This window comes from Sander vitreus, chromosome 2 (genome assembly GCF_031162955.1).
Source record: "Sander vitreus isolate 19-12246 chromosome 2, sanVit1, whole genome shotgun sequence".
NCBI lineage: Eukaryota > Metazoa > Chordata > Actinopteri > Perciformes > Percidae > Sander > Sander vitreus.
Window position 1 is genome coordinate 10,161,334 of NC_135856.1, and position 144,179 is coordinate 10,305,512.

At 41.7% G+C, this 144,179-nt stretch overlaps 6 protein-coding genes across 9 annotated transcripts; 2 read left to right on the top strand and 4 right to left on the bottom strand.

Annotated features, from left to right (window-relative positions):
• Nucleotides 1-3,116: 3,116 nt before the first annotated feature.
• nomo (nodal modulator) lies at nucleotides 3,117-30,329 on the bottom strand. Its single transcript, XM_078276553.1, has 31 exons — nucleotides 30,108-30,329; nucleotides 29,446-29,535; nucleotides 29,312-29,357; nucleotides 29,064-29,164; nucleotides 28,677-28,783; nucleotides 28,477-28,549; nucleotides 27,071-27,223; nucleotides 26,727-26,864; nucleotides 26,185-26,274; nucleotides 25,489-25,594; nucleotides 25,182-25,332; nucleotides 24,832-25,009; nucleotides 23,566-23,707; nucleotides 23,292-23,423; nucleotides 21,853-21,989; nucleotides 21,675-21,762; nucleotides 21,417-21,480; nucleotides 21,223-21,318; nucleotides 20,671-20,892; nucleotides 18,942-19,024; nucleotides 18,602-18,761; nucleotides 15,508-15,634; nucleotides 10,182-10,295; nucleotides 9,869-9,996; nucleotides 9,621-9,762; nucleotides 8,283-8,366; nucleotides 6,791-6,901; nucleotides 6,542-6,643; nucleotides 6,132-6,251; nucleotides 5,332-5,424; nucleotides 3,117-5,051 (listed from the first exon to the last, which is right to left on the bottom strand). The coding sequence occupies exons 1-31, from the start codon at nucleotides 30,261-30,263 to the stop codon at nucleotides 4,920-4,922; spliced, it is 3,666 nt and encodes a 1,221-aa protein (XP_078132679.1). The 5' UTR covers nucleotides 30,264-30,329; the 3' UTR covers nucleotides 3,117-4,919.
• Nucleotides 30,330-31,126: 797 nt separating this feature from the next.
• On the bottom strand, nucleotides 31,127-39,675 carry tmc7 (transmembrane channel like 7). The gene is made up of 16 exons (XM_078276562.1): nucleotides 39,544-39,675; nucleotides 38,240-38,504; nucleotides 37,954-38,102; nucleotides 37,473-37,628; nucleotides 37,300-37,385; nucleotides 37,062-37,207; nucleotides 36,822-36,969; nucleotides 36,273-36,455; nucleotides 35,867-36,012; nucleotides 34,432-34,546; nucleotides 33,966-34,063; nucleotides 33,454-33,637; nucleotides 33,201-33,331; nucleotides 32,649-32,804; nucleotides 32,444-32,522; nucleotides 31,127-32,313 (listed from the first exon to the last, which is right to left on the bottom strand). Exons 1-16 carry the CDS (start codon nucleotides 39,557-39,559, stop codon nucleotides 32,125-32,127), a joined length of 2,247 nt encoding a protein of 748 aa, XP_078132688.1. The 5' UTR covers nucleotides 39,560-39,675; the 3' UTR covers nucleotides 31,127-32,124.
• Nucleotides 39,676-41,690: 2,015 nt separating this feature from the next.
• Nucleotides 41,691-58,411, top strand: tmc5 (transmembrane channel like 5). The gene is made up of 20 exons (XM_078268364.1): nucleotides 41,691-41,862; nucleotides 42,685-42,899; nucleotides 43,697-43,774; nucleotides 48,768-48,884; nucleotides 48,997-49,099; nucleotides 49,990-50,071; nucleotides 50,157-50,417; nucleotides 51,527-51,669; nucleotides 51,800-51,944; nucleotides 52,872-53,024; nucleotides 53,242-53,408; nucleotides 54,056-54,131; nucleotides 54,225-54,322; nucleotides 54,424-54,519; nucleotides 54,626-54,701; nucleotides 55,227-55,360; nucleotides 55,534-55,707; nucleotides 57,032-57,110; nucleotides 57,246-57,338; nucleotides 57,430-58,411. The coding sequence occupies exons 1-20, from the start codon at nucleotides 41,792-41,794 to the stop codon at nucleotides 58,000-58,002; spliced, it is 2,934 nt and encodes a 977-aa protein (XP_078124490.1). The 5' UTR covers nucleotides 41,691-41,791; the 3' UTR covers nucleotides 58,003-58,411.
• A 1,546-nt stretch (nucleotides 58,412-59,957) lies between these two features.
• LOC144529347 (germ cell-specific gene 1-like protein) lies at nucleotides 59,958-65,614 on the bottom strand. Its single transcript, XM_078268377.1, has 5 exons — nucleotides 65,326-65,614; nucleotides 63,171-63,218; nucleotides 61,280-61,432; nucleotides 60,831-60,942; nucleotides 59,958-60,252 (listed from the first exon to the last, which is right to left on the bottom strand). The coding sequence occupies exons 1-5, from the start codon at nucleotides 65,612-65,614 to the stop codon at nucleotides 59,958-59,960; spliced, it is 897 nt and encodes a 298-aa protein (XP_078124503.1).
• Nucleotides 65,615-71,330: 5,716 nt separating this feature from the next.
• sec23b (SEC23 homolog B, coat complex II component) lies at nucleotides 71,331-83,544 on the bottom strand. Of its 2 annotated transcripts, none has more exons than XM_078276576.1 (19): nucleotides 83,373-83,544; nucleotides 81,488-81,715; nucleotides 81,149-81,206; nucleotides 80,921-81,007; nucleotides 79,913-80,149; nucleotides 79,652-79,734; nucleotides 79,386-79,530; nucleotides 77,722-77,880; nucleotides 76,917-77,032; nucleotides 76,650-76,773; nucleotides 76,401-76,481; nucleotides 76,192-76,281; nucleotides 75,819-75,925; nucleotides 75,328-75,481; nucleotides 74,469-74,546; nucleotides 74,175-74,336; nucleotides 73,924-74,010; nucleotides 73,211-73,432; nucleotides 71,331-72,585 (listed from the first exon to the last, which is right to left on the bottom strand). In XM_078276576.1, exons 2-19 carry the CDS (start codon nucleotides 81,706-81,708, stop codon nucleotides 72,496-72,498), a joined length of 2,301 nt encoding a protein of 766 aa, XP_078132702.1. In that variant the 5' UTR covers nucleotides 81,709-81,715; nucleotides 83,373-83,544; the 3' UTR covers nucleotides 71,331-72,495. The 2 variants fall into 2 exon arrangements, with proteins under 2 accessions (XP_078132702.1, XP_078132711.1); XM_078276585.1 differs by lacking the exon at nucleotides 83,373-83,544 and adding an exon at nucleotides 82,718-82,818.
• Nucleotides 83,545-84,922: 1,378 nt separating this feature from the next.
• Nucleotides 84,923-110,329, top strand: ccdc85al (coiled-coil domain containing 85A, like). 3 transcript variants are annotated; one of them, XR_013503579.1, is made up of 5 exons: nucleotides 87,323-87,793; nucleotides 89,159-90,257; nucleotides 107,109-107,166; nucleotides 107,503-107,616; nucleotides 109,240-110,329. XR_013503579.1 is itself a non-coding variant. In XM_078276605.1 (4 exons), exons 1-4 carry the CDS (start codon nucleotides 85,584-85,586, stop codon nucleotides 109,256-109,258), a joined length of 1,422 nt encoding a protein of 473 aa, XP_078132731.1. In that variant the 5' UTR covers nucleotides 84,923-85,583; the 3' UTR covers nucleotides 109,259-110,329. The 3 variants fall into 3 exon arrangements, 2 of the variants coding, with proteins under 2 accessions (XP_078132731.1, XP_078132721.1); XM_078276605.1 differs by lacking the exons at nucleotides 87,323-87,793; nucleotides 107,503-107,616 and adding an exon at nucleotides 84,923-85,829; XM_078276595.1 differs by lacking the exon at nucleotides 107,503-107,616.
• Nucleotides 110,330-144,179: the final 33,850 nt, after the last annotated feature.

Consider the following 144,179-nt stretch of genomic DNA (forward strand, 5'->3'; position numbering starts at 1 on the left):
GTGCATTCTAATGCTAACTTGCCAGCACAAAATGGTAGAGTGGAACTAAATGATTGGATGGTGAACAAAGTCCCTTCATTTACCCAGAAATTTTCCTCAGGAGTTAGTTTCAAACCAGAGCTAAAATGCTAATGCAAATTGGACTTATTCCCATAGACTGTATAATGTTAATGGACAAAGCATCCGGTTCGGCGAAGTGCTACAAATGTGGAAGTGCCTTAAACCTGCATTCTATCTGAATTCCAGCAGGGGGCGACAAGTGCGGTTGCAAAAGGAGGTCGGTTTCTGTAGAAGTCTATGAGAAAGTGACCCACTTCTCACATGATTTATTACCTCAGTAAACATTTTCATAATGAGTTTATGGTCTCAATCGCTAGTTTTAAGTCTTCTGCAACACAGAATGATGTTCATTTTTTGAATTATGGTCTCGTTAATTTTAAAATCGGCGATAAAGCAGGGGGTGTTTTAGGGCGTGGCTATGATGCGATTGCCAGTGAAATGGTGCTTTTCCATTACATGGTACCTGCTCGACTCGCCTCGACTCGCCTCTACTCGCATTTTTTGGTTTTCCATTACGAAAAAAAGTACCTTTTTTTTAGTACCACCTCAGTCGAGGTTCTAAACGAGCTGAGCCGATACCAAAAGGTGACGTGAAAGCGACAGACGGGGGTGTCCTGAACAAACCCACCAATTCTAAATAGTTTAGCCAGCTGTGTTTTTTTTTGCTGCCTCCAGCTTCATTTGAAACAAAATGTGTCTTCTGGCTGTGGCAACAACAACAGCACACCTTCGACGTTCTGTGTGTCTGTCGCGTTAGGTCATGGCAGTTTACTGCGGCGCCGCTATATAAGACGACCAGCCACGCTGAGGCGGTACTAAAATCTGCAATGGAAAACGGACACACAGTGCATCGAGTCGAGGCGAGTCGAGCAGGTACCATGTAATGGAAAAACGCCAAAAGTGTGTAACGTAACGTAGAGTGTAAGCAGCAGTCTATGGCTCCTCCCTCACTCCTCCCTCTCGTCTAAAATCATCACATCAGCAACCAGGATGGCTGCACCCATAATGGCAAACTTGACGACTCATAGCAGATCTCCACAAACCAATGGGTGACGTCACACATGCTCTGTCATTTAATATTATACAGTCTAAACTTATTCCTCAGGCAGCCAGAAACACAACTCCAATGGGAGGCTTGAGTTGCTCTCTGTCTGGATGTGTCTGTTACTTGCTAACGCGTTAGCAACATCAATGTAAAAAGCTAAAGGCGTATCAGGGATGTGTTTCTGTAAGTGTATTTTGCCTCTTGTGGTCAAAAATATACCTTTTTTGCAGCAGACCTTTTGACATGTCACAACTGTAAAGACAGGCGTAATTATAGCACTAATGAAGCTATCTATCCCATTCAAGTGTCTCAGTAAGCCGTATCTTGTAAGCTAGCATGCACATTACCAGGGCCAAAGGAGGCTTAAAAGAGATGTCTCGAGTGTTATTGGGGTACAACCTATTTCTTTTTTACAGTCAATGGGTACAACACATACGTTTTAGTGCACATGTTCAGTAAAATCTGGTCTGCCTTTGCCGAAAGGCTCAATAGCTCATTGGCTGGCGCACGCTTCAGTTACATGTTGCATGTGTTGTACCCTGTACCCCAATGATATGATGCGATATGGCGCTGTGGCATCTCCTCTTTTTACCCTCATTGCAAAGGAAGTGGCACGAACTGAAGCCATAGTTAAAGCTATAGTGCGTAGTTTCTGTCTCCCCCATGAGGAATTCTAAGTAATGACAACAAAATAGTCGCCGCATCCACATGATACAAGCCTTCCCTGATCGTGCACCGCCCCCAGCCCTCCTCCACGCAGTTGCTAGTAGCCAAAGACGACACGGAGGATTAAAAAACACGATATACTCTTCAGAAGAGGTCATTAGCTTCACTCGATTTAATGCGTGCGAAAAATCACCGGACGACACCAGTTTCTGAACATAGCCATACTGAGAAATACAGAGAGTTTTGTTGAGCTGATAGTCTTAATTAGCTTTGTATCAACTCGTTTGGCAATGGCTTGAATGTAACGGACGTTGATTAATAGAAAAAAAGTTATGCACTAAAGCTTTAACATTTTTAGTTCCACCTGTGCTTTTCCTGCTATGACATGTCAAAATGTCTGCTGTGAAAAGGCCAGTTGCATCTTTTATAAAGGCAAAAACTTTCAAAGACACCCAACAAAACTTTAGGAGTTCAGTTCAACAGTTCAGGAACTGTAGTAGGTAGGCTCCGACCGCTCCAACTCAACCGACCTCATGACACCACCCAACTACATTCCAGCTAGCACAAACACACAAGTGTGGCTTATACTGTATTTTAGCATCCTAACACCAGATCTGTCAAGCTGCAGTCTAATTTGCTGTGGTTAAACTATTGATCTTTTCTCAGTTAACTCTTTCAAACCACACACAAGCCTTTTTAACAGGCCACAAATACCTGATCCTAAGTTCAGTCATATAAGTTGTATTTGTCCATAAGCTTTGGTATTCATCTAATGCTGTATATACTTCTTCAAGGACTACTGATCTTACAAAGTGGTAGAATGATTTTTGAACGTCCTCTTCCTTCCCAGCTTCCCTTGGAGTTGGGCCTACTGCACTTAATTAAAACCTTTGCTCTCTGCTACTGTGAGACACATGATCTAATCAATGGACAGCAAAGGGAGGCAGTGGGGCAAAGCTCTCAAGCCAGAGTGCAGAGGGAATGAGTGTTTCATATTTACACTTATTTTGCATTTTAGAACAGTAAGATTTAGGCTGAAAATCAGTAAAGTGGCCCTTTATAGACAGCTCTAGTATAAGAGCATTTAAACCTCTCTATGCCAAACAGTCTGTTCTGGATGCATCCTGATGTGCCCTAAATCATTTTATACCACATGCTGCTTGGAAAAACAGCTAAGTCAATCTAATATTTATTGATTTTCTATTTATTTATTTTTTTAAATCAATAATTAATATGAGTTATGTACTTTATCACTTTAAAGATCTAAAATTCCTACCATCTTGTTGGAAATATTTATGATTAAAGTTACACTGCCCCCTGGAGGCAACACCATAAAACAGTCAAGTTAATTTCCTTCCGAACTTTATTCTTTTTGTCAAAACAAAATAAACAGATTCTGACCAAATGACATTAAACCCTCCCTCTCCCACCCCAACCAAACTAATCAACTCCCCCTAAATGTGGACTAATAGGAATATCTTTTAAATCAGTAAATAGACAGTGGCCTTTTCATCTTTCAACGGAAGTCAGCCACAACTGAGAGCAGATGAATTAAATACAGAAAAATAATTGGGGTCCATAGAGTTTTCACAGTGCCTAACAACTCAGCGGTAAGGCAATGAGCTTACAATTACAATTCTGCCTTATCTTTCGCAGTTTTACTCGGTCATGACAAACCCTTTGTAGATATTCCCATTCATTTTCCCTTCCCGTCAGTCTTCTTAAATTTAAGTTGCTCTTTAAAATAACTTGTCACACTTCATCTTCATCACATCTGACAGAATATCTTTCAAAAATCAAACACTTCTGAAGGACATTCCCCAGCATACAAACTAGGTTTTCACATCTGATTAGACATATGTTAATAAATTAATCAACTATCCTCTATAGCTCCCCGCCCCCCCACACCCACCACCACCCCAGTTCACCCCCTGCAAAAAAACCACAGTATTCAAACCCAAATTTCCAGCATCCTATCAACCACCTCTTTCCTGAGCTGAAACTGACAGAAAGACAATCTTGTATCACACTTAGATTATAAAATACCATCAACAAGTGGAGTGAATTACTGTAACTCGTGGGTGTTTCACATTTAAGTGATATGACATGACTAAAAATGGTGTAAAAAAAAAAAAATGCATTTATAAGCTCACCTTTGGCTGTCTTTCAATCATAGTTAACGGTTACACAATCCCACCTTTGTGATGGCATTATAGAAGTCAATTCAGCTTGGGGATGATTCTGTTTAACATCAAAGCTATGGGGTCAAATAAGCATCAAAAAGATTTTGGAGATTCTGGGAAATGATGTTTAAAAATAAATACAAAGCTTGTGATTGTTCTTCTCAAATGTTACCACAAATCTTCTCTACACATTCACAAACAACTCATGCAGAGTTCCCCACAGGTTTACAAGCGTGATATACAACAAGTTTTGAAATCATTTCTGACAATCACCGGTCAAGCTCTAAATCTTATCGACCCTTGTTTGATCCCATAGAAATCAATTTAAACTATACATTTTAAATAACCTTAAGTTAATACTGGTAGTCATGATTAGATCTTATCAAAGCCACATTCTGATGAAAATCCCCTTTGTGTATTCTCTGAATTGACCCAAATGCTGGCAGGTGAGACTCATGATCTTCCACAGTGCTTGATAGTCCTAAACTATGTTGGGACTCAAATCAAAAGCATTCAAGTCCTTTCAAACCACAAGCAAAGGATGTTTATGTTGACCTAGATAAATTACAAAAAGGTATAAAAATGGCTCAAACTCTATCACAAATATTAACAATTTTCTTAGACAATGAGTGTTCTGGGGAAAAAAGGAGTTAAACCAAAAAAAAAAAAGTCCAGTGCTATAAAAATAGCTGTAAGTCCAGTGCATCTGAACGGCTGAAGAGGTTGGTGGTAATGCGCGCAGTGGTCCGTGCTGGGCTTCACTCGGGGCCATATCACATCTTAGCGCGCTAAATAGTTCACTAGCACCCACAATTAGCCACTCCATAACATTAAAGAGGTTTATCTAGTGAACCAGCATCTCCTCTGCGAGCTTACCCGCAGTGCTCTCTGAGGTTCTAACCATGGGTGCAAGTGTACATTTTAGTGAACAAAGATGTGGTCTGAGGTGAGCCGTGGTTGTGTCCTCATGTGCGCCTGGCCTTCAGTCTCTTGGCCTGACGTTTGGCTTCGTCCATAGCGGCGTTGTCCCCGCTGACCTGGGCCATGCTCCTCACTCCCTGGATACGATTCACCACCTGCAACAGGAGGGGGATTACCTGCAAACACACATCAGCAAAAATGTATTAAAACAAATGCTTTTTGGATTAACAGTTTCTTACTTGAAATATTGAAAAATATTTGATGTGATTAATGTGAATACGAACTGATTATAAAACAAGAAAAAACAACAAGAAACATTTTTTTTTTTTAATGTCAAATTTTAAGCTTGGCCATGATGAAGCCAAAATTCCAGCTAAAGAGATTGAGAAATTCAACGGTAGAGCAAGAAAAGCTCTTTGAACATATAGTCTGGAGCAGGTGGAGGGGTTGATGTACCTTCTCGTGGTTGTATGCTGCTAACAGGAGCAGCAGAGTGAGGGGCAGAGCTATGTAGGAGCCCTGGGCAACGTCCTGGTCAGGCACTTTACGCTGTGGGAAAGCACACGCATAAAACACACAACCTGAGATGGGAAACAGCTCAATCAATACGGTTATGGTGTAAAAACAAATAAATAAAAAAAATGCCACAATCTGTACAGTATGACTCACTACCAGTCAGGAATCCTGTAGTTCTTAGCAGTAAAATAAAAACAATTGATGTTTTCTGCACAGAAAACACTCTCATTTGAATAGTCTGTAGGTTAAAGGACAAATCCGGCGCACAATGAACCTAGGGGTTAATAATGTGTACCGAGTCGACCGTTCTCTGGGATATGTTTTCATGCTAATCGAATGTGACCAGTTTTAGCGCAAACCGCTAATTAGCTTATAACCTGTAAACCAATGCATTGAGAATTTTGTAAGTGTACAGTTAGTTTATTAAAAAGATAGTTTATAAAGACAGTACCGTTCACGTACAAAGGCAGGCGCCATCTTGGGAAAACAGTCACGACCAGTCGAACGCCGTGTAACCAGTAACCTAGCTCAAGCACGGCGTTCGACTGAACGTGACGGTTTTCCGTGCCCCGACGACTAGCGTTATAAGCTAATTAGTGGTTTGCGCTAAAACTGGTCACATTCGATTAGCATGAGAACAAATCCCAGAGAACGGTTGACTCGGTATGTGTTATTAACCCCTAGGTTCATTTTGCGCCGCATTTGTCCTTTAAACCATGGGTAAAAAACAAACATCTTACAGTGGGGTTGAAGGTGAGTGTGACGTGCTTGTGGTAGCCATTGGAGGTGAAGGTGACCTGAGGCAGAGTGAAGTCATACTGGGAGTGGGACAGCGTTGAGTACAGCATCAGCACATAGCTCTGCAGAAGAAAGCAGAGTTTCTGCAGGTTTCACCAAGTCAAATTTAAGACTTTTTAAGAACATTATGAATTAAATTTAAGACCTTTATCGTCCTTTATCAACTGAGCCCTAAATTCAGTTTTTTTTCAAGCCAAGAATTGCTAAACTTGCACTTCCCCATAGCCGAAGAATACAATTTTTTTTTAGGTCTGTGGTACTTTAGATCCAACAGCAGCATGTCCTGGGTCTATACATTTCTTAAAATTACGACATCCCTAATGATTAAGAGGGCAGAAATAAAAGCAGATACCTCTCCATCTCTGTCCAGAGGAGGGAAGTTGAAGAAGAGTGACTGTCCCAGAGAGACGCTGTTGATTGGGTTGTCCAGATTGTCACTCTTGCAAAGCTTCACCTGGACAAATGAAAGGGGAGAGGGGAGAAACGTTGAACAACTCTGCACATTCCTGCCATGCGAGTTGCAGAAATGTATGCGTTCATTCAATAAAAAAAAATAAAAAAGGACCACAATGCAGGGATAATTGAAGTCAAGCAGTCCTACCGATAGAGTTGCCAGATGTTCAGGGGATGTGTGGACGTTTCCGCTGAGGTCAAACTGATTGATTTGCCTGAATGCGATGATGTTGACCCCTTCAATGTCATTACTGCCGACCTGAGGGGGAACACAGAGCTTAATTTACAGATACAACCCTGGGCTCTTAAAGAAAACAACAATTGTGAACTGTGGATAAAGCTTTGTACAAGTCACACGGTGTGATAATAACAGAGAATTAAGTGGAATTAAGGCATTTCCAGCCTTGCCAGAAAGATTAGGGGGCTGGCACTTTTCAGACGAGCTAAAATTATAAACCGAGAGGTTTAAACTCGCAATGAGATTACTGCTACTTTTGTTCTGCGGACAGTGAAGGGCCCATGTGATAAGGCTGCTGATAAGTCATAATCACAGGGTTCCCACAGTTATTTCAACAATTCAATTACAAAAGTTTTCCATAGCCTTACTAAGTTTCATTGCCACATATAAAAGGGAAAACACTTTTTCCATTACATGGTACCTGCTCGACTCGACTTTTTTGGTTTTCCATTACGAAAAAAAGTCTCTGGTACCTGCTAACAGGTACTTTTTTTAGTACCACCTCAGTCGAGGTTCCAAGCGAGCTGAGCCAATACCAAAAGGTGACGTAAAAGCGACAGACGGGGGTGTCCTGAACAAACCCGCCATTTTTAAATAGTTTAGCCAGCTGTGTTTTCTTTTGCTGCCTCCAGCTTCTTTTGAAACAAAATGTGTCTTCTGGCTGTGGCAACAACAACAACACACCTTCGATGTTCTGTGCGTGTCGCGTTAGGTCACGGCAGTTTACTGCGGCGCCGCTAGACGACCAGCCACGCTTGCCTCATGCATGAGGCGGTACTAAATCTGCAATGGAAAAAAGGAGGACGGGGCACCGCGGCCGAGTCGAGCCAGGCCGAGCTGGTACTAGCAGTGGAAAAACGCCATAAGACACTGAAAATGTGTTACTGTTTGGACTGGTAGATCAAAAATGGCATGTTACTAGAAGTTGATGAAAGATAAAATAGTTGTAGGGCTGCAGAAATAGGAGGAAAAGTCACTGCGATTGCAATATAATGGTATCATGAGTTTACTTGATTATCAAGGAAAATGCTGAAAATAGGCTACTAAGATTTTGAAATGTGTATTTTTTAACTTGAACATACAAGTCAAACGAGCATAAGAAGAAAAACAAACAATTGTGTAAAAAATAACTTGATATTTTACAAAAAAAAATTATGAACAATTCAACATTCAAGATGGGTGTAATATAATAACTAGTGATTAAGTTACAAAATATACTTTGTACAACCTCTTCTTAAAGTCTGCATGCTCTGAAACCCTCTACAAGTCTGATTCTCACGTGACCACACACTGCCTAAACGCACTTTATACATCCATGGGGTAGCGTTATTCTGAGGGCAGATTCAACACAGAAGAAGCATAATTCAGGCATTATCAGGCCTTTATTAAGTTTGCTTCTTACCTCTATAGCTCTGTGTTGTGGTAAGGCCCTCTCTATGTGGTCGTTGCCTTCAGCTCGCAGCTGAATTAGATATTTGCAACCCGGCTGCAAGGAAACATAACATTCATTAAGTCATACGACGTGTACAGTAAAACGGTTTTAGAAGACACAGTAAAAGTATAGCATTTGATTACTGCCAGGGTTCAATATGCTTGCTGTGTACAAAAAAAAATATATATATATACACCGTATGTTCAAATGCTGCTTACACATTGTGTATTACAAGGTCAAAACAATACTTTTTCTAGTGATCTAAGGCAGGACAGCACCTGTAGAGTTGCTTTTTGGCTTTTTCCCCTTTCCTTAATTGTGTTATACATCTTCTTTGTGCATGTTATAGGTTTACAAAGTGAAAAAGCCCAAAGTCCACCCCAAAGGGACTTACCATCTCCAACAGAAAACACTGTTCACAAACTGCTCTATCCAGCCTTTACCAGTGTTGGGAGTAACGGCGTTTAAGTATAATGGCGTTATTTTTTCGGTAACGGAGTAATCTAATTAATTGCTTTTCCCATCGTTGCAACGCCGTTATCGTTACTGAGAATGTAAAGTGGCGCGTTACTACAATTTGGTTGAATGAAGCGCGAGGTGTCAGGCTTTGGCTACACATCAGCTGCCTGGAGAGAGCAGGGGTGGGGATGATGACACCGTTGATACCGGCACTACTTCTTGCTCATTGAAATTAAAGGCAAGAATGTTTATGTAACATGCACGCTATGCCCAGGAAAAAGAGACTTTATCCACGTCTGCCTCAAGCAACTCAAATCTTATGAAGCACCTCACATCAACACATGCTAACACGACACTTGTTGCTGCTGCTAACCCAACCCCAAATGCAGCTAGCGTGAGCTCCAGCGAAGGAGACGGAGCCACTCTGTTAAAACAAGCAACGCTCGATTTTTCTGTATATAGCGTTTTTATTCTTTAAATCAGTTAATATAAACATCTTTGACGTTAAAGATGTTATAGAACGTAATAGCGTTATAGAACATAAAAAATACTTTGCTGAGTAACTAATTACTTTTACAATGTGGTAACTGAGTTACTAACTTAACGTGCGTCATAATGCTCGCCTAGCTGCTAGCATGGCACGCCCTCATACTCTGCTTCTTAATGGCTAGTAGTCCTTACCTAGCTACTGCGCATGTGCGACTCCCAACAAAGTCTCACTCTGTAGCTAAAACAGAGCTCAACACACAGGGTGAAACCTCAAATTACAATTATGAACCTGAAAATGAGCATAATATGAACACTTTAAAACCCTCCGATCTGATTTGAACATGTTCCTAACGTACTCACCAGCAGACCCCTGAGTCTGAAGCGACCCTCCTCATCGGTGACGGTGTCCTCGCTGTAGAGGCTACACTCTCGCTGTCCCACCGCCTCCACGGCCACATCCCTCTCTGCATCCCCACTCAGAGACTGCACCGCTCCGTAGCAGCTGAGGACGACAGTACAAAATCAGGACACGGATCAGAATCATGTGCTGTGGACATTTTTGGAGCTGGACCCCTAGAACAAACAGCATCAAGGGTACATCTGTATACCTGTACGCAGTCTTAATGCCAGTTATGTCGATACTAAGGCTTTGACCCTCCTCCACTGTGATCATCTGAGACGCTGGCTCAAAGCGGAACTCCTTCATCATGGGCTTGAAGTAGTACTGACCAGGACTCTGGAGCAGAGATAAGCAGTGGGTACATCAAATGGAAAGCAGAATAAATATACACATTAGCTGGAGCACAACAGAAGTCAAAGCATTCCTACAATCAGCTTCACAGTTTTGCAGAATTAATATCTCACAACACAGAAAGAAAATTGCAATGGTCAAGGTATATTAACAAATTGCTGGATCCCTACCAGGTTATTAAAGGTGAGCAGGCCGGTGTCCTGAGTCACTAGGTTGGAGCGAAACTGTCCTCCACTCAGAGACAGGAGGACACCTGACAGGGGAACACCATCCTCCGATTTGATCTACAGTACAGAGGGAAAGAGAGGGAGAGCACAGGTTATAGATCTCACGTCATGTCAGTTATCCCATGGATTCATTTAACGGTTCCAGCACTTTATATTATACCCAGGGGTTGAATTGGGCCGGGGGTGTCCGGGGCTTAGCAACAGCACATAGGCCTGCGCTCTTCTATGTCATCAGGGGACGCTTAACTAAGCACATCTTCAACAATGTATATATTTTTACATTTTTCTCGGTGTTAAAAATTCCAACAATGACTTTAACACGTCATCAAACCTTATATTTTATTTATAGTTTGTCAAATGATATAAATCAGATTTTGTAGTCTATGCCCACACATGTGCACCCATGGCAACCCTGAAACCAGAACCCCCCACTGGGGGTGCATGATATATCGACTCAAAATCGTTATCGCGATATCATGTTGAGGTGGTTCGGGCATCTGGTAAGGATGCCCCCTGGGCGCCTCCCTAGGGAGGTGTTCCAGGCACGTCCAGCTGGGAGGAGGCCTCGGGGGAGACCCAGGACTAGGTGGAGGGATTATATCTCTAACCTGGCCTGGGAACGCCTCGGGATCCCCCAGTCGGAGCTGGTTAATGTGGCCCGGGAAAGGGAAGTTTGGGGTCCCCTGCTGGAGCTGCTACCCCCGCGACCCGACCCCGGATAAGCTGATGAAGATGGATGGATGGATGGATGGATGGATGGATATCACGTTGTGCAATATTATATCAAAAGGGTCGCGATAAGTATGCAATATTTTTTTATATTTATTAGTATTGTTTCTAATATGTCCTGTTCTGTAGACATGCTCTTTATTGGTTTTATACTGTACAACCAGTAAAACATGTCCTGTTCTGTAGACATGGTCGTTCATTATTTCTTCGTGTTGTACCAGTCCAATATGACCGTCAGTTGAAATAATCCCTGTGTTGTAAGAAAACTTTGTTATGAATCTATTTTGATGCGTTTTCCCTTAACTTTTGTAATTTTACACGTTTACAAATATCGAAATTAACATTGATATCGCCTTCTCCGGGAACAATCACCTTATCGTGGTGGAGAGGTTTGTGTGTCCCTATGAACCTGAGGGCTGTGTTGTCTGGAGCTTTGTGCTCCTGGTAGGGTCTCCCAAGGCAAAGTGGTCTCAGGTGAGGGGCCAGACAAAGAATGGTTCAAAAAATCCTATGAAAAATCGAGGAAGGGATGAAGTGACCCTGCCCGGAGGAAGCCCGGGGGCCCCCGTCTGGAGCCAGGCCCAGATGGAGGGCTCGTCAGCGAGCGTCTGGTGGCCGGGTTTGCCACGGAGCCCGGTCGGGCACAGCCCGAAAAAGCTACGTGGCGGACATCCCTCCATCCCATGGGCCCACCACCTGTGGGAGGAACCGCTGGGGTCGGGTGCGCTGCCACATGGGTGGCAGTGAAGGTCAGGGGCCTCGACGGACCAGACCCGGGCAGCAGAGGCTGGCTCTGGGGACGTGGAATGTCACCTCTCTGTGGGGGGAAGGAGCCGGAACTTGTGCGGGAGGTGGAGCGCTACCGGTTAGATCTGGTGGGGCTTACCTCTACGCACAGTCTTGGTTCTGGAACCATACTCCTGGATAGGGGTTGGACTCTTTTCTTCTCCGGAGTTGCCCAGGGTGTGAGGCGCCGGGCGGGTGTGGGGATACTCACAAGCCCCCGGCTGAGCGCCGCTACGTTGGAGTTTAACCCCGGTAGACGAGAGGGTCGCCTCCCTACGCCTGCGGGTTGTGGGGGGAAAAACTCTGACTGTTGTTTGTGCATATGCACCAAACAAGAGTTCAGAGTATTTGGCCTTCTTGGAGACCTTGAGTGGAGTCCTGCATGGGGCTCCAGTCGGGGACTCCATAGTTCTGCTGGAGGACTTCAACGCGCACGTGCAATGATGGAGACACATGGAGAGGCGTGATTGGGAGGAACGGCCTCCTGATCTAAACCAGAGTGGTTGTTTGTTGTTGGACTTCTGTGCTAGTCATGGATTGTCTATAACGAACACCATGTTCGAACATAGGGATGCTCATAAGTGTACTTGGTACCAGAGCACCCTAGGCCAAAGGTCAATGATCGATTTTATAATCGTTTCATCTGATCTGAGGCCATATGTTTTGGACACTCGGGTGAAGAGAGGGGCGGAGCTGTCAACCGATCACCATCTGGTGGTGAGTTGGGTCAGGGGTGGGGGAAGACTCTGGACAGACCTGGTAAGCCCAAACGGGTAGTGCGGGTAAATTGGGAACGTCTGGAGGAGGCCCCTGTCCGACAGACTTTCAACTCACACCTCCGGGCGGAGCTTTTCGTGCATCCCTGTGGAGGCTGGGGGGCATTGAACCTGAGTGGACGATGTTCAAAGTTTCCATTGCTGAAGCTGCGGTGAGGAGCTGTGGTCTTAGGGTCTTAGGTGCCTCAAGGGGCGGTAACCCACGAACACCGTGGTGGACACCGGTGGTCAGGGGAAGCCGTCCGACTGAAGAAGGAGTCTTTCCGGGATATGTTATCCCAGAGGACTCCGGAGGCAGTTGCAAGGTACCGAAGGGCCCGAAGGGCTGCAGCCTCTGCCGTGAAAGAGGCAAAGCAGCGTGTGTGGGAGAAGTTCGGAGAAGACATGGAGAAGGACTTTCGGTCGGCACCAAGGTGCTTCTGAAAACCGTTCGCCACCTCAGGAGGGGGAAGCGGGGAACCATCCAAGCTGTGTACAGTAAGGATGGGGACGCTGTTGACCTCAACTGAGGAGGTAATAGGGCGGTGGAAGGAGCACTTTGAGGAACTCCTAAATCCGACTAATACGCCCTCTATGGTAGAGGCAGAGCTGGAGGATGAGGGGGGATTGGCATCAATTTCCCTGGTGGAGGTTGCTGAGGTAGTTAAACAACTCCACAGTGGCAAAGCCCCCAGGAACTGATGAGATCCGTCCAGAAATGCTTAAAGCTCTGGGTGTGGAGGGGTTGTCTTGGTTGACACGCCTCTTCAACATTGCGTGGAAGTCTGGGACGGTGCCTAAGGAGTGGCAGACCGGGGTGGTGGTTCCCCTTTTTAAAAAGGGGGACCAGAGGGTGTGTGCCAATTACAGGGGTATCACACTTCTCAGCCTCCCCGGTAAAGTCTACTCCAAGGTGCTGGAAAGGAGGGTTCGGTCGATAGTCGAATCTCAGGTTGAAGAGGAACAATGCGGATTCCGTCCTGGTCGTGGAACAACGGACCAGATCTTTACTCTCGCAAGGATCCTGGAGGGAGCCTGGGAGTATGCCCAACCAGTCTACATGTGTTTTGTGGATCTGGAGAAGGCGTATGACCGGGTGCCCCGGGAGATACTGTGGGAGGTGCTGCGGGAGTATGGGGTGAGGGGGTCCCTTCTCAGGGCCATCCAATCTCTGTACGACCAAAGCGAGAGCTGTGTCCGGGTTCTCGGCAGTAAGTCGGACTCGCTTTCAGGTGAGAGTTGGCCTCCGCCAGGGACTGCGCTTTGTCACCAATCCTGTTTGTAGTATTTATGGACAGGATATCGAGGCGTAGTCGGGGTGGAGAGGGGTTGCAGTTCGGTGGGCTGGGGATCTCATCGCTGCTTTTTGCAGATGATGTGGTCCTGATGGCATCATCGGCCTGTGACCTTCAGCACTCACTGGATCGGTTCGCAGCCGAGTGTGAAGCGGCTGGGATGAGGATCAGCACCTCTAAATCGGAGGCCATGGTTCTCAGCAGGAAACCGATGGAGTGCCTTCTCCAGGTAGGGAATGAGTCCTTACCCCAAGTGAAGGAGTTCAAGTACCTTGGGGGTCTTGTTCGCGAGTGAGGGGACAATGGAGCGGGAGATTGGTCGGAGAATCGGCACAGCAGGTGCGGTATTACATTCAATTTATCGCACCGTTAGACGAAAAGAGAGCTGAGCCAGAAGGCAAAGCTCTCAATCTACCGGTCAGTTTTTGTTCCTACCCTCACCTATGGTCATGAAGGCTGGGTCATGACCGAAAGAACAAGATCCAGGGTACAAGCGGTCGAAATGGGTTTCCTCAGGAGGGTAGCTGGCGTCTCCCTTAGAGATAGGGTGAGAAGCTCAGTTATCCGTGAGGAGCTCGGAGTAGACCGCTGCTCCTTTGCGCCGAAAGGAGCCAGTTGAGGTGGTTCGGGCATCTGGTAAGGATGCCCCTGGGCGCTCCCTAGGGAGGTGTTCCAGGCACGTCCAGCTGGGAGGAGGCCTCGGGGAGACCCAGGACTAGGTGGAGGGATTATATCTCTAACCTGGCCTGGGAACGCCTCGGGATCCCCCCAGTCGGAGCTGGTTAATGTGGCCCGGGAAAGGGGAAGCTTGGGGTCCCCTGCTGGAGCTGCTACCCCCGTGACCCGACCCCTCGGATAAGCGGATGAAGATGGATGGATGGATGGGACATTGATATCGCAATATTCGTAATCAATTTCGCAATATCACATTTTGTCAATATCGTGCAAACCTACCCTCCCCCCCCCCAACATAACAAATCCCAATTTACCCCTGACCATAGCCCATGAGTGTGTCAAAACAAATGATAGAAATTGGACATATTTGAAAAGGGTTGTAGCTGTGGATGAACTGGGAGGTGGTCTTTCAAAATAAAAGAGTATGAGGTGAAAAATGCCCATTGCAATGAAGCCATACAAGCACAGAGAAATTACAACACTTAGTCAGGGCTCAAATTGCGAGAGCCAAATTGTGAAATGATGGGTATAATCAGACAGACAGGTGAGTTTAGTGTCTCTACTGTTCTATTCCAGAGAGGATATACAATAGAAGGATAAATAAGGACATAAAACTCATTGTAAACGCTGTAGACTTGTATCAAAGCAAGTCATCACACAGCCTGAAAAGGGAAACTAACACTGATCATTTGTGCCAGGATCTCATGGTCGGCGTAGATAATTGCATACCCCCTTGACAAAGGGGGGTAAGTACAAAAGGCGACGCACTGGCAGCAGCACACAGCAAAGCAAAACTATCATCAGTGATGGTTTCTTTTTATTGTATTTTGTGAAAACAAAAGTAGGAACCAACAGCAGCCTCTCATCATGTCATTTCATATGCACTTTAAACCACATAATCAGGGCCAGGTAGTAAATGTGAACAAAGAGCTATAATAAAATATTCTGGATGAAAGTGTCAGATGTAAAAGTGGCTGGTGATTACTGGGATGTTAATATGTATGCATGTGAGGACTGGTCACATTGTACCTTGAAGGTGACACCAGCCAGAGCGAACGCCTTGAAATCTCCCAGGGTTCCCTCCACTGGACTCAGGACAAAACCTTCTTTACTGGCACTGATGTCGTACTGCCGGTCGCTGTGGAGCGGACCCACACTGAGGCAAAGAGGGGAGCACAACGGTGGTTAGGACTCCGGGTTGCATATTTTATACTGTGTGTTATGTGTCATTTTATGAACACAACAAAATTATGTTGGTGGCAATCAATACAGCATTGGTAAATAAATAAAAAGGCATTGCACGTAGTAACCATATGAGCATTTGCAGAGTTGTTAAAGTGCTAGTGCTTTTGTGACAGTATTCGTTAGCAGCTACAGGTTGTATTTGTGTGCGTTTGTGCGTGGAGGGAGGAAAGGAGGGAGGTGGGGGGTAAAGAAGCTGTTCCTTAGTCAGTTATTCTGGGTTTTGATGGCTCTGTATCTTTTCCCAGATGGTAATGGGACAAACAGTGTCCAGGGTGCATTGTGTCCATGCTGATGCATGCTATATACTATCCCGCATACAGAAGGAAGTGAAGGGAAAATTAACCTACAGATTCATTTTGACATTAAAAATTGCACCTTTACAACGTGTGATGTGTGTATCGGTACAATGTCAAAAAATATTCTCCCTCATAATACATGTAGTGAAGACTACCAAAGAATTCAACAAAAAGATTTTAAGTGTATTCTTTGGCGAAATGCGGATGCTTCACATAGATCTTCAACCTGGTAGCACAGAAGATCTATACAATCACCACAGTTTCAAGATTAGTGTCACCAATTCACTATCCGAAAAAATGTGAAATGTTATCCCAATCTGCCCTTCTGTTCCTGAGTTATGGTGTTGAATAATGGCCAGAAAAGTGTGTTTGCATATCATTATGATGTCACAGTGTAGTTAACCTTTGACCTTTTGGATATGAAATGCCATCACTTCATCATGTTATCCTATTAGACATTTGTGTAAACCTTAATTATAATAATTAGCTAACAATAATTAGCGTAGGAATTCTTGCATTATGGCCAAACGTGTTATGTGAGGTCACAGAGACCTTGACCTTTGACAAACAAAATCTAATCAGTTCATCCTTGGGTCCAAGTCGACATTTGTGCCAAATTTTAAAGAAATTCCCTGAAGGCGTTCCAGGGACGGATGGGCAACCCAAAAAGATAATGCCTCTGACCATGGCTATCGCTGATATTAATGGATTTTGTCACACCTGTTATGATTATTATTCTTTGTCTTAGTTCTGTTTCGAAAATAATCATGCTCTAACTTTTGGAACTAAAGTTCCCATAATGCTTTGGTATGTGAATAGGAAGTATAATGTTGCTATGGATTCAGTGAGTTATGCTGTGGGCTACCACTTGAGTTCCATTCTTTTAATATACAAGCCTATATTTCTTTACATTTTGGCAAATTGGCAGCATTAAAAGTATGCCAAATTAATTATAAGTAGGGCTGTCAGCGTTAACGCGTTAATCGCGATGCGATTAAAATTAATAATCGCATGCCAGCATTTATTAATTTATTTTACACTTCACTCGGCTTTGCGTCGTGCCTAAGGGGCTACTATTTTGACCCTTTGCAGCACCGTTACTTATCATCAAGCTCCCACTTCCTCGTAACACATCCTGCTGCTGCAGGCTGCAGCGGTGATGCTCGTGTGGCGGGGGGAGAGATGAATGTTCGGAAATAAGAGGTTGCTGTGGCCCGCCGTACAGGTTAGTTTGACCAGCGGGCAGCAGCGGTGGCCGGAGCGGGCGATCACGGGGGGACATCCTCAGCGGTTATCTGAGATCTACCCATAGTTGTACAGACAGCTATCACTGGATTACTTTGATACTTAAGAAAACAAGTCCTGGAGTTAGAAGTAGCTCCCCCCCCCCCCCCCCCTGTAATCTTTTTAAGGAGGATTTATGGATGTGGATTTATGATGGACTCAACAATAAGGGTTGCCCGATGGCCCGGGGCAAGTAAATACAATAACCCAGTAGCCCGTATAATAAGCCAGTAGCCCGTTCGGGCATCATCGTATCATAACTTATGTTATCGTTCTCGGGTTTTTTTTCGCCTCAACACTTTCAAGGTTTTTTACTTTTATTTGATATTTTGACGTTTTTTGTTCACGTTTTTGACGGATTGACATTTTTTTTGACACTTTTGACGTTTTCGAGGTTTGACAGTTTTTGACTTTTCTTTTCGGCGCTTCTTGACCCTTTCAACGTTTTTCACACTTTTTTTTCCCGACAAAACCAATTTGTATAGGGGCCAGAAAAAATGTACTTTGGGCAAGTAGAATTTTTTTTCCCCACTTGCTCGACCGGACAAGTGAAAAAAAACAAAAACCGTAACGTTGAACCCTGACATCAGAGATTGCTATTTCCTCAGAAAGTGCAAGTCACACTAAATCTCAACATTTAATGTCTGTGTGCTTAATCATGGTCACTAGCATGGCTAAAAACTACTCTCAACAACCTGCTCATCTGCAAACAAAACATCTGTATAAACGCTGGAGAAGAATAACTGCTAGCAAGCTTGAACAAACAAGCCAAGTCAAAAATATCAATATAGTTTTCATGCCACAGAACGGCACAGATGCAGTGCTTCATGAGCTAAAAGCTCCAGCCCTGGCACTCTTATGTGCAGCTTTTGACAGGGTTTACCCTCAGGTCCTTTTAAACAGATTGCACAAACTTGTTGGTCTCTCAGGTGCAGATTGTGATTTCATTATCTGGGGATCTAGGGATTCTACCTTTTTCATTACTTTTTTTTTTTTTTTTACTCTCTGGGCTTCAACGGCAAAGTCATTCCAGGGTTTAAACTAGGACACAGACATCGCTGCTGTTTCTACACTTCTTTTGAGGTTCAAATGTGTTCATGGACCGGCTTCTAAGTATATTTATGACTTGTTTAGCACATAATCGTATAGCAGAACCCTAAGTTCTGGACTCTTTTCCTTTCAGCATGACAAAAATGTAGCATCCAGACTTATAGGACGGCTGCTTTCAGCTTGTGTCGCAGGCTCTGTAACATCCTTCCTCTAGTTTTCATCTCATGTGAAGTGCTGGGTTCTCATACCTGTATGCTCCCATCTCATTGGTGGCCACGGTAATGAGCGGTGCAGCAGTTCCTCTTTCAGTGATGGAGATCTCCACACCCTGTAACTCCGGTGACACCTTGCCCTCCAGGAAGAGACCTGCACGCCCTGCGATGTCCACCAGCCGACCTGGACACGACTCTGTCGAGAGAGTGTCATTACTTTTTAGGGAGCGTGTTGGTACTAGAGGATTTAAGATGCTATTATGTTATGTGCTCTTTCTCCATCTAAACAATACAGTCGGAAGTTGGGGCAAAAATGTTAGAAGCATGTGCAAGTATGTGTGTGTGTGTGTGTGCACGTGTGTGTAAAGGAACTTACCTCCAGTTATAGTGGCCTCTACCTCAGGAGGATAGAACAGTAGTTCCTTGGATGAGGGTGTCACTGTGATTTTCTCTCCAGCCCTGTACAGTCATACAGTCTATTTTAACTCACTGCATCTTCACATGAGCTTCAAGACTAAGCAAGACTCTCAGACTTAGACACTGGTGGTTATTATTAGTGGATGTCAACCAGCCGCTAATAATAAAGTTGCAAAGTGATAGGGGTTATTTGGGAGTCTAGTGTTCTGGAGGGAAAAGTCCTGTTCATTTTCTCCATAGACAATTTTAAAAGGGACTCGCAGTTACAAAAAAATACTGCAGTATCAAAAGATAAGCAACTGCGTAAGAAAATATCTAGTTAAATAAATTAAAAAGTCAAGATTCAATACTTTGCTAGGAATTTGGTGCAGTGTACTCATTACAAAAAAAAAAAAAAAAAATGCATTCATAGCAGGATGGTCAATACCTAGCCTGTGGACATTAACAGAGAAGTTTAATACAACTCCTCGACTTGCCTTTTATAAGAAAACATCCAATCACTGAGCTGAACATTCTGTTGCGTGTGCAGCTAAAAGACAAGTGGAGGTTAAATCTTATGCTTGGTAGAAAACTGATAAATACCACATCTATGGTGCCATGTTCTGTTCCAAACTGCAATGACAAAGCATTTCAAATTTGCTACAGCTTTGATTCTCGCCTCTGTCTGAGCAATAGCAATGGCTCATGGGCACTGTTACATTAAAGCGTAACTCCCGCCAAAATGCAACCTAGGGTCTTTTTGTGGATGTACCCGAGTCAAACTTTCGTTTAAAAGCATATTTAGGACGGAATCGGCACTTTTAAGATTTACCGTATTTTCGTTTTTCGGTCAAATGGCCTTTTGAATGGGAGTGCTAGGGGCACTTTTATGCTAGCCTCAAAATAGCTATTTTTAAAACAGAAGGCTCGACACAACATGAAACTTTGCTCGAAGTATCACCAGGGGCTCTACACCTTAACGAAAGCATTGACAGCATTGTTTGTGTACCCAGAGTTTACTGAAAAGAAAGGTTTTGAACAACTCACTCAGGTCTTGTTGTTTCCGGCCGTTACCACCTCGGCAGTCAAAACGAGTTGATATCCGTATGCGAATGAACGGACTCCACATGAAGCTCCTTTTTCCAACTACGAGGTCAATATTGTTTTTCCAATAACGACAAAACAAGAAATAATCTGTGCATTTATATGGAACTAAGGATTAGGAGCTTTCCATCTTTACTCTCCTCCCCGTTATATTGCTTATATTGTTTTTGACTGATAAAATGGCTGCGGCCGGAAACAAGACCTACGGTGAGTTGTTCAAAACCTTTTTTAGTAAACTCTGTGTACACATACAATGTTGTCAATGCTTTCGTTAAAGTGTAGAGCCCCTGGTGATACTTCGAGCAAAGTCTCATGTTGTGTCGAGCCTTCTTAGTGTTTCAAAAATAGCTATTTTGAGGCTAGCATAAAAGTGCCCCTAGCACTCCCATTCAAAAGGCCATTTGACCGAAAAACGAAAATACAGTAAATGTTAAAAGTGGCGATTCCGTCCTAAATATGCTTTTAAACGAAAGTTTGACTCGGGTACATTCACAAAAAGACCCTAAGTTGCATTTTGGCGAGAGTTATGCTTTAAGTCCACCATGCCAAACTAATGGAACCCAGAAACAAAAAGAGGAGAAATGGAGAAATGCAGTGCGACTGACCGGGCCCAGTAGGAGAACTCATAGTGGAAGGGGCCTGTCAGTTCATCGGCCTTCTCTTGGATAGGAGGGCTATCGTCCCTGGCACCCCCGTCCTCTTCGGCGGCGCGGCGCTCACGTTCCTGACGGCGCAGTTGAATCTCTTGCAGCTGCTGCTCCTGCCTCTGCTCCTCCAGGCTCCGCAGGGGACCCAGCACCAGCGCCGGCTCACTCTCAATAGATGATCTGACAGAGGGAGGAAAAATAAATAACACATGTAAGATAGACATTCGCATAAGGATGCCCTTTGTGCCAATATTAGCACACAGGGTTCTATGAAAAATGAGCATAGCCATGTTTAGAGCTGTAACAATTCCAAATTTTGCTGTATAATTATTTGTCTCAGAAATAATTACTATATATATATATATATATATATATATATATATATATATATATATATATATATATATATATATATATATATAGAATATAAAGCTCTCTTTCAGTCAAATTCAAAAATATTTATTGTAATATGTAATTATTGTTACAGGCCTGGCCATGGCGAGTCCTTACTTGATAGTAACTGTGACGTCTAGGATCTTGTCGGTGGTGATGAGCCCGGTCATGTGATGGCGCACTGCGGTGAGGGTCAGGATAGCGGGGGCCGAGCTGTTCGACACAGGTTAACAGTCACTTGGTTGAACTGTATCGAGGGAGAACACTCTTTAACCCAGAAATAAAAACGGACACAGCATCTCATTACTTACGTATCGTACGTGTAGAAGTCCTGCTCAAACTGGTGGCAGGAGCGAGGGGTGACTTTGTAAACACCTGGACAAGCCATTTTTAGTTGATTAATTACTTTGCTCCAGTTTTATATTTAGGTAAGTCTGACACAGACCTTTTAGGCTCAAGACTCTGTACTCTAATTATGCATGAGGGAACATTTGGTACACTGATATTTTTCTTTTCTAGATATGCTAATTCATGCTAATGGGGGGGGGGTTCAATAGAATAAACTTCACCAGGCTTGGAGAGGCAGAAGCGGTTGACTCCCTTAGAGAGGTTGTACACGCCGACGTTCTCAGGTTTGCTGCCATCTTGGAAGAACTCCTGTGCAGAAAAACTTATCCAGTTAGAAATAGAACAATTGTGGACGTGCCACCCACTGTTACAACACACGCCAGCTACTGATTTACTGACCAAAGTAATGGCATGGGAGAGAGAGCAGCGCAGGATGTAGCCAATCTGTCTGAACTCCACCCCCACAACGTCAGAGTCCAGAACCTCCACTTCTATGGACTTGTGCTTCCAGCACCACTCCTCGTGAGTAATACTCACTGGCAGGTGTAAACATGGGAGAGAACAACAAGTAGTTAACAAAATAGACTAAAAAGTAACAGATGTTTGTGGAAAAGTGTTAAATCTGCCACACCATCCAAGGAGGAAGAAAACCTCAAAAGCCTTGATCACTTCAGGTCGAGGCTCTCCCATTTTATAATTATCTCATCTTTAAAGATTATTTGTTTTGGCATTATAGGCCTTTTTTGTGACAGGACAGCTTAGACATGAAAGGGGAGAGAGGGGGAATGACATGCAGCAAAGGGCCGCAGGTCGGAACCGAACCCGCGGCATCGAGTACTGACCCTCTCCATATGGGTCTCTACCACATGAGCTACCCAGACGCCGGAATTATCTTAAATGGTTAAGAAAGTAAACTTCTTGCACTACTCGTGCCTGGCAACACTACACGCCGAGTAAACATGCCTCAAAAGATGCGGTGCGTGCAGATGGCTCGCAGGCACACAGAACAGATTGAGTGTAGTGAACAGCGAGTGAGATGGGTGCAGCACCAGAAGGTACCGAAACACCGGCTGAATAATGTGTGCTTCCTTGAAAGCTGGTGCTAAATATCAATTATGATCGGAAGCTGGAAATTACTAATTACTGATTACACCGCAATCGTTCTGAATAAAAATGTACACAGGATGGAGGAATTCATAGTAGAGTTTATATACAATGGTCGGCTTGAGTTGTTCCACTCAAGAGTTGCATGCCGGTTCTGCATCTGTGCTCTCCTTAAATGTTGATTTACACAACTGCAACTTCTAATTGCTCTAATTAACCCAAAATAAAAGAAAAACAATTCACAAAATGAAAAACAATCTCAATTAGGGCTGCACAATATATCGTTTTTTCATCTGCATCGCGAAACTGACTGGCGCAATAAACCCGCCGCGAAAGGCTGCGACATATCGCGAAAGACACTCAGAGATGTTTTGTGTTGGTTGAAAGAAAATAGTGGAAAACTACACTTTAAAAAATGTCTTTTTTTTTTTTTAGTGGTGACTTTTTATATTCAATTCAATGTTCAAAAAAAGAATGTTGGAAAGGATTTCCTTTAATTTGTTTTAAACAAGCAATTTGTTGTATTTTAGCAGAATACTGAAAGCAGCAGAAAGGTAGAACTGAGTCCAGTTTAATAAATGTATATTTATAGAAAGTAATATCGTTATCGCCATATTCAACAACGATATATATATCGCATATCACATATTTGCCTCATATCGTGCAGCCCTAATCACAATTATTAATACTACTATTACTTAGCATGTAAAGTGTTATTGGTAGGGAGTCCTGACCTTTGTATTTCCCTGGTAAAACGTCGTCAAAAAAGAAGCTGAGGATGTCACTGTTGCCAGGCAGCGACACCGACCTTCTCTCTCCCTGCCGACTCACTGGTTGCAGGGTTACCGACAGGTCGTCACAGGACGCTAGCGATCGAGCAGAGGACACAAAATCAGTGAAAATATGAACAACTACACAAATACGTCATCATTTTATGGGGTTAAAGCTGCATTTCAGACAAGAGTGTCTTTTTAGAAACAAACCAAGTGTAAATGACCAGGTTCTTACCTAAACAGTAGACTTTTCCAGAGACAGAAGCCATGAATTGGGTGAAAAGTAGGTCTGTGAGGGGCTGGTCCACAAGGGAGACCTCCAGGGCCTGAGGCTGAAGAGCCAGGCCTGCTTTCACCTCGGCCTCGGGGAGCGACACCTGAACACATGGAAATACAACCGAAGTTACCTTGTAGAAAGCAACGCTTTTTTTATCCATTTATATATAAGTACTGAAATCAATTAAATCTCTGGCAATACATCCCAAAACCTAATAGTATTGACTTATTCTGGATCATTTCTGAATCCGTTAAAGATTTGGGTAGTTGCTCTTTCCTTAGTTTTTGATAAGACTATTATCTTATATGTTATTTTTTAAACACAAAAATTGGAAATCTGAGAATCAAGCAGTGAAGGCTTCTTGTCCATTTATATTAGTGACTGAAAATGGAGGCTGACAAAATTTTGGTTTTGAAAAAGTCGTATTTTTGGTGAAATTAAAAATGCATTGTGTAGAAAACTCTTCATTTCAACTTGACTAATCAGCCGTTCCTTGCCCATTGCGATGCTTTCAAAGTTAACAGGAATAAATAGAAATAGAGCGTCCAACAAAAATTCAGCTTGTCACTTGTGGGCAGTTAGGACATTCCAATAAAAAACTAAAATACAATCAAACTGATTTTGGCGCCGAAGCTCGCTCGCGTCACAGTCAGTTAGGACAAGGTGTTATCTTGTCATGTTGTGCATCTTAATGACAGACTGGTAAAAAGGCACCCACTAAAACTGGGCTCTACATTTTTATATAAATATAAAACAGTATGTCATTTCACTTTCTGGGTGGATTTTCCCTTTAAATCAGGGGTCATTTTTTAAGTTAAGGTCCACTTAACTTACAGAGAGATAGAGTAGGGAACCCCTACTACATATATTGTTTAAAATGAAGTTGCATAATAAACTGGGCCTACAATAATGTGTAGGGCCGCCTTTCTACCTTTTTGCATACTAAGCTATTAAAATAGCCTACTAATTGTCGGCATGATTTTATAAATCATGTTTAAACGTTAAACATACATGTAGCACAGTGTACCCTTAGGATGAACTGTGTATGTGGATGGCCTTAGTGACTCCTTTACTGTTGGATTCATGTTAAGACTTTACAATAATTTGGAGGCGCCCCCTGCACTGACTCCGAGGACCCCCCTGTTGAAGATCCCTGCTTACAGATAAAGCTGTACAGATTACGTCCTCACTCGTATATAAAAACCTAAATGCTGCCATTCTTACATGGACACTGTAGTCTCCAGGTCTGGCCTGGAAGCAGAAGGCCCCCTGAGGATCGGAGTCGATGGTCCTGCTGGCTGCACTGTCTTGGCCCGGGGGTGTCAGAGAGACTTTGTAGCGGCCTTGCTGCTTCATGCCCTCGGGCAAGTGGCTGATGGAGATCTGGCCACACACGCTGAACCTGTGTAGCAACAACAGCAGAATTTAGATCAAGCCAGTTACCAATGTGGTAATGTGCAAAACCAAGCTGACAGCACTGAAGCTGACTTTTTGTAATTAATGTCAAAACATGTATAATATTAAGAATTGGAAATGTATGCAGCTCAAGCAGTGAGCGGACAGGCCAGACGTACCCTGCTGTGATGATGTCAGGCAGCTGGGGTGTGTTGGGGGCGATCTTCACTGTGATTGGCTCAAAGAACATGAGCTCCTTGCTGACACGGATGGTGTAGGTACCAGCCGTCATGTTCTCCAACCGGAAAGAACCATCCTCCTTGCTGAGCACTGTGAGGACAGAAGAGCAAAAGTACGTAACAGTGTAAAAATGTGTACACAATGAGAACCACCGAATGCACAAATAAGAGCATTACCGCAATTGTTCGGATGTTTTTGTTGCTTTTAAGACACTAACTAAAGCGTGGAGTCTTTGAGTATGGCTACCTTTGATCTGGTTGTTGAGGGACACTGTGGCATCAGAGACGCCCTCCCCACCCACGCTGTTGAGAACTCGGCCTGTCACTGAGAAGCCCATGACACGGAAGATGGGCTGCATGCGGAGCAACAGAAACAGCTTTTTTTTTTTTGTTGTTGTCAAAATGTGGTACCATGCATAAAATGTGTTCATATTTGCAAGATAATGAAAACTATTCGCTCACTCACTCTGTCACTAGTATATCTGTGTTGTCCTTTCATTTTTTTTTTTTTTTGCTTATATTCACTGTCTTCAGCATCTCTCTGTCTTGGCCCTTTTGGAAAGTAAGTGTGTGTGTGTGTGTGTGTGTGTGTGTGTGTGTGTGTGTGTGTGTGTGTGTGTGTGTGTGTTTTAGAAGTGCAATGACTTTCTGTCCACTTTAAATGAGATGTGTTTAACATTAATAAAAGTACTAATTATTGTGGCCAGCTTAACTCGGTTGGTACAGTAAGTGTACATATACAAAGAGGTGTTTTATGAAATATGACAGTGGTGCCTAAAGAAAGTAAATGGGAATAATCCTGAATCATTTCATGTTTTTATTTCTGGTGGAGCAGGCACAGGGAAATCAATCAATCAATCAATCTATCTATCTATCTATCTATCTATGCAATATCTATCTATTATAATAATAATAATAATATAAATACAATTTGACTATTTACCTCCAGTTTCAAACTGTTGTGTTCCACCTTGAAATTCATCCTAGAAGGAGCGACATCAAACGTGATCCTTTCTCCCCGGTAGAAGGGCACCTGGAGGGAAGGATTTCACAAAAACAGAAATAATTATATTTACACGAGAGAGAGGCAATGTGTTTTTCAATGCAGCATGCAGGTTAGAGTTACAATGTCATAAAATCAAACCCCATGTTTTACACCATTTATTGTCTCAATTTTTCTGCAATACCCATTCAACTAATTACATTTGAGCAATCATCTTTCTATATGGTAGATTTTAGTGGTAGTGGCAGAGTCTGCCATACCCATGCTGGATTTCAAATCCAGTTGTGGTTACAGCATGATGTAATACAGTCCTTTAATATGCTAATGTCGTATATTCAAGTGAACCGTTATGCAACCACAAGTGTCACCAAACCAACCAGGATTTAACCTTAAGGAGTACAACTTTGAGCAAGATTAGAAATGACAAGACAACTGTCTGTCTGCTTTTTTTTTTCTTTTTTTTTTTCCAACAGAAAGCTTACCACGGTGTAGTCGCCGCTGGCCAGTGAGGGGAAGACGAAGATCCCATCTTCCCTGGACAGAGAGCTGCACAGGTAGACCAGGGAGCTGTCCCCAGAATCTGCCCCATCCACTGGGGATGTGTTACAGCCACCAACGTCCTGAAAACAAGCGCACCCATATGTAGCAATTTAACTTGTAATTATAATCAATACACAATTCCATGATATTTCAGAAATCCTACTGAAACAGCATAACGTGCACAACTTTAATCAAATAATGCAGAATAAATCCGACAAGCCCTATGACATCCCGATCCAGTTTGACTCCCCACCGTTTCCAAAAACGTTAAATAATGTTGGTTTACCTCTTTCTTGACTGCGGCAGAGTACAGTAGGAAGGTGACCTCTTTCATGGGCTCTCCATCACTGCGGACCTCCCCCGAGACATCGTAGCCTCCGACTACCAGATGGTCGGCGGCCGGGGCATTGGCATTGGAGACGAGCACCGAGGTGGTGCTCTGTAGGAAGACGGCAAAAGGTCACCACGGAAATTACAGTTAAGAGTCAGAATAATGGTTCTGTCAGGAGCAGTGCTCCATTACTGCTGGAGATCATTATGCTTATAAACCTGCTGAACTGACAGGGAACCTTATCAGCTACGCAAGTAGGTGAATAATGAAGTATTCCACACTAAAAGTGACACAGAATAAAAAATAAAAAAAACTCTGAGATAATGCATTCTTCGCTGTATTAATGACACTGCTCAAGCGGAGAAGTGCCATTCTGTGGTAGCCAGCAATGGGTTAATACCTGGGTATGGGAAAGAAAACGATGACGATGAGGCTGAAATCATTAGTTACAAAGCTGCTGATCTGCTCAGACTCTATTCCAAAACGTCTCCACTCAACAATGTATTGTTGTAGAGCAAGCGTCTTCATCCATCTTTTTTAAACCATCATTGTGGGGGACTCTATTTATATTCCAAGCTACACAAGTATCTACTACTGTATATTTTTCTTTTTTACAGTGTCTGTGCGATTTAGAGTATACATATAGTTTGTTCTCTTGTTAGGGTTTGTTCTCTTGTTAGAGAATGTGAGTAACATTTTAGGGGAATCACAGAGCGTAAAGAAAGATTTGACCATGACAACAATGTCTTGCAAAGTCGTTTGATCAAGGAGCACTAAGTAGGGCTAAATGCTGAAGCCAGAGCAAAAGTGCCTTATGATGCAGTTTTTATAATGACTACAAGAAGAAATCTCTCATTGTAGTGAGGTCTTTGGAAAAAATAATCTCAATAATATTAATTCTCTCTCACAATATAGAGTTAATACATAGTTGGGTCCCAAAAGCTATCTTCAACGGAATCGATACAGCACAGTATCGTGATATTGTCCATGGCAATACTGTATCGATACACAGACGCCAAGTATCCATCTTTTATTATATATGTGTTGGTTAGTTTGTCTGCTTGACAATCCCATTTTGCAATAAATTGAATAAAGATAAACAAACAGAGAAATTTATCTTTTAGATAAAACAGATGTTGACGAAGTTTCCTTTTGGGGATATTATTTGAAAATTTGAAGTTGGGGAAAAAAAGGTAATAAATTGCAATATGTCACAGAATTTTGCAATATGTTTAAAATCGCAATAATACCGTATCGTGACATGAGTATCGTGTTGATATCGTATCGTGAGGACTCCGGTGAGTCCCACCACTAATATTCTGTGCTTTTAACACGGCCTAATTAAAAGTGTTGGTACCAACCTGCTCCAGAGTCCAGGAGGGATGGGCAGCTGTGATGTCATAATTTCCAGGGAGTACTTTTAAAAAAGTATACCTGTGTTAGGTAGACCAAAAAAAGAAAAGCCCTTGAAATGGCAAACAATCTAAAGAGACATATGTTAATTGCAGAAAAACCTGTGTAAAGCAACAAACAAACACACAGAAAGGTGAGAGCCACTTACTTTCCTCCGGGCTGTGTGACGACACTCTGGAGTTTCTCCACTGTTCCCGCTAGGGTGAGTTTGACTTCTACTCCAGCCGGACCCAGGAGATGGCCTTTACTCAGAACCTAAAGAGAGATATATATTATATGACATTAATTCATTCCTGGACAAATTATTTCCTGAAAAAAAAAAAAGGTTTGCAGAGGGGTGGTTAATGCTATCAAACTATTTTTTTTCTGGTCTTTGGTGCATAGATGGAAAGCGGTAGTTATCAGCACACACACAAAAAAGACAATGATGTGAGGAGCTGAACCTGAGCACTTTTTCACTTTCTTTGATCTCAGTCAAAAGTTTTAAGACAAAAAGTTCCCATTAATGAGGCAGGAAATCCTTCACAATTCTCACCGTTCCTGAGACTGAAAAGCCAGTGAAAACAAAGTTGATGTCTTCTTCTTTTGTACAGATGTCGCTCACTCCATCCACATGGAGGTCGACACTGGTCGGCTCTGGTAAGAGTTAAAGCACAAGTAAAAAAAAAATGTTTAAAAATCAACCAAAAGACAGACGTGAGAACATAGATTAGCCTACGCAAAACAGCCTCTGAGACTGTCTTTGCATTTTAAAATCAATAGTTTGATATGATATAATCTTACCAAAGCTCCACCCGAGAGGAGGCTCAATCTTCAAAACAAAGTCTCCCTGTGTTAAAGAGACAAGTCTAGAGATTACAATCATCATCTTCAGTGAATAAAAGAGTTAAAAGTACTCAAAGGAGTGAATCTCATACCTTGTCATAGAGGGGGATCATGAAGTAGCCATTGATTGGAGCACAGTCCGTTTGATATTTCAAAGAACCTTGTTTGGTGTACAGTTTAATCTGTGCATGAAAGTAGACAGAAACTGATTATTAAGTTTATATTTTAATTACTATTACTAAACCTGAACTGTTATGGCACTAGGTAACAGTCTATGTTGCTTTATATACTAGTTAAACAGCAAATTGGTTGAGTAATTTGTATCCGATGTTATTCACAACCAGACCGGTCTATCTGGGTTAGTTAATTTCGCTAAATGGCTAATCCCATGGAGTCTGTGAATGAGCAAGGATTAAGATTGATGGCTACCACGTCTTCCTCGTCCACAGACGGGCAGGTTGTAGCTAGGATTTAAGAGTGAGCAGTGTTAACATATATTAAAACTGATGTGACATATGCTAACATATAGGTTTTTTAGTCAACCGTCACTGCGTAGAGAAAACATCCGAACTGGCTAGCAAAATAGCATTATCTGAATTAACGTAGACTATGGTTGTGATAATTTCATGTAAACTATCATTCAACCAAATATCCAGTCTTCACATAGGTAGCTAACCTTTAGCTTAGCTAGCTACAACTATAAATCAGCTAACTGTTAGCTAGCTAATAAGCTAGCCGGGAGGTTTTCACTCACCTCGATCAGAGAGTAATTGATCTCAACGTCGGATTTCACAAATCCCCCGCATGCCACCACAATGTCCTCAGATGAAACAGTCAAGAACTGGGAATAGGTGATACAGAATAAAACCCAAAGGGCCCCTACGTCTGCCCGGATCGTAATTTTCAACATTTTGGCTGACTGATATCTCGAAGAGCCGAACAACAGCACGCTGTCTCCGGTTCCGTACCAGCTGAGCTGCTGTCAATGACAGAGGAAAGTGTCATGAGCAGCGACCCCTTCTGGGTTGGAGTTAGTATAACAAGACGCTAATGACAGATTTGTGAGGCTAGATCTAATGGGCTAGGAAAGAGAAAATAGGAGAGAGAAAGAGAAAAAAAAAACGAAGACGTGTTGACGAATTAGAATATTTATTTTCCATTTAAACATCTTAACAGTAAAGGCAGTCAACAAGGTCACATGCAATGTGTCACAATAAAGTAAAACATAAAAACAAGTAAAACATAAATACGTATGTGTGTGTTGTATGTTTTGATTTGTTTTTTGTTTTGTTGATGAGAGAAGTGTATATGATGTAGATTGTACTGGAAAATCTATACAAAATCCTCACACAAGAAATGGTCAAATGAACATGGTTACAGTTTAGTATTTTGAAATGTATTTGTTCTTTGCATTATAATACAACCTCAGGGTTAATAATGATAAACGGTAACTTTAAAAACAGATAAGACGCACAATGAACAGACTGTTCTGTAAACACAAGTTGTAAAAGTGAGAAAACTGTAGTGTTAATACATTTAAAGTGCATACAACTCAAAGGTTTTTCAAACTCCAGTAGTTAGTAGCAAGTCCTTCTCAGAAGAGAAAGATGACCGTAAATACAGCAGGGGAAAACACCACAAAAAACAGCACTGATTATTTTGGTTTAAAAACACTTTAAATGTTTTCAACAAAACACTAAAAAGACACGACACAATAATGTAAGCAGGTCCATACAAGCTCCCCAGTTGTAGTGTTTTCCCATTTAGAAGATTTAAAGAGCCCCTCCTTTTCAGCATCATATTTGTATTTGATGTTTAAAAAACATTATGTTTCTCATACTGTCCACTGCTGCAGCGCCTCCACCTGTCTGAGCTCTTGGCTCACCTTCCTGAAAGCCCAGTCTGCAATGATTGGTCAACTGGCCCACTCTGTTGTAATTGGTCAACCAAATTCAAACAAGCCACTGGGTGGGCTGTGCTTGCTCAGGCAGCACCTATGGACAGCACATTTGAAAAACTGGGCTGGCTTTCTCAATCAATGACATCACTAATGGCGTTTTTCCATTACGTGGTACCTACTCGACTCTACTCTACTCTACTTTTTTGGTTTTCCATTACGAAAAAAAGCCCCTGGTACCTGCTAACGGGTACTTTTTAGACGGGGGTGTCCTGAAAAAACCCGCTATTTTTAAATAGTTTAGCCAGCGGTGTTTTTTTTTTGCTGTCTCCAGCTTCGTTTAAAACATTTTTTTTCTTCTGGCTGTGGCAACATCCACATGCTGAGAGTCAAAAACAATACACCTTAGACGTTCTGTGTGTGTGTCGCGTTAGGTCACGGCAGTTTCCTGCAGCATCGCCATATAAAACGACCAGCCACGCTCGCCTCACGCATGAGGCGGTACTAAATCTGCAATGGAAAATGGAGGACGGGGCACCGCGGCCGAGTCGAGCCGAGTAGAGTCGAGCAGGTACCATGTAATGGAAAAACGCCATAATTGAGGAATTTCAAACTGGAATGTGGGCGAGCCGTTGAGAAAAAGTGTTGTCTGTGGAAGAGAAAGGTCCATTTGGAGTGAAATGTGTTTTTTGTACTTTAGACGTCTATTACATACACTCACAATATATATATATATATATAAAAACACACTAAAAGATGGGAAAAATCCCCCAAAAAAAGCATAATAGGGGCTCTTTAAGATATTAATTCAGTTTTCAACTCCACTCCATCTGGTCAGTCTCTGGCTTTTAGTCGGTAATATCAGGCCCTTGCCTCAGACATGTGTGAAGGATGCTGGAGGTGAGTGTGCCAGGAACACAGCTTCATTAAAATTGTTGGAGAAGCTGGTGTGGTAGCTGGGGCTGCTTCTGCGGGGCCGAGATTTGGACACTGGGGATTTGATAGCTGAGAGCTTCTGGGCCTGGCACAGCTTTTGGATCAGGAAACGTTTGTCACGGCCCTCCTGGGAAATGACACACAGATAATAGAGCCCAATTTTGGTAATAACTCAAATGATGATCAAACATGATCAATGCATGATTAAGAAAAGAGTGAAATAGACTTGACAAGACTTGGTTTTTGAGTCAACCTACCATGGCTACCTGCTCCCTTAGTTGGTTAATAACTCTCTTGTGAGCTCCAGCCAGTGCAATCACATAAAACATGGCCAAACTGTGGGGAAAAATAAAAGTGTTTAAAATAACAACCAAAGAGAGAAAAGACCACTTGTTACCAATAGTTAAAAACATGAGTTTTGCAATGATCATCACTGCTGGAATACCTGACGGAAACACGTACCATGTAACAACAAAGAAGGAGACAGCAAAGGCCTCTGATGAGAGAGCCAAGAGAAGTTTTTGGATTCCACCTGGTAGCTCGGATACTGTAGTTGGCAGCACCTCCCAGGAGGTGTTGTAATTAATAAATGGTCCACAGGCGTGGGAAGAGTTGATTCTGTGCAACAAGGGATGGGTGAATGAGTAGATATTAGAGCTTTGATTGTCTGGCCGAACCTTATTGGGCCCACTGTAATTTCTCAAAATTCCTGCGGGCTTGAATCAGGCCGATTTTTAAATGCAGACCTTATAGTCTGTGTAATATCATGAATACATAATGTATGGGCTGTGTACTGCTGTGTGTGACTGCCATCTTCTGGATATCTATATGACTTACACGCATGGATAAAACATCTTTTGGAAATTCCGTTTTTAAAAAAAAAAATTTAATTCAGAAGATAGAAAGGATATATATATATATACACACACACACACACACACACACACACACACACACACACACACACACACTAAAGTTAAAACATAACATGGTCATCAACAATGCATTACTCACTGTGCCATACTAAAAGTGACAGGCACACAGGCCAGAGCCAGGCCTATCAGCAGCACAGCCAGGAAGAAGAAGTTGGAGCTGGAAGCTCTAAACGGACGTGTAGCTGGACGGCAGTTGTTAATCAATGAAACCTACATACAAGGAGCAGAAAGGTAATAGAACATTGGAAACTTCTAAAACATCCGATTTTGATCCATGTAAAAAAATAAATAAAATACTATGTAAAAAATATAATAAAAAAAAAAAAAATCACCTTTTTAATATAGAAGATAAAGAAGTATTTCATAGTGCAGATGGCAGGCAGCATCGGGCTGTAGAACGTGCCGATCCAGCAGATGGTCTGACCGTAGACGATCTCTAACACATTTTGAGGAATAGCAAACTCCTGCTGGCCCCACCACTTAGCCAGGCCACAGTCACAGTAATTCACTATCAACCTGAGTCGCACGGGGCAACACAAGGACACTGTTACAAATGACTAAAGAACAAAAGGGTGAGAAAGATTTACACCTAAAAAGTATCACCAGAGGGAAGGCAAGACAATTGATTGGGGTGACATAGAATAAAATACCACGGTATTAAAGTTGTGCAAGGCTTTCAAAAATACTGTAAGTCAACAGTCATAAAGAGACAGAGTACTTTTATACAATTTAAAAGTCTAAACGTCTTGAAATGCATTAAGATGACATTTTGTCTACAAAACTAGACTAATAGTTTTTAAGATTTCATGGAGAGGTTTTTGGTTTTTTAAAGATGAGGACTTACTTTCTGGGAAACTCCACAAAGATGGTGACTGCGACAATGATGATGAAGTCAAAGATGGTGAGTTTATACATCTCCTGGCCTACACGGGTCTCCCAACACTGTGGACAACAAAAGTAATTTGAATGTATCATTGGAGGAAATCCCAGGATCAGTTCCATCCTGTGTTTCAGTTTAAGATTGGATTTCCTACTGAAAACCAAAACGAGTGACACAGGACTGAACAAATGTAGCGCTCACTTCCCTATGAACGGCATTTTTAAATCAAGACCAAAAAAAAATCCAACCAAGGTAGATTTAAAGAGATCTACAGGATTAACATTCTAAAATGAAATCTTAATAGCTTGGTAACACCTTAGATAGTTCCAGGAAATCATTAGGCTTTGGGCTACAAGGTGGGTTTGATGCTGGCACCTGTGTATTATTCCAAGGAATAATTGATTATTGTATTGGAATGCAGGAAACTTACAGAGTAAAGCTTATTGTTATAGCCACAGACGCAGGGCCCGTTATCACATTTGGTGATTTGAGACCAGAGAGAAAAGAGCAAAACCCCAATACTGGTCAAACGCATGAAGACACACCTGCGAAGAAAGGAAGGAGGAGAAAAGGAAAAGGAAGAGAAAGAAGAACAGAAAACAATTGAGTACATGTTTTAAAGACAGCAATTCAGCCATATAGTGTTACATGCATTTCAGCAGAAACATATCCACGATGTATCACTATGAATAGGAGGCATCACACACTCGCAGGGAAGTAAACAAACTCTTGGCAGAATGACCAAGAGTTCTACACATTTTTGTCTTTGTACTGACTTTATGTATTAAGATTAAGTCCTATGCCATTTTTCCTAAAGCAATTACTTTTCAAGTAAAGCTCATCATTAAAGCCCCTGGACAAAAACCCCCACTTACATCATCTAACATCTGGCAAGTTACAATCGGCATTCATTCCCGGGACAAATGACACTGCAGTAGTCATGGGTATTTACCGATAGTGATGGAAACGTGACATGGCTGCTTGTCCAACGTGATGCGAAGACGCTCATCAACTAGGCCACAAACTCTGTCTCCGCCTAAGCAGCGCTCAAACATCGTTCCAAATTAGTCGGCACAGACTTTGAAATATAGAGACTGAATAAGAGTGTGTGGTGGAGCGAGTGAGAGAGTGATGGCGAATGCAGAGAACTTGGTCTGAGCAGAGGAGAGTTTAAGTTTAGTAGCGAAGCTATCAAGTGAACGTACAGCAGGGTTTGCAGTTTTGTGCACTGTATCGGAAAGCTTTAGCAGGAAAAGTTAAAGCTAGAGTGCGTCGTTTCTGTCGCCCCCCCATGAAGGAACTCTTAAGTAATGACAACAAAACTGTCGGCGCGTTCACATGATACAAGCCTTCCGGGATCGTGCACGCGCCCCCACCCCTCCTCCACGCAGTTGCTAGTAGCCAAAGAGGACACAGTGGATTACAAAAACATGATGGACTCTTCAGAAGAGGCCATTATCTTCACTCGAGCTTCTGCGCGGGAAAGTCACCGGACGACACGATCTTCTGAACATAGCCATACTGAGAAATACAGAGAGAGAGAGAGTTGTGTGGAGCCGATAGTCGTAATTAGCTTTGTAGCAACTCATTTGGCAATGGCTTGAATGTAACGGACGTTCATTAATATCAAAACATTACGCACTAAAGCTTTAACACCATTTTCCGGCACGATCATGACGTTGAACGTGACGCACCAGAAAAATAAATAATCAGAAAGGCATACTCGTCTACTGGCAATGGGAAAGGAATCTATGGCTTATTTTTAGTGGTTTTCCAATGTTTAAAAAAACCTGCATACATGTGCTAATTCTAGCGGAAAAGGGTATTAGACAAAGAGTGAACGAATGAAATGAAAGCCACTGAACCTCATGAGAGTGAAGCGGATCTCGAAGGCAGGCGAGTAGTCCTCATAATTGATGATAACGGAGAAGAGGAGGGGGGTGATGAAGTTGGCCAAGGTGATAACTATTGAGGGTAGATACTCATAGATGAGATCCACGATGAAATTCTCCTGCAATCAAATCAAAAAGTGATGCATTTAAAACTTTTGTCTAAATTTGCTAAACTTGGACCTCAATAGGATGAAGAGGACATTTAAGAGTCAGGAGCTCAATTTTATGAAATGTGGGTTGTTGTTTTTTTTAAACTAGAAGAGAAGAGAATAACATCAGTGTGAATGAAGTTTCTAGCAGTGACAAGCATTTACTTGATAATGTAATAATAATAAAAGACCAAAGTGGAGTTCAAAGGACACCAACAACATGTCATCACCTTTATGTTATCCATCTGTACTTTCTGGGAGAAGATGGTGGCTACATAAATGCTGTAGAAGCATGCAGCCAGTACGCCGATGACAAAAAGGTTGAGAATGAGGCGGATGAGGTAAATCCGACACCTCTCCTTGCGGGTGCGATCTGCTATTTTCTGTTTGATCCTCTCCTCCTCCAAATCCGTCTGGGGATATCAAATTATACACTTTAAGAATGAGGCAGGCCAACATTCAACGGATACATAGATTCAACTTTTGCAACCAGCAGCTCATTTCTGAGGGAAAAACACTCCATCCGTCTTCATGACTGATTAGAGCTTTTTGAAAGAGTTTAAAAAATAAAAAAACATCCCGAAGAAAGTGAGCAGTAGAAATCTTAGTTATACTCTTACTTCTATATTATAGCTTTATACTTTTCCTAAACTATCCTGCTATTAAGGTTTACATTGAACTCATGTAAACACAGCCGTTGATGCCTTATCTTATTTTATTCCTCCTGCTAAATTCTGTCCTATGAAACATCTGATGTAAAAAGGAAATGATCAACTGACCCTGAGCTCATACAGCAAACTGCTTCTCTTCAGCCTCACGGCGTTCTCGTTGGTGATGCAGAAGTCCCAGCCAGCAAAAATCTTGTTGCAAAAGCTCTGAAAGCGATCCTCATCCTGAATCAGGTTACGTTTGAATCCCGTGGCAGACCTTGAAGAAAAGTTATTCAGAGTGAACATCTCCAGAAGCTGAAATGAATTCCTCATGATTTTCTTTTTTTTTTTTGGTGGTCTTTTCATTACCTTTTAACAATCCAGATGAGACTGAGGAAAAGGTAGGCTATGGTGACCAACAGGTAGGCCAATGGCAAATTGTAAGTGGTCTTGGGAAAGTGTATTTTGTCCACCTTGTAATAGCCGTAGAAAAGATAGGTCCGTTCCAGAAAGCCCTGCAGGTAAAGCACAAAAAGGTGAGTGAGGAAACCAAACTTGTTTTTCTTCCAGGGACCATTAAATGTGAATTGCACATTATCGTACTTACTCCACCAGACAGCAGATCTGTAATGTGCTCATGAAAGTTGACCAGACCTCGACGGGCAGTGCCTGAATACTCACTGCACACACTTCCTGTAGTAAAATACAGGAAAGTATAAGCTCAAGACCATCTTATGCTTAGTGTATGCTCAAGGCTGAAACAAACAGGCGTCCTCTCACCAACTTTCTGGGTGTAGGTGATATTCCCTGAAACATGGGGGGCTATGATGAGGGGTAACATGACGAAGCTGAACATGAGCACAAAGATGATCAAGTTGAGCATGACGAGGAAGCGCAGGAAGGAGAAGTAAGACAGGATCCCTGTGCCGAACATCCCTATCGAGTGTTAAAGGAGAAGAGAGGGATAACTTTGGGACAACAAAACCCCGATTGGTACACTTTCCGTTAGAGCAAAAGCGTATTTACTCATGTTATCAATACATGCCTCTGAGTAGGGCTGCTCGATTGTGGAAAAGTTCATCACGATTATTTTGGTCAATATTACTTATTAGAGTTTACTTGCAAAACGTAACATGCAAAATAATCGCTTTATTCGATTATTTATGTTTTTATGGTCATTAGGAGTCAAAATCGTAATCGCGATTAAAATTTCGATTAATTGCACAGCCCTACCTCTGAGGCTAAGGACAGTCATTCTTACCCTCTATCAGGTGGATGTCTCCCCTCCAGAGCTTCAGCCAGCTTAGCCATTCGTACACATCGTCCCTCAGCCTCCGCAGATGCCTGCGGGTGCTTTGCCTCAACTGTCTCAAACTACTGAGCTCTCTGGCCTCCTCCAAGCGCTGTGTTCTAATAGTCAAACACATTGTTTGTTGAGAACTTACGCTATACGATACCTTTTAAACAGTGCCAACAATAAAAAAAAAAAAAAATCAATTGAACATTTTCGAACAGATGTGGAAAGGATACTATAATGTCTTTCCTACATGTGTCTGCGTTTCTCCGCCATGGTCGTGGCTAGTTCCCTGACGGGTCTCTGCACCGTCTGACTTTTCTGTTTCTCTTCACGTCGGCTGACGGTGCTCACGCCCCATTTCCCACTGCCAGACGAACCAGATCGCCCTCTGGAGCTGCTCCTTCGTTTGGTGCCACTATTGGACGACTTCCTGCGGTACAGCAGGGACTGGTAGCTGGGGAGCTGGTCCAACAGTGGGTTATTGTGGACTCTTCCGCTATGATCAGTGTAGAAGACTTGAAAAGGTAAATAAATATGATTAGATGTTACAGAGTTAATGTATTTGATATTGTGGTGCTCAAGGCTCCCGTTTAATACAATTCCAAAAACTTTTCATTTACAAGAGTTAGGATATGGTTGAAACTGACAGAAAGTGAAATGTATATATATATTTTTTTACTTCCACTAGACTGACTGCAGTTGTACTTATGTCAGTCACATAACATGATGCCTATTCATCACCATTCATGTTATAAAATGGTTTTCCATCCATGTAAATATCAATAGGTAGTTCCATGCCTTGAAAGGATACCTTTGCCTGCCATAAGTGACTTTCCACAATAAAAAAAAAAACAGTTGTGTAAAGATAGACATTTTGTTAATGATTGTGTATTTTATTATCTACCAATTTTAGATTGTATCCACAATTCAATATCTTGAGTGGGACTGAACAATATATGTGTGTTATTCAGTGTAATGAATCCTGGGTATAATGACGGATGAAATCATTCTAAGAAGAAAAAGACATTTCACAATGTTTAAAATGACAGGCCTACAATGGAATGTTTTTGATGAATTAGTTTGCCAGCCATCATCACATCCGACAGTGTAACTTGTTAAAAAGTTCAAACTTTAGTAAGACAGTAAGTTGTTGCTTATGGCAATTGAAGTAAGGCGTTCTGTTGCCAGCAACAAATACTGATTGAGACTATTTGTCTCGCTTGTTGTGTTTATCCAGCATCACACATCACAATGGCTAACCAAGAAGCAGACTCGGCAAATGCAGCAAAAACAGCGGAGTTAAGATAACGTTAGCAAAGAGAGGACAAAGTCAACAACTCTCTAAACGCTTTAACTTGTGCTCTTCCAAAGACCCTTTATTAAATCATCAACTAGCAGGTCAAAGTTGTTTTCCTGTTGTTAGCAGCTATTTGATCCCAGTTTATTAACGTTAGCTGGTTAGCTAGCTAATGCTGCGGTAAGTTTTAATTAACCTAGCTAACTTATCAGTAAGGATAGCTGCGGACACAACTATCGCGCTAACTTCAAGTTTACCTGAGTCGACCTCCATCGTTCCCTTTTCTGAATAACAATAGCTATTTATTGGATAGTATTAGCTAACAATTAACCTAGCAGACTTTGTCAGCTGGGAGGAGTTGACTCCTCTGTCAGGAAGACAACACATTCCCGGAGACAACTTCCTGAATTTGGATACAGGAGGAGCAACTCTGACTTCAGACCTGAGAGTCTCACTGTATTATGTCATTTTATTGTACTTTTTCCTATTTCATTCCGTCTTACTTTACTGGTTTTAGACATTTTAAATTAATTAAATTTTGTATAGGCCTACATTAATTTTTTATAAAGTGGTGTTACATTGTTCAAAATAGAAAGGACACATTAGATGAATAGCTAAAGGTTACTCACAACGCGTTCTAGTATTGCCCCTTAACAAAGTTGGGGCACTTGCAAAAGACACATTAAAAAGGAGAATGGTTTCAATTGATGGAGCCCAGTTTGAGTTTTGGTTGCTAAATGGGTCAAACTTAAAAAAAAAAAAAAAAAAACAATCATACATTTCCCATAATGCAACTCAATACCATCTTTTGTGAATGTCTGTCAAACTCCATACCCCACCCAAGGGTCAGCTATGAAGTCCCACACAGAGATAATTAACTCATCAGAGTTATATTTCTTAGACTTTTCCCTCCAGCCCCAAAGAAGACATTTGATATCCTACAAAATTAAAGTTGTAAAAATATAAGAACAGATTTTTGTTTATGTTTATGTGAGTGTAATCTCTGACCATACCAGTTCTGCAATACAATGAAATTGTCAAAAGCCAAAAGTGTGTAAAACTGAGTGCTGAGGGCATATCTATTAGGGGTGCACGATTCAGAAAATGTCACGATTCGATTTTATATTGATTTTTAGACTCAAGATTCGATTCAAAATCGATTTTCGATTCAAAAACGATTCTCGATTAAAAAAACGATTCACAGTATGTAAATGTAGTTACTTTTCCCATGTGATTGCAGTAGACATACAATTAAAAATATATATATAAATACAAATAAAAATATTTTTTTAAATTAAAAAATATGAATCGATTTTTGGAATTCTATGAATCAATTTTGAATCGGTAGAGCTTGAATCGCGATAGGAATGTGAATTTTTGCACACCCCTAATATCTATTGTGTCAGGGGAATTTCCCTTTAGACCAAATCCAGTTTGCTTCCCTGTACAGGACATCTTAGCTGTTAATGGGTTGCAGATCTATTATTTTGTTCTTCAATTACTAAGCCCCACCGCAGGTCAACCTGTACAGATGTACTGTAGATACAACATGGAGACACACCTTAAGTCCTAATAAGGATGCCAATTAAAATTGCAACCTTAGGGGTTTCATTATTTTTGTCACAACACAAAGTGTTCAGATGGGATTTACAGGACAATTTATGAGCAGTGGACTTTTACCTTTATAACTCAGCACACACATTTCCTGGTAGCCAGACAGTCCGTTTTATTCTTACTGACAGTGGTTCTCAGGCTGATTCACAGGTCATTTCTCAGGCTTGGTCTACATGGACTGCTGAAAAGCCTCTTTAAAGCCTCTATGCATCTGCAACTCTACAACATTTTTGTCAGGACTATCTTCCCTAAATTCTCCCACCATCACAACAAATTTACCAGGTAAGCAATGTTTGACAAAAGAGCAGACTATAGCTTATCCGGCTTTGTCATTATCTGCACAGTATAGTAAATCTATGACAGCCTATATCAGCTCACACTCTATTTGTAGTCCCACTGTATGAGCTTTTTCTTTCTAAATTCCATTGTTGATTTGTCAGACTGTAGTTTTCTGTTCATTAAGAGATTTTCCTATTCTGCCATGCTTCAGTGGCTCTGTGTGAGAACCATAGATTATGTGGTGGAAACCAACCCTAATGTATGAATTAATGATGAAACGATAAGAATGGGACCCAGAGATTAAATTACGCATGCTTCTCCCTGACAATGTAGCTGTCACTCTGAGCACAGAAAGGCACTTGGCCTCAATACGTTATGCTACTTGTTTAGGTTATATTAAAGTTGACGTAGTAACTGAAGCCTCAATACAACATGTAATACATACACTCTTATATTTCTCACGATAACACTACTATAGTCATCTAAAGGGAATTTTTTTTGCAGTTTATTACTGGAACTGGACTGTACACACATCAAAAGATTGAAGAGTGACTGCGACAGGGTGAGCTGTTGTCTCCAAAGAAGAGCCAAAGGATCAATTTGAAGGATTTCATGACAAGTTACAGCAACGGAGCATTCTTCAACCCTGCCTACCATGACAGCGAGACTCTGGAAATTGATAGGTTTGTGCTAATGTAATAACATAAACTGTGGTTTTGTCTTCAAATGTGCATGAGTTAACCATTTATCGTGAAAAAATTGCTTCCCTCATTTTAATTTATCAAGGAATGTATTTGAGTGAGGGTTGTGTTTGAACTTCAAAGGGCGTGTCATGTATGAAAAATGAACAGGATATCCTCAAGGAACTGACTGCTGTGTGGTATTTACTGTATCTTGGCTATATTCCAGGCTGTAAGAGTGATTCAATTTATTTTTCACCTTTTGGGTAAAGACTTTAAGGTCTAAAGACTCTGGGGGTTTCTAAAAAAAAAAAAAAAACATGACAGTAAACTTCAGAGTTTATTGGTCTCAAAAACTTAAAGGTTCCATATTATACTGATTTTCAGGTTCATATGTGTATTCTGGGTTTCTACTAGAACATGTTTAAATGTTCAAAACGACATTATTTTGTCATACTTTCTGTCTGTATATACCTGTATTTCTGAATATGGGCTGTGTGCATTTCTCTGAGGATTGAGCGTTTTGATACTTTCACAGTATTTATATAGCCGCTAGACCTGGAAATCTCACTTTTTACAATATGACATTTAATTCTGCACATCCTTGTAGGATATTATATCCTTAAAATGACCTACAGGGGAAAAAAACTCACCTCCATGTTAGTCATATCTATGACACTTAATTACAGATTATGATATTGATGAATTCAAATTCCAGTTCCTTTCTTTGAATTGATAACCACAGTGCTCTTAAGTATCATAAAGTGTATGACCTCAATGATCTACCTTTCACGTCACAAATTATTTGTTCCGTGTGGTCTCTAGGTCTCCCAGCAAAACCCACCACACTAACCCCTATGCCGGGGGTGACGGTGACAGGGCAGTCGCACATTACTCGACTGGTCCGACCAGCAGTGATGATGTTGCAGGCAGAGTACCTTGGGGGGGCTGGCAGGAGGAGAGCTGGAGGGGGATGGAAAGCATCCCCATGGGCCTCATCTCAACGCGCCCTGGGAGTCCTTCATGGCAGCATGACGTCAGTGAGTGGCCAAGTTAAATTTACTGAACGAGGGCCGATGTTCTCAATCTTTTTTCTGGCCAAGGACTCCTTACAAGATAGAGAACATACCAGGACTCCCTCATATATGTCCCTTGGAATAATTTGACATAGCCAATTTCTTTTGTTTACACTTCTGCAGTCTTAGTTATGTGAAAGAACAATGCAAGAGAAATAATTTATATTAGAAAGATATTAGACAAATTTGTATTAATTGCCTGTGCACACGCTGAGGAAGGGTGCTGCCTGAAACATCCGTTGTGTGGCAATCAAATTGGAGTGCTGTCCTAGTAGCTTTATTTATGATTATTCACTTTTAGGATCCAGCCTTCAAAGCTTTCTAAGTATCTTAGTGAGTTGAGCGCATCCAGTCCTATTTTTAAACTAATTTGCATTAAACATATTTGCAGATTCTAAGAGTTATAGATGTGTTAGATTAGAATGTAATCTATGAACTATAATAGATTTAAAAATGTTAATCTTTGTTGAAATATGAAGCATTTTGTAAAATAAAACACAATTTTCTATCATGATAAATGAATTAATCTATAGTCGGTGTTCCACAGACCCCACTTTGAGAATCACTGAACTATAGAACACTATTAAGTCTGTGTATGCTTTTTAATGGCTATACTCTCTGTTATCTGTCGTAGAAAAACAACAAGGTTATTTGTTGTAGACTACTTAGACTATGTCATTTGGCTCACAGTATGTGTCTCTATGTGTTGCTAAGTGACACTTTTGTTGATACTTCTACTCTATCTCCTCACTTTTATTCAGATCACAGTACCTTCCAAATCCCACCTGGCTCTCAGTATGATCAATCCACTTCTGTCCGCCTTCCTTCTGCACCGTCAGGTAATGATTAAACTAATCTTACTCCATGGATAATAGTTTCTTTTCACAGGTATTGTAAGCGCTCACACTATTGCTATGATATCGCTAAACACACACAAAGTTTTTTAGTGCATTACAAGGCAATCATTTAAAAATAAATTTGACATTTATGTTGAACTATTGACTTTGAGTATCAATCAACTTATCAAAGTTTGACTGGATAATTATTAATGGAGCTACGCACAACAACAAATGACAAGGGAGACAAGGAATTTGGCAAAGAAAATAACCAGAGTTAAGGAGTTGTGAGGAAAAGGATGTGACATAATCTAAAGGAAATGTGTCTGTAAAAAGGAATCAGTGGACATTCAGTTAATGGTTAAATGCAATGTGTCCTTCGTGCTATACTGTAACAAAATTATTGTACAATGACCACATCTTTAGATTTCAGCTTATGTGTTTAACATGACATTTTTTGTCATAAAAGCAGCATAAGATAAGGTAAGCTAAAATACACCTTATTGATCCCCAATGGGGAAATTCTGTTCTTGCAGCAGAAAATAGAAACAACATACAGTCAGGTCCATAAATATTGGGACATCGACACAATTCTAATCTTTTTGACTCTATACACCACCACAATGGAGTTGAAATGAAACGAACAAGATGTGCTTTAACTGCAGACTTTCAGCTTTAATTTGAGGGTATTTACATCCAAATCAGGTGAACGGTGTAGGAATTACAACAGTTTGTATATGTGCCTCCCACTTTTTAAGGGACCAAAAGTAATGGGACAGATTAACAATCATAAATCAAACTTTCACTTTTTAATACTTGGTTGCAAATCCTTTGCATTCAATTCCAGCCTGAAGTCTGGAACGCATAGACATCACCAGACGCTGGGTTTCATCCCTGGTGATGCTCTGCCAGGCCTCTACTGCAACTGTCTTCAGTTCCTGCTTGTTCTTGGGGCATTTTCCCTTCAGTTTTGTCTTCAGCAAGTGAAATGCATGCTCAATCGGATTCAGGTCAGGTGATTGACTTGGCCATTGCATAACATTCCACTTCTTTCCCTTAAAAAACTCTTTGGTTGCCTTCGCAGAATGCTTCGGGTCATTGTGCATCTGCACTGTGAAGTGCCGTCCAATGAGTTCTGAAGCATTTGGCTGAATATGAGCAGATAATATTGCCCGAAACACTTCAGAATTCATCCTGCTGCTTTTGTCAGCAGTCACATCATCAATAAATACAAGAGAACCAGTTCCATTGGCAGCCATACATGCCCACGCCATGACACTACCACCACCATACTTCACTGATGAGGTGGTATGCTTTGGATCATGAGCAGTTCCTTTCCTTCTCCATACTTTTCTCGTCCCATCACTCTGGTACAAGTTGATCTTTGTCTCATCTGTCCATAGGATGTTGTTCCAGAAATGTGAAGGCTTTTTTAGATGTTGTTTGGCAAACTCTAATCTGGCCTTCCTGTTTTTGAGGCTCACCAATGGTTCACATCTTGTAGTGAACCCTCTGTATTCACTCTGGTGAAGTCTTCTCTTGATTGTTGACTTTGACACACATACACCTACCTCCTGGAGAGTGTTCTTGATCTGGCCAACTGTTGTGAAGGGTGTTTTCTTCACCAGGGAAAGTATTCTTCGGTCATCCACCACAGTTATTTTCCATGGTCTTCCGGCTCTTTTGGTGTTGCTGAGCTCACCGGTGCGTTCTTTCTTCTTAAGAATGTTCCAAACAGTTGATTTGGCCACACCTAATGTTTTTGCTATCTCTCTGATGGGTTTGTTTAGATTTTTCAGCCTAATGATGGCTTGCTTCACTGATAGTGACAGCTCTTTGGATCTCATATTGAGAGTTGACAGCAACAGATTCCAAATGCAAATAGCACACTTGAAATGAACTCTGGACCTTTTATCTGCTCCTTATAAATGGGATAATGAGGGAATAACACACACCTGGCCATGGAACAGCTGAGCAGCCAATTGTCCCATTACTTTTGGTCCCTTAGAAAGTGGGAGGCACATATACAAACTGTTGTAATTCCTACACCGTTCACCTGATTTGGATAAATACCCTCAAATTAAAGCTGAAAGTCTGCAGTTAAAGCACATCTTGTTCGTTTCATTTCAACTCCATTGTGGTGGTGTATAGAGCCAAAAAGATTAGAATTATGTCGATGTCCCAATATTTATGGACCTGACTGTAGATACATATGGATAAGTAAAAAAGTACCACAAATAAATAATAAGCTATATAATATAATATAATATAGAGTAAAAAATAGAAACTATACAGAGCATTTGGAGACAGATGACCACACGAAACAACACATATGACATGTCACTCTCACTTGCCATTCCAAGATGGAACCATATGGCAGCCATCTTACCTGGGTCAAGTTTTATACTTGCTGCAATTGGAACTGCAATTGCTGGAATTTAAATCTATTTATTCTACTTCGTTTAAGAATGCTTGATTCTGATTGGCTGGGAGGAGGGCATTAACCCGGCAGGTTGCCCGCTGACTGAGCACAGCGTCATCAAATAGTAGATCAATACGCCGCTTGTATTTTTTTTCTATCACAGAAATTTCAAACATGAGTAAAACCATTGTAAAAATAAACCTTGTTTAAAAAAGTTTCTAAAATGTGTCGGAAATCTATCGGAGGGTCAGTCGATACATAGTTTCGCAAGCGAGATACAATGTAGCAACTACGTTATTAAACTAACGTTAGTGATCAGATGCAGCCTTGTGTGGTTGCTATAGAAACTAATTAACGTTAGCTACAGTTGAGCTAACGTTATTCGCCGTAGTTCTAAACATTACAGTGTTTTAAAAATGGACGAATTCATTGTCAATTTTAATATATTTGGAGTAGGGAAGACATTTGAGGACTGGTTAAAGAGCGACGAGGACGACGGAATGACAAAAGAAAAAGACAAGGCCCAGGGTACCCGTTCGTAAACACGAAAAAGGCAACTGCCTTTGCTATCAAGGTTTTCACCGAGTGGAAGAGCCACCAGAAGGATAGACTGACAGTGACAACTGACCCGGACACCTGCAGTGCCGAAGAACCTTGTGTGGTTGCTATAGAAACTAATTAGCTACAGCTGAGCTAACATTATTCACCGTAGTTCTAAAGGGGACTACTTTTTGAGGGAGATGAACTCAAACAGAGTATACATTTAATAAGCATGCAATACGAATAAGAAAAAGAATAATTATTAAAGTATTTGAATTGTTTTATTATGTTGGCAAGCAAGAAGTAGAATAAACGGGATAATCACCTCAAGGCAGGGCAATAAACAGTTTGATATGCCCGGCTTGTGGACAGCTTACCGGGTAACCTTCCACAAGCCTTACCCCTTTGTCCTTATCCCTTACATATGGCTCACCATTTTAGTCCAGAATGAAACTGAAACTATTAGATAGATTGCCATGAAATTATGTTTAAACAATCACATATTTCTCAGGATGAACTGTGATACCTTCGGTGATACAGTACCTTCACTTTCTGTGTAGCGCCATCATCAGATCAACATTTTAATTTGTCCAATACTTTGGTTTATGTCCAAATGCCTATCAAGACATTTCCAGCACATTTTTTAATTTGTTTAATGCTAATGAGCAAATGGTAGCAACATAATACGCTAAACTAAGGTAGTAAACATTATATCAGCTAAACAGTAGCATGTTAGCATTGTCATTGTGAGAATGTTAGCATATAGTTTAGAGCACTGCTGTGTCTAATTACAGACTCACAGAGCCGCTAGCATGGCTGTAGACTTGTTAGACTAGTTTTGTTTAGTTTTGTTTGTGTAACTTAATCACACTATAATTTGCAGACTGTATTATTAACCCTCCTGTTGTCCTCGGGTCATATTTGACCCGTTTTTAAAGTTTCTATATGAAAAATGTGGGTTTCTTTTAACAAAATTGTACAAAAATTACACAGATGGTTCCATAGAAATGCTCTTTGAGTATAATTAGTGATCACTTCACTGCTTTCATTTAATTATGGGTGTTTTATTCAATTTTATAGCATTTGGAGAAAAAAAAAAATTGAATTTCAAAACAGTATCCTGGCTAAACTTTGACATAAACCAGTCTGGGATTCTCTCAACATATGTTCCTCTGATTTAAAATATTAGTCAAAATAATTCATAAGTTCAGCTTTTTGTTACTCAAAAAATAGGTATAATGTCATGTGAATGAGGTTTATTGGTCATGAATTCCAAAAATCAGTGTAAAACTAATAAATTGGTGTTAGTGGTGAATCCAGAAAAACGGAAAAAGAAACAAAAACCTTGAAAAAAGTGACAGAAACTTAAAAAAAATCATCAAGAACGGTGAAAAAATAATCTAAAAAAGGGTTGCTTTTCGATTTTTACCCGGGAGGACAACACAAGCGTTAAGCATTGCCACACTATTATGAATGACAGTTGTCATTTTAGTAACACGGGGTTGATCTGAGTGTCTAATATTGACATAAATGGGTGATTCAGCTTACCAATCGATGATAACGGCCTCCTAGCAAAACTAGGAGGTAGAGTAGGGCCCTACCGCCTCATATGGTCATAACAACCAATAACGCCTGTGTGCTTAGTTAGCACAGTAGTCAAGCTGCGGTGCAACAGCCATGTATCATAGGTTTGATCAGGAGTAAAGATAATGTAAAGTCAGTGGAATATTAGCACCCACATTAGCTTATACTGCTATCAGCTGTACTTTCAATCAGTGTATTTACAGTATTTACTTTTACAATAACTGAAAGTAGTTAATCAGGAAAATATAAAGAGACAAAATTAAATATCTATCAAGCTGTGGGGTGGGAGAGTGAATGTTTACATGTGGGAGTAGCTGCAGGTGTTACATTTGAAAATGCCAACCTTCTGCCCCGTGAGTTTATCTTTATATATAAGCTCATAGAAAAAAAGGCCTTGACCTATGCCAAACAGCAAAACACATTCTTCTCTTCATGTTTTTGTTCATCCAGGTAACATGACAATGAGATGGAGGGGAATGACAATGAGAAGGATGAGCATGTTTCCTAACGGTAATCCTACCCATATAGCCTTCACAGAGGACGCCATCAGGAACGAGATGGAGAATGGTAAGGCAGGTGTCGGATTGTGATGTGAAGTGTGACACCTGATTTAAATTCTGCATGGTAGTCTGTGTAAAGATAACAGTGAGAGCTTATCTTGTCATCTTGTGTGTGACAGAGGAACAGAACCTGGTCAAGGAGCTCGTTGCCCTATCAACACAAGACCGAATTTGGGCCATTCGGGACCTTCCGATGAGCGTTGACGAAAAGAAACATATCAGGTGGGTTTCGACTGACAAGCAGTTAAAGGTTACGAGCTTTGTTGTCAGTGTCATTCACGCTTCAAAAAGCCGGTCTCTTGCTCTTTTCAATATCCTTTTTCTTTTTCTGGGCAAAGAAGAAGACTCCTGTTCCTGAAATTTGGATTTTGAATACGTGTGGTCCTCCATGTTTCCTTCTTCAAACTTGCCGGGGCCGGAAAGACACGATACCCATTAGCAGCATTAGCAGCCCTGTGAGTTTATCATGTGACAGCGAAATCGCAAAAGGCGGAGCAGTATGTCCTGTATGTCCCTTACCGGCTAACGTATTTCAAGATGGCGCATGTGGAATATGGAACGTCTACCCCAGTTCATGCGAATGCAAATGTGAAATTTCAAGCCAAAAGGAATACTTGAAATTGATGGTGGTGGTAAATATTCATGAAAAGTTTGTGAACGGGCAACACAGATTTTGATAATGAACAACTAAACACGTTACACACTGGACCTTTAACCATTGCACCCTGCTGAGAGCCATAAAGTAAGGATGCAAAGACAAGGTGATACTGTGTAGCAATATAGATCACTGGAGGAAACGTTACATGTGCACAAACACACACTGCTCTTTTGTATCAAGGTACATTATACAAGAAACTATTAAAATGTCAGAAAGTCCAATGGTTTTTCTCCAGCGTCATATTTCATCTATATATCAATCGATTGCTGTGTTTTTCTGTTGCTTGGGTTTTGTGTGTTTTTCACTTTGCGTAATTTCTGTATTTGTTGCACATTTTTCCTAATGGAAGTGTTTTGGGCCATTGTAGCGCGTTTACCCTGGTCGTCCACTGTAGATTATGGCACTAATTTCATTATCACACCAAATAACAGTGTGTTTTAAATGACTTCCACAGGAGCCAAGTGCTGGCGTTTAAGTCTTCCAAGCAATCTCGCCAGTTCACATGTTTCGCAGATTGCTCTGAGAATGTGTCACTGGTAAGTAAACAATATGCTGCAACGCCATACTTAAAGAAGTCATTTTGAGTACAGCCATCTGATTAAAAACAAGCTGTTCTCTCAGTCTTTCCGCAGGTGCGGCTACAATTTAAGGTCAGCCAGGCAGACCCTGGAGCTGTGGCAAGGCATCATGAAAGAGATTGGTGGCACTTTTGGCACCAGTGTTCTCTCTTATTTTGTGTTCCTCAAGTGGCTACTTATGTTCAACATTTTCTCCTTCCTGGTCAACTTTGGCTTCATCACCATCCCGCTGCTTGTTTCTGACCCCTCACCCAACATACCTCCCAATGTGAGCTTCAGAGGACTGGAGATCCTGACTGGAGCTGTAAGTGGAGGCTCTTACCACACCAAATACCTTTTTGTAAAGCCACAAATGATCTCAAATATGTACCAATTATTTGTTTTATTATTATGCAATTTAAAGCTGCTCTAATCAATATTTTGGAATTAATAATATATGAAATGATGTGTTATGTTAAAGAGACGCTTTTATGGATGACCCCACAAAGAATTATCACCCGACTGCAGTTCCCCTCTAGCCTGACAAGCCAGACCCATATCAAGATGTTGGGTCTGGGAACTCACCATTGGCAGGGCTCAATCCGATAAACGGTTGTCTTTCAAATTCTCTCTACACTCATCGCCAACCAGAGCAATGCTAATTGATAGATTAAACTTTTGCTCCGAACACATCTTCCTTTTTTAAGAATGACTTCAGTGCTTAACTCCAAGTCTTCCAGAGTTGCGGCCGAAGCCAATTTGAAAGACCACTGTTCGCCAGCAGCAGCAGCCATCTTCTTTGTTTTCAAGTAGCAGGGAATTCATGCGGAACCGTCGCAACTCTGCCATCCTTATGTTAAGCCCGCCCACCGACTCTATACACAATGTGATTGGCCTGACCAGAATTTGGTTTTTCAAGCTCGCAAGCCAACGGAGAGTTACTAGACTGACTCTGGCTGCAAATTACATTTGCTGCCACTAGGGTGCGTCTAGATTTCTAGGCTAGTTCCCCTCAGCTTTACCCAGCCTTTTTTTAATCATCTTTCAGCTCATTGTTTTGGTTTTCTGCAACATTACCTGCCCATCACCAAGTGGCAGACAAAGTTGGCAACTAGCTGGTGAACATAGTAGAGCATATTTAGCTGCTAAAGAACCAGATATTGCCCTCAGGAGTTGATGGTGACCAAAATAGAACTAAAAGAAGAGTGATATTGGATATTGGATGGACATTTTCCAGAACTTAAACTCCAAACGAATATCAATGTCACTCTGTCTACTGGATGTGTCAATAGGCAACTGTTTTCTAACTTGTTAGATATATTAACTTTATATGTCAATGTTCCGTTTACAGCTAGTTGCACTGCTCCCAAGTGGCCAAAAATACAGTAACAATATTTTTTTCAATGCATAGTAAATGTGTTTTGTTTTCTCCAGGGTTATTTCCAATACACTGTCATGTATTATGGTGGCTACAGCAATGAAACGCTAGGGGGACCGGTGAAGTACAACATGCAGCTGGCCTATTTCTTCACCATTGCAATCTACATGGTTCTGTGTGGAATTGCACTCATCTTTAGGTCAGTCCAGTTGAAACTATGGAATGTAGATCCCAATATCTTGGGTTTATTGTACATTTCCTTGAATTTCCCTTGTTTAACAGAAGTTTGAATTCAAATAAAAATCATGTTACCTATTTTTCTCACGCAGCATGGCCAGCTCATTCAAGAAGAACTATGTACTAGCAGACCCATCTTCAAACAAAGCATGGCAGCTTCTGAGCAGCTGGGATTTTAGTATTACCAATGAGAGAGCAGTGAGACAGCGCAAGAATAATCTACTTGTCCAACTCAAGGTGACTATTACTGTCTGTTATAGACCCACTTTTGTCAATCAAGACACCAAGTGAGAAAAGAGAGAGGTGTTTTATTATAGGATCATTAGTAACACTTTACAATGAGGTACACAAAAATGGAGGTAGTTACTGAGGAACGGATAAGGAACGAATGAGGAATGAATGAGTAATGAATGGTTAGTTAATGATTAGTTACTGATTGACTGTGATGCAAGCACTAATGATTAGTTACTGGTAAATAGACTGGCAGCTACTGTTGAATGAATGAGTAATGAATGGTTAGATAATGATTAGTTACTGAATTACTGATTAAATCACTAATGATTAGTTACTGGTAAACAGACTGGCAGCTACTGTTGAATGAATGAGTAATGAATGGTTAGATAATAAGTAGTTACTGATTGACTGATTCAAGCACTAATGGTAGTTAATGCTTAACTAACCATTTGTTACTCATTCATTTAACAGTAGTTACCATTCTGGTTTACCAGTAACTAATCATTAGTGCTTGAATCAATCAATCAATCAGTAACTAATCATTAGCTAACCATTCGTTACTCATTCATTCCTCATTCGTTCCTCATTCATTCCTCATTTGTTCCTCAGTAACTACCTACATTTTTGTGTACCTTATTGTTGTTTCCCTGATCATTTCACCTACATATCATGAAATATACTTCGAACAATCAACTCTGAAGGAGATGTTTTAATATATACTGTACATAATTAATTAATATTCTCAACTTGGTACTCTAAGGTTTGTAGTTAATTTTTGGATATCAGCTGTGGCTGTAATTAATATTTTCACAAAAAGCTTTCAACAAATCTCAGACACTTAGCACTCTCGGAAGTTAGTTCCTGTTTAAAGACACATTAAGCGCCTCATTACTTTTCATCGCCATGTTTGTCCTCTTGCCATCTCTTCAGGAGTCTTTGTCAGAGAAGGCCCAGAGGCAGCAGCTAACCCTCTCTGAAAAGCTGAAGCACTTTGGGGTTTATCTGGGTTTCTGGCTCCTCTCCACCAGCTTGGCTGTTGGCTGTGGAGCTAGCATCTATTATCTCTGCCAATACGAACAGCAGGTAGGCTACACAAGTCAAGATTAAATAATTAGTCTTTCGTTTGTTTGCATTGTAGAGAAACTGCATAGGATAACTTTCTGGCATAAGTATTAGGTCTTCAAAATCCATATCAGCATGCATAATAAACTTGCAACTCAGCAGCACAGGGTTTGATTAATTTCATTGCACATAGTGTTCGTTGTCTAGCTTATCTTAAGCTGACCTTTTATGTTTATAGTGGGCAACAGATGCTTCCAACTGGTCTCTGCTGCAGGAAGCAAAGACTCTCCTGGTTCCCTTTGTGGTGTCTCTGATGAACCTGGTTGTCCCACTCTTCTACTCCCTCTTCAACAAGTTTGAGCACTACCCCAGCCAGCGCAGACAGATCTACGCTCTGGTAGTCAGGTTAGATAGCAGGGACACATATAGTGCATGAATTAAACATAAGATGGAGGAAAATGTATTTTAGAAAGGGTTAAGACATTTTGTGAAATGCACTTATTTGCTTTCTTGGCGAGAATGAAATGAGAAGATTGATACTATACTCTCATATTTTATTTTATTTAACATGAAGCTGAAGCTTAGCTTAGCTTAGCATAAAGCCTAGAAATGGAGAGAAACAGCTAGCTTGGCTCTGTTTGCAGGTAAAAAAAAACGGGGCAAGAAATTAAAAAAAACAAATTCAAAATCAATTATTTGTCTCAAACATTTTTGACCATGTTGTGTAATGTGCACAACAAACAAATATAACTGGGACCACTACATATTTAGATTTACATGTTTTTTATTTAGGTTATACTAACTATAACATGTAATGTGGAATTCCTTACCTTTGGAGAGAGCCAGGCTAGCAGGTTCCACCTGTTTCTAGACTGTATGCTAAGCTAAGCGCCTGCTGGCTTCAGCTTCATATTTACCATATACACACAAGAGTGGAATCAATCTTCTCATCAAGAAGAGCAAGAAAGCAAATAAGCATTTTTCCCAAAATGTCAAACTATTTCTTTGAAGCGTCAATAATGCTTGAAATCTTTTTTTCTCTTTTCCCACAGAAATGTCTTACTCAAGATGTCCATTCTGGCTGTCTTGTGTTATTACTGGATGAATGTGGTGGCAAAGAAGTTTTCGGTATGTTTGACAGGGATTAACCCTTAATTGCCTAGTTTCGCCAATAGACATTGGTTTCGCCAGTCATTCATGAACCTAATGTGTTCTCTACAGTGTTGGGAGTCCATGGTGGGACAGGCTTTGTACCGTCTGGTCATTTTTGATTTCCTTTTTCTGATGTTGGGATCCTTCTTTGGAGAGTTTCTTAGCAAGTGAGTTTCACACTTTCAGTGTGTTTGTATTCTTCACAAGCATAGAAATGGGGTAGGTTTAACCTCAGATGTAAGTCATATTCATAATTTCTCTGTAACAGTGTGATTGGGACACGACTACTACCACGTCTGGGCGTTCCAGAGTTTGATGTAGCCAGAAATGTCCTCGAACTCATCTACGCACAGACTCTGGCTTGGTAAGAACAATACAACACTTACTACAGGATGTACCAACTCAATGGAATTAAAATCACTCCTGGTCTCGGTGCTAATTTACTATTAAAAGTCCTCCTCTCTCCATAGGATTGGAATCTACTTCTCTCCTCTGCTGCCTGCCATCCAGATCTTCAAATTGTTCATCTTGTTTTACATAAAGAAGGTAAATGAATCGGCCGTAGGCAGATACAATGTCATCGCAGCCCGAGTCGATCTCCAGTATGTACTGTTTTAGGTTCAGGTTACGCGCACCTGGTTCAATAATCGATTTAAATCCTTTCATCACACTGACAGCATGCTTTATTTTGTGTTATGAAAAAAAAACAGGTACGACATGGGATTTATGGAGTAAACCTTTCGGTTGCACTGTACCATGCAAGGTCAATCAATCCTAGAGTAAATGAGTTTGGTTGGACGATTGGTAATTTGAGCCAGGCTAGATCTGGTGTTGTTGAATGTTTCATGAACATGAGGGATGACCTTTGAAGCAATGCCATTAAAAGCTCTGATGAGATCTTTGTGTTCTCTATAATGGAGTGAAATAGATATGAAGGTAAGGCTCAAATGAGCTCATGGTTATGTAAACTTTAATAATATCGCGAGGTATTGCAATAATAATGGGCAAACATTTGGTGTTCGTGTTATGTGTCTTTGGTCATGTAAGTGTGTTTTGTTACCACTTCCCCAGGTCAGCCTGACCAAGAACTGCCAGCCTCCGCGGCGATCAGGCAGAGCAGCTCAGATGCAAACCATCTTCATCGCCCTCCTCTTCTTCCCCTGCTTTGTGGGAGCCCTGTCCATGGTTGCATACACCGCCTGGAGGTACGGGGGACATGACCTATTTTGACTATTATAAACTTTGATACCACAATAACAGCTTGGAATTATTTTTACAAGAAATTTGTAACAAAACTCCAACAATACCAGTTTTTGACACATGCTGCACTCTTTCCCAGTACACAGTCTTGTTTTTTCCACCTTGTCCTGCTCTGTAGACTAACTCCCTCAGAGCAGTGCGGCCCTTTTCGGGGACTCAACAACACCTTCAGTGTGGTTGGAGTCTGGATAGATGATCTGGGGGGGATCCCTGGTTCTCAGTGGGTCGTATGGATCTACCAAAATGTTATCAGAAGTGAAATCTTCTACTTTCTTATCTCACTCATCATCATGTAAGTACATAGTGCAGGTGCTATGTCGTGTATATATGTTGTGTGTGAGGCATGGATTGTGCTAAAGCGGATGGGAATCATCTTTAACAAAACACATTTAACTCATTCTGGGCCTGCAGATCAAACAGGGGAAAAAACAGCCATAGTTTATTGTCTTGTATTGTTATGTGCGGCTCAGACGTGACTCTTAATGTTGAAAAAAACAATCTCACCTCAATCTCACCCAAAATCAAAGTATTGGATGAATCAGAATTTTGACCTCATGGTGAAAAAGTTAAGGGATCACCGAACAAAATTTCATGGCAACGCTTTTTAATAGATGTTGAGAAATTTCAGTCAGGACAGACAGACCAATATTGCCATAGACGCTCGCTGCTAGGGTGGCTGAAAATATGAGTATGCAGAAATTAAAGTATAAATTATTATCTTCAGATATTTTGTTTTTTAATATATGTAGGCCTACAGGCTGTACTGATGTAATACATATTAATAGAATATGAGCCATACATGGAATAAAAAATAATTCTGAAGATTATTTATTTATTCTGTATTTAAAGCTTTAGTGCATAACGTTTTGATATCATTGAACGTCCGTCCGTTACATTCAAGCCATTGCCAAATGAGTTGCTACAAAGCTAATTACGACTATTGGTTCCACACAACTCTCTCTGTATTTCTCAGTATGGCTATGTTCAGAAGATTGTGTCGTCCGGTAACTTTCCCGCGCAGAAGCTCAAGTGAAGAAAATGACCTCTTCTGAAGAGTCCATCATGTTTTTTTAATCCTCCGTGTCCTCCTTGGCTACTAGCAACTGCTTGGAGGAGGGGTGGGGGCGCATGTGCGATCACGAAAGGCTTGTATCATGTGGATGCGCCGACAGTGTTGTTGTCATTACTTAGAATTCCTCATGGGGGCGACAGAAACTACACACTATAGCTTTAAAAAGTCTTACTAAGAAACTAAGTAACTGAGGCAATATGTCAACAAAATTTAGGTGTGTTGTGTATGTACTATTGTGATAGTCTGTCATGTCCAAAGTAGTAACCTTTTAGATAATTGATTTTAAGGTTTGCGAGGACATTAAATAATCAGTGTACATCAGTGATTCAGTCATGCAGAGTAAACATGGTGCTCAATTCAGCAACATATAAACTGCATCATACCAAGCAGTCACAATGTTGCAGTGCCCTTGCTGACATGTATTTGACTAATAAAACAATAAAACATAGGCTGATACAGACTGGAACAATGTATGCATACAGTGTGAGTATTCATTTACAATGGTATCTATTATGTAATTTACATTATCATTTTTCCTACTCAGAGCCATCATATATATCTTCTGGCAAGTCACTCAGGGCCGCAAGCAGCTTATTGGTCTACTGAGACAACAGGTTGTTAATGTGAGTGTTAAAACGTTCTTAAAAATTAGCTTTTGTATGTTTGTCCATTTTGTATGCCTGTTCATCACATAGCTGCATTTGAAATTCATTCCTTCTCTCTCTTCCTCTGTTTTCTCTTTCTTTTCCTTTTGCCAGGAAGGGAAAGACAAGTCCTTCTTGTTAGACAAGCTCCAGAAACTCCAGAAATCTCAGCCTGATAAAAAATCCAAACAGAAGACTCAAAAAAAGGTTTGTTGTGAACATTCTTCCATGCTAACTAATCACCTTTCCGCCTGAGATTTGTTATCAAACTCGCTGCATGTTTTCTCCTGTCCTTCAGCACACCAAACGGCGTTTAGATGAACACTCCTTTGGCGGTCAGTCCAACTCAAACGCCATGGTTCAGGCGTTACTCGCCCGCCAACAGCTGGAAGAGGAGGAGGAGAGACGCGACACTGGCGGAGTGCCCGTTCCCTCCGACATCTCCACCTCCAGCGCTCTGATTCAGGCCATGTTGGCCCGTCAGAGAGCTTACGACCAGGATGGAGATGAACACCTGTCATCCTCCAGCGCCCTCTCACAGGCCATGCAAGCCAGGCAGAGGGCAGAGGGTCAAGAGAGGGATGAATACTACAGCACAGGTTTTTCTGAAAACCCTATCACATCCAGCGCTGTCACACAGGCGATGCAAGCCAGACAAAGAGCAGAGGAGGACAGAGCAGATGACCTGCCATCTTCTGTGTCAAGTGTTATGATGCAAGTCATGCAGGCCAGACAGATAGCAGAGGAAGAGGACAGGCCTCCGTGGGTCCCAGCTCCCACACAAAACCCATCTCCCGCTGGCTCCAGTGCTCTCATACAGGCTATGTTGGCCCGGCAGCAAGCCCAGAATGAGTACGATGACGGTTACTGACCAAAGGGGTCTGGGGTGGGGAGAGGAACAGAGCTGAAAAGAACAGCATATGACTGAAAATCACTATTGATTTGTGTTGTCACCCATAGATGAGTTAGCATCAGCTATAAGTCCATAAATGGGGTGATTTCTCCAGAATTGCAATACATTCAATCCCGCTGTACATCCAAAAGAACAAAGTACTAAGATAGCTGATGTGGCAGGGCTAGAAGAGAGTTTTTTCTCTTTATGCACCTTTTTTTTATTACCAATATATTTTAATAGTATGTTTCTATGACAGTATATAAGCCTTGTGAGATAAATGAGTATAATATATATACACTAGGCCTGATTTTGTGCCATTTCTAATGTAATTTCTGTATCATAAACACCAGTTGTTAATACTGAATAGTATATATTCTCTGTGAAATGTAAATGAACACTAGGTACAAATAAAAGAGTCAAAAATAAATGTGTCACTGTCCGCTGTATTACATTACGAAATTAAGAAATTGCTTTTGAAACCAAACTATGTTTGCCAAAGTACGCCAGTGTCAGCAAACTGAAGTACATTTACAACAATAAATTGAGTGAAATGTAATTTTGCAAACGGTCTGTTAAGACAACACTGCCCTCTGTAGGGAGTATGATTACAATGCCACACAGAATAGGCATGGAGATTTAGGTTTTATCAAACAATGACCAGTGGTTATATTAAAGATCCCCCCCCAGACATGTTTTCAGATTAATTAATTACAAACACACCGATAGTGAACATCCAAGAGAAAAAATGACACACAACTTTCCACAGCCATTCTCTGTACATAAATACTGTACACTTCCACTCCACAACTTGTTTACAATTTATATATGTAGGCACATCATTTGCAGTAACTCTCTGTGGCTTTATTGAATGAAAACCAGTTAACCGGTGACCAACTGTCACACTGTCTTTGCATTGATTTATTGATTGACTGAAGCATGTTTAATAAGGCTTTTACATCTAAGAGGCCCTCACTCTATTTATATGGATATACTTCACATTTCTTTTCAATCGTTGTGGTAGGTTACACAAACAGAGGAAAACACCTTCATCCATGAGATTAGCTCATGTCATCCAGTTATCAGCTGGTTTGAAGCTCCTATGGCCCTTGAGTAGGCTGTCCATCAATGTGGCCCAGGATACATTCGCATATACTACTGCTAAAAGGATGTGACCATATGTGTCCTACATCTGTTCAATTATGACCGGATCACCCAAGACGCATGTTAATGCCAGGTCTGACCAGGGCCTCCGTGACTTCAAGCTCTGTGCCTACCAACATGAACAACACACCCACAATTAAGGCAGTGTTAAAATGAACCAGGTGGAGCAAATGATGCGGCCTTACATCCTATTAGCTGTTTGTCCCATACTAGTCTATATCCACGACGTTACACTTCCAGGATTGTTCAGGTGCCACCGGAAATTCAGCCGGATGTCTTTCATTTCGGCCGGATGCCCGTCACCTTCCGCTTTCTTTGTGTTGACATTTTAAACTCCGGTCGATTTATGAAGACTATGGTTAACTGCTCCTCAGATCTCTGCAAGGTAAATGGTGACAGCTAGCTAGACTATCTGTCCAATCTGAGTTTTCTATTGCACGACTAAAACAACCTTTGAACATACACGTTCCACCAAAACAAGTTGCTTCCCGAGGCTATTTTGCAGAGGCGCAGTTGCTCCGTACGGAGCTTAGTGCCGCCCAAGACGATTGTGATTTGTTTAAAGAAATGCCAATAAACCAGAGCACATTTTTCTCCTATCCCGGAATGCTGTGTGGACTCGCCAGACCCTCCTCCGCAGCGCTGTGGAGGAAGGTCTGGCAATGCGAGACTAGTCCAGTACTGAATGGCAAACACATAATGAGAACAGCACTTCCATTCATCAAGTTGCCACACCAAGAGGAATGGCTCCACCTTCTGTCCTGTCCTGTTCAGCACTGCTCTTCCCCCAAAGATGTTGGAATGTCACTCAGGTCCAGAGAGTCAGCCGGTATGAGCGTTTTCCTGCCACTTTTCAAGGTCTGGCTGGAATAAACCTCCACGGATTTGGAGATGGAGTGCAGGGAGCGTTCTCGGAAATATCCGAAAGCCTCCCGTGCGTGCTCCTCGCGGATGCTTTGCTCAAAGGTCTTGCGTTTGTGCCTAAACTCGATGACGGTCTTCGTGTAGGAGTTGAGGGTGGTGACTGATGCGCCCATGCAGCAGGTGAAGGATGCCCAGGCCATGCTGATAGGAAACAAAGAAGAAAAAAAAAGAGAAATTCACTTTGTAATTCAGCACATGTGGTGACCTGTGTACGGACACAATTCAAATTGCATTTGGACATTTTCCCCTCAATATTTATTGTTTGCTGAGATTAGTGGCAATCACTTTGAAGTCCTTCTGTCTGCCTTCTGAAAATCAAATCATCGTCTCATGTACTTTTCACGAGGTTAATGCCTATAAAGGGTCAAGAATTGTTGAGCCTCTAAAAACGAAATTTTCAGCATACTGTGCATATTGTAAAGGAGTGAAATATCATCCCCTTATGCAATTCCAATCACAACTGCATTGGGGCTTTGGACACCAAAGCCTAATCCTGCTACAACATGAAAGCTTTGGGCTTTTTTCATTAGAAACAGTGATGCTGCGGAGAGGTGACAGCAGGGCTACAACCAACTATTTGGGGCTGCTACATGCAGAATGGAATCCCTCATCTGGTCATCTAATTGGTGAGTTGACGTTATTTATTCATGTGATATTGGTAAAAAAAACATAATATGAGTACGATCTTTGATTTCTGCTGTGTGCCTGTGGAGTCATACCAGAAGGACCAGCCGTAGTCCCAGTTGTAGGGCCTCCAATCAGGTGGGCCAAGGCTGACAGTGACCTGGAAGACCTGTGTGTACATCACATGAGCGACCATGCCAAGAAGACCTGAAATAATACGGAAGATATGCGGTTAGTTTGATGGCTGCATGGCTCGTGGTTCAAATGCAAACTGCAGAATTCTGCAGAAATAAAATGAAGTGTACTGTCACACTGACAGTAAAGCCTTCTCATGTACGCACAAATGTGCACAAATGAAATAATGATATACCAATCTTGATAGCATTAAATTCTTCATTAAATCCCCTATCCATTCATCATGCCCTGCTTACCACAAGATGGGATATAATATGTTGTGGATACTGGAATCACAAAAACGTGACTATAGTGCAACGCAGGCACACAAAAAAGCCTTTCAGTTAATAAGAAATAAAAATGTGACGACCTGAGAGCACAGTGAAGACGGCAGCAAAGGCATTGAGCTTTAGTCCATCAATGACGTTGCTGGAGTGGACCAGGTCTAAACACATGAGGCTGAAGCCCACCACCAGCAGAATAATGTACAACATCTCAGAAACCAGCGACAGCCACAGCATCCCTGCAAAATGGGCACATTTGATTATGATAACATCAAATATTTACATTTTAAAATGTGATATGACTTACAGTATATTTACAGTATGTTACAATAAGTCCATGGTCAGCCTGAGTAAGTAGTGTAGTTGTTTCATGTCCTTTTACATGTACTGATGTTTACTTATAGAGACTGGCTGATGTTGAATGGGGCAATACTTACATTGTTTGAATCATATCAGTTAAAAACAGACAAAATGACTGAATGTTTTGGACAAGTGTGCGATCTAATCTAACATCGCAGTGGTTCCTCAGGCAGCTAATAGGGGCTGATGTTAACTGGTCCGCCTGGTAAGATGCTGAATTTCAACTGATGTCAGAGCTCTCCAGTTTGCTCCGAGTCTTACTCAGCTTTTCAATGAATCAAGCCAAGCGTAATTGCATCTCCATTGCAGTCTGCCTCTCGTCTTTCTTCTTATTCAATCACTTCACAGAGAGACAGGAAGACCAGTATTTCTCAAAACGACAGTGTCCACACAGCTGAAAACCCTAAAAGTTAACAAAAAAATGTGTGTCGCTGCATCTGCGTCTCTATAGTTTCACATTAAAAGGGCCCAAATGCCCAAAATGAAAGTTAAGTGCTTGATGAATTTGGGAACTGGGAAGTGAGTAGCAGACCAAAGATGATACTCTGTATGTATTCACAGTACAGGGTAACAATCGCCCTCCATAGCTCAGTAGATAATCATTGTTAATGTTTGATATCATACCTTTATCAATAGGTTCAATTATTTAGAAAATGTATATTTAACTTCACTATTTGGTTGCGCCTTTAGAGACTGTACTGTACTGTCATTGTCTAAATAATCATCTTAAGAGATTTTGAAGGACGTTTCATAAACATTTATGTATAAAGACACATTAATCACCATGTCCGTAATTGTGCCAGTCAGCCGGCTAATTTTCAACTGTAGTCCTAGTTACCTATCGTGCATGTCTTTATGGTGGGGGGAAACTGGAACAATCAAAGGAGACCCACAGAAACACAGGGAGAACGTGCCCTGCCCGGACCAGGGATTGAACTCTGCAGTGCCTACTTGCTGTGAAGCAGCAGTGCTAACCACTGAGCCACTGTGCCGCCGTGATATATTTATTTTGGAAAGAAACAGATGTGCCTCAAGCCATCACACTTCTTTGCACATAGCCATGCCTGTGGAAGATCAGTGAGGATGCCTCGATAATACAATAAACCTTCCTAACCTCTTCCAAACAGCATTTAAACATGCAAACTCGACTAAATAGATAGTAACTGTTTGACTATTGTTAAAGCTTTAGTGCATAACTTTTCGATATTAATGAACATCCATTACATTCAAGCCTTTGCCAAATGAGTTGCTACAAAGCTATTTAAGACTATGAGCTCCACACAACTCTCTCTGTATTTCTCAGTATGGCTATGTTCAGAAGATTGTGGTGTCTGGTGTTTTTCCCGCGCAGAAACTCAAGTGAAGATAATGACCTCTTCTGAAGAGTCCACCATGTTTTTTTAATCCTCCGTGTCCTCCTTGGCTACTAGCAACTGCGAGGAGGAGGGGTGGGGGTGGTGCGCGATCACGGAAGGCTTGTATCATGTGGACGCTACCACAGTATTGTCGTCATAACTTAGAATTCCTCATGGGGCCGACCGAAACTACGCACTATATCTTTAAAGAACTTTTGATCGTAATTGGACCTCCTGATGATGATGAGCAGTGGACACTCACCTTTCTCTGATGCAGGAGCCAAGTCGATGAAGCTTCTGCACATCTCACCTACAGCAGAAAAACAACATATTGTCATGACTTATGACTTAGCACAGAACGGTAGCAGTAGCATCTCTAGCCAATACTTTATGTTGAATTCACTATGTGGCAGTTCAGAAATAAGTCCGTAATTTGTTTGTGGGAAAGTTCAGAGGACAGCATGTGAGTTGTTGAAAAGGTCAGAGGGGTGGCTGGTTTGGGATTAAACAAAACTGAATAAATAAATGCACTTAGTACTGAACTCTTACAGACCTCAGTCCAAGTCCTAATCTGTGTTAAATTCCCAAATTCTATCCAGGTTTGTTTCTCTGGATCGGCTTAGAGAGAGTGTGAACTCCTGCCCGATTACCACACAGCCGCAGCAAATTCAGAGTTCATAAGTTCAGAAATGAACAGAATGTTGAATAAGAGGCATATGTCAAAAATGCAGTTGTTTGGGTTTCTGATTCAGTGTCACCAGCTGGTGTGTTGGCAATGCCGCTAAACATCTAGTTCTTGCTAGGGCTGCACGATATTAGGAAAATATCTAATTGCGATTATTTTGACTGATATTGCAATATGATTCACGATATTGGAGGGAATTATCATTTTTGTATCATTATTCTCATTTTCATTGAAAAATCCCCAAAAAATGATTGAAGTATGATTTTTTGCGAGGATCTGTACCAAACAAAGATTTTTTCTTTAGTCTGTAGGATACGATTTGTAGGCCGGGATGTCTCCGCAGCACCATAATACTTTATTTTAGAATGGTTTGACACATATTTTGCCTTTAACAAATATTGCGCCCCCCTGCGATTTGGATATTGCACTAGTTCATATTGCGATTTCGATAAAATTGCGATTAATTGTGCAGCCCTAGTTCTTGTCCTATTGAATTACAGGTACTTTGCATACAATTACATTTATAGAATAGGATAGCGATATTATTCTGAAAAAAAAACATTACGCGCATGCCTGTTAAACCTTAAACACACTGTGAGACGTAATGAAAGCCTGTGTCAAATTAATAAACAGAACGTAAAAAAAATTACCCTTGACACTGCACATTCCTGCAGATGAGATGTTTTCCCTTTGTCATCTGTTGAGCGGAGCGATTCTCTGGATTTGTTGTAAGTGGAACACTTTAATCAGGTATAGAAGGAGGGTGGCAACAGCTGTTTTGAGGAAAAACTCATCAAGGACCCTGTTACATAATCCTTATCAACTCAAGCTGTCTCAGCCCCCCCCATCGTACTGCCACTTCATGAGATGGACATGTGCTAGGAATTCCTTTTAGAGTAATCTCAATGTGTGGTTCATTTCTAGTCTTGAGCATCATAAAAATATGTGGGGTATTATTAGCCTGTTATCAAAGTTATAGGCTGATATATAGCTGCTGTTTTACTGAGATTGAAGGTGGGTGCTGGGACAATTCCTAATCAAGTTGCAGTGAACTAACCAGAGAGGACTAATCTGGCTTGATTACACTTTTGCCACTAATCTCCATTAGAGCTGAGTGCGAGCTAAAATGAGAGCTCCATTATGACAAATGAGGGAGTTAAAATGACTGACATGATTTTCAGGTGATCAATAATTTCTTTGTTTGGGTTTTAAAATGTGAATGGTGAGTGACTAGTTATGTAGGCCTGATGTCAGTTTAAGTAAACTGTGGTGATGATGATGATGATGATGATGATGACGATCTTATCTGTAACAATTAAAACAAAAGATAGGGAAATGGAAGGAGTGAAATATGAGGGGGGGAAAAGATTTTTTGTGTGCAATTTTCAGTTATAATAGCCCCAAATTGATTTTCAAAATAGATATTTAAATCAATGGTAGGCCTATCATTAAAAGGGTATTAATATAATTATAAGCAATGAGAAAATAAAATTGTTCTACATAAAGGCTAGTTTTCATAATTTCCTCATCAAAACTTTTTCATTGGACAAACCGGTGAAGGTGACAGAATCATCCCTGCGATAACAGTCAGTCACTTGAAAGTGGAACCTCTCAGCACCATAAATCATTGCATATAAGCAGTGAAATGTCTCCTTGAGCATCAAATAACTGTGTCTCGCGGTGAGGTATAAAGTTAAGCTAGCTCACACATCCACACACCTTCTCCTCTTACTTTCATCGTGGATATTTTCCTCACATGAGAACCAGATGCCGGTGTGGAACTGTCGAAACAGAAACCTGTCGTCCCCGGTCTCCCAGCTGTACACCACTTTGTTCGGGTCTGTCTCGTTCACTCCGTAGTCTATGCACTGGTGTGTCCTCAGCTTGCTGCACTTTGGCTTGGGGACTCTCTGGGTCCCCACGCACCAGTAAGTCGTTATAAACGCCGTTATTGAAAAGAACAGGGCGAAGAAGTTCAAGCTAACCGACAGAAGGCTCCTGCATTTGCGAGTCGTCTTCATTGTCCGTGAGAAGGATGCAGCTCGGCGCGTGGAAGACCGAAAAGTTCATGCGTGCTAAGTGGAGGAGCCTACATGCACGAGCCCCTGCTAATTTCCGAACACTCCCGGTGAAGTACAGGTCCCATTTGGCACTCTACCGTTAGCAAACATCTCCATTGATGCGCAGGATACCGAAAGCATCCCCACACTGAGCTCAGCTGTGTGCCAACAAGTGTAACCTGTCACTTTTGTTAGACTTTTTTTTTGTCGTTATCACGCGCGGTATCCCACGAACGTCCAGCTGTCAAAGGAGTGACGCTCGCTTGAATCAAGTGTGAGACTTAATGATGCGCTGGGTCTCACTCTCTCCCCCTCTCTGTCAATAGGATGCATCTCATCTCCTCCCTCCTTCGCTGACAATGTACTGCAGGGGTCTTCGTTTTTTTAAGCCAAGGACCCCTTAACTCAAAGAGAGATGGAGCAGGGACCCTCTACTATATATACGGTATAAAATCAAGTTGCATATTAAATTGGGCCTACAATAACCTGCAGGGCGGCCTAAAGTCTGTATACATATCTTGTTTTGCATAAAATACTAAACTATTCAAATAGCCTAATAATTGTTGGCATTATTTTATAAATCATGTTTTAATGTTAAACATGTGGCACAGTTAATCATTAGGATTAACTCTCTGTGTACTACCTTATAGGCCAGTAAGCAGTGGGGATTTATATTTGCTAATATGTTGGATTCATCAATCTTTCAAAAATTAACAAGAATTTGGAGGCCCCCCTGCATTGACTCTGAGGACCCCCTGTTGAAGATCACTGATGTACTGTATCAACTGCAGGGCGATCATCAGCCTTTTAATAGCCTATAGGACAATTAAAAATAAATCAAAGTAGGCCTACAGCAAGAGCTTAATAATACCATAGTCAGATTTCCCCGCACATTTCGGAAGTAAAGATAACTGCATTATGTGGGGAATTCAATTAAAGGGCTACTCCAAAATGTTTTATACATTTAGTCAACTTGTTGGGGGGAAACACAAGAGACAGAATTAAGGCCAACAAACGTTTAGGCCCCAGCTGGACAAGTCAAGTTGGATCCTACAATACCCCAAAGTCGTACTCCATGTGAGAGGTAAACAGAACTTGATGTGTAAAATTGGTGGAGTGCCCCTTTAAATCCAGTCTTAATCAAGTTAGTAAAAATAAAGAGCAATAGTTGAAGTAATTTAAGTTTTTGATTTCAGATTTTAAAACATTATACTCATTTGAATGGCAGAGGTAACTGTATCCCTTAATTTAGAAATAATGTCTATTTTGTATGAAAATTGTGTGTTATATAAAAGATATCTTGTTAATAATAATGCCTGTTTAAATAAAAGATTAGCTAACTAACTAACTAACCAACCAACCAACCAACTAACTAACTAACTTACTAACTAACTGTTCATTGTGTTATAGGAGTGCAATGGTGAAGAAATTGGTGAAGTACTCTTTTTAACATCAGGGGAATGTATAATATAATGTATAAGTAAGTCTAAGTAACCCGAAGCTTGGAACAATGGTCACAGTGTATAAACATGCAGAAACTGCTCAACTGACTTTGAATGTGGTAAGCTTGTGTTTGAGCTTATACAATATAATCTATTTTTAAACTGACTTGTTAAACTTTGTATTGTTTATTTAACAGGGACAACACATTGCACCAGATATAGCTTAAAGCTCATTTCCCTCTGTAGTCACTGGACGGAGGCCACCAGTGATGAGCATGTTGACAAAGTAAAAGATAACAGTTGTTCAGTCAGTTGTTGTGAATTAAAACATTACATTTGACACAGCACATGCATCAGTCAATAAAAATAAATGAAATGTAACAAACTGCAGCTGTACAAGGATTTCTTGTTAATTCCTCACAGCAGTTGACGTTTTTCTATTAGTCCTTGCCTTCGCTTCTGAGAGTTGTTTTGGTTTTCTCTGTGCTTTGGTCAGAGGTCATGGAGAGGATGATGAGCGGCACACTGTGAGAAGTAGAGATGATCTACAAGACTCAGAGTCTGCAGTGAACATCTTCTAATCCATGTGCTGTCATGCGGAGACAAAACAAATGTTGGCATTTCAAAGACGTTTCCCATGAGCGCTGGCATTCTTCTGTGTGAGAATGAGCTAAAAATACCAATCGTTTGAGCCTCCTTTTTTACAACCCAGGAGTAAATGAGACCTGATAGGCCTGCCATCTCTGTTACCTCAGCAGCACGCCTTCATGTTCAACCCCCCCCCCCCACCCCGGAGACTAAGCCGCACTTCAACATGACTCTGAAAACTGACAAATCAGGCCACCAAAGTGCCCCAAATACTGTTGAACAAGCTGCTGGTGATACAGTGGGTAATCCTTGGCATCTTGGATCTTGTACATACAGTAAAGGTGATCAAGGGTTGATGGGCACATTTGCTGCTTCAATTACACAGGATTAATCCTCGCAGTTCAAATACAACTTGCTCTATATTAAACAGGCTTACGGGCACGAAACTCACAAATAGAATTGACTGAACTGCTTTGGTTGAAAAGATTCCAAGAGAAACCCCACCGAAACCCTGTCGGGCAAGTCATCACTTCCCACTCTGTGAGTAAACCCTTTTACACATCTCAAAGCTTCAAATACTGCCCTGTGTCCTGAAAGCACCCAGTGGTTCTTGCCAACAGCTGTCCAGAGTCCTATTGGATATGAGCAGCATGTTGGAAGTCTGAATACTTGGCTACATCCTGGTAAACACTGCTTATGACGTCCATGAGGATGGTGATAATTTGTGGCAATAACAAGAAGTTAATCGCTGCTCTCAAGTTAACACATTTTAAGTCCTTTGCTGCAACATGTGGGAATGAATGTTCACGCATCCACCAAGGCCTCATGTGGATAGATTCAATATGAATTTCAGGCTATTTTTGTAAATCTGAAGAGTGGGGGCCACATCTGACTTCTTAAAATTTCTTGGAATACTATAGTCTTTAGGTCCTCATATGCTAAGAAAAATGCTGAGATAATGAAATTACTTAAATAAAAAAAAAAATAAAAAAAAAAAAAATATATATATATATATATATATATATATATATATATATATATATATATATATATATATATATATATATATTTGCTGGTACTTTCAGACCGCAGTGCTGCACTATGTATGATCTTTAATTTATTTTGACGTCACAATCTTGGTTCAGGCTCTCTGGTACAGTTGTTTATATCGGTTTAGATTGTAGAATGGGCTGAGACTAGACGCTACTGTAAAAACTACTGAAATACTGGCCACTGAAATACTGGCCCGCTGTAGGGTGTCCGGTAAGAACTTGAACCAGAGATTTTCAGGAAGATTTATTCATGACTTGAACATGAAGTTAACTATGAAGTGTTACATGTGAAGTTGGATGTGGTTGTTCTGGGCTACACACACATCACTTCAACAAGTCCAAACGGGAAAGAAAAGATAGAGAAAAGTCTGTTTTACAGCTGCTGCGGTCTGTGCCCTTCTCCTGTCTGAGTGAGAGTGATTGGCAGGAGATCAAAGCGATGACTCTCGTCACTGATTGCTCGATCATCTCAGGAGAGAGAGACAGCAAGTGTTACTATGGCCTTTTTTACAGCTACACCTCTGGCAAAGTTCATTTTTGATGGTGAATTTTATCTTGACATTTTTAATCAATTTTGCCTCTCCGTATCTTGCTAGATGTGCAAATAAGCAATATGCTATCAACCTTAAATACTTAACACCGACATATTATCACCTTGTTTCTTTTGAAAGGTACCAAAACTATCTCTTATTGTAGGTTTAAGTGAGACTATGTAATGTAAGAATATATAAAACAATCTCCCACTTACAAATGTAAACTTGAATTCATAAGCACTTAAACACACTCTTGCTCAATTTAATACACTCAAGGGTTTTGTTGCTACAGCTGGTGGCAGAAACAGGCTGTCTGAGGGGCAGGGGCAAAGACTTCTAGCATGTAGGGCAGCCTATCGCACTGCATCATGTTTTCTCCATTTACAGGCACCCAAGAGGGCACTTCATTTTCTGCACTGTCTCATGATTTATCCACCATAGGGGCATATAAGAGGACAATTTTGCTGTGGTCGCCCCCCCACCCTTTACTATCATCTGGGATGTTAGATGCTTACTTGGTAGCTTTTTTCCTCCTTCTTTTACATCTCTTCCTTACATTCTCACCCTGTACATTGTCAGCACACAATCACCATAGCGTTCACATTATGACCACTGCAGCTCCTGTTCAGAAAAGGTGACACAGCCTTACTTTAAATAACTTTGCACAGTTTTCTTCCCAGTTTGTGTCCCAAACAGATCACTATTCTCTGCATGTAACTCACTCAAGGTCTCAAGTCTACTGTGATGCTACATTTAGTTCCTTCCTGGAGATTTGAGGGTGTGTTCTGTGTACTTAAAACATAGTTTTTAACTTGCTTATGGGATTTTCTACTAGATATATATATATATGTATATTTCCCTACAATGTTTTGTTTTTATTACTTCTATCACTATTAAAAGGGATGGTGCTTTGGAGGTTACCTTCATATTGGGGTGACTAGGAGGTCAAACGTCTGACTACAGTATTCATCGTTATATAAATATGCTATGACATATTCCATATAGAAATCTTACATAAGTTATCTGGGACAGAAGCCGGAAAGATTTCTCTGAACTTGAACTGATCCGTTAGGATTTGATAGGAGATAATAACACAACACATTTCCTTACAGCTTTTCCTAAGCCTGGGAATCACATGGCCATGAGCATCATGATCACTGAAGGCAAGACATAGTGTGCTGAGAGAAATTGTAATGTTCTTTTGTTCCTCTAAACACCATTGAACAGCTGCAGCCTTTGCATGCGTCAAGATGACCAACCATATTGATACAGATTGAAAACGAAGACAGGATTATTTGAGATTGAGATATGAGTTTTATATCCATGTCCCGTATGGCAGATCTCACGCAGCTGCACCAATCTAAACTGACTGAAATAGATGGCCCTACCAGGAGTTTTTGGTATTGTGCAGGTCAGGAGTATCCATGTAAAATGAGATTAAGAACCGTTGCATTGCATCCTTTTTCACTTGGCTTGAATACCTTTGGAGCAGATGTGGCTCCAGAGTGCAACACTGTAAGGCCTAAACTCTTGGTAGACACAGCCTTCATTTGTATTTCAGTGACAACTTCCGCTTAAAGCTGCTAAGAGTAGAATTTGCCACTATACAGATAGCACCCAAGGATTAGTCTTCATAATCTGGTGTTCACTGATCCTCGAAATCATACTGTCTGGGTGCGCTGAAATCAGCTTACAGTGACAGTAGATGGTGCGTGAGTGGTTTTATAATTGGGGTTGCGTGCCATGCAAGCTTTATGTACAGTAGCAACAAATGAGGAAAAGTGTTGCTTCCAATCTGCACAGAAGCTGTCACTTACTGTTGTAGCAACATGCTGCGTGCCATTCTCTTGCACACACTGACACACAATCGTACAAATCTGCAGTGCTAAGAGCAAACCTTTCCTTCTGCCGCACATCACCAAACAGATGCCTGGTTTATGAACTGTGCATCTCTGGTAACCTCTGCGACTACAGAGTTTACACACACACACCTCTAATCCACGAAAATGCTTTGTGAATGGGACATGCATGCTGTTGCAAGGACAGAAAACACAGACAGAAACTTGTTTCCTGCCGACAGGGCTTTATATGGATAGCATTAAGCATCCAGACAGGATCTAAATCAAACTACTGTCCCTTTTATACAGTCTTAAAGTATATTAGAAGTTGATTACAAAGACACTTGGGCAATCATCGGGTGCAAAATACCAGATGGTGATGACACGGGATGAGAGGACTGAACTATAGTGCCCTATCAAGTTAAAATATATCGAAATGTTCGTCATTGAAAACAGAGTCAATCTCGGTTGAGTTGATGCGAGCGACGTCCATTCCTCAGAACATTAATCCTCATTATTCAGAGGGAATTTTCTTGGAAAACACTTGAAAGGTATAATCCATGAAGGATTTTAAATGTATATGTCAAATAAACTGTGGTTAACAAGTCATCAGTGTAAAGACCGATTAGCCTTGTGAACATTTCTTAAATCAGCATCAGAAGTACCATTATAATTTATTAATGAGAAAACTCTTGGCATTTCATCTTTAGCTATAGACAAAGCAAACACATAAAAGAGTCCTATTCAAACAGCGTCTTCAACTAAGTCTGATGCAGCAGACACACATTTTTTAGGACAAACAAACAAAAAGAAAAAAAGAATAATAAGTCTAATCATTCTGCATGTCAGAGGTAATATCAAATATAAAAAGAGAAATAGAGGATTTGATATTGCGAGGACAGTCTGGATTACTGGAGCCGTTTCTCATAAATAACATGTTAAAGTGCTCATGTTATGCTTTTTGGCTTTTTCCCTTACCTTTATTCTGTTATATATCTTTTTTGTGCACGTTATAGGTTTACAAAGTGAAAAAGCAACTTTTTTTTTTTTTAAACCATGTAAACCTATTCTGGTACAACCTCTAAATACAATTATGACCGTGAAGATGAGCATAATATGAGCACTTTAATGAAAATGAGTAGCAATGTGTTCTTATTAGGAATTGTGCTGTGCTGTGCTATGCTATCCTCCCCCCCTTTTTTTCTGTTCATTTTGTAGCATGGATATGCCACACATGACTCCAGAAAAGACACAATCAAGCAAGCACATGCAGTAGACTGTCTGGGTTTGGCTCCTTTACAAAAACAGGGGAAATGTTAATGTATCCCTATGTCAGAACGGGAATGTCAGATCACTACTCCTCTCTTTGTGGTGGAATAGAGGCGTCGTCTACGCCGAGCTGGAAACTGCCAGTTTCTTCAAGTGGTCCATGAAGACCTGCAGGCTGACGTCGTCAGTCAGGATCGGGGCCCCCGTCTCCTGCAGATGCACAGGAAGCAAATGGAGACAAAAATGGTAGTTGAGTGACTTACCCACTTAGCGGACAGATCTTTTCATGACGTAACTCTGATCCCATGATCACTTTAGTAAAGCAACGGGATTATCGCCAAGATTATTTCCCGAAAGGCCTTGTTCTCTTGATTATCTCATTCGTAGAATGTCTTCATTGCATTCAGTGTTTGTAAACTGCAGGTTATGGTTTAGCTCTTCCTTAACTTCATAAACAAGAGATCACTGTTGAATTTCATCTTTCATTTTTCCACTCATAAAATCAGAGTTTAGCAAATCCAAGACCTGCGTTTTCTGACAGTTTGAAATGTTTCCTGAGTTGTCAGCAGCACAGATTGTTTTTCACCCAGGGGTTTTACAGTCTTGACTTGGACGTAAGAAGGGAATAAGACATTTCTTTCATGAATTGTTTTATACTGATATGTGGCTATGGAAGCTACAGGAGGTTGTAAATAACCTCACTGTGCCAGCATAAGGAGGAAGACCAATGAGTGAAAATCTTTAGTCTGCTGAAAATGTTGTGGACCTCTAAAAGCAATCTATTCTCAAGTATAAGGAGTAACAAAATAGTAAGTTGTAGCTTATAATACAGTACCTGTCCCCAGGCGTAGAGGTTGTTGTGGGTCTGCGAGGGGTTGACCTTGGAGAGCAGGAAGCGAGCCTGTGAGCCTCCGTGCTCCGTGTCGATGTAGCGCGGCATGGGGAAGCGCGTCTGTAGGATCTCCTGAGCGTCATCCAGTGGAGCCAGCAGCAGCTGTTTGAAGTTCTCGTACTCTGCCATTTCCTGGTAGCCTGCCTTCCGCCACTGGGCTATGGTCTGGAAATGAAGAGGAAAATGACACACACTTATTTTTTAGAATTGCTTTGGCAATGGAAAGCCCCGCTGAATTGAGATCAGCCGTTTGTCTGTGAAAGAGAGAGAGAGAGAGAGAGAGAAAGAGAGGGGGAGAGAGAGAGAGAGAGGGAGAGAGAGAGAGAGAAAGAGAGGGGGAGAGAGAGAGAGAGAGAGAGAGAGAGAGAGAGAGAGAGAGAGAGCTGGGCAACAATCAGCTGTTTCCCGCAAAGGGATATTCAACGAGACACAATGTGATACGACTTCTGAGTCAGCTCCTAAGATCGAATCGCGGCCACCACTACATATTGGCAGTCCTTTCACAAACTTGTCCATGCTTTGCCAGCAGTGCAGCAGTACCATGCGTTATTTAGCGTCTGCGTTAAATATAAATAATTAGGAATGAATCCCAGTTATTCATATTTGAATTCATCAAATGTTGCCCTGCTGGAGATCTAAGTAAATAACTGTCTCACCTCTCCATGGTAGATAACCAGCTGGAAGAAAGTGTCCATCAGCAGGATTCGATCTGGCAGGATACTGCTGCTGTCCAGGAGAACGGGCTGGGAAGAACCATCACATCCACAACAGTTAGGAACAACTCAAGCACCAAACACATCACATGACTGACAGACATTTCTTATGAAGACATCCTGAAGCGTCTAGGAAAGGCCTGATGCTCCTCCAACACTGATAATGACAACGGCGTAGAGGGTGTGAGGCTGACCTCTGGTGGTCCATGGAAGGAGTATGAGTAGAGGATAGGCTGGATCATGATCAGGGACTGGGTCAGGTCCTGTCTGACAAAGTGGTGTCTGTAATAGGACGACTCATCGGGGCTGTTGTTGAACACCTGCAGGAACGGCGACCGCCGCAGGTGGAACATAAACTGCAGGTGCAGAAAAAAAATGGGTTAATGTTACAAGTAGAATTGATGTCGAACTGAATCAGATCTATAAAAATTAGAACATTTTTTTACAGATTCAAATGTAAGTATTTTTTTACTCAGAGGAAGTTTTACCTGTGGGTAGAGGGACAGAGACTCTGACAGTTTGAAGGATGTAGGATCATCTTTGTTGAACTGGCCGAACTTCTGACACTGAGACCGGAGGAGACAAAACATTGTTCAGAACATTGAAGATAAACCTTAAGGTGCTACACACCAACCAGACGGCCGACCGTCGGCAGAAAAGGCAGTCGGACTGATCGGTCGGGTCCCCGAGGTCCAAAAAAAATGCCTCAAAACACACTGAGGCGACGCCGACTTGAGCGTACGCTCTGCGCGTGCGCGAAACTTCATACGTCTCCATAGCTTCTCTGTATTGTTTCCCAGAAAATGAAAACCGGCAGCTGATTGGACGAACGCGTCACATGGGTCTTTTTTCTCCGAAAATTCACAGCCAGACTGCCATGGCGGCTTGTTCAGAATATGATCTCATATTGTACTACAATAGTTCACCGAAACGTGTTTCTGAAAACATTTTAAGCGAGAAATAGGCCGTGCAGTTGCTGAATCTGTCTTCGTTTCAGATCGACAAAGGTCAGTTTAAAAGATTTTCGTCAGATGTTGAGCGGCTCATCCGCTCGCCATTTCCGGGCGAGTCCCGACTGCCCTGTCTCCGACTGAACATGTCGGGTCAGCCCAAATGAAGGCCGACGGCACGGAACACACCGAACAGACTCGAGTCACCGACCTCGCCAGACGGTCCGACGGCTGATTATCGGCTCTGTGTGTCAGCGCCCTTACATAACTGGGCACATCATACGTGAGCAATCACAGCATGACTTTATATTGCACAATCCTAACAATGCCAACTATGCATTGTTGTCATCACAAAGCGCAGGTAGGGAGGAGTGTGTGTGGGGGGAGCGTCGCTCACCAGGCGGATGAGCTGCCTGTCCAGCCATCGCAGGACATCCGGCCCCTCCTCCGACTCGGCTCTGAAGACTCCCAGGCGAGCCATGAGCACGGCGGACGCTTCCTGGTCGAAGGACGACTCAATGTGCTGGATTTGGGACTGTGCGTCTGCCCAGCTTCGGTGGGGGACAGAGAGAAAGAGGAAAAAGAGAAGGGAGGGAGGAAGGACAACAGGAGAGCTGCAGGTGAGCGTGGGTGTGGTGTGGTGTGAATGACGCACATGCACACAGGTCTCTGTAGGCGTCGCCACAAATTGCAGGAATGAAAACACCCTCTTTTTTTTTTTTTTTTTTAAGTGAGGCTTAATATTGACTCTAGCCATCACTTTCCTTTCTTGACAAAATGCCAGGGTCATTATATCACTAACTAACACGTGTAGGTGCATAAAGTGAATGTTCACTTGACAGTCTTTTCTGCAAAACAACCCAACTTGTTGCAGTTTTAAGGTCTTACTTCCTGGCGATGGTAGTGACCCGTATCCTCCTCTGTGTGTTGGAGTGCTGGTACTGGGTTACAAACTGGATCACACCTCGGCCACCCTGGGGGACTGGCGCATTGTGCTGCACACACACACACACACACACACACACACACAAAACAGTACAGAGACAGTCAGACCACTATTGTCAATCACTTCTTTCTTTGCATGAGCCTTTACAAATGGCCTTCAACTACAAGGACAACAAACAACACAACAAGCCATTGTTTAAAGAGTTTCACTAAACAAAGCCTTCAGCACATCAAAATGATTCACTTGTTTGATGTGATTAGCGACTGCACTTCATCAGCCTTTTAGTAACGGCAGGGTCAGCTTGTGTTCTTTTACCTGATTCACCACTTCAAAATAAAGGGCCAAAGTGGTGGAGGGGTTGATACCGCAGACTTTCCACTGGCTCGTGCCACCGATACCCATCTCCTACACAAAGACAGAGAACGCATTGTGATGAATGCCAGTAAACGACAGCCTTTGGAATACAATTCAATTGTGTGAAGGAAGGAATGTGAATCTGGGTGGGGGGAGGGGGGGCGACTCACATTCTCTGAAACGCAGGAACCCTTGGCGTTGAGTGAAACACACGGTCCAATGGTCCCGCAAACCTTCACTTCCCGTGATGTCTATGGAGACAGAAAGAAACTTACTAAGTATGCAAGTACAAATCCATTCCGTGCTCTGGAAACTATGATCACAAAGTTTCAAGTAATTGATCTGCGATCAGCGCTTCCCATTCAAGCAAACAATGACATTTATTATGGCTCCAATCAATGACTAAGTCACTTCTTTACCTTGACCTCAAGGACGCCGCCGAAGGCCATGCGGAAGTCCCCGTTGTAGTCTTTGCTGAAGACTCTCTGGAAGGTCTGCTTGAACAGGGAAGTGTTGAAGGAGTCTCCCATCACAATGTGCCCCCTGATAATAAATTACAACAAACCAGTTAGAATCTAAAGTATTCCTAAAAGGGGTGTGTATGAGTAAAGAATCACACATCCCTAATAGCTTGGCTAATATAATCCCACACCCTCAAACAATTGAAACAGTAAGTGCTGACGTACCCGGTGAGATTAGACAAGCACTTCATCTCCAGCAGTCCCGTCTGGTCCAGGGCACAGGCGTAGATATCGATACAGTGGCCATTTACTGCTGAGCGGTTGGCCATGGCTTCATAGTACTGTGTGATAAAAAAAAAAAACGGACATTAAACAATGACTTAATGTCAGCGAACATGCCCTAAGCACGTTGTGTACTAAATAGGGCTGTGTATTGGCAAGAATCTGGCGGTACGATGCGTATCACGATACATGGGTCACGATTCAATATATTGCAATATATTTCAATACTGTGCGTAAGGCGATATATTGGATATTTTTTTTTAAGTATAATTTTAGAAAAACTATACTTATACACACACACACACACACACACACACACACACGATGTGCATAAAAGTCAAAGAAGTTTACTTTAACAATTCAGTACACAGAAAATCAAACTGCCAGTTTGGGACTGTGGTTCACAGGTTCTTAGTGAGCACATTTTGATATGCTAAAGTAGGCCAAAGTTCAGCCATAGCTACATTGGTAGCTTCTAGCAAAAAGTCAGGCACTGCTAGGCACTGTTAGGCGAGGAAACTAGTGGTGTGTCTCAGCATAGCCATCTAGTGGTAGGGTTTTTTTTTTAAACAGTATTGCAAAATAAAATATTGCGATACTAAAGTGCATCGATTTTTTCTTACACCCCTAGTACTAAATGTACTTGACTTTTATTTGGAGGAGATTTTTATAACAAAGGAGCTCATAACTCATTTACAAGTCCGGTTGCAAATGCCAGGATCTGCGGAGAGTTCATGCATTTGCTCACCTTGGTGGCTTTCTTCAAATGGCGAGCGTTGTCTTTCTGGATGTCGTGCCAGGAGCGGATGGGGGTTTTCAGCTCGTCTCCCACCACCATGCCTGGGCCCTGGGTGGGGGGCCCTCCGATGAACAGCATCACACGAGCCCCTGTGTTGGGGAATGTACCCTGAAGACAAAGAGAGGAGGAATTTGGGTTTCAGTTAAGTGTAAGTGTCATTATACAGTAGTACCTCTGCTCAAGCTACAACACCACAAGCTTGTTATTTGACTATATCACTTAGTAGTTAAAACAGACTAAACGATACAGTGTGCACCCATTTATATAATTTATATTGATATCCTGGTTGCATTTCAGGACTGCTCATTATCTGCAGCATGATGTGCAAAATCCCTGTTTTTGGGCTGTAAATGTGGCTAATGAGCACTAATAGTTCTAGAGAAGTAATAATAGTTCTCAAATTTGCCATTCAAAGAGCAATGTTAGGGGAAATTCAGATAATATACATTATCAGTATAGGTAGGTAGCTTTTACATCAGCAAATAAAACTTCGCTCTAAAATAGGTCCCAATTGTTTTATCAAGTCTTGAAATAATTTGTCTATTCTAAAGCAGAGATCCAGGATAACTGAATGTATGTATAACAAGTCTGACAGAGCTTTTAGGGAATCAGTTTCAGCAAAAGGGCAGACCTCACAGCCAACACTTACAAACAAAGTCCATAGTCCAGGAGTCTGGGAAAGCCAGACACTGAGGCATTTGGAAAGATGCCACATAGTCACAAAGCCACTGCAATTAGCTTTTGATGATGATGATGATGAAGTTCTACGGGACGGTGATTCATTCATACAGGGACAAAGTGTACTCATTCACAGAGAACAATCAAATGAATAAACCAACAGTTAGTGGACTTTTTTAAGTTTTACTTTACATGTTAAAGACCCATTTATCAAGTCAAACGCCTCTTGAGAAAACATGGAATCTTGTCACTGAAAAAGCCAAATTCATTCTAAACGGGCCTCTTCTATCGGGAGAAGGGGAGTACAGGGGTGGGGATCTATCCGTTGCATCGGTTATATAACCACGCAGATTAGCGGTAGGAGAAGAGAGGATAATGATGGTGGAGGGACAAGACAGAAGGTAAACAAGGAATTAGCCTTTGAACTGACAGAGCTGTTTGTAGTACATGTACTGTCCCTGCAGAAGATAATCATCAATGTGTGCATTTCTGAACAGTTACACGTGGCATAATAGTCTTGATGAGGCTAAAGTTCAGGTTACTGTGAAGCGCCTCAATACCTTTTAAAAAAAAAACGTCATCATCGTATCATTAAGACACAATTTCAGAAGGTACAATGATCGTAGATCATAGGCCGTGTGAAATGGGGAACCCCAAATAAGCTACTAAAAGCTTTTTGGAGGGGGCCCGATAACAAACATACAACAGAGAATATACAGACACACATATACATGACTGCTAATTCATTTGTATCCAGAGCATAAGCATACACCCAGGTATGGCTTTAACTTGTGTTAAACCACACGTGTCAGGTACAGCATACTCTCATAATAGTCTGGCTTTATTTCTTTCCACTTAATGTACAATATTATCTGTGTTCCTGCATGCGTATGTGTGTGTGTGTGTGTGTGTGTGTGTGTGTGTGTGTATTGTACCTCCAGCAGACCAACAGCAACAGACAGTGCAACACCAGTGGAGCGGAGGGGCCGTTTACCCTGAGGGACCGGCCACGGGTCTCTCTGAAGCTCACCCAGCAAGTCAGTCAAGTTCATATCGACTCTGTGCACGGGCTGAAGGAACCTGGTTATGAACACAAACACACCTCAGTCAAGAAAGGCTGACTGTGTACTTTTTTTTTTTTAACATTTGAAAACAGCTACCATTAGCTGTCAAACAGGGAAGTGTTAATGCTCCTCCGCACCTGCAAGAGGCTGCAGCATCCTGAGGTGCCAGTGGGCGACCCTGTTGTCCTGATGCGGCTGCCTTTGTTAAACCCAGCATCTCCTGAAACGCACACAAAAAAACATTATTACGGTTGGCTTTCATATGGTTACAGGTTTAATGTCCTCATGCGTCTTGTTTTTTTGGTGATTGGGAAGGACTGTAAGTCTTTCCACACCAGCGTTCTCTTCCAAAACTGAAACTAATTTCTCAGTTTCCCCGTGCCTTTGCCCCCACCCACCTGGATCTGTTTGGAGGAGAGGTCCTTGGTGCCCCTGAATACGTAGCTCTTGGCGATCCCCTCACAGCTGAGCTCGTGAACCTGAACCATGCGTCCGAATGTGATGAGGCCCACCAGGGCGTTGGGCGGCAGCAGACTAAGGGACATCTGCAGGGACTCCTTAAGGGCCTGGAGGTCCTCTTCTTCCAAACACGTGTCCACCACATAAAGGAAGATCAAAGGGGGCGTGGGTCCACGCTGTAAAGAGGTGGGAGAGGTTACACTCAGATGAAATCAGAAGCTTTGACTTTTACACACAATATCACATACACTAGGGAGCTGGCACTGGTAACTTGTATCTTGATTTGTTTATTTTTCTTGTCTGCAAAGTGAAAATGCTAAGCCACAAAGAAACAAAGAAGAAGAGACCGAATTAATGTTTAATGTCTGGTTTGTTGAATATATGTTTCTAAAACACTTACACTAGCAGAGACGTTTTGTGCGATTTTATCAGCAGCTCAGATTATTTTAGAAAACCATATGCATTATTGATGAGGCCAAACTTGTTAGCCACAGTAGTAGTCAGGCCCTTTCTGGTTACAAATCAAAGGATGTTTCTGTATAATTTCAATACAAATATTTATTATAGCCTACCGTATGACTTGCCATATCAAAACACTACATAATTATGACAAACCTCTTTTACTAATGTGCCAAATTAGGTGCAACTAATTAGTATTGACCCCAATAGCTAAGTACAGGACCCTTTTTTTTATATATATATATATATAAACTTTTAACGATGGAAAATGATCCCCAAATCTGTAACAACATTGCTCAGACGTGTCAGAGTTGCAGGACGACACTGAACACATTGATCAGACCCACAACTGAAAAACAATAAATAAGAACTCTCCTCCAAGAGAGACCACTATCGGAAATTGTGAGTATTCACCTTTGCACAGTACACCTGGAGTACATACAATCTGCATGCATAGGGCTGAGTGCAGACATGCATGTAGTATTTACCTGTACTATGTACTCAATGGTAGAAAACTGTGGCATGAGTTCAGCTGGCTGGTTCACTTCTGATATGCCTGCATAAGAGGGAGGGAACTGCAGAGACACAGAGAGACAAAGACAGAACCAGATTAACCACCTTAATAAAAGGAATGTAGCTAGTCCACATTAAGTTATCCTGTATTATATGTGCTATGGCAACCATTAATATCAAACTAAAGTATGCTGTGTACTTACTGGGTTTCTCTGAAAGCAGAAGTTGCACGCCCATATTTTTGCTCTGAAGTCAACTTGACTGTAAAGGAACAATTTAGGGTTAATTGTGGGGCGCTTAAGGTGTATTTGCAATACCACGCCTAGTACTTGTAACACATCAGCAAATGCTGATGTGTTACAAGTACTAGGCGTGGTATTGCACAACACATGTAAAAAAGGAAGGCTAAAATTATACCATAAGCCAAATAAAGGCTGATAATAATATTCAAATCCTTGTTTTTTTGGTGCTTTGCAGCTGAAACAAGCGTTTCACAGCAGTTCACATCTGTGAGCAGATGCATTGTTTTCTATTTAACTCACCATAGCGGGTTCAGCACTGCCTTGCAGTTGGCCCGGCTGCACAGGACTGGTTCGTACTGGACCGGTGGCAGGTCAGGCCTCTCCTTGAGTGGTGTGAAGAGGCAGGAGACTGGGACCACTAGCCTGGTGGCTTCCAGGCGGCTTGAGGGCCAGAGATTCCAGCTGAATCTCACCCCATCCCGGTCCTCGTTCTGTTGGATGAACTCCTGGTAGGTCGCCATCACTGAGCTTCAGCAGAGAAAGAGCCCAATAGAGCACAGTGAGGTTGTTAGTCCAAAGGAAGAACTATAGTCCCAGTGCCACTTTTAGCCTAAACGTGTCACTGTTTTTCACTATCTGCAGTGAACTGCTCTTTATACAGGAGCTCCTTTCTCTCCCATGGTAAAATTAGACGCAGATATTCAAAAGTATGACGCACAACAGCAAACCTGACCAGCGTGTTTTTGTGAGTTAGAGAACAGTGCAGAGGAACCCCAGCAGTCATTTTAGACTACACCTTTGTTGGCCTGTGTCAATGAAAAATCAAATACACCTTTAGCAAAGCGTCATCAGGAATCCTGTTGCGGTAACTGTATACTCTCCCTATTTCTCACTGCTATCAGAGGAACTTTTCAGTTGGGCATAAGAATTTACAGCGTAAAATATGATGTGTGTGTGTGTGTGTGTGTGCGTGTATATATATATATATATAAACTTGTGAATTATCATCACAATTTACCAGACCCCTATGTGACATTTTAAGATTACCTGTCTTGTCTGACCAACAGTCCAAAGCCCCAAAATATTGAGCCTACTTATTACATAAGCGAGAAAGCAAATACTCCCAGTTGAAACTGGGAAATGATTTAAATGATCAGCTTATTATGAAAATAGTTGGCAATCTAACTTGAAAATCTGACACCTAATCAATTTCATGAACTAATGGTTTCTGTTCTAGTACGACAACAGATTCATATTTTTCTATTAAATTATTGCAGGTGACAGTAACCTGGCCTGAGATAAGAAGTAATAAACTTCTCAGTAGCTGAAAACTCCACTGCCAAAATAAGCATCCACACTGTAACTTTATTTGTATCTAGCCCTGTATTTTGATTATCAATCGAGCATTTAAGTAATATGCTAAACATTCCCTAGCCCCAGCTTGAATTAAGCTGCTTTTCTCTGTCTGTCTTGAATATCTTTGGGTTTTGGACTGTTGGTCGGTAAAAACAAGCAAACTGAAGACATTACCTTGATGAGATTAATCAATAATAAAAAAGAGGAAATTTCTGTTGCCCTGTATCCAATATTTTCGTACGGAAAGTGACCTTTGCTTGACTACATCTGATAAAAGGGTTGTGGGGTTGATGTTGTTGGGGGTATTTGGTGTTTTCCCCTTTCGCCATCTGAAGGAAAGCACAAGGAAACCTTGATATTTTCTTAAATCGAAGAAAGGAATCACTATTTCGAACGATTTTTACAGAGATTAACTTCTGATATAGCATTGGCTACAACCAGGCCACGTACGATTAGTGATGAACGACCCACCAGTGAAGGCTGGCATCTGTCGTGGACAGCATTTCTACTCAGAAATGAACTAACGTTAATAAATCGTCTAACGTTACTAGCTAACTTCCCGCGAAACTCGGTAACGTTATAGTAACTACGGTGTAGTAGAAGCCAAATTAATGTTACAGTAAACGTTAGCTAATGTTGATAATCGTGGCCCAATATCTCAACGTTGCTCTGTCACTCAAACCGTCGTACCCAAAAGCTTCGTTGTATGGCTGGTTGGGTTAGCTAGTTAGCTAACGGAATGTAGCATTAACCCACTTCCTGTCCATTCATAGGAATGGAAGCAGAAACGGGCGGCCTACTTTCGAGCAAAATTAAGTCGAATGCTTACCTTGTATATCAGGTTGTCCTCAGATTTAGACAAGGGCAAAATAAACAGCTGTATTCAAAATAAATTACAGCATTTGGAGATAAAAGCAGACGGATGTACAGGACAGACAGAAGACGGTCGGTGAGGGAATCACTCCATCAGCCGGCTCCTGCACTTTACTAGAATGACGTGTTACTCAACGTACAAGCGTCTCCTATTGGCTCTTGCTCTCCATGACGTTGGTAGGGCGTGTGCGTGCTCTGCGTAAGCACGTAACTATGGGGAATGCAGTTTAGTCAACAACGACGGTATTTCCCCAATGTATTTCCCCCATAGATATGAAACACTATAGATAGATATTGTTCTATATCTATGATTTTCCCCATGTGGCTAGTCAAGTTGTAGAAGGTATCATCATCTAATGACAGTTGTGACTCGTGTACAGTGTGATGACGTGTGAGTAGACCATTGTGACTGATTTTTTTTGTTCAAACTATTTGCATCTAACCACTTAGTTATGCTACCCACTGCAGAGAGGTAACCTAGCCTGATTAATCCCAACCTAGGCTATTTATAACCTCGGATCTATTTTATACAGTTTATGCCTTGGACTAGTAGTCAAAAGTGAAGTAAATTCATCAATTAAGCTTCATAATTAATAATTAAGCTTCACTGAACCTCACTGAAGATTCTTAATTTTACACATGCCTAAACATATCAATCCATCCATCCATCCATGATCATCTTATAAAATAGGATGCATTGTAATTTGCAGATGTAGCCTTACAGTAGCCTAAATGAACAGTATTTTGACTACCCAATTCAAAACCACACAGCATTCTTTCATACAGCTTGAGGTAAGCTTGATTTATTTGGAGAGGGTGTAGCCTAGTGCTCGCTACTGCAGACGGTATAACATAGGCTACCTTTAAAAATAAGTAACGCATGGTAGCATATCTACACTGTCATATATTTTATAGAGTTTTATATCCCAAGGTCACACAAGCCCCCTGTTGCTCCCCATTAGCAGCTGTCCATGGTGCTGGAGTGAAACTCGCCAACTAGGCCTAGGCCTACTGGTTGTGGTCATGATGCATTCAAGGCTTTGCTCACATACTGGGACGTTTGGCATATGTCTGCAATGCATCAAAACACTTGATTGATATAGTCCGAGTAGCCTATATCAGTGCCAGTAGAAATATAATTGTGTCTGAAATTTCCTTGACTGATGATGAAATGTGATGAACTCAAGCCAGTGGTTTCAACATTAAATTGTAAACTGTAATGCACTTTGAAACAGAATATTAGCAGCTGAAATAGTTTACTGTGAAGGAGAATAACACGACAGAATGACACGGTGGTTGTGCTGCTCTATAGGCTATAGGTGTTTTAACGGGAATTGACTGCCCTGCTATAAATGCTTTATGCATTTTTTGTAATGAGCACATTGCACCAATTTTCTAGCAATAGTTGCATGGCAATAAAGTATTAGCCTAAATCTTGAATCTTGAAAAAATAACTGAAAGTATTTATGAAACTGTATAGGTTAGCTACGTTCTACATTTTCAAGTAGGGTAACAAGTAAAGAAATCCGAGAGGAAGTGAACTCAGCATTTCACACAGCTTGTTTAGAGTGCCTCTGAACATTAAGTGGCGCTGTAACCAAGCTGTATTTTTTGGTGGAGCATAAGCCCCTGGAGGGAAAGAGAGAGAGAGAGAGAGAGAGAGAGAGAGAGAGAGAGAGAGAGAGAGAGAGAGAGAGAGAGAGAGAGAGAGCTGTTCCATCTCCTCTGTCTGTGCACATCGGGCTCTCTACTCTCTCTCTCTCTCTCTCGCAGTGGGTTGAACCTATACAGGCGGCAGGTGTGTGCACCGAGTGTCCGCCGAAGCTTTTCTCACTTTGACCACATTTGGGATCGAATTTGGATACTAAACCGAGGCGATAACTCACACTGTAAGTAGGCTGGCCACAGTACACCCTGGCTGGCTGTGAGGATGTTGCAGTGATAGACAGCACAGCAGAGCAGCTTATCCACGGTATCACACTCAGCCGGCATCGTCAGCTGTTGCTCTAGCAGAGAGTAGAAGAGTCGGGAGGCCAAACTATGCGACTGACTTTCTGCCGGTAACCGTTTTCCACCTTAAGTCGACAGGGGAGCGGATGCGAGCAGAGGTTGTCAACGAGCCTCTGACTATTTTCTGCCCTTTGTCGGTGCCGGAGGAGCTGTGCCAATGGAGAAAGCGACTCCGCCGCCCCAGCCTCAGCTCCAGCTGTCGATAGCGAAGACTGAAAGTCCCTCGGAGGACATCTCCGGTCTGACTGACGAGGAGCTGCTCAAGTGGACCAAGGAGGATCTGGTGCGTCGGCTGAGGCGGTCTGAGGCCGATAAAATGAGCGTGATTCTGGACCACGGCAATCTCATCCGAGAGGTCAATCGCAGCCTCCAGCTGCACTTGAACGAGATCAGGGGGCTGAAGGTGAGGGGGGCGCATTGGTGAAAGATGAGATCATAGGTTTGGATCGCACCTGAGAACGCGCATAGCAGGAGGGATGTTCTGTTGTTTAGAAAGCGTCTCTGCAAACATGGTGTGAGAATAGATGGTATCATGGAAGTTCATTGTGCCATTGTGTAGGCCTGTATGATAATCTGATATGGATGAACGTAGACCTTGTGTGCACATAGGCTTTATGGACATGCTTAACCTAAGGGAGGCATGTGGTTTTCATTTAGCTTTTTGGGAAATTGAGGGTTTTTAAAAAAAGTGTAGGGAAGGGAAGGGATAGGCTATTTTTTGACCTAAATTAATGACAAAATGTATATTTACAACTCCGCTTATAAAACAAGGAGCAAGTGAAAGTGCAGTACAGGCCAATGAGGTAGAAATTCATCCTCCTAATACTGAAGCGGAGGGCATGTTCCTCTGTTCATATGCCAATGCTCAAATCTGGCATCCAGATCTACACACACACACACACACACACACACACACACACACACACACACACACACACACACACACATTCCTAGACAATTCCTGCGCATAAATCTACAGTCTGTGCAGTACTATATGCCTTTAGAAGAAAGTGGGATTTGCTTTGAAAGTACATGCAGGCATTCTTCTTTTCAGTAACCTTTATACTGCCTTTATTTTCTGCACTGCTAATAAGAGGAATATGGCACAGTGTTCATAATGTTTACAGTTAAAGCTGAGACCAAGCCTGAGGTAGCCTTAGATGAAACACATGGGGATCATTTGCCTTTCTTGGAGACCTCGTCACCTCTCCCCACCCATCCAAGCTGCCTAATTACACAGGAAAGAGCTGGAGGGTAAAGAAAGGAACAGAGCAGTAGAGGGAGGGGAGAAAAAAAGGAGCTCTTGGGGAGGTAAAGGAGAGATGTTTAAGTAAACGTTGCTGAGTGTAAAATGTTAGAGGCATGTGATTTCACTGCTCTAACCCTGTCTTATTTCTGTGTGTGGCCTCTCCGTCTCCTGCAGAGCATTCTAATCTACATTATGTACTTCACATTGAATGGCACACAGTGAGTCAGTGCTTTTGTGGGGAAGACAGAGAGGATTAGGATTTCATTTCATTATGATTGCATACAGCGTTTGAATGATACCTAAAAGAGCAATGAAATGGATTGAAATTGGACAATGGTTGCAGCGATTTTGTTCGACTTAAATTAATAGAAAACAAACAATTTTGTTTCGTACCAAAGAAAAGTACATTTGTGTTCTTTCTGCCTTGATCAGCATTGTGCATTGTATGGTGCTTCCTAATGCTTTGGCCTGAGTTTAACCCATCGCTCTTTTGCTCTTGTTTTTTTCCTTCTCTTCCTCTCAGGATATTAACCAGAAGCTGCAGGAAGACAACCGTGAGCTGCGGGACTTGTGCTGCTTCCTGGACGACGACCGCCAGAAAGGCAAGCGTGTATCCAGGAGTGGCAGCGCTTGGGACGTTACAGTGATAGACAGCACAGCAGAGCAGCTTATCCACGGTATCACACTCAGCCGGCATCGTCAGCTGTTGCTCTAGCAGAGAGTAGAAGAGTCGGGAGGCCAAACTATGCGACTGACTTTCTGCCGGTAACCGTTTTCCACCTTAAGTCGACAGGGGAGCGGATGCGAGCAGAGGTTGTCAACGAGCCTCTGACTATTTTCTGCCCTTTGTCGGTGCCGGAGGAGCTGTGCCAATGGAGAAAGCGACTCCGCCGCCCCAGCCTCAGCTCCAGCTGTCGATAGCGAAGACTGAAAGTCCCTCGGAGGACATCTCCGGTCTGACTGACGAGGAGCTGCTCAAGTGGACCAAGGAGGATCTGGTGCGTCGGCTGAGGCGGTCTGAGGCCGATAAAATGAGCGTGATTCTGGACCACGGCAATCTCATCCGAGAGGTCAATCGCAGCCTCCAGCTGCACTTGAACGAGATCAGGGGGCTGAAGGTGAGGGGGCGCGCATTGGTGAAAGATGAGATCATAGGTTTGGATCGCACCTGAGAACGCGCATAGCAGGAGGGATGTTCTGTTGTTTAGAAAGCGTCTCTGCAAACATGGTGTGAGAATAGATGGTATCATGGAAGTTCATTGTGCCATTGTGTAGGCCTGTATGATAATCTGATATGGATGAACGTAGACCTTGTGTGCACATAGGCTTTATGGACATGCTTAACCTAAGGGAGGCATGTGGTTTTCATTTAGCTTTTGGGAAATTGAGGGTTTTAAAAAAAGTGTAGGGAAGGGAAGGGATAGGCTATTTTTGACCTAAATTAATGACAAAATGTATATTTACAACTCCGCTTATAAAACAAGGAGCAAGTGAAAGTGCAGTACAGGCCAATGAGGTAGAAATTCATCCTCCTAATACTGAAGCGGAGGGCATGTTCCTCTGTTCATATGCCAATGCTCAAATCTGGCATCCAGATCTACACACACACACACACACACACACACACACACACACACACACACACACACACACACACACATTCCTAGACAATTCCTGCGCATAAATCTACAGTCTGTGCAGTACTATATGCCTTTAGAAGAAAGTGGGATTTGCTTTGAAAGTACATGCAGGCATTCTTCTTTTCAGTAACCTTTATACTGCCTTTATTTTCTGCACTGCTAATAAGAGGAATATGGCACAGTGTTCATAATGTTTACAGTTAAAGCTGAGACCCAGCCTGAGGTAGCCTTAGATGAAACACATGGGGATCATTTGCCTTTCTTGGAGACCTCGTCACCTCTCCCCACCCATCCAAGCTGCCTAATTACACAGGAAAGAGCTGGAGGGTAAAGAAAGGAACAGAGCAGTAGAGGGAGGGAGAAAAAAAGGAGCTCTTGGGGAGGTAAAGGAGAGATGTTTAAGTAAACGTTGCTGAGTGTAAAATGTTAGAGGCATGTGATTTCACTGCTCTAACCCTGTCTTATTTCTGTGTGTGGCCTCTCCGTCTCCTGCAGAGCATTCTAATCTACATTATGTACTTCACATTGAATGGCACACAGTGAGTCAGTGCTTTTGTGGGGAAGACAGAGAGGATTAGGATTTCATTTCATTATGATTGCATACAGCGTTTGAATGATACCTAAAAGAGCAATGAAATGGATTGAAATTGGACAATGGTTGCAGCGATTTTGTTCGACTTAAATTAATAGAAAACAAACAATTTTGTTTCGTACCAAAGAAAAGTACATTTGTGTTCTTTCTGCCTTGATCAGCATTGTGCATTGTATGGTGCTTCCTAATGCTTTGGCCTGAGTTTAACCCATCGCTCTTTTGCTCTTGTTTTTTCCTTCTCTTCCTCTCAGGATATTAACCAGAAGCTGCAGGAAGACAACCGTGAGCTGCGGGACTTGTGCTGCTTCCTGGACGACGACCGCCAGAAAGGCAAGCGTGTATCCAGGGAGTGGCAGCGCTTGGGACGTTACAGTGCCAGCATCATGCGCAAAGAGGTGACCCTCTACCTCCAGAAACTCAAGGAGCTGGAGCTTCGACAGGAGGAGGTAATCCGGGAGAACCTGGAGCTGAAGGAGCTCTGCCTGCTGCTGGACGAGGAGAAGGGGGTGGTAGGCGGAGGAGGTGGCGGCGGAGGAAGTGTAGCGGGAGGGAGTGTAGGCATGGGAGGGTGCCGCAACTCAATAGACAGCCAGAGTAGTTTGCTGCTGGTGCCTGGGCAGGGGCTCCTGATGAGAGATGTGGGGGACGGGAGCAGTACATCCAGCGCAGGGAGCGCTGACAGCTCGGATCACCCTCACCACAAGCAACTTCACCTGGCTCCAGGGGTGGGTGGGGTTGGAAGTGGTGGGGAAAAAGGGAGCCCTGAGCTTGTGCACAAACCCAGGTGTAGCAGCATCAGTGGAATAGGAGGCGGGAGTGGAGGAGACAGGGAGGTGTCCAGCCCCGAGCACCCTGCTGGGCGCCTCCGGAGTACAAGCCTGGAGTACCCATACACCCTGCCCCAGCTCTGCCGGCCCCGCTGCGGCTCCATATCTGTGCCTGACCACAGTCGAGTTATGAGGGGCCTCAGCCCAGAAAAATACGGTAGGAACGTGGGCCGACGCAGTCCGGAGCAGCACCCCAAGCACCACAGCTCTGATCTCCTCCTGGGCCAGAGGCAGCACTTCCTGGGTCAGGGAGGCAGTGGGGAGCTCTATCAGAGGCACCACAGAAGCAGCATTAGCAGTACAGGCTGCGGGAGCCCCGAGCCCCGGCAGGCACATTTAGGGGCCACTGAGCACCATGAAAAGGGCTGCATGGTCCAAGGGATCAGCCCCGAAACTCATAGGCACCAATACAGTATGAGCCCTGACCATGTGAAGTTTGGCAGCCCTGTGAGGGATGGGCAGAGGAGGCCGGCTGGAGACGAGCTGTCGCCACACCATCGGAGCATCTACAATGGCATGAACGGTAGGTGTGTGTGTGTGTGTGTGTGTGTGTGTGTGTGTGTGTGTGTGTGTGTGTGTGTGTGCATGGTAAGGTTTCTGTGTGAGTGCATGTGATGTGATCATTCCGTATTTTGATTTCCTAATTACTTCTAAAACTTTCTTATGCACACAACTCCTTAAATGCTATAAAGGACATTGTGCAACACATTTTACACTCAAAATTTGACATAAACTCAAGCCATATAAACACACACACAAACACACATCAACCCACCCACGGAGCCACCCACCCACCCGCACACACTCTCAAAACACAAAAGCTTCTCAAGGTTTTGCTAATTTGTTGTTTTCTCTCTGTACAAAAAGGATATGGCAGGGTAGAGACAGTTTCTTTCTCTGTCAAAACTGTATGAAAAATATCTGCGATTTCAATGCACTTATTTGATTGAGAAAACAGAGATACGTTTCCTCATTCTGACTGTTGCAAAATTTACAGCATTATTGATTTTTCTGGCGTCTTGAGAGGAATGTGGGTTGGCTCAGTGGATGAGAGAGAAAGGTAGGGTTCAGATTATTTTATTATTTTACATGTTCTGTATCTTAGTTGGACAGATCGACTGAAATGAGCTATGCTCAGATATCAGTGTGTGTCTTTAGATGACGAATTACCCCCAAATCTTTTCTGCAGTCGTGCCTATCTCAGTGAGATCACTGAGAGTCGAGGGTGTCAGAGAGAAGCAGGAATATCAAAGTACCAACTTGGCTGCTGTTTAAATACCCCACAGTGGCTGGTAATGATTTCTGGAGTCCGGGGGAAAAAGTGCTGAGTGGCACAGAGCTGGCAGAAGCTAAAGGACAAATTCCTCAAGGTGAAATATCTGCCTGACTTTGCAATACAAGGCTAAAATTACAAGAGAAACAGAAACAGTGTACACAGAGCACAGAACACTTAAGAAGGATTTCAATTGTCCTCTCGGGAAGTAATGTCATGGTTACATGAGCTTATGTGCTATTGTTACTGATGAATGGTGAGTCATTTATGCCTATTGATTATTTGGATTGATATGTTGTGCTATAAAATGACAATTACAAAGCAAAGACGCAATTTACTGGTTTCAGATTGCGCTATCTTTGCTAACATTAGCATGACCTTAAAGGAGCACTCCACAGATTTTACACATGAAGATCAGTTTACTAGTTACGGGGACTCAGCCTGTGAAAACAGTTGCATAATGTCATCTGTTACTCTGGAGGAGCTTTGTCAAGTCTGATGCCCTGATGATGTTATTATGATGTCATCAGGGTTATCTCAGCTCGGTTGGTTTAGAGACTGAAAAATGTTGTCAGAAAGACTCTCACACTGGAGTTGTAGAGTTTAAAAAAACATGGGTATTTTCCAGACATGGATTGTCTAACAAAAAGACAACATCGAGCTGCACTATGGAGATGTAGTGTTTTTGGGACTTGAGCCATACTGGAGACTAAAAGTCTGAAGATCTCAACCTCTGCCGCTTCAATTGGGACCATTCCTTTTGTCTTTTGTGAGTCCCTCTAACTTTATTGAATTAAAACAATTGCCCGGAAGGGGCAAGAATTCAATACAGCCACTGTAGCCTCAGAAATAACAGTTAGTAACAGTTAGTAGTAACAAACATGCTTACTTGAGCCATTTTGCAATCTCTACAGATTGCCCCGGATTATTGTAAAGACACACATAACTTCGTTTTGGATTATCATTCAGTTTTCTATTTTAGCTCTCTGGGCACTCTGTTCTGTTAGAGATTTCTATCTTGATGTAACCTGAAACCCATATGATGTCTGCAAAAGGCCACGGCACATTAATGCCTCGCAAATCCTTAATTGGAAAATGTTGTGAGTGCGCAGGGCACTCATTGGCCCTCGAGTCTGGTGGTTTGCCAATTGTGGCATAACTGTTGTGAACTTAGCTCAGAGTGAAATGCATGTACCAAATAGCCTTTAACCAGGTTCATAAAGACTTTATTAAGCCTGTGTGTGAGAGAAGTGGGAGTGTGTGCGTGTTGCTATAGAGTCATATTGGGATGTCATGATAGTTGTATGTCAGAATGGCTGGGTATTCTCTGTCACGACACAGTATTTACAGTAAGATAAAGATATGTAATCAACACTTAGCCAGAGGTTGAAGATTTTGCTTTTTTGGTGCAGATACTGATTTAATTGCGTCTAAATGTAACCACCAGGCTGTATTTTAGTGTGAAAAAAATGACACAAACACAAAAAAAAAAAGAAAACGTATGAATAGATAGCCTGTTGTCTAGGAGAAGTAAAGAGAGCAGCTTTGTGGCCGTGTGTGTCATCCACTGACCCATCCTTACTGCCATGTCCTTTTTTGGACGAAGAGGGAATTTAATTCCTGTGACTATGTAGTACACTCCACTCGCTTGGATTATCCTCTAAGCCCTTTGCACAGTATTATTTCATTTTTTTTATGTACTTGTGTGTGTGTTTGTGTGTGTGATTTGGCTGGATGTGCCACGCTGTCCCATCCAGGGTCACTGTTGCAGTGTTTCATTTAGACAAATGAAAGTCTCCTGTTCACATGTGACTCGACAGCACTGAAGCTCAGGCCATTTAAATTCCTGACAAAATCCAAAATGAAAGCAAAATATCACTCTGACCTCTGTAGCCTTTTAATGCAAACTGCTTATGCATCTTTAGGGAAGCTTATCACACATATTCTGTTATGTTTACAGCCGGGAGAAGGGTATGACCCCCCAAAATGACTAGAAACATTCTTAGTTGTGCTTTGTAAAATGACAGAGATGCCCTCTCATCTCAACATACATGATCCAGAAAATAAAGCGGTGTACCCAAAAAGGCATTTAGAGAATTCACTACAAAGTGCATAAATAAGAGATAAAATAACTGCATGTCACTTTGGAGTTTCAAAAGTTCCTGAATAGCAATAAATATTGTCTTGCTCATATAAAATGATGGGCTTGTAATGCCTGTTAAGACTGTATGTGATATTGGGCAGTACTAATAAACAATGAAACCTTCAGTTCAGTTGTGACCCAGATCAAATATGTCCGGCATCTTCCCATGTGATAGACTCCCTCTTAGTGAAAGATAATCAGCCATAAACACTGTAGTCTCCTGACCCAGACTGTACGCTAAGCCTGTAGGATCTCTGCACCGCAGGGTCTTTTTCAGAAAGAGGGGAGACTTAATCATGTTTTCTGCTTTAGCAATCACAAGTTCTGCTTATTAGCTTAAGCTGCTCAGATGATCGGAAGGAGACAAAAATGTTGCATAGGGAAAAAAAAACTGTGTGTGGGAGAACATCTGCCCTTGTGATGCCAATGAATGCCACGCACGCACGCACACACACACACACACACACACACACACACACACACACACACACACACACACACACACACACACACAGGTTTGTGGCACTATCTTTGTGGGGACCTGTCATTGACATAATGCATTCCCTAGCCCCTTACCCTAACCTTAACCATCACAACTAAATGCCTAACCTTAACTCATAACCTAATTATATCCCTAATCCTACAACCAAGTCTTAACCCTCAAACAGCTCTTTACACTTGTGGGGTCCAGCATTTTGGCCCCACAAAGCTGTCGGGACCCCACAAGTATACTGGACTTCCAGTTTTTGGACCCCACAAATATAGTTAAATAAGGACGCGCACACACACACACACACACACACACACACACACACACACACACACACACACACACACACACACACAGAAAGAGAGACTCTGTTTCTCTGTCTGATGAATGTAGACTTCAATATGTTAGTGTTTTTTACCTAGCTCAGTTTGTGGTAAAATGCCTATCAACATCCTGGGAGGGCGCTTTATGTTCGATGTGTTAAAGTGTTTCTCAGATATACCTAAGTTATGGATTATAACTGTTATGTCTTGGGAGTAAGATTGTGTTTATTTTTGCTTCGACATTGTTTGACTTTGTTTGCATTTATTTTACAGTTTACAGTGATAACAGTAGCTGGCTTAAGGCTCAAAATTCTTAGTTTTTTTTGACACTATGGGTACAGATGTATAAAAAAAAAAAAAGCAGGCTCCTCATATTTAGTAAGTACATCATTTACAAGACACTACAAACATAACAAATAAGAGCAATAACATAATGAGAGCGAAATAAGAAATGCATTACACCTTCATGCATTCAAACAAAGTCAAACAATGTCCAAGCAAATATTAACAGAATCCTTAGACATTACAGCTATAAAACATAACGTAGGTAGAGGCTGTGCCTTTAACACATCAAACATAAGGCGCCCTCCCACGCTCATAGGCATTTAACACAAACTGAACTAGGTTTAGTGAACAGCCAACTAAACAAATATATTTATTCAGATTCTGAATCTTTGAAAGAATTGTCTGGTGAACTTTTGCATATCCATGTCTTACTCCACTTGGTGTATTCTGACTAAATACAAACTGACAAACACTGGCAGCATAATTCTCAATTCTAGGGCATTGTATGCTATTTTATCTGATCGAATTAGCAAAGATCATCCCACTGTCTCATTCATTCTCCTTCTATTAATCTATAATTGTAGCATCAGCTCAGACTACCCAGCTCCTCTGGCTGTTGTTAAGAAGTGCTGCTGCCTGTCAGTGCAACAGGAAATCATCACTGAAGCTTTGGGCCTGAGATAATGTTCTCCCTCTCCACTGTCACTGCGAAAGCCTCTCCCTCCTCTTGCTTGTCTTTCTTCCTCCTTCCACCCTAATTGGCTGCCAGTGTGAACAACCAGCTGCTGGACAGAGAGAAAACTCTGATTACAAAGCCCTCCTTCTGGAGGAGGCCGGAGGACGTACTGTTTGCCAGGCTGAGCTGAGGAAAATCGGGTTGAGGAAGTGTTTGAGTGGATTACTTGCTGTTTTCTTCCCCTCCTTTTCTGTCTCTTTCTGTCTTCCTCTCTGCAACACATCTTCTCCTCTTCCTCTGACTCCACTCTATCCTTTTCGTCCTCACTCGTCTGCCAGGGCGATTGATGGAAAGCAAGCATTCCCTTGACAAATTGTGAAGTCTCACAGCCTAAGCGGCATGAAGAAACTCAAATGTTTGTCACAGCTGCTTGGCATGAAAGGATTTAGGGGAGCATTAGGCTGCTGTAATTCAAACGGATTAGTATTATTACCAAATAACCTCATATGTACTGCCTACCATCCCAGCTTTTCCTTTCGTTACTAGTTCAACTTACCTAAGTGGCATGATGTTGTTTGGATCGACTTGTTCATACACATAATCCTGTGTTTCTATCGCCAAAACCTATTTAAAACGTTGCATATTTTTCTGCAAATAAATGTAGTATTGTTCATTTTAGAATTACGTAGGTATTCCCTGCTTGATGTGTTTTATTATTTAAAACAGTAAAGGAATGAGAGCAGGTTGATAGCTCCAGAGTTAGTTTGAGCTGAGGCCGTCAGAGATGTTTGTTTCTCAAGGTGGATGTCTTTATCACAACCCAGCAAAGGGCTTGTAAATGCTATCACGTCATTTGAATTTGTAATCACACCTGAGACCAATTATCCCAAACACCCTTGCCTATAGGCCATCAGTGCAGCCATTAACCATGGAGTGCATGATTAGGCACTTTGTTTATCTACCTCCGGTGCATATCATTGTCATTTTTAATCAAGCCACCCTAAGCTTTGTCTCTTGAAAGCTTGCTTCTCCCGGATGGAGCAAAAAGCCATTTATCTCCTCTTTTCTGTGTGATTCTCAAACAAGGCATGCTACTTTTTTGGTGCTTTACCGGTAATTCCAGCCAAATACTCAATTTGGAAATGGAGTGTGAAATGTCTACAACAAGAGAACAAACATTATTTTTGGCAAGCTAAATTATAAATTAGGGAGAGGCAAGGAGAATGATTATTTACTGCATGTGACATTTGTTTGTATTTAAATGTTACACTGTAACGAATTTGACTGTAAATTCTACAGACAAATTTGTTACAGTGTAACATTTAAATACCTAGTAAATACCTGGCAAAAAAGTTGCCAGTGAAGTCTTGTAAAAGTGCTGTTAATTACTGTAGAAAAAAAAATACAGTACATTACAGGATAACTTTTACAGGTTTGTGTTGTACATAAATTACAGCAATTACTTGTTTACAGAAAAACAACAAGTAACTGTAATCTAGTTTACTTGTATTCTATTTAAATTACAGAAGTTACCTGGCAACTCGAGTTGCCAGTACATAGCTGTTAATACTTCACAATACAATATGTTGTTGTAGAATATGTTTACAGTTAATTTGAGTTTTTTACATTAGCAGCCTTGCAAATTATGCATACTAGAAAATGTTTTGAATGAGACCATGCTTACTGTTAATCTAAAATGCATCAACATTGCATTAGATTCTCTTCACCTGTTAATTAAAACCAGAGATTTTTCTTTAAAAAAAAAAGGTTTAACCCCCCCCCCAGATCATTCAATCAGTATTGATGAAAATGTCAAGCAGCTGGCAGCTGGATGCACAAACATCTCCCCCCTCCAACCAGCAGCTCCACAGCTAAATAGCGGTGTGACTTATGAGGGAGGCTGCTTGTCGTGTTTTAGCGTTGCTCCAGCCCAAACCCCAGAAGAATGTGACAAATGTTCCACAGTAGCCCCAGTCATCCGGTAGACACGCAAACCCAGTGGAATGGAGAGCAGTCTTTGTCCTCTTATGCCGAGCCAATGGGGAACGGCCCACTGAGCCAAGAGGAAATTAGCTTGCTAGGCTAGGTAATTAACTGGAAGTAGGAGGGCAGCACTGGGCCTGAGGGAACCTCTGTCAGTCCCAAAATCACCAGCAGTAACCACTTTTAGCATTGTTACATTTACTTCAGCTGTAGCTGTGTGTCATGCTGAGAGCCGGCAGTGAAGGCATCAGGTGGGAGTGAAGGAGGTGAGTGGAGCTGGACAGATGAGTGCATCAGGTACACGCACAGCGTGAGGCCGTATTTTTGGCAGCTTTTAGACGTCTTACTTTGGGACTAGGAAGATCTGATGTTCATGTTTTTTTTTGTCATACTGACTTGCATGAATGTCAGCTTGTTAAGGAACATTAACAGAATAATAAGAGATATTACTTTGAGTATATTCAGGTTTAATCACCTTTGTACAACTCAAAGTCTAGTAACTTTTAGTCTAGCAATAGCAGCCACTGTGGCCACAGTGACAATTTTGGGATTATGGTAAAATGCTTAATCATAGTAGCACAGGTTGATCTGAGTCATGATAATGGATTTAGTGAATGCATGTCTTTCCGTATTAAGAGTGCAAAAAATGTGTCCTTAATTATAATGTCTTATGCACAAAGAAAATCAGTAACAAATCTGTTTAATAAAACTCCTGCACTGTAAATGAGCCAATTTTGAGATGTTTAGGAGATGATTATTCCCCAGCAACAAACACAACAGCAATCAGACCAGCATTTCCACTCTATATCTTCACTTTTCATCCATGCCATGCATAAACATTTACATACAGCTTATGAGCAAATACGAATCAAATGGAGCATCCTAACTTAAAATCTTTAAATTATATGCTTTCCAATTGTCTAACATTACAAAATAAGAATTTTAATAAAAGATAAGAACATTTACGAGGGGATTCGCTGTTGGGGAGGCGAGGCATCCCTTGTGGTCATGTGGTCATTAACAAAGGCTTTGACGGCAAAGTACTTTTTAAAATCCCTCACTGATGTAGTTTGGGAGAGAACTGAGAGCACTTTTTCTTCCTTCATATAATAACTGTTTAACTCACCACTGTTCTCCGGCATTGACATCGCTCCCTGTGGCGTACCAGGTGCCAAATACAGCGCAAGCATTGGTTTGTCAAGTTGGAATAAAGCCATTACAAATATTTATGTATGTCTGAATGACAAAAAGCCATTATTATAACAGATCGATAAATAATAGTTCATTACATTTATATATTCAAAGCGCTTTGGGGGGGGGGGGGAGCAGACTACTCTCTACCACCACCAATGTGTAGCACCCACCTGGCTGATGCACGGCAGCCTTATGACGCCAGACGCTCACCACACATCTCATGTTTCTCAGCTTGGTAGAGAGGGAGTGAAACATGTTATTAGTGGTGGGGGAAACCAGAGTACCCGGAGAAAACCCACGCAGACACAGGGAGAACATGCAAACTCCACACAGAAAGGCCCCGGTTCGAACCCGGTAACTTCTTGCTGTGAAGCCACAGTGCTAACCATTGGGCCACCGTGCTACTACAGTAGCCCAATCGTAAGCAACAATGTTATGTATTCCATGTCTGAAAAGAAAGTTTAAGTTAGCCAACATAAGCCACCAGAAGCTGCTGGTCATACCAGACCAGGCAAGGGGGTATTAGCAAAACCCCTGAGTGCATTTAATTGAACAATGGTGCAATCCAACTTTTAATCTGTAAGAGAAAGAATGTGTCATTTCTTCTTTAAAAAGTTACATTGTCTTGCTTTAATGCTCTTTGTCTGTGGCACCTGTCTGATCAAGCAGCGGTGATGAGCTGCTTTGCTGCTGCCATCAGTGTGATGGTTTTTACAGTCTCGCCATCTGTTAGAACAGGGATAGAAAGTGAGATAACATAATGGGAACATAACATGTCAAACCGCTGCAGCTGACAACATTATTATCTCTCCCTTTCCCAACACCCAGGATGTAGTTATCCATTTCCTGGGGCATAAATCTCCTGTCCATATTGTGCATTATGTGCATTTGATGTAATGTTTTCCTGATGAGAATGACAGCGAGGCATGTGTGCAGCTCCCATTACCGCGGATGGATGGGCTGATCCGACCAACATGAAATGATTGGCACCACTCTCATTATATCTATATCATTATCTCTTACTAGTTCTCTTTCAGAGAGTCTGTGAGATTTCCTCTAGGAGATATTGAAATCACTTTCATTACCCCCCACTGCTCCAGACTGACTGGCTCATTTCCTTTACAGTTACAGCAAAAAGGTGCATTTAATTACCTCTTTCATCTGGCTTTGTAAAAGCTTTAGCTGCAGGTAAAACATGGAATTGAAGGAATTCTTAGGCTTGCTTGAACTTCAGTAGGTGGTCATTTTCTCTGCAGGTATGCTACTTTTTTGTAGTAGTTTCTCTAAATGTAGGCTGATGGATTAACAGATTGTTTTTTCCATGAAACTTTGTGTTGACATCCTTTTATATTCTACTTTTAATCATGGGATTGCATGTCTATGTATTTAATGTGAGAAGAGCAGCGTGAAATATGCTTTATTTTAAGAGCAGAGGATGTAAATTCCTGTCCACACCTAGACCTTAATGTCAGCTCATCCTTCAGGCTTTACATGACAAAACTTTCCTTAAATTCTATATTTCATTGCATTTTTCTGAAGTGAACTGCCTCAACATTTTTTTTTTCATCTGATGCAATGCATTGCATTATTTCTATCTTAATACAAAATGCCTTTTAAACAAGACACAACTACAGAAGGATTAGTTGTTTTCATCAGGGAGGGGAGAGCTAGAACAGTCTCAGAGAGTGTAAACAAGTTTCCGCCTCAGGACATGGGTCATCAAGGTCCGAAGGCTTGTGGGAATGGAGAAGACAGAAGCCATTAAATAAAGATCCTTGGCGCTACACAAAGCAGCAAAGAATTCTGGGATGCTTGAAAACTAACATCATTCAGAGCTGGTGAAGTTACCAATACTGCTTCTTATCCCCTCCCATCTGAGCCACACACACACACACACACACACACACACACACACACACACACACACACACACACACACACACACACACACACACACACACACACACACACACACACACACACACTACAATTTTCTACTTTATACCCGGCCTGTTATATTATTAAACAGCACTGAGGAGTGATGGGTGGTGACATGTTAAAATAGGACAACAGCAGTTTATCTTGCAAATGTCTGCTTAAATATTTAATTTACCACACAGGCCCTTGTAGAACGTGGAGGAATGATGTGGGGGCCTTGAACATGGACAAAAGTAAGAACAGAAGGGTTAAGGGTTGATGGATTGACAGCACTTGCTTCTATAAATCTTTCTGATGGTATTCTGTTGTTTTTTTTCCTGCTCTGCTGATCTCTTTTGTTTAGATATGAATCGTACAGCAGTGGTTGATTTCAAAATAAAGATTTTGTACCCAAACAGAACACGAAAATTCCTGGTAATATTCAAAAAGTGACAAACAGGGCTCAAATTATCCAGATCTACTCCAGTGAGTTTCGTGCTCTCATCTCTCCACAATCTGCTTCAGCCCCAAAGTGAGTCAAACAGCAGAAACCACGGCTTCAAGTATTTGCCGTTCCTACCTGCTGCCATGACTCACTTCATTACAGTTCTTACACAGCAGTCAGAAGACATTTACCATTAATTATAGCAGCATGACCATTTTTCCTCTCTTATGTCTGTATTGTTATACTTTGTATATATCCCAAAATGTGAAACCATTCCTTACTCCATACTTACCAACGTTAGATATATTGTCTCTTTTAATTATTTAGTGTTCTTTAGTGAACAATGCATGATTCCCTGCCATTTGAAACAACTATGCGACATTGTAACATTTCCTATCATTGCTCAACTGAGAATAGTGTAATGACTTTAAGCATGGCATATTATATTATATATAAGGTCTGGAGAAAATGTCAAAAAATGGACTTCAGAAAGAGATCTTTGGAAGTCCTGAGGCAGCCATTTTGTTGATGAGTTTGAAAATGCCAGCCTTAGTAAATTACACCTTGATATTATTATTTCTTTACATAAATGACTTTACTCTTCGTTTAGCCTGTAATTTTTATTGATTTGAATAAGAAAGACAAGCCACCAGGGTCTCTCTAACACTGACTGACAGCTAATGCGTCCACGACTGTCAACCAGCGTAGCCAATCAGCATATCAGTGCTACAGTAGTGCAGCAGAAACAACCAAAGCTCTGAAATTCCCCAGACCTGAAGGTAGTATTGACTTAAAGTCTGGCCTCCCAAGACTGTGGCCTTTCTGTGAGACTGACCAAACACTGACTTGAATGTATAAGTATCCTGCTTTTTTTCCACTTGTATGTTGTGTATGTGTTCTGGCCACTCATAATCTCTGTGTTATGCATTCAGAGCTTAGTCTCATGCTCCAGTGTTGCACATATCAGCACTGACTGAAGCCGCCCGAGGGACGTCAAGACAAGTAGCTCTCCTGCCAGGCAGCCTCGCTGACTGACTGACTGTCTCCCTGATTGTCTGACTGATTGCTAGCTAAACAGAAGGTCACTGATCTACCATGCATCTCCACAGGCTTTCCTGCACAGCCAGCCTGAATAATTTATGTGGCAGATTTTTAGGAGCTCTGAGGGAATGGCCATGTGAAATTACCTTGCATTGATCCTGTTAGTTGAGTGAAGAAGAGGGAGGCGGTGACAGATCAAAAGAGGATTCATAGTAGATCGGTTGGAAGCTCAGCTGTGAGGAGAGCAGGTTTTTGTGTTTCCTAGTTTGATTCAAACATCAATAACAACAATAACAACGATTACTGATTTTGAGAAATGACACAGATACACCATTAATTCAGATCTTTTTTCAGAGCTGTTTTGGATCCCAGCCTCCTTTTAAATATTTTTTTCAATCTTATTTCACCCATTTTCATGAAACAAAAGATGATCTGATTAAAAAATAGTTCTTGTTAATAACTAATATGAACTAAGATTATGAGTTATATAGAGTTCATAATTGGTGTCTGGCTGCAGAAGAAAAATTGTTCCCCATCCGGAACAGTGATTTATTCAGTGTGGGAGCAGCTTCTCCCCAGCCAATCTCATAAATCTCTTTGTGGGGAAATTTAGAGCCTTTCACTCAAGCTCTGGTGAACAGAGGTGGAATTTAAGGGAGCTTAGACCCCACACTATTCTTGAGTAATCACATTATCTATATACTCTTGCTCTGACCCACACAGAGCCCTCTTCCCTCTACACATTTCTCACATCCCATTAAATCCAATTTTGGGTTTAACACCCTGCCCATAACTAAATTAACAAACCATCGTCCAAGTGCGCTGTATGTTTTCTCACAGTATAACTCTCTTTGAAGAGGTCACAATGCAAGTTTGGTTAGACATTGATCAAGTTCACTTTAAATGGATTTTGGCACATGCCTGCTGTGTGTTAACAGGACTGCTCCGTCACTAGACAGCAGTTTGTAATCTTGTGACCTGTGCAGTGTGTGTGTGTGTGTGTGTGTGTGTGTGTGTGTGTGTGTGTGTGTGTGTGTGTGTGTGTGTGTGACTGCAGACCTTGAGACAGCAAATCCATTTAAGCTAATTGTTCTTGTGCTTGAGCGGGTGAGTCCTAAGACTCAGAACTGACTTAGCTTGGTACGTTGAACAAGTAACTGTATTGTTTCCACCAGCCCTGGCTGTTGCTTTAATTGTATGTTACTTGTTGTCTTTGTACTCTAATTCCTGACTGTACTGTAAGCTAATTGTAGGCATAGTAGGTGTATCTACTGTGAGGTACAGAATGACAAAACTGACACTAAAAATAATGCAACGGGACAAAAATATCAAGCCCGTTTGAAACTGATCTGGACGTCCCAGACAAGGTAATGAGCTCGAGAACAGAGGGGCGCCAACCTTCATACGGCAGTGTGATGACAAGGCCTCGCAGACGTGTTTATTATGAAAATTAATCCGGGAAAGCATCTGGAACTAATCACATTATATAGTGGGCCTAATTTTGCACCAATATAACCAACTGAAATTCATGTTTCAGAACTCCAAACAATTCAAAAACACATTCTGAAACTGCTAAGATGTCATAGATATCAATAGAATAGCTCGTTTCCTTTAGACTTTCTTTGTTAGTTTCTGTTGGAAGACTCTTGACGGACCACTGCAACCGGCAAAGGTCAGGTGACAGATGGAGACAGCCAACAGCTGTTTCTTAAGTAGCCTTGCTAGCATGTCTACTAGTAAGGTAAAATAACTTAATGCTAAAAACAACCTATACCTAACCTAAATCTATACAGCAAAAGAAGAAATGCACTAACACCGTATTACATGGTGGTGACACGTAGGCTAATGTGTTAAAAATGTTGTGGTGGGGCAACCTCTAGCTCACCTGGTAGAGTGTGCACCCCATGTAGGCTTAGTCCTTTGCAGCAGCCAGGGTTTAAGTCTGGCAAATAGTTTTTATACATTATGTGCCACCACCACGTAACACAGTGTTGAGAGGTTGTGTTCATTTTACATATTTCTTTAAGATCAGGTTGTGCTGAAATGTGTTAAAATTAATACATATAATACATAGTCAAACCCTCAGTTACTGTGGTTTTTTAGATAATACTGTAGGCTAATAGTAGCCAAGAAAACATACTAGCTGATTGGCTTGCTAGCAGTTGCGTTAGCTAGGCTACCCTGTTGGTCAGGTGACCCTCACGTTGCAGGATGTAACGGCCTGTTGAGAGTCTCCAGTTTGTGTTAGCGTGTTAGATTCGTAGTTATGTGTTAGCTATGGAGGATATGCACACATAGACGCTGTGGCTGGCATGCACCTTCTCAAAAATGTAACTACATGTCTGTGCTACTGTGATACCACGTGGAGACCATAAGAACTTTCTTTCTCTGCTTACAAGACAACATAAGGAAGTCTTCTCCTTTGCAATAACATACATCAAGCAAAGCTTTTTCCATTGTAAATCTTCTACTTACTGCAAATGTTGCTCTCTATCACAGTAAATGAAAGTATCAAGCATGTTTGCAAATTAATCTGGATGTTCCAGACAGGCTCTGAGCTCAGAAACAGAGGGGACGTCAACCATGTGTTTGTTATGAACATTTATCTGAAACACATCTGGAACTAATTACATTGCACAGTGGGCATAATATTAATTCTGTATTAATATGACTAGCATAAATTCAGAGCTGATTTGTAAGAATTGTCTCATCATATTTGAATGATTTCAAGCATCAATCCAAAACCACACTCAGAAACTGCTGGGATTTCCTTGCTAGACCACTCTTTGATTGAATCGATCCATCAGAGCATGAAAGTCCTGCTTTGAAATGTACCAAACAGCTACAGTATCAGCTATACTTCCTTTGTAGGCTACTTTCTGTTTCTCCGTTTGTGTTTGTGTGTGAGGAGGAAGTGAGATGTGATCATGTATTAAGTGCTCTCTAACTGGTCTATGAGCTCTGCTTTAGCCGTGAAATCAATTCCATTCCACACACCCTGACCTCCAAATGAAAATATCCTCCAGCCCACCTCTGCATCCCCCGACTCTTTAAAGTAGTTCATATCTCTTTGTGCCGTCAATTGCCTCATCCCCCCTCCTCCCACCAAGATAAACAGAGTGAGGGAAGGGGCAGGGAACTTAGTGAAGGTGGCTACTGGTATTTTTCGCAGAACTCGACGGTCACAAGAGCGTTATGAATCTTTAATGAGAGATGTTAGCATGCCAAGGAGAGGAAATGTGCTGAAAACATGATTATGGGCTCATGGGGAGGAAACCGCTAGTGAAGAGAGAAAGAGAAGAGAGAGATACAAAGCAGGGAAGCAAGGAGAAAAGAATTGTTTTGAAGGACAAAGGAGTTACAGAGGGATACAATTTTGTTTTGTTTTAAAGCTTGGGCCACTTAAGGCAAAGGCATTTTTCCACCGCTTAACCGAACCAAGTTTTGACCAGAAGTGCCTACAGAGCCAGAGAGTATCAGGGCAAATGGTGTGTGTCCTGTACTTTAATACCGTTTTAGATTAACGCCATTTTGTTTGACAACAACATTTTTCTTGGCAAGCAGAAATAAAGCAGCACAGGAGGTTTTAGTCAAGGATGTCAAGATAGAGTCAAGAGCCTGCCTTGTGTTTAAGGACAATAATGTTGAGTGCAATAGTGTGATGTCTTAAGTCGGACAGTCTGGCGAGGTCGGTGACTCGAGTCTGTTCGGTGTGTTCTGTGCCGTCGCCCGTCGGAGGAGCCGTCGGCCTTCATTTGGGCCGACCTGACATGTTCAGTCGGAGAGAGGGCAGTCAGGACTCACCCGGAAATGGCGAGCGGATGAGCCGCTCAAAATCTGATGAAAATCTTTTAAACTGACCTTTGTCGATCTGAAATGAAGACAGATTCAGCAACTGCATGGCCTATTTCTCGCTTAAAATGTTTTCAAAAACACGCTTCGGTGAACTATTTTAGTACAACATGAGATGCCGGTTTTCATTTTCTGGGAAACAATACAGAGAAGCGCTGCCTGCTGCTATGGAGACGTATTAAGTTAAGCACGCGCAGAGCATACGCTCAAGTCGGCGTCGCCTCAGTGTGTTTTGAGGCATTTTTTTGGACCTCGGGGACCCGACTGATTTGTCCGACTGCCTTTTCTGCCGACGGTCGGCCGTCTGGTTAGTGTGTAACCTCTCTTGCAGTTGTCAGTGTGAGAGGGCACAGCTGAACTTGTAGTGAACAAAGTAATCTATCACTCCTTAAGCAAAATAAATCCTTGTTTCTATCTCTCACTGTCTGCCCCTTAAATCTCCAGCTATTGTTCCAAATTATCTTCTAATCTTTAATTTGATACACTTTGAGATTAAGGTCTAGATAAATCAGTCTGCCTGTAGTTGTGTTGTACTGTAGTAGTGCATGTGTGCACATTATGATTCACATTTTGCGCGAAGGTTGTCACCACTCTGCTTGCTGTCACTTGCACCATTGCAGCAGAGATTAAAACAGATGAGGGGGGGATGTGAAAAAAGGTTTTAAATGCTGCACTATCCAACATCCAAAATGGTGGCCATGGTCCTTGTTCTTCACTTTAGGATTGTCCAGCCCCTCCCTTCAGAAAAGACCTAATGAGGCAAACCTGCATCCACTCTCCCTGATTAAGCTGTTGAGCAGCTGAGCTACCCCCCTATGAACCCATAAAACCTGCTGAACAGGCCTATGCCAAATAATAAATTAACAGATACACTAAAACAATAACCTACAACATTAAGAATTAAGCAGACACAAACAGTATTAATTACTGGGAATAGGGCCTAGTGAAAAGGGAGAAAGGCAGCCTTTTCACACCTAGCTTAGCATAAAGACTGAAAGCAAGGGAAAACAGCTAGCCTGGCTCTGTCCAAAAGATAAATCTGACAACCGGCACCTATAAAGCTCACTCATTACTGTAACACGTTAAACCTCTTTTGATTAATCTGTTCACAAACAAAATTGTAAAAACAGTGATTTGGGGTTTTGTTGGGAATCACAGGCTTTTGCTAATTCTTGGTGAGTAATAGCTGGTAGCAGTGACTTAGTTAAAACTTCATTAGGGGTTGCTAGGCAAGCTGCACAGTAGTGCTGGGCAAAGGATGCCAAGAAATAGTTATACCATGTAACTGAACTTTGGAGAGAGTCAGGCTAGCTGTTTCCCCTTGCTTCCGGACTTTTTTCTTAACTTAGCTAATCACCTCCTGGCTATACTGTAGCTCCATAGTTAACATGGAGACATGAGAGTGGTATCAGTCTTCTCATCTAACTCTGCAAAACAGCAAGCAATTGTATTTTCCAAAATGTCTAAGTATTACTTTATATATGGTTCAGTCAGCTTTTGCATTAGTGATGACTGGGACATGTTAAAAAATAAACCAATTCCCAATTCCACCTTTTGCATACATTTCCACCAAAAACTGGTAGTACTCCATCACCATGCTTTATTAATGAGTCATTTCCCCTTGTTTTGGCAGTGTGCAAAGACAGACGTCAGCTCCAAATCATTTGATTAACGAGGCGCTCTGCTCTTGTCACAACAACACATTGAAAACTCATCTCTTCCTTTGTCTTTCTTTCTTTCTCTTTGTCACAGCCTTGATATCAGCCGGTTGCTGCACCAACAACTGTAGAAATGTCAAGCTATGGGACAGGTAAGAACCCCTCTCCACCTTGTTTCTTTTTCATTAACCTCTTTTGCGTTAATAAGAGTCTTTGACAGAAGAATAACAGCCAATGAAGGTCATTGTGTGCTCTTTTCACAAGGGCCCATAATTCTGTAATTAGCTCTCATTATTCTATTTTACCATACAGAGTGCTTTCTTTAGCTGGAGTCTCTAAATCCATTTACATTTACCAGTTGGGTTTGAGGGTATTTGTGTTGGGATTGTATTAAAAAAAATAATATTTTCACTCTGTTCTCTTGCTAATCATTAGGTGATCAACACAATATCTGATTCATGTTTTGTTGTGATCCTATGCCATTGCAGGGTCAGTCCTTGAGGTAGCCCAGCGTCCTGGCTCCAGATGAGTAATGTGTTTGCATGCTTGGTCGGGCCCAGGTGTAATCACAGTGGGTTTACAGTGGGCCTACCGAGTTAGAGGTGACCCTATCCTGTCCTATGTGCCATTCTACATCTTCACTCATGCCCCAGTGGGAGGGCGAGATGGCTGTATTAATATTTAATGACTGCAAGACAAGACATACCTCCCCCTAGAGGATAGTCACGTCCCACCATAGCCATAACATGCACACATACAAACACGCGTCATTCAAACACACATTCTTATGCTTGTTCTTCCATATATGGTGACCTTTTTCTACCTGTGGATAAAGGCGTCTTTCTCCTTTTCTTTCACATCAGTCTTTTCACCTCATCGTTCTTTCTGTGCCTGTGCTTTTCCAGCCCACTCCCACTTACCTCAGACAAAAATATCAATGACTCAGGTGAGGAACAGAAGAAAGTGTACTTCATGTCAGTAGATGATTTGCGAGCTCAGAGAAAAGCAACAAGGATATGCGCTAACAATGAAGTCAGGTCCCATGGCCGTCCCTGTGCTCTCTGCTGTGGTGGAGACAGACGCAGGCGGGAACAAAAGGATCTGTCACTGATAAGCAACACAAAAGGCTGCAGTGATGAACATTTTACTTCCTAAACTCTCTGTCTCTTTTATTTGCTTCCACAGGAGTTCTGCATCTATCTATCTATCTATCTATCTATCTATCTATCTATCTATCTATCTATCTATCTATCTATCTATCTATCTATCTATCTATCTATCTATCTATCTATCTATCTATCTATCTATCTATCTATCTATCTATCTATCTATCTATCTATCTATCTATCTATCTATCTATCTATCTATCTATCTATCTATCTATCTATCTATCTATCTATCTATCTATCTATCTATCTATCTATCTATCTATCTGTCTGTCTGTCTGTATGTCTGTATGTCTGTCTGTCTGTCTGTCTGTCTGTCTGTCTGTCTGACTGTCTATCTATCTAGCATTTATTTATGGTTAATAAATAATTTACTAATGTTTTATAGTTCACAAACAAGCCAAGAGCATCTTTTGTAAAAGACCCTATGGCTCTGGTGCATCTGGACCAAAATCCATTTAATTTTTTCCAACTTATTAACACTTACATTTTGCGGACTTGATGGATTATTGTAAGAATTGAATACCGCCTTCAAGGTTAAATCCAGTATTCGTGTTGGTATGAGAGGCAGGTGACCTGTACTTATCTGACATTTGAAATTTTGACATGTGTACATGTGTAAATAATAAAATTAATGATGGTTGAATTCCATTTAGCTGCTTCAGTTTCAGGGTCCTGGTATTGTGCACACTGCCTCACTGCCATGGCTTACTGGGATACTTGAACAGAACATAGACATCGTTTGTTATAAGTAACACCTGTGCTTTTCCTACTATAACAAATCAAAATCCCTGCTGTGAAAAAGAGAATGTTTGTATTGCTAACTGTTGAGTATTACAGTAATCACCATGGAATTGAGTAATGCTTTCTGAGTAATGCAGAATTTTAGTGGTGCCTTACTTTGAAAGCAGCAAAATGCTTACAAGAATAGTGTTCATGAATGCCTGATATTGTCCCACAGAAGCTGGACTTCCTTTTAAAATACTATCAATAATGTCCCACAAAGGTTATACTGTAATAAATAAACTCTCTTATTCTTGTTCTTCTATTCCTGTACAGCTTTGATGCCTCGTCTTGACCCCAACTTGACCAGCTAGTCTCCTCAAATGGAGGGGGGGGATGGCAGTGGTACAACCCTCTTGCGTCTCTGGCCTTGATAGATACAAGGGCCCCTCGACGCCGTCCTCCACGACTCTGGATGGTCTGTCGTGTCGTGTCAACAGCCTGCCTCCATGTTTTGATTTTGACGTATCGAGAGTTTGAGAGAAGAGGGGGCAGGGAGTTTTGGGTGGAATGCTATTTGTACGGTTGGTAAAACTCACGAAGACTGCCAGAGCTAAACGGATTAGAGTGGATATCTCTCCCTTCCAACTGTGTCACGGCCACCTCTCGGCGAACACTCAAAGAATGGGAGGGGCGCTGGGGATCGGTGAGAGAAGATGTACAGGAATCTGCACTGTTTCTGCCGCTACCCTCTGTTTACAAATGTACATCATTGGTGGAGAAGCACATACATTGAACTTCTTTCTGAACCTTTATTTTCCAGCACTTTTCAATCTTTCTCCTATTTCCCTCCCTGTTTTCCCACCCTTTCCCCTCTCTCCTTCATCTTCAGATATCCATCATCTCCAAAGTGTGTAATGAGACTGGTGTAATCTACGTTCTGTCTCTCAGTCTCCAAATCCAGCTAATTACATGAATGCCATCGTCTTCAACGTTACATTTCAACAGAATTTTAAAACAAAACAAAAAGCATAATTGTCAAAGATGTACTAGCAAAGATAAAAAAAAAAAAAACCTCTTCCTGTGTCTTAAACCAAGATGGTCATTATTACTAGCTGCTGACAGATGTTCTAGTTCTATAAGATGCAATGTTCAGGTGTTATTTTTCTTTTTTTGTATTATCTTCTTTGCTCCCTTAAAGCGCCTATATCGAAGCTGGGGAGAAAATTATATGTTTCTCCATGTTGTTGTTTTTTTACAAGGAAGTAAAGTCCAAGTAAAAGTAGATTATTGGATTAGTTTTCTATATATCTATATATATAAATATAATATGACTATTATTTTTGACTTACTGGTATTAGAACTATTATATGAAGATGCACATGATATATATAAAATAATAAACAGACTTCTTTATGTAAAGGTGTATCACTTGTTCAGGTTTCATTTCAGTGTGCTGACTTTTCACCCTGCAGTCAAAGGTCACATTGGACATGTTGTGAAGCCAATAATAAGGTTAGAAAAAAATATATACGTCACCTACAGCAACAATGACAAAATAAGGATCAGAGTGTAAGTTGTTTCTCAGTTGTTTGAAATAATGCGGTAAAGAATAAGCCAATTTGTGTAATAAAAAAGATTCAAAAAAGAAACACAGATTATGATAAAGTAGTCAAACACTAGCAAAAACACATCCTTACCACCACATCACATTGCCTCGTCTCACCCTGTCAGCTTGGGGACAATAGGGTCAAACTGGAAGGAGTTTCCTGTTAAGTCAGTGGAACTGCCAGTTCCCCTTCCTCTGCACCCATCACCTTCCCTCACATCCTGACCAACAGGCTCATTCCAGTTGTGATATAACATCTGCTACACTACTAAGGATTTCCGACACAAGTGTGTGTGTGTGTGTGCGCGTGCGTGTGTGCGTGTGTGTGTTCTTGTTTAACTATATTCGTGGGGTCCATAAACCGGGAATACAGTATACTTGTGGGGTCCGGACAGCTTTGTGGGGCCAAAATGCTGGACCCCACAACTTTAAAGGGCTGTTTGAGGGTTAAGACTTGGTTTTAGGATTAGGGTTAGAATTAGGTTATGGTTAGGGTGAGAGTAAGGGTTAAGGTTAGGCATTTAGTTGTGATGGTTAAGGCTAGGGTGAGGGGCTAGGGAATGCATTATGTCAACGACGGGTCCCCACAAAGATAGTGCTACGCACTGTGTGTGTATGTTTATGATTTCTTCAAAGGATAAAGCTGAAGATATGTTACTGTCAACCAATCCCATGAAAAGACCAAAACCCACAACGTGTTTGTCCATCTCTTAAGTTTCGACACAACCCAGTCTGTGGCTCCAAACCTACTTATTCCCACTGAATATGTTAATCTTTGAAAACAGTTTACAAATATATACTTTAATAAAAAAAAAAAAGAAGACATTATTATTTCCTGAAATAGCTGGGCATTGTAGTTTTTAGTAAACGTTAGTCAAACAGGAGTAAATAGATCATTTGTTGAGAACCATTTTCAGCTGCGGATTAATATACATTTGGTGCTCTTGTGAGAATATACAGCAGCAGAACAGTGTTTGCAGGCAAAACTCAAACTAAACTACAGTGCCCATGTTTATTATACTAAAGGAACATGTCACCCATTGTGGCTCACTGTTGTGTTTTTAATAGTTCTTGGACAACAATGGAGCTCTACGCCACACACAAATAAGATATATTAGGCTTTGGCTACACAGTTACAGTACTTGATTTTTGATTGAGTTTGTTGATATTTATTGTTTATTTATTGAGTTATTGTTGGTTTTCATCTTTTCATGAGATTTGTTGACAACAAGAAAAATAATAAAACACCATCTGACTTCTCCTTTAATATTATCATTGAAATAAGGCATCCAGTTATTATGGTTATGGTTCAGTATGGGTACGCCCCCAGGAAATGAATGAAAGTCAGTACAAGGTCATCATAAATATCAGTGTGTATTAGGTTGTCCACTGGGTTGAAGTATTACCAGTACACTCAGTACAAGTGAAAGCAAACTGAGGCTGATCTGGTTTGATCTGATTGCTCAGAGTGATTAGAGTTTACTTATTTGTCCCAGCAAATCTCTTTAATGAGGGTCTGTGCTGTGCTGGTATTTAAATTAGATATATTGGCACCACTGCCACATATTGTCCTCCTATGGGATGCCCTGTTGGGGCGTCTGGGGGATCTGGTGACTGATGGAACTGAGTGATCACCTTATCTGTAAAGCAGTAACTGTGCAAAGAAAAAAAAAAACATTTAAGATTTATACATGTGTGTGATAAGAAGGACGTTCTTAGATGAAGAGGAAAGGGAAAGCTATTTTTGATGCTGCTGCTGTACATTATGTACAAAATGTACTGAAATGTTGGAATCACTGCATTATTATTTAGGAATTGTAATTGTGTAGTCCCTATGTGTGTTTTGACTTATCTGGATGCTATGACATGATATATTGCTGGGATGGGTTAAACTGTACATTTTTGCAGTTCATATTTTTCTATGTACTTATGTGTTACTTCCACATCTCTGTAGTCCATGTGCGTGTCTGTTTACATCTACAGCCTCCTTTTATGTGCATGTGTGCATCTATAAAGGGGCGTGGAAGTAAATATGTGAGCATGTGGGTGGTGTGTGCATTTCAGCCAGCCAGGGGCAGGTTGATTAAGACACACCCTCGCCTGCTTATCCAGTAAGACAAAGAGTGTGTGTGTTTCTATTGATCTGTGTGCATCACATTTCTCACCACTTTTATGGTATTTATTGTACATTAAGGGTGTTTATTTATGTGAAAAGTGTGTCAGTGAGCTGCAGTTTATGTGTTGGTGTGTGTGTGTGTGTGTGTGTGTAAGAGCATGCACCGGCCCTGATATGCTCTGCTGCATTGCAGCATGTCCTGCCCATCCCGAGGTCGCTGTCGTCCTCCGCCAGGGCTCTCTTCCAAGGTCTCAGCAGGTCAATCCTCCCCATCTGCATACCCAGCCGATGCAAGGGTAAATCTATAAACACCACACCAAATCTGTCGGCTGTTAGAGCAACGGGACACCAGTAAGAACCAGAGCCGGAGAAAACCATTCTCAGGCTGCATGGTCACACTAATCTATCAACGTGGAGATCAGACATGTAATCTACCCAGATGACCGGTCGATCAACTGGGAAAACCTATCAACACAAGATGAACTGTTGCAGCACACACATTCTACATGCAAATGCACACAGCTGAAGTCAGTTATAGTGACACTCTTAGTTGGGAGCTGTACATCTGGTGGAATTTACTGTCAATCTGTGAAATGAGAACTTTTATGAGCCGTCAACAAGCTTGTGGAGCCAAGGTTTTATGACCAAAAATATACTATCCTTAATTCACCATGAAACAAGTATATCATTGCTTCATATGCTATTACTGACTGTGATAACATGTAGAGAAAATGAAAAAAAATATATTATTTAGTGCGTTAAAAAGCACACTCTACAAACAGACACACACCACAAGAATGTGTAAATGCAACACACACACACACACACACACACACACACACACACACACACACACACACACACACACACACACACACACACACACACACATACATATGCCTTGGTAGATTGACTGTTATACTGTAAAGGACAAATCTTAGTTCAAGGGCAGAATCAAACTAATAAAATATTTTCTTCTGCTACCATGAATAAAAGTAATTGGACAGTCTAAGCACAGAAGCCCTGAGAGCTCCCAAATATAAACTATGTTGTGGAAGAAAACCCTCAAAAGGTGACCTGATTCCCCGCTTGTTTGTTACTGTAAACAGAACCATCTAAGAAGCCGTCATTGGAAACTGTTCGAAAAGAGCTGGCTTCTCAAAAAAATACTTGCCAGGTGATTGGATGAACCATCTGTCTGTGGCAGTGTATCATGGGCTATGGTTAGGGTTAACTTCAACCAATTAGATCAACGAATGACCGAAGCCATCGGGAGAAGAGCGAAAACATCCTTTCCACCAAAAAAGCCTTCAGTGCTGTTCTTTGCTCTTCTTTCAATAAAGAAATACTCTCTAGTTCTGATATAACTGATGCTATTGCAGCATCTATGATAACCTCTTTAGGAGCAGTTATTGAAGGTACTGTCATCTCTCCATGTCACACACAAACACATTACTTGAAGCTTGACAAGATGGATTTTCGGGTGTTCTCGTGATATCTAACTAAGCAGCATAGACTCCCTTAATATTTTCCATCTTCTCAACAATTTTCTCACTTCCACATACGGGCTCACCACTCTAACAAATGCTTTCTCAGAACTTGGTGTTCCTCTTTCCGAAGAGAGAACCTCTTTGCTCATTCATAGAGTTTTATAGGAAACACTCTGAACTTTAAGAGCTAAGACAGTGTGTATCAACGTATCTCCTGGTAGACACTCGTGAAACACTTCAATACGTCATTCCCAGCAAAGACTAAAAACAATTGCTACCATAAACAATCTATCTATCATTGAAGAGAGTGAGGATTTTGGCATTAATAAAACAAAGAGAACCTTGGGATATGCTGTTTGTGACAGCTAACTGACTTGCCTTCTGACCATGTCTCTTGGCTTTACGGAGCTGTTGTTGTACAAATATTCTGCCTCAGCTCATCTGCCAGGATGTTTGGGGTTTTATTACATTCACGCAGCAGGAGGATTTCAATGGGGCTATCAATGCTTTTCCATCTAGATACAATGGAAACAAACAAATAGATCCTCCTTATGATTTACAGTAACACAGCAAGATCTCAAATTTCCCTCATATGAAAAAAAAACCTGGTTTATTTATGTAAATGTATAGCATCCCAGTGGGCTCCCTGGTGTAAAATGTAAACCAGACAGGCCAGCACAGGAACAAAAGTGGGGGGGGAGACACCTATATCTTATGATAATCTCCCTGCACTCTGAAAGTTGATTATCTGGAGACAGGAAGAAATAAGGAGCATCTTAAGCTACACTGATTTGAATAAACGCACACATGCATGAGATCTAGACAGGCATCGTATTGTTTTCCACATCTGTGGCTCACAAAAGCACTTTGTTCTCTCAGTACAAACACTTTTGTAAAGTGATAAATGTCTTTGCAGTGCTGCGTCTGCATATGAAGTGAGGAAACAATGTGCCTCATCTGCATTCTGTAGGTGATCATAAACGCATAGCTCTGTTGTGGTCACAGCCTGGCAGTCTCACAATGAAGTGTGTTTAACTTCTCACCCCATGTAGGGCACCACCAAATCACGTCGATGCTACAGTACATGCATCTTAGACTCGTTTGCTAATGACCCATCTCTAGTACAATAGAAGTTAATTACATCCTCTAATGACTTCACACACTAAGGCTAATGGCCAACAGAGATAACAGACCTCTCATTACTCATCCAATATCTTGGCGTGAATGGAGGACATATTAAACAAACTTCATTGTGAGGACACTTACATAGGTCCTGCTAAAAAACGACACTATGTGTTTAAATCTGTCATGTAGTGCTGGTGCCATTAAAACACACACATTTCACTAGAGAGGTAATTGCGCTTTTTCATAATGTGACCTGTACTGCAATGAGGTTGCATTGTAAGACAATCAAGCATTTATCATGGAAAGTCAGCAATTATTTTAATCCATATTCAAGGTAATAATCTACGAATAGAATATTTTATATGCATGTTGGGTAGTTTTTCATGACAAGGTTTGTATTCTACAATGATAATGTATTATAAAAAGATATGCAATATTCAGCTCCTCCATGCAAAACATTATGTAGTTTGGGGTGCTCTGTAAGGTTTATCCATCTTGCAGTGTACCTAAACAACACATTTCTACAGCAGTAATTAAGGTCTGCACCCATGTGGCACATTCAGACTGACTGTGAAGAAATGCCCTGGACCTTCCATATGTCTTACACTAAGTGTACAATTTAGGCAGCGCTTCAGGGTGCCAAACTGCAGGAAGTATAACTACTGTCTGACGGTCAATAAAACCATCCAACCAATAAACCATACTGAGGCAATGAGGCAGTACACTAACTTTGGTGATTCGATCATGCTGACTGATGGACAGATGAGTTGACTGATGGATTTGCAAAGACTCCGCGCCATGAAAGCGGTCGTTCTATTTGCAGTCGCAATCTGTGTGTAATTAGCATCTGATTTACCAAAGGCAGCAGCTAATTATACAATCAGGGACTGGTACTGCCTGCTTTCTATGTGCATTCTGCCAGTGAACAAGAGCTTAAAAAGTGCAATTCAGTGGTGGAATTTATGTGAAAACTGCTTCTTTCTTCCATTTTCCCCAAATACTTTCTGTAAAATAAAAGTTAACAAAATGTTCTCTTTCAAACCAATATACCTGCACAATCTCTATCATGCTTTTTGGAGGTAGGGAATTTCCCACATGAAATGACCCTCGCAAATTGAGTGAACCTTCATAGATTTTCTTTCAGCAGACAATAATAATGTATTCTGAAATCTGCATTTAGTTTTTTTTTCTCATCTTATCTGTGTTGATCCGGTCACTGTTAACATTTTCTAGCATTGTTTCTGAATTCTTTCTCCCTTCATTCCTTGTTTCTTTCTGGGTTTTTTTCTGTCTCCTGAGTGAATGAGCAGAGTCAGAAATGGGAAGTCAGAAGTGAGATTTTAGCATTAACACAATGCTGATATGTAGTGACAGCAGTGGAGGCAGGCAGAGGTAGGAGCTGAACTCAGAGCGAGAACCAGGACTGGCTCATCGAGACAGGGGTGAGGACAAGTGATCAGACCCTTAAGCCAACCTCTCACATGAAACTGCCTCGACTTCTGTGACCACTTGTCCACATCTTTACTACTGCCGCATCTCTTTGTTTTCAGTTTAGCTTTGGAGTTAGCTATGTAGTCAGTATTAACAATTTGATAACTAGGATTGTCTGTGTGTCTATCATTTGTCACTCATTTTCTTTAACAGAGTAAGTGGATATTACATACCTAAATATAATTACTCTGTATATTAGCTAATGTAGTCTACATCCACGACCTTCCACTTCCAGGATTGCGCCATTGCCGCCGGAAATTCCGCCGTATGTCCTTCTTTTCACACCTTACGCTTTCTTTGTGTTGGAATTTTAAACTCCTCAGATCTCTGCAGGGTAAATCAAGACAGCTAGCTAGACTATCTGTCCAATCTGAGGTTTCTGTTGCACAACTAAAACAACTTTTGAATGTACACACGTTCCACCAAAACAAGTTCCATCCAGAGGCTATTTCGCAGCGGCACTGGGGCACTGTGTGCCCATGGCGATTGTAATTGGTTTAAAGAAATTCCAATAAACCATAGCAAATTTTTCTCCTATCCTGGAATGCTGTGTGGATTAGCTAGACCCTCCTCACAGTGCTGTGGAGGAAGGTCTGACAATGCGAGACTATAGCTAATGTAACTATGCCAATAGGCAAATACAGGTTGTGTAGACACATGAAAGAAAAGCTGTTGGTCTGCTTGTATTGCTTTGTCTTTTCTCCTACTATTTCCCGTGCCAGTAGTGTTTGTTGATGATGAATACAACATGGACCTTGGCAAATAAAAGGTAATGACAGTCTTAATTTGCAGTAAGACTGAGCAATTTTGTGATCTCGAGAAGCCATTTCGATAGCAAACCTATTTGCTACCTTTAGTTACGGTTTATAACACATAGTGACAGAGCTAAGTGTAATAATAATATGCCAATGTTGGATTTACAGAGAGGCCAGAGAGTGTAGCAGTGTATCTTAACATAAGGGCAGAATACAGACCTGTGAGCAGTTTGAAATCTCCACTCCAGCTGACGTCCATGTCTATAGAATCTGAGAGAAAACTGAGGCACCACAGAAAAAAAAACATGGTGCAAACCACATCATCCTAGTTGGTACAAAATACTTTTCAAGAAGCTAACCAGGACAGAGCAGGCAGAGGGAGCCTCAGCTGCACTTAAAGCTACTGAAGGAATGGATTTGAATGTACAGCACTGCTGGGAGACATACCATGTATTGGATGTACACCTGGTCCAACAACAAATTTGTATTCTCCAATGAAGGAACAGTGCCTTTGGTAATGATTTGCTGCTTAATCACCTGCTGATCTTTCAGATGTTGTAGCAAAATCAGCAAATGTGAATTTCTAATGTCTGACATTATGGCTTTCCATCTGTCTCTGTCAAAGATCAAATTAATAGAAGACTGTCCCTGCCAGAGTAATGACGCCAGCAATAAGCCAAAAAACCCAGCCGCACATACACACACACACAATGTAATTACCATTTGACCCGAACAAGAACATTGGACAACCAAGCTGCAAACGCTTTGGTTGGCTTTTGATAATAGTAGCTGTCACTCTGACTAATGATCAGCTTAAATGATCTCTTATAATTTGAATATCAGGAATTCAGCATGTGATGGGTAAGTAACACAATACATAACTTGCTAACGTTTCCATGGTGTGCCATTGTGTATGGTTAGCCAAGTTTAATCTTCTGCACAAAGGGAATCTATAGACAAAATGCTAAAACCAGTGGGGTACCATTTTAGCACCTCTTCTCACAATCATCAGACACAAGGGTGCACTCATGACACACACAGACACACAAACGCACAAAGCAAGAAGATGTGGGTGAGAAATAAAGGGCCTTCTTAGATCGTTGCACTATATTAGTTTAGCTGCAAGGCTTGAACTAAAGGATGAGATGACTCCTTGGGGATATTTTTGATGACTTTGTCCCCTCCTGTTTCTTACCGCACTGACATTCCAAGTCCCCTTTTTTCTGTGGTTTTATTATCATTTTAAAAATAGCTGAGCCCCAACAACCATCTGCAGAAGCAGACTGCTGCCATACTGTCTGACAAAGAAGATGTATTTTCAAGAGCAAAGGATTAGACATCCATGCATTTAACAGATATATAATTTTTTTGAGTAAAACTTGTAAAAATTATTTTGTAAGATCTGCAAAATTGTGTTTTCACAGATCTGCAATGGATTATGAGCTCAGTCCACAAGGAATCAAAGGGTCTTAACAAAGTGATTTTGAATCACCTCATGCTGGCATTAGCTCATGCTAATGTTTGCCAGTTTAAGGTGGTAGGGCAAAAGGACAAGTTGAGATTCCTTCTGAGATATTTGGAATGATAAAAGATGCTCTGAAGTTGGATTAGAATATGCTGATATGAGAGTGCACTCCCCACCCACCATACACACACAAATACAATAATCTGTTAATCTGCATGCATGCCAATATGCCATTAGTGTCATTTGAAATGAGAGGGAATAGGTATCATTCCTATGAGACCATCAGCCCGGCAAAGGCTTTAGACAGATTTGTTTGGGCTTATCCCTCCTGATCATGGAGAGACTCTGAGACATAGAAGGAAAGAGAGTTGGAGTGAATGAATAGCGGCCACGAAGGAGACTCAAAGAGACTGAATGAGCTGGAGTGTGGATGAGATAAAATGAGCGGGCCCTGGTGAGGGAAACATTGCAACACATCAGTAAGCCTGCAGAAGAAGCGTTGAATAGTAAAGGAGAAAAAAAACATACAAGTTATTTACTTATTTTAGTGGGTTGTTTTTTCCTCGTGCTGCAGCAATTGTCACAAGCTGCTAACTCTATTGCTCCAACTTCTTGCCTGACACCACATCACTAAACGATCTAGAGAATAATCAAGAGAAATCTGCTAGCATCAAACAAAACAATCTGCCATGCAAAGATATCTTGATTTCTTAAAACAAGGGTACCACGACTAAGAGTTGGCAGTGTCCTAGCTGCTCTGAGGCTGTACTGAGAAACAGCACTGGATAATACACAATGGATGAAGTTGAAGGAAAGTAATTAATGCCTTTCTTCAATCCAGCTCCATTCTAGTCCATTCTAGTCATGTCTGATAATGAGAGGCTACTTTAAAGAGCCAACGCTGTGAGGAAACATCGCCGAGTGTACAGTAAAACAGTTTGGATGGTGTGAAACAGTGGATGATGTGTGGAGAGCTTTGGGACAAGAATCAGAGAGCCAGAGACAGGCTTGAACAGCCGTCCTGCTGCCCAGCAGGCCTCGGCCTCATTAGAATCAGCAGCAGTTTGGTTCTGAGTGTGTGTGTGTGTGTGTGTGTGTGTGTGTGTGTGTGTGTGTGTGTGTGTGTGTGTGTGTGTGTTTGCTTGCACTAGCTGGGAGGCCCAGTGGGCAGGAGCAGATGCTCCATCCTTACACTCAAACTCCCCCAATAGAGTGTGTTGTCTCTGACTGAGTTAGGCTTTCTGCTTGCCTCGTCTCTTTCTGTGTTTTCCTTACACTTGTCCTTTTCACCCTCTGATACTGATATATATATATATATATATATATATATAACTTTAGATTCTCTTATTATTCTTTTGTTCTATAGTACTGCTATCATCCTTCCTGTCTGAACAATGGTGGTTGTTGTACAAATAAACATGACGGAAATGTGGTATGCAGTGTACATAATAAACTAGAGACTACGGGTGTCTGTTTTCGCTGTAACAATCTAAAGCTGAATAAAGAAAGTCGCTGTCCTCATTTAGATTATATTTCCCACTTTCTTGCACTTTATTTCAAAAACACAATTCCATGCTATGCCGCGCTCATCTGTCTTTCCCCTGGATCCTCACAGCAGAGAGTAATGCACTGACCCATGGTAATATGGTCGTGCTCCCAAGCAGAGCCAAACTTTGATGATCCTTGCCCTTATATGACATCTGACATCTCAACGACCTGATTGGCTCAACGTGTGTGGTCATGCAGTTGACAAGAGACAAGGTGCTATTTTTACAAGTTCATGCATTCAGTCACTGTAAAGCTGATGTGTACAGAAGTGTTTGGACATTTCACTTCTATTGCTTTCTTCTTTCCTTCAGATAAGAGCTTGACTGTTTTCTTGATCTGCTTCTGCTGGAATTTCAGTGTTACTATTAGTGCGAACACAACACTTCCTGCGGCTGTTTCACAGTAAAAGTCTTGCTCTGGCAAACCACTAGACTACTGGCATGGCTCTTGGTCAGTCTGTAGGTTCCCCACTTTGCTACAGACTGAAATATCTCAACAACTATGTGATGAATTGCCGTGGACTTTTATAAAGACATCCATGGGGCCCTAGAGGATGAATCCTAATGACTTTGGTGATCCCCCGACTTTACTTCTACCACCATCAGGTTTTACAGTGATACTGTATATCTCAACATTTACTTGATTTGCCCGTTTTAGTTTTTTTACAGAAATTTTCATTTGTTTTCACTTAATCCTAAACATCTACAAAATAAAGCAAAAGGAGTTGTGTCACAAGTGCACACAGTGAGTGGTGCATTGTTGGCAAACAGCAAACCTCTATCTCCTATCTGATCAAAGTAACACCAATCCCCATGCCATCCCTGTAATATGAAAACGTGTATGCCTGCATCATAATGCTCTGATCACAGTTGCTCACAGTATGGCACTTAGCTGTTAGGCAGCTGTCTTGACAACAACAATGCCCCCGAGTGAGACGTGTGCTTGAAAATAAAGTTTGTCGGGCAACATGGTTTCAAGGGTTTCTTTGCCAGTTGAAACTTCTATTTATTCCTGTGGGTGTCATGTTGATTGACATTAAGCACAGAGTGACATGATGTTGACACTGATAACACGCAACTATGCACTTTGAAATAACAATAACACAGGGGTAAAACTGAGACAAGATTATGAAGCTGGCGAAAGTTGATCATCTCACAGTTTCCACAAAAAATGAATGCCAGCATTTGAAAATATAAAATTAAGCACTGATAGTAAGGAATACAATTGCTAAATATGATCATCGCAACCTTAAAGACAAACATGAGGGAATGACTTGTACCCCTAGATATGAGTGTCATCTGTGTTTGCACATTATTTGACACTTTCAGTATTCATTCAGCCAATATTTAATGGTACAAAGTGGCACATGTGCAAATACACACTACATACAGTACAGTACAGGACATGGGCCCCGCCCCAGATTCTTCATTATGTCTGCTATCCTTGTCTCTGCTATCACAGCCTCCTGTTATCTCCAACAAGAAGCTTTATCATTTTGTCTGAGCAGTGTTGTCAACAACCCAGTCTAAATGGCATTTTCCAGGACCCATTTGGCTCGACAGCGATTAAAGACCCTGCCACCCTGATGGGCGACAGCAGCAGGAGGAGAAGGGGGGATATGTCAGAAAGGAGGCCCAGTGATGGAGTGACTCGGCCTGGGCAGAAATCTTAACTCGGTTGGGGTAAATGGAGACGGTAGCAAGAGGAGGACCTCAACACCAGTAAATATCGGATGGAGGCTGTTTACGTACCTGTCAGAGGGCAGTATTGATTTCCCCTTGTGTCCAGTCTAAAGAGGTAAACAAGAGAATATGACTAACATACAGTGCCATGCCTACAAGTGCTTGTGAATCACTGAGTGCGGGCAAAGAACATTGTTCCTTCACCTGGAAAGAAATGGCGGAGCTGTAACTCATGTGGATTACACTTTTATTTACAATGACAACTGTTTTATCGGGACTGTGTCTGTGCCACCATCTTCAGCAGCTTCCCACTGAACATGTATCAAATGAGGATGCCGTCGTATTTGATAAACATTAGCGAGGAACCAACTGGAAAGAACAGCATTGGAAACCATGATGTGACCTTTACCTCAGGGGTCAATGGACAAAGGTCACATCATGTCATCATGACAGTATATACTTTAGACAGTGATAGAGCACAGCATTTAGGGCTTTAGATCATGACATGTATCCAGCATACATAAATCAGCCTTGAAAGGTGAGAGCAGGCATTTGTGAAAATAATTTGTCAGAGCATCATCTTTTTGTGTCTTCAATATTACTGGGGTGGAACATGTCACTATTTGAAATTGTCTGTGAATATTTTATTATCATAATCAGTATTTTTTTACTTCATTTAGTTATAGCAATAGTAGAATAGCAATAGAAGCGATTTCAGGAAAAAATGGTATTAGGTAATGGTAATGGCCGGCATCTCAACCTAAAAGTCACAGTTTTTTTGGTAAATAGACGTATTCATTTCCTTTCCAAGAGTTAGATTAGAAGATCGATACCACTCTCATATCTGTGCATTAAGTAGCCTGTGGAGCCACAGAAGGAGGCGATTGGCTGCCTGGGAACCCGGTGTGATGACAAGGCTCGGTGGAAGACAATGCACCAGGCCAACATGTTCTCACTCCCATCGCATCAAAAAGCGGAGCTTGGTGAGGTGCCTTTGGCGTTTGTTGTTGACGCAACAGTCTCCTTTAGCGTCATATTTAGACGAGCTTGGTCGGGACTATTGGCGTCACTATTTGACGCTCTCGGGACTTGCGTCTAGCCCTTTGGCGTCATATTTAGACGTGCTTGGTCGGGAGATTTGGCATCACTTTTTCTGCCCTGCGTCCTGTAAAGATGCTAAAGGGTGATTGTTGCCTCAGCATCTGACGCTGAGAGCCACTGACCAAGCTCCAATATTTTCTGAGTTGGGATTGAGAACGGGTGGACCAGGCTGTTATTCATCATTAGTTACAGCACCCTAAAACCACAAATTGACTTTATAATAATAATAATAATAATAATAATAATAATAATAATAATAATAATAATAATAATAATAATAGCAATGATAAAGAAGATAGATAGTTAGTCAGCTTTAGAGGTGCTGGTGCTGGTGAACCTTTTTTTTTTAAATATTTTTTTACTTTAGCCAGACTGTAAAGTAAGACATGAACAGCAGTCTGGTATGTTTGGGTAGAAAATATAGTGGAGGAAAGTGATTGCTAACAAAGCCTCAGATCCCATATGAATGTAATGTTTGAATATAAACTTTAAGTCTAAGAATATATAATGCATTTCTTGCAGGATGGTGCCTGCCTGTTTCTCCTCAGAGAGCCAAGTCTGTAGGGTCTGAGAAAACAGGCCAAGCGGCTCTTAAAATGGCCACCGGGGTCTGGGATTTATCACACCACCTGCACACTAGTAAAAAGGGATCATTTGCTCCCCTTCCTACATACATAAACTGCTGTCTCATTCCAGGGGGCATAACATTTATCGTGGCACACTTTCTGCCTCTTCATCCTTCCCCCTTATACCCAGACATGGTGTTGTGTAATAACAAGGACATGCATACATTGCTCAGTTTTATGCATCTGTATAGATGTCTTGTCGGACAGGAGTCACAGCGATGGATAATCGCATAGTGTCAGTTATGGTTAGCAGATTTGCATAAATGCGCACAAGTCATGTATATGTGCTGACCTGAGGGAAAAAACCTACAGGGGAGGTAAATCAGAAGACATGCTTTAGTTGGGAGGCTCCAAAACACAAAACGTATCAAGCAACTGCTCTGTCTCTGGAACAAATGGCAGCAGAGAGGCTGCCCTAAAAGAACACAGAGCATATCACAATAGCAATTCTGCAGGTTCAGAAAACCAGCTGTCTGTTCACGTTTGTCCATACGTCCCCTTTAGTGTCTATGACACATGAGTGGACTTTTGTAAATGAGGCCCTCGCCGCAATGTTTTGCAGTAATGCTGATATTCAGCAACACTTGGGTTGAAGCATGTCAGCCTTAGTTTAACTCACACAGTATCCTGGAGAACTTTGCTCGAGGACTTAACAATTGCTGTGCAGCTGAAGATGAGAGAGCTCTCCAGCTGCAGCCGCACTGATAGTCCTTTAAATAGAAGTACTTGTAGGGTTGGTTTAGACAAAAGTGGGTCTTGACATGGTGTTGAGTATGAGAAAACACACAGACACACACACACACACACACACACACACACACACACACACACACACACACACACACACACACACTTCTCCATTTTCAAACACACCCTCAAATCAATATCCTGATTGAATTTGGTTCTCCCCTTCTTGCTTCCCAGGGGTTCTGTTGATTGGGCTTGGCAAACACAATGTGGTGTGTGTGTTTGTGTGTGTGTGTGTGTGTGTGTGTGTGTGTGTGTGTGTGTGTGTGTGTGTGTGTGTGTGTGTGTGGGTGTGTGTGTGTGTGTATGTGTGTGTGTGTGTGTGTGTGTGTGTGTGTGTGTGTGTGTGTGTGTGTGTGTGTGTGTGTGTGTGTGTGTGTGTGTGTGTGTGTGAGAGAGAGAGAGATAGTATAAATGTGTGTTTCCTTCATTGTGCACACTGCAAAATAGCGACTCTGATTTGCATTCTGAGAGGCCCTCCAATCCCCGGAGCAAAATCAAGACAAACGTTCTCCATCCATCCTTGCTACCCGCAAGGTCCAAAACTGGTCGCTTGGCCCCGTCAGGAAGTCAGTAACAGTCAGCAGAGGAAATCGCCTACAGCTGATGTATCCAATTATTCTGGTAATTTATTGCGATTCAGAATGACTGTGAGTCAATGGATGACTAGTTGGCTGTGTATCAACTCTGCCCTGTCCAAAACTCTCACGCTGAGGAGTGAAATTGTTTGTCACAGTGTTTGGAAATCATCGTGAAACAAGTTAAAAAGCATATGGCAACAGGCAACAGGAATCACTTCACTCAGTGGCAGATTTTTCCAGTTAATTTAAGAGAAAATGTGGTTGTAGTAGGCATTACATATGACAAGCACATGTTTGGGTCTGTTACTATATCCACAACAATGAGTTCAATTTGGGGACTGAATATTTTTAATAGCTTATAACTGCCATTATCTTTTGTCAGTCCATCTGCCTGTCTAATGTGACAGCTTTAACACCAACAGAAAGAGAGATCAAAATTAGCAGATGAGAGAAAAAGAGAGGGATTTTGTGGCACTCCCTCTTCCCCTCTCTATGACTTTGCACTTTTCTCCTTATTAGCGGAGGTGGACCTGCCAGCGTCTTGCCGGGGACAGCAGCAGCAGCAGCAGCAGCAGCAGCAATCAGAATCTCTAATGAGAGGTCTAGAGAGATAATTGATGACAATTTTGAATTTGCTTGCCATTATACAGGCCTTAAACACTTTGGTTTATTGAGAATTAAAGATTCAAAAGCAATGCATTTTATATTAATCAGGCAAACAACCCATGAGCGAGGAAGAGGGGAGTGGGGAAGAAACACAGAGGGGGCAGTCATGTGTCTAATATCAGCAGGCAGGAACGAAAAGAAACCACAGCAGATGATGTTTATGGATAAACTGTGTCTTGTGTTTTTAAATATTGTACGCATGCTGCTACATCAGATTGGTCTTTAGTACAATGTTAATGTGTAATACCATTTTGTTTTGAAATTTCTCCCATTCTACAAGTCATATGTTTTGAAAATGATATTTGTGTTTATACATTATAAAATCAGATTTGTATTTTTTTACAGATTGATTTTTTATTAATAATAAATGATTTTCTTTTCTGTTTACACCTACAAAATCTGAATATCACCTATTTCTACTTAAATTGTAATTTATTCTATTTGTTGACTGAAGCACAGTGTGGCTGCACACGTAAAGTAGGTGGTCTCCCTTTTCATCACCCTCCTGTATGAATGAGGAACATAATGTCCTGCTGACAGCCCACAGGCAGACTGGGAATGTCAACTCAAACTTAACCAAACTTCACCATGGGTGGTCAAAGATGGAGGAGGGATGGTGTGGAGGAAGCACAGAGGAGGAGGAAGCTAAGAAAGGAAGGATGCCAGAACAATCAGCGCCCTGTAGACGGAGGCATGCAGCGCCGCTCTGTAGGGGGTGTGGTGATGACATCAGAGAAGCAGCAGGAACAGCCCCCTAACTCTTGAGCTGGCCTCCTGTGCAGTGAGACACCCGTCAGAAAAACGTTGTTATCTCTCATAAGCCACATCAATACGCAATGCTTTACCATCAACGCAGACACAAACATTAGCATTTGGTTGCTTATACTGAAACTCCAGTCACTTTGTTGAGATAAATAAGCTTACCCGGACAAGTTGACTCAAAAAATGTATATATGTAGAGTAACTAATTTGAGTGAAATTGACTTGAATGCTAATAGATAAGTTCAATATACTAAAAGCCAAATTATTTTACTTAAAGGTTCATCAAAATCGTATGGAAGGGACGAAATTAAACAATAAATTGAAATGTTCCAATGCATTTTATTGTTGACAAAGAATTGCAAGGTAACGTAACACTTTACAATTGCAGCAATTAAAGAAAAAAAACGTGTCAACCACTTCCACTGCATCTTCACAAGCAACTGTATAAACAGAACAAAAGAAATCTTTTAGCTCCACTGCAAAACAATCACCAACCTCTGCTTACAACTTACTGACATCATCGTTTGAAAAGTTTGCTATGAAAAAGTTACAGCAATAAACGCAGCAAATCACTCATGTGCAACCTTGACAAAAACACCACTTTGATGTGAACGGTATGTTATCGTAAGGATCCTTATCCTTTGTGACCAAGTCAAGCCAAAACCAAGCACGGCCCACCGGCTAGAGCAAGCATTCTCATTTTACAGTAAAATATGTTTCTGAAAACATCTGAGGTGAGAAATAGACAATGCAGTAACATCCTCTTTATTCATATTTGATCAGCGCTGCCTAGTTTGACAGTTTGACCGCAGTTCACGAACATTCATTGACCCTGCATTAGAGACTTCTCGGGCTCTGAATGGTTATTTTCCTTATGCTTTTATGAGCACCAGGAGGAGTCAGAGGAACATAATTTGATTTACGTGCTACTGCCACGATATAGTGACAGTTTGAGCAAATATGACAAAAAAGCTATTTTTTATTAAAGTTACAAACTGCAGCTTTAAAGTCTGCAGTAAAATACAATCTATGCCTGACCATTTAACTCCACATTTTAAGTTGCAATGAATGGATTTTCTTGTTTCATTTAGCGTTCTATATTATTTTTTTTTAAATGTCAAATAAAATGAAGTCCGCTGTAACTAATAACTATACTTGTAGAGATATTGATCTTTTTCCACAGAGATCTGTGACATATAATGTAACCATAGAGACCTGTGACGTTCTCTGCAGCCTTTGTTTGGACAGATAAGCCAGGCTCTTTTGTGCCCATGAAAAGCATTTCTAACCAAGTTCCTATTCTAAAAGAAGCCTAAATTGCTCTTGTGACCTGCCTGAGCCCACTTTGATAGATAATTCCCTTTACGTAATCATCTTAACATGATTAATAGACTGTGAGAGCCGTCTAAGAGGTGACTTTTGTTAACCTTTTATGGGTATTTCCCTCTAGAGGAGCTCTAAGAGGCTTGGCTATTGTCTGTTTCACCATCAGGGCCAACACAGTCTGCCAGAGTTGATATACTTCTATGACGTACTGCCTCTCTCAAAGGGAGGGGGAAATGAAGTCCATAAACTCAAACATATTTCCCAGTTAGCACATGAAGAGAGCATAGATAGTTTGTTGTCCTCAAGAGGAAGGTTTTTTTTTTGCCACATGCAGGTTCATGTTCACATAAAAGTGTTTTCCAGAGACATATGACACATTCTCCACCTACTAAAAGGACATTTAAAAAAATAACACAAGCATTTTTGATGACACAAATACGATAGCTCCGTCAGGGTGGCGGCAACAGACAGACAAACACTCAAAACACAAGAGAGAAGTATATTCATGCACATGAAATATAGCAAACATCAATACAGGCACAGGCAGGTACACAACAAGGCACATGCATAACCCTCCCTGCCTGTGCACATGCATACACACGCACAGAGCGGGCTGTGACAGCAGCAGATATCCTGCAACAGTGCAGGGCTGGATAGTAACTACTGCAGAGGCCATTTGACACCTCCTCTATGGAGATTCAGACGCAGCGCTCTGGCAGCATACTGAAACACTAGCTCTGGCTGCCTGGACTACATGCATTTCAACATGATACCATTTGTTCTGAATGCTTGACCTGAAAACCACCCTGACATCTTCATTTATGTCTTTCTTTCATCAAAATTCACCTGTGCCAATTTCTTTTTTTCTCTCACCGTATAGCACTTATACTTATATATGTAGTTTCTTTTCAACATGTGAAATTGGACAGTGTTTACAGCTCGTCATTTGACATCTGACAAGACACAAGCTCTGCTATCATTGCTATCATTGCATATGCTATTGTTACAATGAGCTTGGCATTATGGAATTATAGAGTCTAATGTGTCATTCAGCATCACAACACTCATTTCACGTTATAAGGCATTTCTTGAGCAAATTTTTACTCTTAATGTCATCTTTCCCAGGATGGCCAGAAGGAGAGTTTTTTTTTGTGTTGCACACAGACAGTAACTGAGTGCACATCTTATAATGTTGGGCACGAATGGACATGATGTATGCTGGAGTAAGGAATAAGAGATGGCACCTCATTTGTTTGAAGAAGAGGGTCTTCAATGCAACACATTCTTCTTCCTTGTCAAAACACGGCATCTACGTTACCCACAATGCAACTTGTCTGCTGACAGTTCGGTCTGAGATTTGGGTGTGTTATGCTAGTAGTCTGAAGCAGAGATGATGCCTTCAGTGTAACTATAATATAGATTACAGTAAAATGTGATTTTAGTTTGGAATGACAGGATGTTCAAACTATGTTTTCTAGTCAGGACGTGGTGTGTTTTTTGACAGAAGAATATTATACGGGCGACTGGGTAGCTCACTTGGTAGAGCAGGCGCCCATATAAAGATGTTTACTCCTTGACGCAGCGGCCGCAGGTTCACCTCCGCCCTGCAGCTCTTTGCTGCGTGTCATTCCCCCTCTCTCTCCCCTTTCATGTCTTCAGCTTTCCTATATAAATAAAGGCCTAAAATGCAGAAATAATAATTTTTTTTTTTAAAGAAAAATTCTTATTAAATTTTTAGAAGCACTTGCTGTTATACTATAAAACAAACCCTCTTTACAGACATTACATCATGTCAAAGACAACAGGAAGGTTCAACATTTTGTAGTGACTGTAATGACCTCACATAGTGAGCTGTTCTCCTGAAAGGTGGACACGAAAGCTGCACTGCCAGCAAACATCCATATAACAGCAAAGTGGAGGGTATGGATGAAACAGCTAAGCCTATTGCCTGCTTGTGTGGTGATGTTTGTGAAATACTAGAAGCACTTCACAATTCAAACAAACAGCTAACGAACATAGATTTGTTGTTGTGAGCTCACACGCGTGCGTGATCACCAATACACGCAAAGATAATTTGGGACCAAGCTTTCACTCTGTCAATATGGTGACACGTCCACCAAACGCCCACACATACATCCACACACACACACACACACACACACACACACACACACACACACACACACACACACACACACACACACACACACACACACACACACACACAGACGAGACATACCAAAACAGTGCTGCCATCCACATGTCCACACCCACATGCACGACAGAGTGAAACAACATGATGCAGCCCTGCTAATCCGACTGGTCATCCTCTGGGGTCAGGGCTGATACACATATCCAGCTTCCTGACAGTGATTCCCCTCATGTGTTGCACCCCCCCCTACCTACTATTACACCTGCCTCTACAGTTTTTTTTCTGTCCCTGCCTGTCTGCTTGGCTTCCTCGTGTGTTTGGATAGCTGCCTTGCACACAATTCAACCCCTAATTGTCTGGCAGGCTGGCTTACCTCTCTGGCTCACTAAAAGAGGTTATAGCAACAAGCCAGGCTAAACTCGTTTTTTTTGTTAAACTCTCTTTGCTCTTGCTGGATTACAGTAATGATCGTGCTTGATTGTCTAACCCCCTACCTGCCTAACCAACTCCTTGACTAGCTCAAACGATACGCGTCTGGCTCTGCACATGCTAAGCCCCCCCCTGCACAAGACATCCTTTAATAAGAATAGTCAGACAGGCAACCGCAGGTGCAGCTACTGAGAGCCACCACTGGGCCTTTGGGATCAGGGGATTACTGATGGTGATGGGAGACACAAAGCCACTGACATATGTTCCCTGTCTTTGTCTCTACATGTGTCTCCCATGCAAACAGATATTCTTCATTCCTGCAATGTCACTATTACAGCCGTATGTAATATGGATAATACACTCCTTGTAATATTTCATATCTGGGACATTTTAAAGGAAAGTGTGGTCATTGCATCATAATAACAAGAGAAATGTAATTTATATTTACAATTTTTTTTTTACAACAAATGACCAACGTGGTTGTAGGGGTTGTAGGACTTATTGGTGTATTGACTCTGAAAAATAACAAAATCTTGAATAGTTACCAATAAATGAACAAAGAACCAATCACTAACAGCTAATTCATTGTTAACTAAAAGGGCACTCGTAGAGCGCAGACCTCCGCCAAGGCATGCCCTATCTCACAGTGTAATAGTGTGAATTTTCCCTGTCGGGTACACATTTTACCGATTATTATGAAACGACATGAAAGCAGCACAAATGCCCTATCTCGCAAATGTTAACGAAAGTGAAAAATGTGTGCATCTGCCCCATGATTCCGATCTGCTCCAAAATTTAACGGGTTCGTCTTTGGCCCATGCTACACCCTTGCACTTGTTGGCTTGTTAATGACTAAAGATTTTCTTTACCTTGTTGTAAAGAGTAACCACATGTTCTTCAGGGAAACATTGAGGTCAGCGTCTACTGAACTCAGAAAACAAGTCCTGCCAAGTACTGTAAATTGTAAGCTTCTCAATACAAACACCAACAGTTTAATGCAAACTTTACACCCTCGCTCAGCAATAACATCAGCCCTCAGGTAGTTAGTCATTATCTAGGATGAGAAATCAATGGCAGACTGCAGTCGAGTTTCATTTGGCAAAGAGGAGAACATTTAGGTCTGCTTCGGTAAACGCTATTGTGCACTGATGAAGCCCGGACACTGACACAGCTTACAGCTTGTTAATGTGCTGCTGTTTCAAACAACTGGTTATTTGTCTTATGTTTTGGACTTTTGCCAACTTTTGCTTTTGAAATCTGAACTCATTTAGAGGGAGGTTTGACCGAAAATATACAGATCTTTATATGTTTTTGTTTCCATAATAACGCCAGTTTGATGCCTCCACCCACCTTTACCTTATTTATTTACACCCACAGGACACAATATAGAAGGCCAGCAGGCAATGACACTAAACACACACAAATGCAAACACACACACAAACACCCCAAAGGTAAACAAATATTTTCCTCACCACAGGAAATTCTATTTAGTTTTATGAAAGGGAATAGAAATCACTCACGCACGCACACACACACACACACACACACACACACACACACACACACACACACACACACACACACACACACACACACACACACACACACACACACACAGGTGATAAGCCAATATTGTCATGACTGGGGGGAGTTGTGTTTAATAACTTACAAAGGGAAAGTGTTTCCATAGGTGGGCGGAAGCAACTTTCTCAGAGTAAACCGTGGGTGGAGAGATCGGTATCCTCAAGTTTCCTCACAGATGGATAAGAAAAGAGGCAGAGAGACCGTGGCTGATGTGGCAATAGAAGATTATACAAATATTTTTCAAAAACAAGCTTCCGCAACAAAGTCAACCTGTAGATACACTTACTTTCCTTTCCCCTAGTCATCAAATGACTGCAATACACATTGCAGTAAGTAAGTGTTTGAATCCAGTCTTCATCTTGTGGATCATTCCGACAGTGTCACGACACATGACCCGCAGTGTCCTGCCGGATCAAAGCAGGGAAGCAGAATATGACAAGTGACACAGAGGATGCTTCAAAAGTCCCACTAACCATGACTCATCGCTAACTGCCCCTGAAGTTAGCATGGCTGTCACTCATACTGTTTTCCAATCAATGCAACTTGATTATCGCTTTAATCAGAGAGCCCCGATTGATTTGCATTAGTTTATCACAGGCCTTGATACCCCTGGGACCTGGTTTAATTTTCTTGGTATCCATTTACCCATAAAGCTGGGTCATAACATGCCACTTATTGGTGAATCATTGTGAGAGTCAATGAATTAGGCTGACATGGTTATCTCTGGTGATGTTTCTGTTGCTAGGCAATAGGGGGGATATAATATCATATCATAATACATTAGAAAGCAAAGAAAAACAACAAAGACTTGTCCTTTGAGTTTTCAGCACTGTGTCCATCAATCAACACCTCTGCCTGTACTCAGCATGTACCCTCATATACTAACACACACATGCCTGCTCCTGTCACATGTAATATTCCTCTGATTATTACCACCAGTAATGAGTACTACAGAAATTACTCCGTCAGAACTGTTTGTCGGGCGGTCCAATAGCTTTGTAAACCCCCCTTCCTTCACACCTATCTGACGTTGGATTGGGGGTGCTGTCTCGACAATTACTGTACCTTTTCGGAACCGAAAATCTAATTCACATCAACTTCATGCCGTGATTGGCCAGGCGTGCAGAGGTGAGAAGAAATATGAGTTTGAACTTTTGAACTCTTTAAAAAAAAGAAAGTATTACACATCTATTTGTAGCACTTTTTACCGTTCAAATCAATGCAGTACAGTACGAAGGCCTACATATAAAGCATCGCAGCGCATAACACCATGACATTCTACGCTGATTCGGACGGTCTTTAGTTCAGTAACGTTAGTACTTCTGAATGCGAGGATGTGGAAGCTTTGGGGTTGGTTAAAGTCACCTTAAAGGGCATCGCTGATTAACATAAGTAGTGTAAGTACTTTTGCTGTAGAATATTTAATAAAGTAGTTTTAAGTAGTAATATATACTGCGTAATTTTCAAGTTTCTTGCCCAGCACGGTTCCCAGATAATATTATACTTCCTGCCACCACTACTATACATTGGTCTCCCTACACCCAACCCCCACACTGGATTCCTAAACTGATGACAGCCGCTAGGAATAGCCCACAGATAATTTTCTCTTGTCATCCTGAGGGATCCAATTGAGCCTCCAAACTGACTGTGTTGCGATGTGTGTGTTAGTTATGTGCTTAACAAAGCATTTATGTAATGCATAAATATGCACTTAAGCGCGTGCATGTGTGTGGATGCCTGTGTGTTTTCACTCGTCGTATCTCTGTGTGTGTATTATGTCTCATCCTGCAGCATCACCACACCTACAGTGCAGACAGCCGGTGAGTTAAAAGGCTTGCAGACAGACCTCTGAGTGCTCCCTGCCTCCTCCTCTGTATCCATCAGAGTCGTGATAGAGAGCTGTGAATTTGTCTCCTTCACTCAGATTTATTGAAATGATATACACCTACTGTCTACTCTTGGCACAAATTTAAGACTGCATTTTAAAATAAGAGCACTTTGCAGCTTGAAAGCTGCCGAGAAGTAACTGCGAAAATGTTGCAGACTCCAAAGTTTAAACACTGTTAAGTATATAATGTATGACGTGAACATATAAATTGATGTATGATGCTGTCTTTAGAAAAATGAGGGTAAAGCTTAATAATTACACTGCAGATCGAATTTAAAAGATTTCTCCTTCACATTAAAAACCCGCGAGACTCGCTTCTCTCTCATGAGAATGATGCCTGACCTTATAATGCAGTCATTTACATATAACCTTAAGCTTTAAAGCTGCACTTATCATACCTGGTTTCTGCTGGTAGAGCTGACTGTGTGATGGGGGACGTCTGCAGAACCAAGGATAGCTCAGTACTGAGGAAGACAAGTTGAGAAGGTTCTCCAAGGTTAGAGGAAGAGTGATATTTATTTATCCTTTATTTAACCATGCAAGTTAATTAGTTGGTAACAAATTGCTAAAGATAATGGTCTGGCAAACACCGAAAGATTCTTGTTCAGGTAGAGAGTACAAAGAGCAGTATTACACAGACAGTGTAATGAACAAGCTAAGTTCAACTTTAGTAGAAAATAATTAGGACTGCTGTTTACACATTGGTGCAATATAGTAAAATGTAAAATGCATTAATACTAAAATAATATCTTTTGGACAATTCCAAAATGCATTAAAGAATGATAAATGGATTACATTCAAAATGTTAATTAATATTAGGGGGATGGATTATTAATAACCGGAGGAAGTGATATTTCTTACTGAGAGGAAGAGCTATTTCTTACTGCCTTTCTCCATTCTCTCCTTCTGTTTATTTTGTCTAACGTGGAGTGGGAATCCAAGCCAAACTTCTGTTTTTAAGCCAATTTCAGCCTAAGTGTTCATCTCCACCAAATTGCAAATATTCTTGCTACAGTTGCTCAATTTATTTAACTTATTTGTACTAATTATTTGACTACTGGCTCCTGACCTAAAGTACATCTCTAGATTGTTCAACAAAGTTTGTGTTTCCATACTCTTCCAATGTGGAATGGCTGGTTGGACTAAGTCAGTCCTCTGCCGTTTGTAATGTGGGACACAATACATTTCCCTCTAAACATAATTAAGAATGCAGTTTTATTGTATGCGAACGTCATTTTTAGGAGAAAGGGCTGACCAACACAAATTAAACGACAAAATACTGTATTTTGTTGGTCCAATTGTTGGTTACAATAATAAACTTGTGGTTAAGGTTATGGAACAACCATGGTCATGGTGAAAAGACAAGAATGTTGACTGTCGGTAGCAAACCAGAAATAAATAGCAGTCACTCACATTACAGTCCCATGTTTTGTTGACAACGACCTGCTCCCCATTTAGGGTTTGTCGCTCTAGAATAATGTTACACTGTTCCTTCTGGGCTCTACTTAGCAATCAGACTGCTCTTGTCAAGGTCGCTAATAATACTCTTGACAGCTGTGGTGTTCCTCAGGGATCCATTCTTGTTGTTGTTTTCAATATACGTGGTCCTTCTAGGTCAGGTCATTCACCTATCTCTAGGGATGTTCATTGCAATCTTGTTCTCTAAACAACATTTACTATGATCCCTGGTATCTCCTGCTACTCTCTGCACTGTCTGTCTTCTCATGGGATGTTTGTAGTTACTGCAGAGGATGTTGTCCTCTTGGTGACAACAGGAGGATGTAGGATTACTTCATCTGTAACAGCCATTTAGCCAGTCCCAACCAATCACAAATCAGGTTGGGTTGAGGGGCATATCTAGATAGCCTGTCTGCTGCAATCAGGGTCCTGACACTGCACTCAGGCAACCTTGATACCCCCAATCCTTCACCACCTGCTGAAGCCAATCCCATCCCATCCTATTACTTGCTGTAACCTACTGAAGAGCAGTTGAGGAAAGGGGTAAGAGGTCGTTTTTGGGCAACCTGCAACCTTTTGTTGGAATTCTGGGATAATTAGAATGCCCAAGAAAAGAGCAAAAAGGAAGAAGTCAGCTGAGCGGTCAGGTTAAATATATGAAGAGACTGACAAGTCTTTGCTGATGACAGCTATTTCAGTGCCTAATTAGAGGCGAGTGAGTGTGTCGATTACATTTGCAATGATTAAAGCTAACAGTGCAATCATTGTTCAGTGTAAACACTGAATACCCAGCATGTTCAAACGTTTTTATAGAAAAGAAAGTCATGATTTCAGAGCTGAGCAGTCAAAGACAATCAATGAAAAAGTCCTGCAGCCATGCAGTGAGGTTACAGTGCAGCTAGATACAAGACTTTTAAAAAGTTTGTGTGGATTATATTGTTTCATGCAGCCAGATATGGAACAAAAAATGTGGGAAAAGCTTTGAAAATAGAATTTGATTAAAAATGATATCCTCAGGTTCAAGCAAGGATGTAGAGCGAAATTGTTTATTGTACAATATAGGTCTCAATGTTGCTACATAGTTAGTTTTCAAAGTCAGTGCAGTCCTGTCCTATTGCTGTAAATGCCCAAGGCATTGTAAATCTTTGTTTATACTGGTTATTTTTCATCTTGTTTACAGCTAGCCGGGTTCTGTCAAAAGGTAACAAACTCCTACTTCCAGCATCTCCAAAGCATGCTATGTCTTTTTTGTTTAATTTGTAGAAAAACCAAAGTGTAAAAAAATAATAAAATTGTGGGTTTACGGGGGAATATGTGGCATACTTGTAATATGTTTTATTTATTTATTCCATGTTCCTGTTGCTAAACGTTAAAGTATAGTTGAATTAATTAAAAACACGGGTGTTTCGAAATTGCTTTATGAAATTATTATTATTTTTGCTCAGCCTATTAGCTGATTGATAGATATTTGTAGTTTGTGCAGTCTCCAGTGGATCAAATGATTGATATATAGGCCTACTGTACATGTATGAGTGTATTATCATTTAAATACCCCTCCTGTTATTCCTATCATCCATGATTTTGGGAGCAACATTTTAAATGACCTAATACTGACTAAATATTACTAAAAGGTCATATTTAAGTTTCTTTCTTTCTTTTTTTACACTTTCTGTGTAAGCATACAGAGCTTTATGTCATTAACGCCTGAGTGTTTACTCCTCTACCAATGTGAAATGGCTGGTTGGACTGAGTCACTCCTCTGTCCTTTGTGTCTGAGACACAGTGTCCTAATCTTTCATCTCCTCATCCTCTGCCTCTCTCAGCCCTAAGCTCTCATTACAACACAACATACTCACCACTGGACTTTACTCTGACAGAGGGGTTACACTTAATGAGAGTTAGTTTCAATGTAGTCTCGCAATGCCAGACCTTCCTCCACAGTGCTGCGGAGGAGGGTCTGGCTAGTCCACACAGCATTCCGGGATGGGATAAAAACGTGCCCTGGTTTATTGGCATTTCTTTCAACCAATCACCATCGTCATGGGAGGCGCTAAACGCCGGACAGAGCCACGGTGCCGCTGCAAAATAGCCTCGGGAAGGAACTTGTTTTGGTGAACGTGTGTACTTTCAAAGGTTGTTTTAGTCGTGCAACAGAAAACTCTGATTGGACAGATAGTCTAGCTAGCTGTCTGGATTTACCCTGCAGAGATCTGAGGAGCAGTTCACCATAGTCCTCATAAATCCACCGTAATTCAAAATTCCAACACAAAGAAAGCAGAAGGTAACGGACATCCAGGCAAAACGGCATGGTCCAGCAGAATTTCCGGCAGTACCGTAGCAATCCCGGAAGTGGAACGTCATAAATATAGAATAGTTTCAATGCTTAATCATGAGTCTTCTGATGTGAGTAAAATGTTAAAAGTGATGTTCAGATACTTTGCTTGGTCTTTTTCTTAAACAGTGTAACGGTGTTCGTTTCATGAATATGGAGAATCTACCATTTTTTGAGCAACTAATGAAAGGTTTCTTTCTCTGCTTTCTTGTTGTTTGGTTTATGGTGTGAATTAGACAGGTTTCAGTATTGGAAGGTTTAAAGCCACTGAAATGTGTAGAAAAGCTTAATATCGAGGAATATTTGTTATTGCAGAACTCCAACATCATCAGTGAGAAAGAAACTGCTAGAAACAGCCATTTTCTGCCCACCCACTGAGCTCGGCTCAGACTATATTGATTTTTGCTCCGGTGGGCGAGAGTGAACTCCCACAAAATGAATGACCAATAGAAAAGAATATGGTGGTTTTGAGGTAGAAGACTGATTAAGGCCGAGAGAGATTGGCCTTAACGCTGAGGTGGTGGTGCAGCTCAACGAAAGCACACAGTCATGTTCAATTAGAAATTAATCCACAATACTCCCCCCAAAAATGCTTTCCCAACCTGTTATGCAGACATACAGCTGTGTCAGCACTAAGCCCTGACAATGTAACACTATTGGGCTTTATTCTTAGCATTTATATAACAGCACGTAGTAGAAGTAGAATTGGACTAAAAGTATCTTGTTGCCAAACAGTATGAGCATAGAAATTAGTTAAGAACAATGCAGATCATGAGCAGGAAAAGTCCATGCATTTTATTTATTTCCATACATATCAGATTTTATACCTATGCCATTTCATATGGACAGAAGCTACAGTATGATGAAAAAGAGGACAAATATAATCCAATGTTCAGGTGAAGTTGGAGGGCATGTCCTTCTCAACAGTTAATTTCCTTGTTGTGTCTTTGTCCCTGTAAATATTAACATTTCTTCTGTATTTTTCTTCTCCTCAGATTCTCTTTCCCACCTTTCCATTCCTATTTATCTCTATTCTCTCTCTTCCTCCAGCGCAGCCATCCAGTCTTAACACTTAAATAGAGGAAACATTGTGCATTCTTCAGAGCTGCAGCACGCCGATCAGTCCTGACACACACACAAACACAGCCTCACTCTGACAGGGGTGAGGAGTTGCTGTAGACCCTCCACTCCACCAGCCAGTTCAGATGCAAATTCGAATGTCAGCTCCCTTTCTCCTCAAAGGCAACGTCAGCTCGGTGAATGAGTGGGATATTAAAATAAGGTAATTATTTCTGGCAGATCGTTGTATTTGCTTACTGTATTGAGTCAGCCGCACTGGAAAGTGCACAGCGAAGAGGCACAAATACACACAGGCACACGCAACATGGCTCACATAGGAATGTCTACATATAATGGGTTTTCTTATAATTTCTCTCTTAGATTGTATAAGCCTTTGTTTGTAGAAAGATGGGAAAACATTTGTCTACACAAAATGCTAAAAAAAAGTTTGTGGGTATTTTTCATCTTTTTGGATTTTAGAGGTGAAAGAATTGCACAGTGGATCCAACAGTAAATTACGTAGTATCAGTAACAGTTAAGGAATAAAAAGTAAATAAACACGCACACATACCCAGATCAAGTTGGCTTTACACTTTTGCACTACGTCTGCATAGTTACTATGTTTTCAAAGTATTTCTTTAAAACAATGTTGAAAACCTGAAAAAAGGAAAAAAATCACTCAGTCCTGGAAGTCAATTATGCTTTTTCATTTCTTTCCGAACCATTTTTTAATGCTGATTAGTTTTAAATTCAAAACGTCATTAGGTTTAGCCCCTGTGTATAGCTGCTGCTGCTGCTCAATTATAACTTGAATTGACTTTATTTTTCTACGTTTGCTAAGTATCATTTGTTTTTGCTCATCTCCTGGAGAGTTCCTTGCAAATTAATTCATGAAATAGAAAAAAATTTATCCTGTGAATGATATTAAGGAAAATGAAAAAGTGTTGTTTTGAAGATAAAAGAAAATGCACAGAATTATTAGGATCCTAAATAAACAAACACTGACACAATTTCTCTCTCTCTCTCTCTCTCTCTCTCTCTCACACACACACACACACACACACACACACACACACACACACACACACACACACTCTACCAGCTCCAAAGGACAGCACGGTTTGCACAATTTGCTTCCATCTCCCTAATAAACTGGATTAATACAATTTTCTTAAACGCAACCATGCTCTCCTTGTCAAATCAAACCACATATCACCTCATCAATTTATCTCCCCTGGCACTGCAGCAGACAGTTCACTCATAATCATATTATTGCTGCACTTCCCATGTCTGGACCAAAGCCAAAACACATATTACACAAATAAAACAACAGACAGACAGACAGACCAGGGAGAGTAAGGTGCCTGCTCCAACCTCTGGCTCCTCCCTCTCATGAAAGCTCTGTCATTGAAAGCCTCTGACCAGGATGAAAGACAGTCCTTGACATTTATGTCTAAATCCAGTGGGAGCCAAATGAACAGAATGGGCTCAAAATGTTTGAAATGGCGCTTAGCAGTTTTAGTTCAGCTTGTGGAGAAATTACATTTAAAGTATAAAACATCAGTGGAGAAAAAAAAACAACCTAAATTGTACATTGGCTGACAGAATACAGATTGTATATATTTTGATATTTTGGCTATTTTGTTGGCAACCATATTGAGTCCCAACTTAACATCCTGTCATTCAATGCTTGTCTCTGCACTTTCTGATAGGCTATTATAAAACAGGCAGCAGAATTTGCTAACAAATAACAGAATGTGAAAATGTATCAGTAGTTAGAAATGGTGGCGAGCGTTGAGTGTCCCTCATGCTCACAATGGTCATTAATTAAGACTTCAATGGCAAAATAAGTTTAGAATCCATCAGCGATGCCGCCCGAGAGAGAACAAAAAAACAGCAATGTTACCTGTTCCATATCTGAAAAGGGCTTTGCAACGACAGTTGCATCAATCTCATCCACGCTTGTTGCCATTTTTCTGTTGCTACTTTGTCATAAATGTAACTATGAAAGAAAGAAAGCATACTTTTATTAGTATATACTTTACATAGTCCCACAACGGGAAATGTTGTTGTTATTTTACACATTGCACATACACAGGCCCAAAATATACACACATGCACAAACAGAACACATGCATTAATGGAGAAATGTCAGAGCACGGGGCTGCCCATGGACAGGCGCCCCAAGCATAAGGGTTTGGTGCCTTGCTCATGGCTCAAGGTGAACTGGCACCTCTCCAGCTACCAGTCCAAACTTCATTCTTGGTCCTTACAAGGACTTGGACCATCAACCCTTTGGTTCCCTATCCAAGTCCCCATAGACTGAGCTTCTGCCACCCACAGAACAGTGTTGTCAACTGTTTTCAAAAGAAAGTAGCTAAAGCCTGCTTAAAAGGGTGCGTATATATGTAAATATACAGTATAGTCACAGTAAATGCTAGGCCTACTGACTGAAAAAATAAATTCTATTACCAGACAGAACATTGATATTGGAGTATATAAGTTTCTTTCTTTGTACAATATCTGTGCACGGTAATTGCAGTATGGTTAAAAGCAGAATTAGCAGGATTTGTCCATTGTGGTTTGTAAACACAAGATTCAAAAGTGGCCTCTCCTCCCCGTCTCCACTACACCAGAAGCACACACCTCCTGACCGCGGTTGCCAGAACCCAGCCCAGTATACCACCTGCAGCATTACAAACGCCAGCGCCTTAAGAGTGGTGGAAAATCAGTGATGAGGCATCATGCAAATATTTTATCAAATAATGTGTTAATCCTGTGTTAATGGCACTCTTGGATGCATGCTTAGATTGAGAGCTTTGCCTTCTGGCTCAGCTCTCTTTTTGTGACAACGGTGCGATAAATTGAATGTAATACCGCACCCGCAGCGCCGATTCTCCGACCAATCTCCTGCTCCATTGTCCCCTCACTCACGAACAAGACCCCAAGGTACTTGAACTCCTTCACTTGGGGTAAGGACTCATTCCCTACCTGGAGAAGGCACTCCATCGGTTTCCTGCTGAGAACCATGGCCTCCAATTTAGAGGTGCTGATCCTCACCCCAGCTGCTTCACACTCGGCTGCGGACCGATCCAGTGAGTGCTGAAGGTCACAGGCCGATGATGCCATCAGGACTACATAATCTGCAAAAAGCAGCGGTGATATCCCCAGCCCACCGAACTGCACCCCTTCTCCACCCCGACTACGCCTTGATATCCTGTCCATAAATACTACAAACAGGATTGGTGACAAAGCGCAGCCCTGGCGGAGGCCAACTCTTACCTGAAACGAGTCCGACTTACTGCCGAGAACCCGGACACAGCTCTCGCTTTGGTCATACAGAGATTGGATGGCCCTGAGAAGGGACCCCCATACTCCTGCAGCACCTCCCACAGTATCTCCCAGGGGACCCGGTCATACGCCTTCTCCAGATCCACAAAGCACATGTAGACCGGTTGGGCATACTCCCAGGCTCCCTCCAGGATCCTTGCGAGAGTAAAGATCTGGTCCGTTGTTCCACGACCAGGACGGAATCCGCATTGTTCCTCTTCAACCTGAGGTTCGACTATCGACCAAACCCTCCTTTCCAGCACCTTGGAGTAGACTTTACCGAGGAGGCTGAGAAGTGTGATACCCCTGTAATTGGCACACACCCTCTGGACCCCCTTTTTGAAAAGGGGAACCACCACTTAGCGTGTCAACCAAGACAACCCCTCCACACCCAGAGCTTAAAGAATTTCTGGACGGATCTCATCAATCCCTGGGGCTTTTCCACTGTGGAGTTGTTTAACTACCTCAGCAACTTCCACCAGGGAAATTGACGACAATCATCATCCTCCAGCTCTGCCTCTACCATAGAGGGCGTATTAGTCGGATTTAGGAGTTCCTCAAAGTGCTCCTTCCACCGCCCTATTACCTCCTCAGTTGAGGTCAACAGCGTCCCATCCTTACTGTACACAGCTTGGATGGTTCACCGCTTCCCACTCCTGAGGTGGCGAACGGTTTTCCAGAAACACCTTGGTGCCGACCGAAAGTCCTTCTCCATGTCTTCTCCGAACTTCTCCCACACCCGCTGCTTTGCCTCTTTCACGGCAGAGGCTGCAGTCCTTCGGGCCCTTCGGTACCTTGCAACTGCCTCCGGAGTCCTCTGGGATAACATATCCCGGAAAGACTCCTTCTTCAGTTGGACGGCTTCCCTGACCACCGGTGTCCACCACGGTGTTCGTGGGTTACCGCCCCTTGAGGCACCTAAGACCCTAAGACCACAGCTCCTCGCCGCAGCTTCAGCAATGGAAACTTTGAACATTGTCCACTCGGGTTCAATGCCCCCAGCCTCCACAGGGATGCACGAAAAGCTCCGCCGGAGGTGTGAGTTGAAAGTCTGTCGGACAGGGGCCTCCTCCAGAAGTTCCCAATTTACCCGCACTACCCGTTTGGGCTTACCAGGTCTGACCAGAGTCTTCCCCCACCCCCTGACCCAACTCACCACCAGATGATGATCGGTTGACAGCTCCGCCCCTCTTTTCACCCGAGTGTCCAAAACATACGGCCTCAGATCAGATGAAACGATTATAAAATTGATCATTGACCTTTGGCCTAGGGTGCTCTGGTACCAAGTACACTTATGAGCATCCCTATGTTCGAACATGGTGTTCGTTATAGACAATCCATGACTAGCACAGAAGTCCAACAACAAACAACCACTCTGGTTTAGATCAGAGAGGCCGTTCTTCCCAATCACGCCTCTCCATGTGTCTCCATCATTGCCCATTGAAGTCCCCCAGCAGAACTATGGAGTCACCCACTGGAGCCCCATGCAGGACTCCACTCAAGGTCTCCAAGAAGGCCGAATACTCCGAACTCTTGTTTGGTGCATATGCACAAACAACAGTCAGAGTTTTCCCCCCCACAACCCGCAGGCGTAGGGAGGCGACCCTCTCGTCCACCGGGGTAAACTCCAACGTAGCGGCGCTCAGCCGGGGGCTTGTGAGTATCCCCACATCTGCCCGACGCCTCACACCCTGGGCAACTCCGGAGAAGAAAAGAGTCAAACCTCTATCCAGGAGTATGGTTCCAGAACCGAGACTGTACATAGAGGTAAGCCCCACCAGATCTAACCGGTAGCGCTCCACCTCCCGCACAAGTTCCGGCTCCTTCCCCCACAGAGAGGTGACATTCCATGTCCCCAGAGCCAGCGTCTGCTGCCTGGGTCTGATCCGTCGAGGCCCCTGACCTTCACTGCCACCCGTATGGCAGCGCACCCGACCCCAGCGGTTCCTCCCA

Bases quoted from the DNA above. Each gene is read 5' to 3' on its own strand.
- sec23b (XM_078276576.1), bottom strand. From the start codon at position 81,708: ATGGCGACCTACCAGGAGTTCATCCAACAGAACGAGGACCGGGATGGG. The intron at 77,033-77,721 runs GTGAGCAAATGC...TTTATCACACAG, and splicing joins ATTTGAAGAAAGCCACCAAG to TACTATGAAGCCATGGCCAA. The intron at 73,433-73,923 runs GTGAGACAGTTA...CTTCATTTCCAG, and splicing joins TGGTTATCTACCATGGAGAG to ACCATAGCCCAGTGGCGGAA.
- ccdc85al (XM_078276605.1), top strand. From the start codon at position 85,584: ATGGAGAAAGCGACTCCGCCGCCCCAGCCTCAGCTCCAGCTGTCGATA. The intron at 85,830-89,158 runs GTGAGGGGGGCG...TCTTCCTCTCAG, and splicing joins ACGAGATCAGGGGGCTGAAG to GATATTAACCAGAAGCTGCA. The intron at 90,258-107,108 runs GTAGGTGTGTGT...TCTTTGTCACAG, and splicing joins CATCTACAATGGCATGAACG to CCTTGATATCAGCCGGTTGC.
- LOC144529347 (XM_078268377.1), bottom strand. From the start codon at position 65,614: ATGAAGACGACTCGCAAATGCAGGAGCCTTCTGTCGGTTAGCTTGAAC. The intron at 63,219-65,325 runs GTAAGAGGAGAA...TTTCTGCTGTAG, and splicing joins GGAAAATATCCACGATGAAA to GTGAGATGTGCAGAAGCTTC. The intron at 60,943-61,279 runs GTCGTCACATTT...GTATTATTTCAG, and splicing joins CGTCTTCACTGTGCTCTCAG to GTCTTCTTGGCATGGTCGCT.
- tmc7 (XM_078276562.1), bottom strand. The intron at 33,332-33,453 runs GTGATTTTTTTT...CCTTGTATGTAG, and splicing joins TTATCTTCTATATTAAAAAG to GTTTCATTGATTAACAACTG. The intron at 32,805-33,200 runs GTGAGTAATGCA...CTTGTTGCACAG, and splicing joins GTCACTTTTAGTATGGCACA to AATCAACTCTTCCCACGCCT.
- nomo (XM_078276553.1), bottom strand. From the start codon at position 30,263: ATGTTGAAAATTACGATCCGGGCAGACGTAGGGGCCCTTTGGGTTTTA. The intron at 25,333-25,488 runs GTAGCCATACTC...CTGTCCTCACAG, and splicing joins CCTCAACAACCAGATCAAAG to TGCTCAGCAAGGAGGATGGT. The intron at 18,762-18,941 runs GTAAGTTCCTTT...CTCTCTCGACAG, and splicing joins AGAGGCCACTATAACTGGAG to AGTCGTGTCCAGGTCGGCTG.
- tmc5 (XM_078268364.1), top strand. From the start codon at position 41,792: ATGACAAGTTACAGCAACGGAGCATTCTTCAACCCTGCCTACCATGAC. The intron at 41,863-42,684 runs GTTTGTGCTAAT...TGTGGTCTCTAG, and splicing joins GAGACTCTGGAAATTGATAG to GTCTCCCAGCAAAACCCACC. The intron at 57,111-57,245 runs GTGAGTGTTAAA...TCCTTTTGCCAG, and splicing joins TGAGACAACAGGTTGTTAAT to GAAGGGAAAGACAAGTCCTT.